This window comes from Bactrocera tryoni, chromosome 3 (assembly GCF_016617805.1).
Source record: "Bactrocera tryoni isolate S06 chromosome 3, CSIRO_BtryS06_freeze2, whole genome shotgun sequence".
Lineage (NCBI taxonomy): Eukaryota > Metazoa > Arthropoda > Insecta > Diptera > Tephritidae > Bactrocera > Bactrocera tryoni.
This window is the reverse complement of record NC_052501.1, coordinates 72,616,318-72,760,496: the sequence shown is the minus strand read 5'-3', so window position 1 is coordinate 72,760,496 and position 144,179 is coordinate 72,616,318. Positions and strand designations below refer to the sequence as shown.

General features: G+C 35.8%; 2 protein-coding genes across 7 annotated transcripts in view; one reads left to right on the top strand and one right to left on the bottom strand.

Annotated features, from left to right (window-relative positions):
• LOC120771957 overlaps positions 1-53,144 on the top strand; it is a 232,475-nt gene extending 179,331 nt beyond the window's left edge. The window contains exons 5-8 of one of the 2 annotated variants that reach the window (XM_040100270.1): positions 20,008-20,110; positions 21,875-22,888; positions 33,060-33,483; positions 51,330-53,144. In XM_040100270.1, the coding sequence (XP_039956204.1) occupies positions 20,008-20,110; positions 21,875-22,888; positions 33,060-33,483; positions 51,330-52,149 (2,361 nt within the window). In that variant the 3' untranslated portion in view covers positions 52,150-53,144. The remainder of the gene's footprint in view (positions 1-20,007; positions 20,111-21,874; positions 22,889-33,059; positions 33,484-51,329) is intronic. The other variant, XM_040100269.1, reaches the window with a different exon arrangement.
• Positions 53,145-69,967: 16,823 nt separating this feature from the next.
• LOC120770591 (transient-receptor-potential-like protein) lies at positions 69,968-122,680 on the bottom strand. Of its 5 annotated transcripts, none has more exons than XM_040098186.1 (15): positions 122,201-122,680; positions 111,344-111,511; positions 108,717-108,847; positions 96,324-96,561; positions 84,467-84,609; positions 84,166-84,346; positions 83,743-83,934; positions 81,515-81,749; positions 75,871-76,144; positions 74,032-74,424; positions 73,499-73,694; positions 72,679-72,843; positions 72,381-72,600; positions 71,322-71,664; positions 70,280-71,261 (listed from the first exon to the last, which is right to left on the bottom strand). In XM_040098186.1, exons 2-15 carry the CDS (start codon positions 111,389-111,391, stop codon positions 70,280-70,282), a joined length of 3,741 nt encoding a protein of 1,246 aa, XP_039954120.1. In that variant the 5' UTR covers positions 111,392-111,511; positions 122,201-122,680. The 5 variants fall into 5 exon arrangements, with proteins under 5 accessions (XP_039954116.1, XP_039954120.1, XP_039954118.1 ...); XM_040098184.1 differs by having other exon boundaries at positions 111,344-111,500; XM_040098187.1 differs by having other exon boundaries at positions 111,344-111,496.
• Positions 122,681-144,179: the final 21,499 nt, after the last annotated feature.

The window sequence follows — 144,179 nt, the reverse complement described above, 5'->3', positions numbered from 1 at the left end:
ATTATATACCTGTATAATTGCAACTGTTTACAGTCAATTGTTGAAAGCTTAATGGCAGGTAATTGTTGCTTCACGTCCAGCAATTAAAGTTTTGTGGACAGCCCCTGCTAACTCGCTTAGGGCCGCTAAACACGTAATTTGCGACCAAAACGGCAGCTGCAATGATTATATAGTAAAGTTAATCCAAATATTGTAAGCAGAAGAAGTCTTAACTTCTGTTGTAGTGAAGCTACAATGTCCTTCCCAAATAAAAAAAAAAAAAAAAATGTATACAAATATTGATGGGTCAGTCTTTAGGGCAGCTATATGCTATAGTGATCTCATGTAAACAAATTTTTTCCGAGAAAACGCCGCTGTTTGGACTTACAATCACTAATGCCAAATTCCATCGTTATTAGTAGGCAGTAATACGCCATACCATGCGGAGTAAGCAGAGTTTCAATGAAAACTCGAATGATGATAAACCACAAGCTATTGTTTATATGACTAATATGGTCAAATACCTTGGTCCCACGTTGGATTGCGCTCTGCGGTGGAAGCAGCACCGGTGCTACTGAAGCACTTATGGTATGAAATCGGCTAGCTGGTATATACTGAGGCCGCAAGCCACGGATTGTCAAGTGGTTGTACTAGATACCATGACCGTACGACTAATAATCACATACGGGCGGCAGCTAGGGCCTCAAAAGCATCGCAGACTTCGATAGGACTTCAACTATCGAAGTTGCAACGACTCGCCTGAATCTGTGTGTTGGGTGCCATATCCACATGTCCGAAGGCGGCACTTTAAGTCATGCTGGATCTCACACCCCTTCACCTAGAAATCGGTCAGGTTGCCAAACACACACCGTACAAATGACAACAGAAGGGTTTGGCATCTCTTCCCGGCGTAAAAAGGAATTAAATGGCGAAATACCACTGGCTCTTCTCACAAGGGACAACATTACCAAAAGTGTAAACTTCACTAAGAAGTTCGAGCTTACCCTCAGCAGTAAGGCTGAATGGAAAGATGCCGCTCACGAGCTACTGCTTTGGGATAGTGTAATCAAGCCATAAACTGACGGCTCGAAAATAGCCGAGGAAATTCGCGCAGGAGGCGCAAGACCACACACCAAACTCCCCATACCTATGTGTAGTTTTCGGAGCATATTCTAAGTAGAGATCTTTGTTATAAGTCGGTGTGTAGAGATAAACCTCCAACGCAACTATCGTAATAAACGTATAGTTATACTCAGCGACAGTCAAGCGGCACTAAAAGCGATATCTACATACATACGAGAGCAAACCGATATTGGTGCAGGAGTGTGTAAAACGGCTGAACAGTCTATCGGATCGCACGCAAGTGGACCTTATCTGTGTGTCAGGTCACAAAAGTGTAGCCGGGAAGGAACTGCCTGATGAGTTCGCCCGATCCATAGCAACCACTAACATAGTAGGACCTGAACCCTTCATTGTGGTGGACCCTCATACCATAAAAGCGTTGCTCCGCAGGGATAAAGGAGTGGGTAGCTAGGAGTATTGGCAACAATTTCATGGCATGCGCCGCGCCAAGTTTCGATTGGGTGGTTACAACCATAAAAGTTTTAAATGAAATCAACCACATAAGGGACAAACTCGGGCTACTTGTCGCCTTCTAAACTGGCCATTGTTAGCTAAAGAAGCACTTAAATAACATGGGCCTAGCTTCTTGTGCGAATTGTCAGTTCTTGCGACATGGAGCCTCAAAGTCCAGAGCACCTGCTAATTGGCTGCACAGCTGTGTGTAGGCGCAGGTTAAAGGCTTCAAGGACCTTAGGCCACTATGAAATCCTCATTTATTTAACTAATTTCATCTGATCTAATGGGCTTAGGGAATCATTGGTCCATATTTTGATCATAATGGTGCAGTAATGCAGAATGGTATATGATACGCATTCACGACTTTTTCGTGTCTGAATTGGGGGATGTTGATCTTCCAATTGGTTCCAAGAAGATTTTTTGTGTTATTTTAGCTACTGGCTAACCGAAATAGTGCTTACATGACGAATGAATTCGACGATTTCCATTCCGAAGTTTTCGACAATTGATCTTTCAGAACTTGGCACATTTTAGACATCAAAATTATCGGAGCTTAGACTCATATTTAGCCCACGCAGTCGTAGGGCTATAATTTATGTTTCTATTCATATTTTCAGCCAATGGAAGACAGGCTTCCCAAACTATCAAAAAAAAAAAAAAAACAACGAAGAATCCAACACATTTATTTCAATTAAACTTCCAAACTAAAAGCTAAACGCATTGAAATACGAAAAAGCCAAGCAAAACATTCCTTTAGAGCGAAAACAATTGTAGAAATATATCAAGGAGTTGTGACCAAAAACCCCCAGCTAGTTTTTTTCCTAGCCAACACCTACCCAACACCAACAAACGCCCGAATAAATGTTTGTTAAGAAACTGTTGAAAGTAAGACGAAAAGCTCTATGTATCTGCACAAAAACAAGCAAGGCTATAACAGCAACAACAAAAAACTACAAAAACAAAGTTCGCAACAAACAACAACAATCAGTCGGCAGCACAACCCAACAAGTTCTTGCCTGACTTGGCTGCTTTTGGCAGCTGCCGTAGGAATTTCGCAACGTTCTTCGCCCTGCCTCTCCCTCTCACTCTCTCTCCTTCTCATTTATGCCTTTCTACGGGCAACAGTTTTCTGCTATTAGTTTTCCGTTAATTTTCTTGTTGATGTCATCCTATGCCATTCTATGTTGTACTATGTTTTTTGCGCATTTGCTCCAGAAAACTTCTTCATAACACATTTTCTTGTCAGCAAGGACACGTTACACTTGCTCTCATATATGTTGACCTGCTTCTGGAAATTTACACCACAAAAGTTAGCAGAAATTCTATTCGATTATTTCTACAGTTAAATGTTGTTTCCGGCTTTTATGGCAAATTCGATTCACTGCCGGCTGCTGCCCTTTAGTTTTCAATTTATAGTCGATACAAAGGAGTGCTATTTTCACTTTAAATTATATTGTGAGCGTATATATTTAAGTGAGCGTGTTGGGAAGTTGCAATATTGAGCAAGAAATTCTACTCAGCCAACTTTTAAGTAATCGAATAATGAAGAAAAATGTGTAGTGGTCAAAAGTTGGAAAATTACTTTGGTGCGAAAATACTTCGAAGGCAAGGAGAGTTTTGAGAGTGTGGAAGCAAGTGTTTGGCGAGAGAGTGAATATAAAGTTAGGAGCTGAAAAATTAAAAGAAAATTGCTGCAATTCTGAACTATTCTAAAATTTCACAACGACCGGTTTCTTGCTGCCGCGATAATAGTATCTGTAGTTAAGAATCCAGACCAATTTTTAAGGCAGCCGGTTCGGCGCTACTGGAATTGAGCCGGATTTCATACGGCCAAGGCCAATTGTTGTAAACTCGGCTATAACCACGTAGGCGTTGTCTCCGCCAATGAAGAAAAAGAAGAAGGCCTGTTATTCCGGGGACTTAATCATTTTTTGAGTATTAAATTTTAGGTTATAAAAATCCAGATCCATTCCGGTTATGTGGAATCGACTAATGTGCGAACGAAACATTTGTACATTTTTATTTATCGATCGGCTTATTTGAGTGTTAATGACAACTCTAATTCAAAGTCTTAAAAAGCAAAAGCATACTTGATAACTGGTCTATAAATGGTCCAAAGAGTTTCACATATCAGTTGAAAAGATTTCAAGTACTTTTAAAGATTTCAATGCGACTATCTTTAATCAATGTGTAGTCAGACTTGAACCACAGCTAATTTCAAACTATCCGAAGTTCAAAATTAAGTTATTGCTCAATAATTTTTCCAGGTAATACGAATTATAACTTTACTGGATCGCTGAAAAACTTCCAGCATTCCATGCAGCAATAGTACCAACCAAATAATAAGGTTTCTTTCGAATGTTGGTTCTAAAAAACCGATAAGTCCCGGACTATTCATGTTTGCTTCGAAATTCGGGTCTTAAAAATCGATAAGTCCCGGACTAACTATGTTTGCTTCGAAAGTCGGGTCTTAAAAACCGATAAGTAACGGACTAACTATGTTTGCTTCGAAATTCGGGCCTTAAAAACCGATAAGTCCCGAGCTAACTATGTTTGCTTCAAAAGTCGGGTCCTAAAAACCGATTCGTCCCGGACTAACTATGTTTCCTCCGAAAGTCGGGTCTAAAATACCTATAAGTCTCGGACTAACTATTTATCCTTCAAAAGTCGGGTCTAAAAACCGCTAAGTTGCAGAAAAACTAGAGACTATCATCCTAATAGCACTTCAAGGAAGATTCCTGAAAGTGTTTTAAACCAAAATTTTTCCAAACTATGTATTAGGTAATTCAAATCTAGAACAATACATGGTATGGTAAGGGTTCGGAGGAACCGAAATGTTGAGAGGTCGATGCTAGAGATGGATTTTACTTGAACAGCGTAAGAGCACCTGCCAGAAGTAGTCCCTCAAAACCTAGATCGTAAGTCCCTTACAACTCTACAAAGCGCTTTGAGCCCGTCACAAATTCGTTGCCATGGCTAATGCCAAGGTTTACAATCTTAAAACTTCATTAATGATAGTTTTGTCTTTGCGTGATTAAGGAGTACACACCGCAGAGATCACATTTTCAGACATCTCGATGAGCTAGTGAGAATATAAGTAAAAAGTTTAAGATGTAGTGGCAGTATTTCTTTTTCTGGCTTCACAAATGCCTAAACAAATCAGTCCAAGTGCGATTTCTATCATACAAATCAGCCATAAAACCTAATCTAACCTAATTATATCGTCACAGAAGTCAAATTGAGCTACTACATAGAAATAGGAACCAATATATTTCATGGCTGCAGTTTGTGTAATGCATCAAGTTCCACTAAGAGCAATTTGGCTTGGTTTGAAATATTGAACAATATTAAGAGGACTTCATGACATAAGGGAGTTTGGAGTTTTTACGGGTTGGTTGATTTAGATACGTTGAAATTGGACCATTTAGTGGCACAGCTGAGTCATGAGTCATATATGTATAAGCAGGATTCCTATAGACTCATTGTTGGAAACAGTCGATACTGTGATTAAATTACTTTGTATTATCTCGAATCAATGAGACCTATACATGCTATTGAACTTATAGTAGCAAAATGAAAAGCGTCTCTAATAAAAAAAAGTAAGGAATGGGTATATTTGAGTAGAGCTTTCTTCTCCTGTCTATCTTTTTGTAATTTTCAACTTAGGGAAATATATTTTTTGACCTATTTTGGTTACTAAAAGCCATCTTTAGTAATTATACGCTGAACGGGGTACATTAAGTTGTCTACTAAGTTTGTAAAACCCAACAGAAAACGTTGGAGACCCTATCAAGTGCTTATATACCTGTAAAAGAGCTGCCAGGTCCGTTCGTCCGTCAGATTGTTAGATTGTCCGACGGTCCGCCTGTATATACGCAAACTAGTCCCTCAGTTTTTCAGATATCGAAATGAAATTTTGCAAATGTCATTTTTTCATAAAGAATCAGCTCATTTGTAGAAACCGCTGATATCGGACTACTTTAGCGTATAGCTGTCATACGAACTGAACGATCGAAATCAAGTGCTGGTATGCAAAATTTTTTTTGTTTTTTTGACGAGGTATCTTCACGAAATTTGACACAGCTTATTACCCAAAGCAATTATTCAGATCGGACCGCTATAGCATATAGCTGTCATACAAACTGGCCGATCAAACTTGAGTTCTTGTATGAAAAACTTTTTAATTCGACAAGGTATTTTCACAATATTTGACACACAGTATTATCCAAAGCATCACTATAATTTCCAAAGAAATTGTTTAGATCGGTCCACTATAACATATAGCTGCCCTCCAAACTGACCAACCAAGAATAAGTCTTTGTAAAGAAAACTTTTCTATTTGCCAAGGTATCGTACCCAAATTTGACACAGACTATTGTTCAGAGCATTACTATATTCTTCGAAGAAATTTTTCAAATCGGACTACTATAACATATAGCTGCCCTACAAACTGAGGGTTAAATATGAAGTTATTGTTTGGAAAACGTTTTTATTCCAAGATATCTTTACAAAATTTTAAACACATTACTCTCCGAGGCAGTGCCACTATATCTGAAGAAATTGTTCAGATCATACTAATATAGCATATATCTCTCATACAAGCTGACTGATCCAACTAAAGATAAATTCCTTTTTACACTCAGTTATGCCATAAGAAAAGCAACTGTAAAAGGTATGAAGCTTCAGTGCAGACAAAGTTACCGTTTTTGTTATTTTTTAATAAAAAATCCGCCTGAAACAACTAAAAGTATGCAACAGAATTTACTCATTTACTGCATAAAAGGCTTATACTGACTACACTCGCGCTCTCCATTAAGCGCAAAAGCGAAATTTCGCAATTTTAAACACCCAAATTAACTTAAGCTTTAGAGCGGCGTTTAAAAAATTTAACTAAGGGCTTTTGTCGGAGAGAATAGTCGCACAAAAATTTGCCACCTCACTCACTTAAGCACTTAAGTCGAGCCCACACGCAGCCAGCCACACACACACACGCACTTGGAGTGTATTAGTAGGAGCAGCAGCACACCGTTGTTGGCATATAAATTATACAGTAGCAGCAGCTACGCGTCGCACACTTCACTGCAGTGGCCTACCACTATTAGCACTCGAGCGCCTGGCTGCCTGGATGCATGTGCTGCGCCCTACGTTCGGTTCGCCACTTGGAGATGTAGTGCGATGCGAGCAACATATGCTAACACGCCCACTTAGAAGCTCGTTAAAAGCGCCACTTGAACTCATTTTCAATTTTTAAACAATTTTAGTGCAATTTCGAAAGTTTTCCGGCTTTTTTCAATTCACCAGCAGCAGTCTTTTATTGCTTTCAGGTTTATTTCGTGTTTTTTTGCGATTTTGCTCGTGAAAAACTTTCCAACGCCAGCGGGCAATGGCAAATATTGCACTTGTAGCCATGTAATGGAGATATGTGTGCGCCAGCGTTTAAAGTAGTCAGGCCTTGTGGGATATTGAGCGCTTCAGGCTATAAAAGTGGTGGCGCAAGCGAGCAGCCAGAAAATGAAATATGTTGAGGGAGTGGGGAATATGCAAAAAATTTTGAAAAATTCCAGCAACAAACTACTGTAAAAAAGTGGTATATTGCAGAGCAAATAATAAAAAAAAACAATTTAGCGCATGTTTACTTGACTTTTTCAAGCACTCAAGTTGTCTGCGAAGCACACTTTCGGGCGCGAGACTACACAAGTGCATGCTGGAAAAAATTTAAATTACAAAATAATCATAAAATTCTATAAGCAGCAAGGTGAGTTGAAATTTTGTCAGAATTTGCGCAAACTATTTGTTGAATTTGTTGTAAAAATTCTGTTCATTAAAGTTGTTTGGACAGCATTTCGCAATGGAAAAGAAATTATTTTGCACAGCTATGTAAATTTTTTTCTAATTTAGTTTTTTTGAAGTAACCGGAAACTCATTTTCGCATTTAAATTTGAATATCAGGCAACAGTGATATTGTTCGAAACTGTAGAACTATTAGCTTGGACCTATTAGCTTGTCCAAGATCAGAATGCGAAGGTACACGAGCTCCCCGGCACATTTCCCAGCATATAGAAGTAGTCGCAGTGACTTCTCACTACTCACAGTTTCCAGCATCACCTCTCAGAGACCGCAACGGGGAGGATTCTTTGAGAAAATAAACCTATACCTGAAGAAGTCATGACAGTCCCAACAATTCTCTACATTTTCCCAAAAGAAGATCCAAGAATATCTTTTGGACTTCCAAATTTCAATTTTGTACGTATCAAGTCCCGCTTTATGCAATACCCAATCTACACACGGGGCGCTTTTACATAGTATTCGGACATTGCGCCGAAGATCCTGATTGAGCTCTGAAGGTATTTAAACAAAACTATGTGCCCTATTAATTTCGAGCTTTCCGAGGACAAGAGCTTTCAAGGGCGAACCTACTTGCGGAATTGAAGATCTCGACGTACTCATCGATCGCGCTGGCAGATCACATTGAGCTTCTATCTGGCACTACCAGAAGAAGATAATTTTCCCATAAAGATTCCAATCCCCGTTCCTTAGGCTTCTAAAGGTTTCTCTGACTGGACTTGCTTTGTCTATATTCAAACTAATATACAAGTCACTATGAACAGAGAAAGAGTATTTTTAAGAACCCGCCCTTCATAGATTGAGTGAGATTTCCCTTGATACCAAAGTGAGGTCAAGGACTTCTTCCCTGCTTGCAGTTACAAAAGCGGCGGAGCTTCGCTTATTCTTAATACCGGGATCGTCACTACAAATTAGCTTACCTCTAGCGTTTATATCCGCGCTTCCCTAGACAGGGCACTTAGGGTTAGTGCCCGGACCAATGATGGCGTGATAATGACTTTATTTTATCGAGCCTACGCCGGAATATTCTTCAACATCACTGAATATGACTCCATGTCATCATCATGCAGCATACAGACTGAGCCGTGCCAGAGTTCTGCGGCATCGCCGTCGAGCCATAGGTAAAAAAAAAAATTATTCAGTTCGTTTTGGACCGGTGTATAAGCTCTGATCCTACCAGTGCTGTTGAACGCCGGCAGCTTATGGCTACTCGTCCTTAGTCCAGAGATACCGCTAATATTGAGCCGCAGCTCTAGGATTAGGATGACATCGGCTCCTTCCCTTTGGAGACGAGCAAAAGATGCTACTTTCGCTTTCTGGAGATGCATGTTCCATCTTAGCAATATTCGCGACAGAAGGACTAAATAACACTTCAGTCGAAAATCTGAACCATACTCGAACTGTCCGAAAGTCACGGTTCGACCAACAAGTCGTTCTTGGCGGCTATGGAACATCCTCGCTGGCATTGGTCGGGAGAGTCCTAAAAACCACTTTCAAGCCTGATGTCATCTTTTTCGTTGGCGAAAGGACCGACCGGTAGTGGAAGTGTGGAGTGATTGAAGCCTTTACTGGTATTTCTGCACCAGGCCTCGCCAGCTCGAAGGCTGCACCGCTGCAAAGTGGAAGATACAGTATTCATCGGAACACCTGACCATCTTGTGAATATTGTAGTGTTAATCCGTACTTTCGCACCTTCGAGGTGCACGGGGTTTCCATTGTCCACCTCCACAAATGCCATGCGGCGTCTGGCATCAATTTTCTAGCTGCCGCACTGTGTTGCGGCTAGTGGAAAAGTAACTTTTCTCCGATTATTTTTTTCAGTGTTTTTAATGATGCAATTTTTTCACAGACGTTCCAAGTAAATAAAAAACTTTGTAAAGCTTATTTTTATGTTGGCCCGTTGATTTTTAATTGATTTTTAGAAGTCATATATACAAAATTTTCATGAAAGAGGATTTCAGAGCTGTATTCAAAATGATCTCATTTGATTTTGGTGACAGATATTTTATTCGGAAATAAAATCTGCCTTTGGACAAGTATCTTCTGTAAAACAAAGGAATGTTGTTTTGAGACATTTTCATATGCACCTTTTTATAGCGAAACCCGACTAAAGGTACATTTTTTCCTTTAAATTTGGGTTAGGTAGCAATATCTAAAAAGTCCTGAGAGTCCCAGTTCCACACCACTATAGAAATGTTACATAATTTGTTTTCAACGAACTGTGAAAAAATCAGCTGCTCATACCACCCCTCCTGGGAGTTATAGCGTTTTGGTATATCACTCTCGATATTTATTCCATAGAAATAGAACGGAAATTCTCGAAATCACTTATTGAATAATTTAATCATATTGGTTTCAGAAAGTAATTCGTTTCATTTTGGTCCCCATTGGGCAACTATCAGAAGAAGCATTGGAAAACCCAAGAAACAAGGACTTCAAATTTACAAAGGCTTACCATGCGAGGGAAAACATCAAGAAAGACAATTGTGAAGACATATTACGTTATCTGCCTCATAATTCTGATCCCACAATCTGCAAGTAGGAGAATACTGAAGGAGAAAAGAAACACCTGAAATTATCAGAGGGAAGCAATGAACTTATTGTTAGATGACTGATAATTTGTAATTTTTCTATAGAAATGCAATAAAATATGCCTGTGTTATAAAAAAATATCTTCAAATTTTTTTTTTTTTATTCTACATCTATTCTAGCACTCCACAAAAATGAGGCATAACTCTCTTAAAACTGAGAGCTATTGACTTCAAACCGGTATCAAATTAAAGGCCTTTATTGCCACCTTTTAAAATAAGAAATGAAAAAAGATTTTACGTTTTTTATGGAATTTCAGAGTTTTTTTCAATAAATATCCGAAAAATCATAAAATTTGACATTAATAATTCTTGTTAGGACCACCTATGCTTTATTTAAAAACTAATCATAGAATTATTTATCAGAAATAAAGAGAAGAATTAAAATAATTTTTTTTGTTTGTAAATTTTTCGAACAACTTTTTTACTTGACTTTTTGTTGAAAATTTGACCCAACAATTTTTTTTCGGTGTAAATTTTTTTTTCCTCCCATTCTGTTTGAGATTTCATTCTGACCAATCTGTAGAAGTTTCTCATCGATACAATTAAAATTACAGTTTAGGCAATATGATTTCCAAAAATTTTCGGTTTCCGCAACACTGTGTGCCGTTGCCTGTGGTTCCCAAACCCTCCATGAATCTAGCGGACGTTCAACCCGCACGTCAGCCTGCCCTAGCTTGGCTCACCATCCGCAGCCGCTTTTTAAAAGGGGTTTCTTTTCGGATTATTCGCGCAGTGATCGGGACACTGTTCGAGTTCAACGTCGGTTTAGACATTCTTCCACCATATTCGTTTCAGTTTTTTTGTTTTCGAATTTCATGTACATATATTGGGTACCTAGTCCGAGAAGCTATTCAACTACCTTCACGAGTCCTAAGGTTATCTTTGTTAAGAGTTCAAGGCGGGAATTGACGCAGTGGACGCTAATCTGACAATGCGAAACACATTGTCCTGATTCAGATTGGAATTCAGATATAATGGGAAGTGCTTATTATCAATCGAAAGAACAATCTTTTACATTTATTTTTAAGATTATCTCTTTCAAAAGTTGGATGCGGCTACGTCTCAGATGACTTATTCGTTTAGTCCAATTTTCTACTACTCATACGAGCACTTCGATTGGTATGTAACTGGCCTGAATCGAAGCGGGATTGTCCGCATAGACTTTAGATTTGACATAACCCCGCAGGAAAAAATCTAACGGTGTAATATCATACGATCGTGTTGGTCAATACACCGGCCTAAAATCTGAAATTATCTGCTTAGCGAAATGTTCTCACAATAAATTCATTTACTGATGTGATGTTGGGAAGTGGCGAAGTATTGTTGAAACCAAATGTTGTCGAGATCATGAGCTTCCATTTCAGGCATCAAAGGGTCTGATGCTGCTGATCCGATGATTCCACCGACCCACAAGCCACAGCAAACCTTTGTTTTATGGTTTGCTTTTCGTCCCAAATGCGGCAATTTGGCTTGTTTACATACCGTGGACGACATCATCGCTGAACAAAATTCGGCTCGAAAACGTCGGATCTTCTTGAAACTTTCGTAAGTCGGAAAGTCGGAAACCACTATTCAGAGTATATTGGAGTATATTAGGGCTGGGGAAGGTCTGAACTGTTTGCATTAACTTTTTGGATTACTCAGCTAGCTCCAAACTGAAAGTCATATTCGGTATAAAGAATTTGAATTCTTTTCGCTTTGGAAGCGTGTTACAGATAAACGTTAGGTGCTAAGAATGTAGCATAAAAATATTCATTCAATATGTTCAGAAAGTATAAAAATGTGAACTGAACTCAATTACTATTATCTTTGTACTCACACACTGCTTTGCGACGCCATCGAAAAAGTTAGTTTAACTAACCGCAGCCACAATATGAACAAATCCAAATAAATAACAGTAACAAAATTTGCTTAACCACATGACAAACACTTTACAGCAACGCAACTATTTCTCAACAATATAACCACCTTACAACAACTTAACCACACTTGCAACCCTAACTAACTCACACCTACACAAACAAAGGTATTTGAAGATATTTGTCACACTAATTAACACCTTCAATCTGTAGTAAAATGTGTGAAAACTTTTAATGCGTGCAAATATTCAACGCTTAAAATTGACACGGACTTTAGTAAAGACAAGCAATTGACAAGAACTTAAAGCGGCGATTAGGTGGCTTGTGGGGCAGAAGTGTAATGAAATGACTATGACAGCAGGCGTTGCAATAACCGGAAGTAAGCAGCTTAAGCAAGCAAGGTAAACTGTATACAACCTACTAGTACAACAACAAAATGCTTTCAGACAACAACGGAGTAGTGTAGTGAGGTTGCGTATACGCCGTGGCAAACGCACCTGTGCAGCGTGTGGAACTTGTGTGCGTTTTGTTGGTTAACAAAGTGTCACACTGCGGTTTGTGACGCTGCGAAGCGGCAAATTATGCACGCAAATGAATTTGTTAAACAAACTGAGGCGATAATTTTGAAAAAGCGTTTGGATTACAAGAGAATTTGGTGGTTTTACACCAGGCTGCTGGAAGGAGGAACTAAAAAGAAGGAAGTAAGGTGGTAGCGCAGGAAGGCAGTAAAGCTAAGCAAATACATAACAAACAATTCTTCTAATTTATCGAAATAAGAGTACCGAAATATAGTTGCGTAACATATTTATTTGGCTTAAGTAATGTCTGCGCTTGTGCTAACCACATTACTAACAAGCTTTTGCGGTTACCTACGCACACACATGTCGAGCATAGCTCGTTTGCTTTAATTTAACTTACTTGATTTGTGCAGTAAGCTTACTTGCGGTTACATAAGCAGGTTTACTTGCTGTGAGAATAATAGAGTTTAATTAACATTTAGTGCTAACTGTATGTCCTTGCTGCGTGGGGTATTAATGGGAATAGCTTTTTAGGTTAGATAAGGTTAGTCTGTTAGGCTAAAGAGCCACGGTTAAACTTGTTGTGGTGCTTTGTAATACCATATGTAGACCCGTTACGAAGTTCCTGAGATTAACGAAAATTTCAACCGACTCTATGGCCTCACTAATGAAACCTCTTCCAATGTCTCGTACCGTGGAATCCCTAAATGCTTAAGGCATAGTCTTGCCAATGTGAAATAAGTGCTCAAAAAGTTATCTAATATTTCCCTAGTGCCTTGCTTCGACATTTTCGGTAGTTTTCTCTATCCGTCAGTGCCACGCTACAAGGGTATGCTGCCAATAGACTAGTATATATTCCAGTCATGTTCTTACAGTCCAGTTTATAGAGTGCCAGTAAAAGGTTTATATAATGCCGATCTACCATTTTAAACATGACTTGTGCAGTTTAACACCCAAGTACATCCTTTATCCCGTTTTGATTATTCTTGGCATGCTCCAGTCGCGATCTTTACATATACAATACATGAATTTTCCATGGTTTTCTGGTGACAGCCGAACTCTACTCTTAGCAATCCGTCCACTATCGCATTGTCTTCCATGTCTTTGTGACCTGGCACCCAGTAGCAGTGACGACACTACCCCAGTGGCTTTGAAGACTCTCTCTACTGCGACCTAAGTTTCCAAGACACTTTTAGGCGATATGCGTCACATGGTTAAAGCCTTGATGTTCGCTTAGCTCTACATGTACATTTTGCTTCTGGGGTTCTCTGCTGATGCACTAGAGAGAACCATTAGCAAAGGCATTTGCTTGGAATATACTGCAGTGGTTCGCCAGTTTCTTAGAGCTCCTGATATGCGCAGTGAGTCTTAGTGCTCCTGTTATGCCCAGTGTAGAGGGTCCCTGAACCCTTTCTGTTGGAATCCGGTAGTTATATTTTTGTAAGCACTTACATCACACTGCTGCAGCATATTGTTCTTACAATTGCTGTTTAGCACTAGTACATGAGAAGGAAAGAAGGCGCCAGATTGTGTCGAGCATCTGCCCACAAGGATTTAAGGCAATGGATAACCTTTTTTTTGTGCTTCCACAAAAGGCTTCTATAAAAGACCCCTAGGTGATTGGTGCGGTTCTTGTTTGAGAATTATGTACCAAGTATTGAAGGCAGCTTCCATGACCAGATTTTGTACTTCCTGGGGAAAACAGGCAGATCCGTTTTTTTTTTGTGGATTCCATCCCAGACCTGCTTGCGATGCTTAATTCTGCACTGTATTGAGAGTGTCGGTCATAATACTGTTACTGGTATCTAAGCATATTACCGTTATTAACATATTAATATGGCAATGTCATCTGTCGGGCTTGTCACTTCAGTTCCTTAACATTTTATGCACCACTAATGTCCATAGGAACGGAGATAGCACCCCAAACTTTGGTGTGTCTCTACAGACTTCCTTTGTCATTTTATCGTCGTTCCATTCTGCTCTGATCCTTCTAGAGATCAAGAGGTTTTTCAACTGACGATGTATGGCAGGATCAACACCCATTGACTGGACAATATTCAGAATGATTTCTTTTTATAGTAGGAGGAAGCATCGAAAGCCAGAGTGCGGGACATTAATTAAACCTAACCTACTCCCATCTCATGACTCTTCCACGGGACCACTGGACAAAGTTTTACTTCATGAGAGAGAAGAGGATATTTAGGTCTCCTCTATTATAATTTGATTTGACGCTTTGCTGACAGCTTTCCATTTTACAGAGGACTCGCACATAAGTGCAGTCAAATTTTCCACCGTGGTACTACCTCCAAGGGTGGTTTTCCGCTTTTTCCTTATATAATACTTGAAGACCGTGGGCAATAAAAGAATACGTGTTCAGAGTCTTCTATTCACTCTGTACACGGCGGATGGTATGGCCTAAAGTCATGACGGTATTTGAATTAGTAGCTTCCGAGGCAACCATACCCACTGAGTATTTAGGTTAGGTGAAAATCCCGGTCTCCATATTGTTTACCTATCCACAAATGTATGTCCGGAATCAGTCTATCGGTCCACCGTTCTTTGTATGAAGTTTGCCACCGTTGTTGCCACATTGTGATGCCTCCGATTCTCTCCACTGTTTTTGCTGCGGTAGACGTCTCTAATAAGTTATATATTCGCGCGAATTCGTCTCACTGGATGCCAATCACCACCATACTGGCGAATAGCAGCCTCATTTGAAATGGTTCGGAAAGCACTTTTCACCAGTATTGCTGAAAGTCTATGCACTGCTTTAATTGGTCTAGCATATGATTTTATGTCTAGCGCCTGTATCCATAATGTAGCCGCATACAGAATAACTGAACTCATTACCTTAGTTATTAAACGTCGTCGGCTGGACCGCACACTGCCTTTATTTGCCAACATTCTAGATTTTAATATACTTGCTTTATGTGTGTAGCATTTTCCAAGTGTCCCTTGACTTTGAGTCTTGAGTCCACTATTACACCAAGATAATTCAACTGCGGCTGTGAAGTAATCTCACATTCTCCTATGGTCAGCGATATTTTTTCTTCAATTTCCCTGGAGCTTATGAGCAAGACTTTTGTTTTCTCCTCGGCCAGCTCTAGACTCATGATATGGGAGCAAACCATCGGCGCAAACCATTTATGCAGTCATTGCATTTGATCCGGAAGTCATCCAGATGTTAAACTACTGCTATCTCTAAGAGGTCATCCGCATATACAATTGTTTTCACATTTTTTTTGGTTGTTATAGAACCTTGCGGTACTCCACTGGAAATAGTGTAGCTCTGAGCTTTATACTGAAACATTTATTTGAAATTCTGCACTGTAATATAGTTGCTATATAAATAGACCGATCAAAATCACGCTAACGATCTCTTTATATCCTTTAATGCTATAATAATGCATCTCTGAAAGGTATCGCTTGCGCCGCAGTTTATGCTTTTACTTGATTCTTGCTTTCTTTGTGTTTTCTTTTAATCTTTTGGTTAATTAGTTTCATACATGTTTACCAAATCCCGTTTGCTATCCATTACGGAATCCAATTTTAAACTTTTCATACCACACACATATGGTGCACAGTTCAATTCTCGTGGCAAGACCAATTTCACTGACGCCCCGCTTTGCGCTCCACAGTGTAATTTTAAGCTCAAATGTCAGCCAATCGAATTTCAACACGCTACATAGACACTGCAGCAAGGGTGTTGTGCCACAAAAAGCTGCAAGTGAACTAATTGACTGTTAAAATAAAGTCGCAAATCGTTGAAAATAAAGAAGAGCAATTCTCAGTGTGGCAATGCGGATGAAAAAATACGAAAAAGGATATGCATAGAAATAGTTGTTTGCGGTGTGTATGTGTAAGGGAGGACTAAGCATTCAGCAGATGTGGGTGTATGTACATATAAAGGCAGCACTATATATGTATGTGTGATATATATTGCATGTGTAGTCGATTGTGTGAAAGGATTCCAGCCACCACACTCAGAAATTGAAGATATAAATAGCCCGATATTTATTCCGAATATATACAAATGCTTGGATTTGCCAACACCAACACACCTTGTAGCACACAACAGCTGAACCAAGTCATTTAGATAGCGATTTCCAAGCATACACACAAACACACACTTACAAGCTCGACGTAGCAAATGCCAGCAATAAAATCCCCAGCGTCCTTTCAATGCAGAAGCAAACTGATTGGTTAACTGACAACTGTAAAAGTCCATTTGTATATAAATTTGTTGCCGTCGAGTTGTCAGCTTGTGCTGCATGTGTGCATGTATGTGTGTGTGAGGTGTTGCATGTGGCCACTGAGGTTTTGTTCGAAGGATTAGTGCGACTTTATCACGCGCTGCTCTTCCGCTCGTTTAATATGCTTTGATAGTAAATTTAGTGTAGGATTTGGTGAATGAGATTAGTTGGCGGAGCACAAACGCGCAGCACAGCATGGAGCAGCGCAGAAAATGTGAGATAGCTAAATGAAAGAGCATATATACTATATATAGCCATTTAGTAAGAGTACGCAAGTATGCAAGGAAATTTTCGGGAAACAGCAAGGATGCAATGCTATTGGTTTTAATTAAATGAAATATTGAATTCATTTCAACTCCGGAAAATGCTTTGAAGTTAAGGCATAATATAATTTAAAATTTAGATATTTGAATATATGAAATGGAGCGAATGGAGGGGTATAATAGCGTTTTTAATGCGAGAGTTGTTAACTATTACTGAAATGTTGGAATTTGTCAAATAAAAACAATTTTCCATACAAGAACTCAAGTTTGACCAGTTAATTTGTATGACAGCTATATGTTATAGTTGTCCGATCTGTGAGATTTCTTCGTGAATTGTAGCAATGCCTAAGTTAGTGATCTGTGCCGAATTTTATGAAGATGGCTACACAAATACAAACGTTTTCCATATAAAGACTTCAGTTTGATCAATCAGTTTGTATGGCAGCTATATGTTATAGTAGTCCGATCTGCGCGATTTCTTCGCACAATATAGTGCTGCTTTGGATATTATTTTGTGTTGAATTTTGTGAAATTATCTTGTCGAACAAAAAAGTTTTCCATAAAAAGACTTGAGTTTGATCAATCAGTTTGTATGGCAGCTATATGTTACAATGCTCCGATCTGAAAAATTTCTGCTGAGATTATAGTCATGCTCTTCTTAACAACCTTGTGAAATTTGGTGAAGATACAATGTCAACTTGAAAAATTTTTCATACAGAGGCTTGAGTTGGATCGATCAGTTTATATGGGAGCTATATGCTATAGTGGTCCAACCGGCACAATTTCTTTGAGGGTTACGTTATTGTCTGAAATAATAAATTACGCCAAATTTCATGAAGATATCTTAACAAATAAAAAAGTTTTCCATACAAAGACTTGAGTTTAATTGATCAGTTTGTATGACAGCTATATGCTATAGTGGTCCGATACCGGCGTTGCGAAGTAAATAGCAGTTTTTTAGGAAGATATGGATAAGAACAAAATTTCAGATCGTTATCTCGAAAACAGACTAGTAGTGACTTGTTCAAGATGTTACAATTTCCGTGGCAAAATTGGTAAATCCCATTCAAGGCATAAAAATAGGTATTTCTTTTCCAACTAAGCAAGAAAGAAGTGAAAAATAAAAAACAAAAGTATTTCAAGTAGTCAGTTTTTATACATTAATTAATCTCCGGGTATAAAAAAAAACACTAAGAAGTCTTTCAAAACATCTGAAAACATTTTACAGTCATGTCCAAATTCTGTCATTATTGCGGTTAACTTTGACATAATTTTAAAATCGGCGTTATTTGCTTATCGATACCCTTAGTGGCAGTACGACCTAACGTCGTTTTTGAACTGAAAAAAGAAACACCGAACATAAAGTTTCCGGCATTGCTGCAGCTTTTTTATAATGTGGTTTTTACGTCGTCAAGATTAATGACAGTTGCTGTCAAACTAGACTGTCCCGGCTATAACCGCGTAAGCAGTGTCTACGCTAATAAAGAAGAAGTCAAACTAGAGAAAAAGCTGGCCATTTATTTTTCATGACAACATACAGCCACATATATTTCGAACGCTATTTCTAATCTGGTAAAAAAAATTTAAAATTTGTGAGCTGCTGTGGGAAATGTCTTACTGTTACAACTGACAACACTTTTTGAGACAAATTACTGTCAAGTTAAATTTAGGATTGTACGTCAAATTAGTACAAAATATCGGAAATATGGAAATTAGCAATTTGTTGCCATTCCAAGATTTTTTTTTTTGTTTTTTTTTTTGTTCAAATCTATGGAATAATAGTCACTGATATTTTTTTGCTATTGCCAAGTTAGTGTCATTAAATTTGACATAAACCAGTAAACCAGTTTAAAACTATATCAACTCATATAATAATTTTGTACTAAATATTCCTCAGACATAAATAATTTTTCAGAGATATGTCTTCTATATGTACATATGTCTGAGTTATTTGCAAAAATATTTTTTTCCTTGGTTGAAAAATTTATCAAAATATGTACTTAATGAGATGATGTATACATTTTTTAGAATTAAAATTATATTTCGCCTAGTGTTGGGGACCGAATAGTTTATTTTACGTAACAAAATATGGATGGGAATGTGAATTGAGATAAATCATGCTATGAACAGCTTCGCAAAAAAAATATAGGTGTTTGTTTTTTATGGTTGGAAAATATATTGGGTAATCGAAAAATATAGCGAATTTCTTCTTTGTTTTAACTCATTTTTGAACAGTGCTGTTTTTTATTCAACATACCCGAAGTTATTTTTTTTTTTTGGTTAGATGAAGCTTGAAATTTCGCCTTTCTAACACTATATGGTGTGATACAATGTGATTGGTAGCACTGAAGATATACGACTGTGGCGACATCTATACGAAATACAATACGAAAAGACTTTTTCGACTACACAATATATATCATAATTGTAGATTTATGTAGATCAGTCTTAAGTATCCATCGAAATATCTCCATAATTCTAAGTTTTTGCTACATATATTGAGCTTATATCGTCACCTAAAATGCAAAATAACGTATCATCAAAAAATTCGAAATTGAGTATCTTATTGCTTACGATTCGCTACTTCAAATGACATACATAATATTACATATGTCCAAAATTTTCAGGTTTTGCGCTCATATATGAACCAGTTTTAACCAATATTAAAATTTTTTTTCACTCTTGTTCCATTTTATTTCGTGTTTCATTCACGCCACTGTAAATTTTCGAAAATGTTGGTACGTTATTTTGCATTTTAGGTGACGATACGTTTATTAACCTTGTGTTCTATATAGTTTCTGCTATATTTAGTTGAATAACTTTCTGTGAAATAAGTTTAGTTTTCTAAGATATTCCTCTTCTATTTCACAATAAACTGGCTATTATGAGCTTCTTTTCATAAAAATATGCGTCTCCATAGCACCGCCTTGAATGAAACAAGATATTTATGCGTATTGGGATCTTAAGAAGCGCTGCGAGTATGAAGTAGTAATGTGGCCTATTAGACAGGAGCTCGGAAAAATATATGACTGGCTTATCTTTAATACAATCAATATGTGAATTCTGAATAGATTTTTAATTCCACTAAATAATATTTTCATAAATTTACTATTTCATTTTAGTTGGACTGCAAAAACTGTAAATATGACGCTTTAATTTCGGAAACAAATCTGAGCGGTGGTTATGACTACAGCAATAGCGGTAATATGGGCGATTCGGCAGATGGTGAGTATATGACTAAGTCATATTTTTTTAACAATTTCTTACACCTCACGCTCCTTACTATCTCATAAACTGCAGAAATTATATTAGATATTTAAAAAATAATAAAAAAATATTAATTAAAATAATAAATAAAAATAAATACACAAGCTGCACTGAATTGAATTGAGAATAGCTGTCGTGGTTTTTTCACATTTTTTCATAAATTAACTGAACAAATTTTTGTTTTTTTAATTTACCTCGACAATTATTCTTACCTGGCTATAATTGTAATGTCCAATTGTGTCCACGTCAATAAAGAAAATTATTCTTTAATATTTTATAAAGGGAAAATAAGTGAATAAAAGAAAGCTTGATGGGTCGGTAGAAGAGAAAACTTTGTTCCAAAGTTTGCTTTAAACAAATTTTCATCAATTTTGCGCCATCTATGGCGTCAACCATTAAGCTGGCACTCAAATGTTTAAAACTTCAGCTCTTCTTGAGTTAATTCTCAATATATGGAATTAAATAAGGAGCATGAAAGCAAGTTTGATTGGTCGGTATTAAAAAGCAGTTTATTTTCAGCAAATTAGAGTCAATATTGCGCCATCTATCGGGTCAATAATGCGCTTTAGATAAAGTTTTTCAATCCTAGTTAAACTCTCAATACATAAAAGATGATGATTTGAAATTCAAGCGACAAATGTCACCAGTCATTGAGTGTGATATGTGCTCAACTGGTAATTGCAAAAGTTACAAGGTCTGACTGGAGACTTAGATCTGGTACCATAGGCTGGGGTTAATTCTTAGAATTCGCTCGAATCTGCTCATTGGGTTTGGCCTTTGCCAGAGATTCGTGGTGGCTGCGGTTTAAACATAAAGACAGGTAGGATTGATAATTCAGTTCAGTGTGGAGTCGAACTGCGGCCGGGTGCCGCACCCACAGCATGGCAGAGATTTCAGGTTAGCTTCGAATGCGACTAAAGTGGGAAAGGTGTCCCTTCCACCTGACCAATTGGTATCAAATATTGATGCATAGATCAGCCCCCGAAGTAATGCATACTTTTTAGAAGTATTAAGTATTTTGTTATAGGGACTTATGAAGATAATTGTAATCTAGCGCTATCTATCGAGTAGTATAATATTAGGAAAAGTTTGTCTGTCACGCAATGTATAGACCTACTGGCCCTTAATAATGACAAATGGACGTTCCGTTTGACTTAAGATAAAGTATTCGTCATACAGTATGTCAACGTTCTTTGCGAACTTTAAAAGCCACTTGATATCTAAACTTGATGATCTAGTCCTTTGAACAGTGAAGATAATAGATATCTGAGGTTAGATAATGCTGGACAGGTATTCCAGGGCCTATCTCATGTCTACTTTTCTGCATTTTCTGCTTGTGCTGTTGTTACTTATATACTGCATGCGAGCCGCAATGACAGTCGGTTGTGACCTGTCAAAAAGCCAACAAACGCACGGAAGTCCTTTTGAGATAGTGTGAGTAAAAAGTATGGCGCTTTCCTGACTGCAAAGACTTCCGTTTGGTAGATAAGGCAGTATTCCGGAGGCTTTAAGGGGCGTTTGGGGTTCAAATCCGAGTAATAGATTCCGGCTCCCACTCCATTAGTTTTTTTTTTTTGATGCGTCTGTAAGTATGTTGCAAGAACTCCACTCTGCGAACTCTAGTACGCCTTTAAACTGCTGGTAAAATAATTTTCTCTGCCCTTTCAATTTTAAACGACTTCATTAGTGACTTGCATTTGCTTCTTCACATTATCCTTTCAGACTCCTGTCGCCTGCTGCACAATTCACCGGCGAAATTGAATCAAAATCAAATGTTGACGGGAGCGAAAATCAATGCGCACTACTATCAACAACAGCATCAGCAGCAACCGCAGCTACAACAACAACAGCAACAACGTCCCGATGTGATGCTTATGGCAACAACAGCAGCGGCAGCACCGAAATCAATGCAACAACAATATCAGCAACTTTATAGCCGCTCGGCCACACCATCACCGCAACATTTGCAACAGCAGCCGCAACAACAACAACATGCCATGCAAACATTCCACATCGTATCGGCCGGTTCGTCGCCCACACAACAAGGTCAACAACAACAACAACAGCTACAAGCACTGCCAACACTGCGCCAGTACGCGACGCTGCAAACGCACCAGCATAAACCACAACACCAACAACAACCACAACAGTATGTTGCTGTGCCCAGCGGTGCGCTGGTGCGTTTTCAAACAACAACAACAACGCCGGCCGCAACAGGCATCGCCTCGGCGCTGAGCGGCAGTGGCAATAATTGCACAACCGACGGCAATGGCAACGTCGGCATCGGTGTGGGCGCCACACTCATCGCCACCGGCATGTCGGGCAATTGTTATCAATCGGCGAATGTGTCAGTGCCCGGCGGGGGCACAGCGACGGCCACAATTTACTTTCCAATTGCCACAGCAGCGCATCCACAGCAACACCAACAACAACACCAGCAAACATCGAGCTTTACGTCCGTTGACTCTGCGGCAGCAACTGCAGCAAACAATGACGCTACAATAGCAACAACAATAAGTGGCACCAGCTTGGGTTCGGGCAGCAGCACCGCAGCCGCAACGCAATTGCTTTGCAATCAGCCGATTGTGAAATATCACACCATACAGCTAACGCATGCAACGCGGAAACCACAACAACAACAACAACAAACGCAACAGCAACCGGCTTTGATGGGTAGCGCGGCTGATGTGTTGCCACTGCCGCCACCGCCGGCCTACCAAACGGCAACGGTGCACGGTGAGTAAGCGCATGCAAAGCATTAACAGTGATTTGCTTAAAACTTTAACTGAAACTTTTCACGTCTCTTTGATGAATTTAAAAAAGGCTTTAAGTTTATATGAAAATCTAGCCCACCTAATATTAAAGTTAATAATAATTAATTAATTTAATTATCATTGTTAAGTAAAACAGAAATGAATAGGTGGCAACGCTTTTCAAAAAAAATTTTAAAATTAAGCCTTTACGCCTTTAATTCGGTAATCAGTTTTAATAAAAATTTCATCAAAACTTTTTTATTTATGTATGAAAATTATTGAATATATGGCAACCCCTTCCAATAACCTTGAAATAAAATGCTGACTTCATTTTGCTTAATTTGATGCCCATATCGTATACTCCATTTATATTAACATTTCAGTTCGTTAAAATTTTCATAAATGTGGCAACACTTTAAATTTTTGTTTTTCAATCACGCCATTGTAAATGAAAATAATTTGCAATCAGTTTTTATTTTTAAGTTTATTTTTTAAAATTAAATTTGTAAACATATGGCAACCTCCTACAATAATATTTGCAATAAAATGCTGCGTAACCTGTTTTAATTTGTCGCCTATATCAATACTAAACTTATATTATCATTTCAGTTCGTTGAAATTTTTACAAATGTGGCAACATCTTTAAAAATATATATATTTTTTAATTACGTTATTTTAAACGTATGTATGTGCATAATTTTGCAATCAGTTTTTATTTAAGAGTTTATTTTTTAAATAATTTTTAAATTAAACTTTGTGAACATATGGCAACCTCTTATAATAAAATTTGCATTGAAATGCTTTCTTAATCCAGCTTAAATTGATGCCTTTTGATTTAAAAAATGTGGCAACACCTCTAAAAATATTTTTTTTATATTAAGTTAAATGTTGGAAATATTAAAATTTAATTTTGAAATAAATTTTTATAAACAAAGTTATCTTTTAAATATTTTTAATGGCTGTTTGTGTTACCTAAAACGAATCCATTGAGATATAGGGTTATAAAGAGTGATCCATTTCGAGTTTATCTACTTTTCTGAAAAAAAAACATAGATACTTAAAATTTAATGGAGAATGTTTATTATCATTGGAACCAACATTCTTTGGTATTTACTTTTTGAATATTATCTCTTTCAAATGTTGGTCGAGGGTTTGTCTCAGATAGTCCATCCGTTGAGTTCAATTTTCAATCACTTGTTCGAACATTTTTACTACTAATTGGCGAATGACATGCGTGATGTTGTGCTCCAAGGCCTAAACCGAAGCAGGATTCTCCGCACAGACTTTAGACGTTACTTATCTCCACAAGAAAAAGTCTTACGGTGTGACTTCCCACGACCTTGGTGACCAATCGACTACCCCAAAACGTGAAATTATCTGCTCACTGAAGTGTTCTTTCAATAAATCCATTGATGGGTGGGTAGTGGTGTCATCTTGTTGAAACCATGGCGTGATAATTGTCGCCATTGGAGGTTACGTTCTCACCTTATTTTTGAAGAAATATGAATCGCAGACTCCACCGGTCCACAAATCATACTAAATCATGGTTTTTCTACATGAAATGGCAGCTCTTAAACATCTTTAGGTTGTTCTTCGTTCCAAATGCGGAAATTTTGTTTGTTTACATATCAATTGAGCCATAAATGGGTCTCATCGCTGAACAAAACTTGACTCGAAAGCGTTGTATCTTCTTCGAACTTTTCAAGAGTCCATAGAGCGAAGCAATGTCGCTTAGGAATGTTGAACGGCCTTAGTCCTGGCTCAAGCTGTATTTTGTACGCTTTCAATTTAAGATCTCGACATAAAATGCACTCAGTCGTTCCATACGTCAGTTCGAGTTGCTGCGAACGGTGATCGACTCTGTAATGTCTGTTCGATCTCAGCTATGGCTGTTATATTTCCTTCACTACATGCTGGACGTAGTCTATTCAGTCGAATGCTATCCAATAATCAATGCTGGATTTCAAGATGGATGATAGTGTTGCTAATAGTACGCTCAGTTGGCCGATTATGTTGACCATAAGTTGAACGAAGCGCCCGAAAAACATTCTTTATGGAACGTGATTTTTTGCAATAAAGTTGAGCGATTTGTAAACGTTGCTCAGGCGTAAGTTTTTGCATGATGGAATGCCAAACAATACTGAACAAAAATGACATTACAACTTGGCATGACTCACGCGTGATCTGTCATAGAAGTATCACTATATTCGATCATTTCTATGATGTCGAAAGTTCTGCTTTAAATTCGCGATTCCAAGAATAGAAAAACTTGCTAATTTTATGCACTGAAAACGAATATACTATAGAGCAGATTTCCCGACCAGAGAGTTTGTTGAAATGTTAGGAGATACTACGACCGTTCTGTGAAAAATATCCGTAAATCGTTATGAAGAAGAGACTGTTAAAGTAGTTCCCTTTGTAGTTGTGAGAAAATAAAAAATTAGTTTAAAGAACTCCGGGTAGATTTTAATATTTTTACAAAAATGTTACCAAAAAAATCTGACAAAAAGTCTGACTTTGAAGCTGTCATAATATTTTTCAAGAATACTTTTACTTTAATAAAAGAGAACCATTGAAAAATAGTAGGGTCTACTAAGTCTTACTCAGTAATATTGGAATGAAACCTTGTCCTCCAATATTATTGTTTGATGTGCTCGAGAATTATCTACCACCTCCGTTAGAACACTATGTACACCAAAACGCTTTCACTCTCACTCAAACAAATACTTTGAAAATTATTTCCTTATTGATTTTACTCTCTACTCACAGTCTCTGTGCTCTCGAACTCTTTACTATTCTACTCAGTTTTCGACAAGTTCGTAGCATCTTTGATAAACTTTCTTAAATTTCCCAACAAATGCGAAGCAGCCACTATCTTCACCACTTGACGCAACCATTAAATCTGGAAATCCACTTTCGTTGCTGGCGGAAACTTTCACTCATTTTAAATCAACTACAAACTTTGACGTGCCAAACGCAGCCAACCACGACCACCTAACTAACGGAACAAGCAAATAAAACAACAATACACGAGAGAGCAACAACAGCATAAAAAAGCTGTGCTAAGATATTTCGTATGCTAACGGTAACTATGCAAGAGCAACAAGCAAATGAGGCAATTAGTTTGCTCCCGAACAGCAAAGGCTCGCTCGGCCTTATAAAGTTAAATCTTTCACTTGAATAACTCATTTACTTTCACATTTACTTATGTTTAAGTATATGTGTGTGTACTCGTATGGTTGTGTGTGCGTTAGTTGCACTGGCGCTTGGCTACCACATTGCTGCACTTTAATTGCATTTTGCTTTCAACTTAAAGTTGCACTACCTAAAACCGTAGATACAGCAATGGCAAAAACAACAACCACAAAAACAAAGCAAAGTTTATGCATTGCTGCAGCATCATCTAACCATTGGCTGGTGGTATTGGCGGTGTGGCGAGCAGCAAAACTTTTCCAAGTTGACTTTCATTAGTGGTTTGTGGCAGTGAGTGCAAATGCGGGCCATTGGCAAGCGGCCAGACTGCCAGGCGTCTCAAACACACACACACACACACACAACACCTCAACTGTATGTGTGAGCGTGTGTCACTGCAGCGTCAATGCAACACTGCATTTTGACACTGCTCTCTCCTGTATGGCGAGAAAAACTTTGCATGCCACACTTGTGTGGCAATTGAAATTTAAGCTCAGCCTTCCTTTGGTGACAGCTATGCAAACTGCAGAAAAAACACATTGTTGTTGTTGTTGCTGTTATGTGTTTGTTTGAAATCTGTCGGCCAATGTGCTTGTGTGAAAGTTAGACCACAACACTGATGCAGCTATTTACCGAGTTGTCAACGAGCAACCAAATATTCACACTTGCCGGTTGCGGTGGCAGCAACCGGTGAAGGCGTGTGTGAATCTAAAATAAGAACAAAAAAAGCGTTAACTTCGTGGCAGCGCTGCTGTAATACCCTTCAGAAATACAGAAGACTCCACACAATAACATGATTTGATCGGTCAGTTTGTATGGCAGCTAAATGCTATAGTGTTCCGATATAAACAGTTCCAACAAATGATCATATCTTTGGGGAGATAAAAATGTATGCAAAATTTCATATCAATATCTCAAAAACTGAATGACTTCTTCTTCAGTACTGGCGTAGACACCCCTTACGCGGTTATAGCCGAGTTGACAAAAAGGCGCCAGACGTTTCTTCTTCTTGTAATGTGTCGCCAAGCAAAGCCAAGTCCTACTCCACTTGGTCTTTCCAACGGAGTCATCAAAAGGGGGGTTTCTATTCTGAGGCTGTTGTCCTATTTTCTTTGGGAGCGTCTTTTACGTAGCGGGTCCAAAATCCAACGCATAACCCTGGAGAGGGATGGTTCGCTTTCTCGCTTTTGCTCGCCTACAAACGTATGTTCTGTGGTTACCAAGAGGATACTTGTTTTACGACCGGAAGTCGTGAACTGCTTCTGCCATATGTAAAAGAATCATTTCTGGCCAATACCAAGTGAATGTCAATCAGAGAACTTTACTCACTTGCGTGAACTTCTACATATAACTCCATCCTTCTAATGAATAGTTTGCGTGCATATAGACAGATCAATGGATAGCCGGGAAGACGGGCGGACATGGCCTGTATATGTAAAAAATAAAAATAATAAGCTTATCTGTGAGCTTCAAAGTATTGTAGCCAGTGGCTTGGAGGACCAGCAGTCAACATTTAGCTCTCAAACAAGTATAGTTTCACACTTTCAGACTACTGCATCTTCCAGTAGAAGATCTCCCCTTTCAGTGTGGATCTTCACTCCGAGAGGTGCGAAACTCACGCCAATAGCAGAGTATTCCAAGCCCACTTGGGTTTGCTGACTGTGCTAAAGAATAAACAAGTGTTCGGGTGTAAAAAATAAAAATAATAAGCTCATCTGTGAGCTGCAAAACTACTTTATACAGTAACTTAAGATATTTCAAATTCCTTTCAAAGCAAAATGTCGAATTAGCTTAGAGGAAAAGTACTTAATACAGAAAAGTACGATCCCCTCATCTTCGTCCTGGAAATCACTTTCGGCTTTCGTTTCGCTTTATTGATTGATAGACGGGAAATGCCTCTCCTCAATCATAATGACTCACCTAGACCTTGCATATTGATAAATCCAATACACTGCTGGGTGCTAGCGAAGCGATGGGATCCTTATTTGGAGACTGGATCCATGTCTTTAACCTACCCTATGCAGTGAATTAGCAAGTGTTCTGGTGTTTCAGGTTTCCTGTCACAGAACCGGCAGTTTACGCAAGAAGCTTGCAGTGGCCAGTGTAGAATTTGACCAGTAGTCTGAATTTGTTCCTAAAGAGGTTGATGTCATATTTAAACCTGCTGAGGTTGTAACCCCGCCTTAGCAACTTGGCATGACGCATGCCCCGTGTTGTTGTAGTTCTTCTTCCTTCGAAGCAGCTCTTTTATGGTATGTGGACCCGCCGCAGTGAAGAGTTCAGGTCCTACCATGTTAATGGATGCTGCGGAGCGGGCGAGATCATCAGCCAGTTCATTCCCAGCTATACCTTTGTGACTTGACACCCAGATGAGGTGCACTTGGTTACGTTCCGATATTCAGTAAATTGATCTCATAAGATGAAATTGCTTTAAGTGCCGCTTGACTATCGCTAAGTACACGATAGTTTCGATGGGCGTTAAGCTTTAGGCACTGACTTATGGCAAAGACTTCTGCCTGAAAAATGCGAAATTCGAAAATCATAGATATGGAGATTGTGCTATCCCTAAGCAGTAGCTAGAGTGTGGAATCAACCTTGAACTTCTTGGTGAAGTTTACGCTTTTGGTAATGCTGTTCCTTGGAAGAAGGACCAATGGTATTACACCACTTAACTCTTTCACCCACTGGGACTGGGGATATAATTCCTCAAAAAGTTGTCCTTGAGTGATGGGAAAACATTTGAAATGAGGTAGATCGCGAAGTAAAATAAAATATTTTGCCATCTGAAGACCAGTATTCTATCTTGAGAATTCTGAATAATTTTGAGCAAGAACCAAACTTTTGAGATCCGGAGTTGATTTACTTTTCTGCGGGTATATCTACAGTAAACTCAAAGAAAGTTCAGAATACTTGTTAACCAATTTAAGTAAGGACATATGTAACTACTTTAGTTGTTCTGGAACACGCTTACCAACCGATATTCAGCTTGTCAGCCGTTATTCAGCTCTTCAAGTGAATAACCGTCTTTACTTATGTACGCATATTACCATCAATTCAGCTATTAGTGTCCGCCCCACTTACGTACTGGGCAACGTTTTAATTGCATTTAACTTACACCGTTATCGTTAGCTTGCAACTGCTGTTTGCGGTGCATTGCTAGGCCGTTAGTTGTCTGTCGCAGACGTTTGCGAGGCGTTGACAGCATAGCAAATGTTGTGCTATAGGCTCAGCCAAGCGACATAATTCACAGCATTATTTCCAGCTGTTGCTGACTTGGCTGCCTTGAGCTTGCACTCCTTGCTGCCTCCTTTTGATTGTGCGCTTCGGCAGTCATTCGTTTGTCACGCTGTCAGCTGGTTTTACGGCACTTGCTTTGTTTAAAATGTTAAGCGATTGATTTGTGGAGGATTTTTCTATTCTAACTAGGCTGAAATATTACTCCGATTATATACAATTTAAATTAAAAATGCTGTTAACTCATTAAGCTGAGCTTATTGAAGACTGAACGGCCTTTATGAAAATCATGACTAAAGCGCTGAATGTGCTGAATAGTATGCAAATAATATGTCTAATTTTGGGCTTCATTATTATGTAATACTATTAAAATATATTTAGCGCAGTTTTTTTATTAAGATAAGGTTACCTAAATATAAGTATCAGTGTGGTTTACAATCCAATTATGTTAGCTGAATTGTGCTGAATTTGGCGCAATAAACCCAAATTGCAAAATACTGATTTAAGTTTGCTTATATTCATTTCTTACGCAATATTTTTTGAAACTAAATGTGCTGAATGAAACAACAAACGCTGAATAGCGCTAGTTTTAACAGCAACTTACTCAAAATCAAGCATATTTCAATTTGATAAATTTCAAATTTGCGCTGAATACGTTTTGACAACTGAAAAGAAATAGTATTTAAAATATAACGTATAGATGAGTGTTTTTGTCTAGCAGGCATGTTCTGAAGTGAGCTGAATACATTTATTTACTGCTAAGGAATAAAATATTAGACAATTTATGGAAAATAAGATTCAGCTGAATAGCGCTCATGTAATATACATATGTAAGTCTAAAAATAAATTAATGATTAAGACAATATTTTCGTAAGTGTTTGGTAAATATGAAAGGCTTATCTTTCATGTGGCAAACACTAATAAAAGCTCCTTTTCTTCAGCATACTTTTCAAAGCTGTAAAAAAAATTTTGTAAACGTTGGGAGTTCTTTATTGTTATTCAGCTCTATTCAGCGCACTTAAGCAATACGTTATTACGTTATTGCCTACTGAAAAGCGACTATCATATCAATATTTGTATGTAATCATGATTCAGCGCCTTTTATAATAAGTTGTTAAGTTAACGTTTACTCAAAAGCTATAATAATAATAGTACTCGTGTTTTATGATGATTCAGCTCATTTATGAGTAATTCAGCGCCACTTTAGTGCTTGATATAATCTTGTATTTCATCATAAATGAAATATAATGGAAGGCTCATTTCATACGCAGCTGAATTTATTTAAAGCGCGATGAATTAACCTATAATTGACAACTTTGGCTTTTTTGTATCAGAAAGTAGTTCTTCAGGCTCTTTCAGCACATTGAACATATAACTTTAACATTTTAAGAAATTAAATATAACGAACTGCTTCTTTTATAAGCAGCTGAATATATTTTAAGCGCGCTGAATTAAGCTGAAATTGAAATTCAGGTACTTTCAACCAAATTCAGCATGTTGAACATTTAAAATTGACATTTAGAGAAATTTACAGCGTACCATCAACTCAAATGTACTCTATCGATTTAATTAACAATCTACGTCATTGTGACAGCGTAAATTGGTGCCCTTTAACACGCAACTTGAGTAAATTGATAAACTCAAACACAGCTCAACAGAGGCAGGCAAAGACCAACAACCAACACAGCCAGGTGTAATGCGACACTGTAAGGAACAAGCTGTAAACAAACACACATAAGTGTACAAAACCTTTAGCCTCATGAAAAGCGCTTTACAACAAGAATTACCGTTAAAATACGGTAATCAATCACTTCATTTAATTTTGGGCTTAAATTGTGACAGCTGAGCCCAGAGAGTGGAAGGAGAGTAGCTGATTGACTAAAATAAGTGCGCAGTCTTGTGTCAGCGCCTATATTTTCGGGTATAAATGTATGTAGGCCTATTGGCGTTGAGTTAAGGATTTGCAGCGCTTCCTCAGCACTTAGTAACAGAGCAGAGCTGCAAAGTTGCAAGAGTGAGATAGATAGAGTGATAAACACTTTGACTTTGGCTGACAAAAAAAAAAACAGCTAAAGCAATAATACACAATGTTGACATTCAATAAAAGTTAAGCACACTCACACCTCTGTCTCTTCTAGGATATCATATGTGTCTCGGATATTATGGGCCCATCAGACGTGTGCCACATTTTGTTTATTGATGATGACAATGACGCGTTGTGGCACGTACGTGTAGGAGACGAATGAGCCGCGTGGCGCTATGCTTTACTGTTTTGCTCCTTAACTTGCCTTGCGGATGGAGCAACGACACAGTGTCAACGCGATTGAATTTCAAGGGCGTATAGACTGCGTAGAGAGCGTTTAGGCTTATGTTAGTACTTTAGAATTGTATTTATTTCAATTAAAGTCGTGTTTTGAATAAAGTATTGAATAAATAACCACACAAGTCAGAAAGCGAAAAGTATTGCTGAATAAAGCTGAATAGCAACGAATACGCTCAAATTTTTAAAATAGAACAGCTGACAATAATTTTATTGTGCTGAATCACTGTGCATCTTTGTCGTTTTAATTTTGTATTTATTTTCCAAACTTTCAAGTAAATGTAATATAATCTTTTTAAACATATCCAAAGTCAGTATTACTTAAACTTAGGACATCCAGAAATTTATATCAAGCATAAAAATAGTGCTGAATTGCTCAAAAATGCGCTGAATGACCATAAAATAAAAGTATTATCATTATCGACACCTTTGAGTAACCAAAAGCTTTAAAATGTAGTGCAGAATCGCGCTGAATATAGCTGAATGAGGCTGAAGAGCAATGAATAATTCTCAAAATGTTTAAATTAGAATAGTAAACAGTAACGACTGAAGTTCCAAAGGTTTAATTGATTTATATTGAACATTACGGAAAAATTAAAAACTATTACTTTTTCTCAATCAACCTGAACTAACAAGTAGCCAAAAGTACTTCTCAAATAGACTATTTAGCAGAGATATTTCTACAAACAAGCTTTTCTGCAATAAGAATCAAACCTTATTTATTGATGTAAAATTGGAACCTTTTATGTAAAACAGTTTAGATATAATTGGAAATGCATTCACCTTCCATCTGGTAAATAATATTTTTTGTGCTAAGTAGCACTCGAAAAAATGTCTACTTTCCGTTTGACTTCCTTTTAAGAGCTTAATAGTGCTGAATTTTGCATAATAGCGCTGAATAACATTTAAATTTTATGGAAACGCTGAATATGGCGTAACTGAATCGTGCTGAATTGTGCTGAATAACGTTTTGTTCAACTAAGAATAAAATAGTAGCGCTGAATAACAGTTAAAATCTAAGGAAACACTAAATATTGCAAAACTGAACAGTGCTGAATAGTGCTGTAGAGTGGTGAATAACATTTGCTCGATTAAAAGTAAATGGTAGCGCTGAATAACGTTTAAAATCTATGGAAACACTAAATATGGTATAACTGAATAGTGCTCAATTCTTCTAAATAAAGCTGAATAACCTTTTATTCGACTGAGAGCACTGAATATGAGAAAACCACTGTTTTAAAATTTATTTCGTTGAATATTTAGAGTAAAAAAATGCTTTATACCAAAAACTGCTTTCAGATTTAATTTTTTTCTAAAATTCATATCTATTTATTTCCTTGAAATTAATTTAAACAACAGCCTTTTCACTAAACCTTTCAATTTCCCATTTTGATGCGCTTCATTCCAGGTATACGTCGAGCGAAATTCCTGACTAAACCGCTGCCACCGGAGATCAGCACATTAGTAGCCGGCGAGCGCGATTTAACCTGCCGACATGATTTATTATTACAACAAAACGTTGGCAGTAGTGCTAGCAGCAATGTAAACAGTGCAACTACAACACCAACACAATCGACAGTATATGCCGGCGCAGCAACAACAGCAACATCGAATGCATCAAACGCAACAACGATTGCAATGTTGACAGCCGGATTGACAGCAACAGCGGCGGCATGTAGCGGTAATGCACCAACAACAACAACAGCTGCTGCAGCAACAGCCAACAACACACAAATGGGCACATTAATGTCCGGCACATCGTCCATGGTTGGTTCGAATGCCACAGTCGACATAATGGAGGATGAAGAAGAGCACGAACAGCAACGATTGGGGTAAGCTGTAAATCTGATTGCGTTGTTATTCTTGTTGTTATTTCTTTGTTTTCTGTGGGATTTTATGTATTTTTAAATGCGTGTGTCCTTTTAGATTGGGCATTTTGCGATATATTCTTTGTATTTGGAAAAATACAATTCGCTGAATTGAGCTGAATGACATTGAAATGCGTTGAATTGCGCAGAAATACAGGAAAAGCAGATAGAATATAGTTTTAAAGAGAGCTGAATGACATTGAAAACGCTGAGTTGCTCTGAAAAGCGCTGATTTAAAAATAATTTGGACATACTGAGGTTTTTAAGTCATGAGAAAATAACTTCGTTTATTCCAGGTTTAATTTTATATTGAAATTATTATTTTTTTGTATCTTTAAAAATACAATTCGCTGAATTAAGCCGAATGACAATGAAAACCGCTGAATTTGGCTGAAATGCAAATAAAACATTCTGTTTTCAAGTTTTAAAGTGAGCTGAGTGTCATTGAAAGCGCTGAATTGCATTTAAACGCGCTGAAATAAAAGGAAGGTCGACAAAGTAAGGTTTTAAAGTCGTGAAAAAATTCGTTTATTTCCGATTAAGTTTTTTATAGAAATGATAAGTTTTGAATTTTTATGTTGAAAAATACCGTTCGCTGAATTAAACAGAATAACATGGAAAGGCGCTGAATAGCACTGAAAAGCAAATGAAATATTTTCAAAGTTTTGAAGTGAGCTGAATGTCATAGAAAATCGCCGAATTGAACCGAAACGCGCTGAAATAAAAGGAATGTAGACAAAATATTATTTTAGTTTCGTGAAAAAACTTCGTTTACATCAGGTTTTATTTTTTTATTGAATTTATTTGTTTTTGATTTGTATTTTGAAAAATATGATTCGTTGAATTAAGTCGAATGACTTTGAGGAGCGCTGAATTGCGTCGAAATGTAAATAAAATATTTTTTAAGGCTTTAAGGTGAGTTGAATGACATTGAAATAATAAGAATGGAGAGAAAATATTGTTTCGACGTCGTGAAAAAACGTCGGTAATATTTTTTACTGAAATTATTATTTTTGGACATGTATTTGAAAAAAAAAAAAATCTCTCAGCTAAGCTAAATTACATTGAGTAACCCTTAAATGTGTATGAAATTTTTTTTAAAGTTTTTAAGGGTACTGAATGACGTTAAAAAGCGCTGAATTGCAAGGAAATTAGAGAAAGTATTGTTCTAAAGTCACAAGGTCATAAATTAATAAATTTTGTTATATTTTTTATCGATTAAATGCGCTGAATTAAGCTGAATGAAGTTGCAAAGCGCTGAATTGCAAAAAAAGTAGAAAACACGTTGTTTTAGTATTGAACTACTGCTTTTATTTATTTTATGGCATCTTTTAATAATGGAAGCATTTTTTTTAGATTTGTTCTCTGGTCTTATACTTTCTTTCGCTGGTTATCGACTCATTCTTTTTATTTTCCTTTACATTTATTTAATTGAACCCTTCGCAAAGCCAATAACTCTTAATGGAGCCACTAACGCGGCGTAACGCCTACAAATAGCTGGGAATATAAAACATACACAGCACCAAAATATGCCGCCAGAGCGAAAGGAACCTTGAAAGCGTAAAAAGGGTTTACGAAACTATAAAATAAGCGGACAAATTGTTTTGGCAAATTTTCCTGCCCTTTAAACACCAAAAAGGGAGAGTAAAGCCTCCAGAACAATACAGCACAACAGCCCTCAGGGTAAATCACCACACATCAATAATCAAACACAAATACAACGTATACATATTTACAAATGAATATACTCACACCCAGATATTTATACATGCAGTACAACACCCATGCAAATTGGACGGCTTGTCCTTTTTCCAGCTGGTGTGTCAACGAAAGCGTTGGAAGTGGAAACAAAGTAAAGTTCAATCCCACGTAATATATCCATGCAAATGTACTATATACTTATACATTGTATGGATAGTATACATCATATAGATATATACACAAGTGTGAATGTAAGCAAATATTTCTTCGATATGCCGTTTGGTAAGCTCTGCGCTCTTCCTACTTGTTTTAATGACAGTGGCGGCATGTTTACCCGGCCGAGTAGTGTTTGTCAACGGCGTTCCTTTTTCCGGCAGTTTTTGCACTTTTCGCTGCCGTTACGACATCTCACTGTTTGTTTTTTTCTGCTCGCTGTTATTCAGCGTTTTTTGCTTGGTATTTTCGGCATTTTCCTTTGCTTTTACAATCTCTTCCGGTTTCCACGACACGAACTCTTCCTTGTTCAGCAGACAACTTGATTTATAAAGTGGCATACCAACTGTGGGTTGCTTAATGCTTCCTACCGCCGCTTAGGCAAAAAATTATACTGCTTACTAAAGTCTATCCTTCAGCAGCTAAATGAATGAAATTTGCGCTGAGCAGAAGAGCTTTATGTGAGCAACAATACCACTGCTATTTCCATATATGAATTTTATAAGGGAAAGCTTTAAAAATATAAGAAAAACACTATACATAAAGAAATTATTAAAAAATTATGCATATGAAAAAGTGCTGAATAGCTGAATAATGACCAAATAACTTCAAATGAGATTATTCGTCTCCAAAACTAAATTACTGATGTTAGTTCTATAAATTTAAGAGTGCTGAATAAGACAAATATGCGCTGAATTCAACATCCTACACTTAGTAAACAGCTATCGGGTCATAGTAATATTTGCAATGTAAGCTTACTATGTTTGCATATACAAGTAAAATTTTCAAACACTAACAATTGAAATTCAGCTAAATTTGCTGAACTAAAGACAAATATTTGTTAACAAACATAACAAATTCAAGTTCAAATTGTTAAAAAGCTTACAACACTCAAAAAAAAGCTTTGCTGATTAAAAATTTATTTCGAATATGAGCTGCATTAAGTATATTATTGGTGCTGAATATAGTCCTACTTATTCAGCAATAGGTTTTTGTTTTATTTTGCAAAACATTTAAAGCCTGCTTAAACATTTTTGTAGCAAACAAGATATATTTGAAATGATTTTGGGTTCTCAAGAACCGTGGATAAATGGAGATTATTAATTATAAGGGATGAAGAGCATGGATATTATTTGTTCTTCGTGTTCTTCTTTATATAAGTAATTTGTTTAAATTCTTGCAAATGATGTAAATTTAAAGCTCAAATATTGCTTTGTTGAAGGCGCTGAACTACGCTAAATTGCGCTGAATGGCGCGCTTACTAACAATTCAACTAATTTAGACATAACTATTAAGGAGATTTATGGCTTAACAATATCGAGAATATATGTTTATTGTAAAATCGTAGTAATCAAAACTTCGGGGTTTCATTGAAAATCAAAATTAAAATAACGTTTTCTTAATTAACAGTAGTATATATACAAATAATTCTTAAGTATATATGTATAAGAGGTATAAACGATGCGCTGAATTGATTCATATGTAGCGGAATTGGAGCTGAATAATACCGAGCACGTTAAGATTCTAATAATCTGAAGTATATTTGCATAAGAAGTAGAAATTATGCGCCAAATATGCGCTGAATTAATTCACATGTGCTGAATTGTAGCTAAAGAAAGCTAAAAGAGTTACGATTCTAACAACCATAAGTGTATGTACATGAGAAGTATAAATAATGCAGCAAATATGCGCTGAATTAACTCGCATGTAACTGAATTGTAGCTGAATATTAGTTAAGTTTCTGTAACGTATCATTATATTGCAATACGTTCAAGTAAATTTTAAATAAATGCATATGGAAGTATTAATGATGAGAAAAAATTGCGCTGAATATATTCACCTGCAGCTTAATAATGCTGCATACGTTAAAGATATAACCAATTTCGGTAATATGTCATCATATTACAATATTTGCACATAAATTTTGATTATATTCAAATGAGTAGTATAAATGATGTGCTAAAATTGCGCTGAATTCATTCATATGTAGCTGAATTAAACTGAGTACGTTAAAGTTCTAACATGATACGGTAAGATATCATTATATTACAATATTTGAACATAAGTCTGGATTATAACCACATGAGAAGCATAAATGTTACGATAAATTTGCGCTGAAGTAATTCATATGTAGCTGAATTGCGCTAAATGCGTTAAAATTTCAATAAATTTGGGTAATAGGGGTTTGTATATCAATATTCGAAAGTAAATTTAGCGCTGAATTGATGCATATGTTGCTGAATTGCGCTGAATGCGTTAAAATGTCACCAATTTTCGGCAGTATGTCATTAGAAGTAACTTTTCATTAAGCACCAATTACTTAAGTATTATTCTTCTTTCTCAAATTAGGTTAACCAATAACGAAAAACCAAAAGCAATGCAAAGACTAATTTATGTTAATATCTTGTAACTGATATGTGTGTGCTGGTACTCAGGCGTATTCAATAACAAAAACTGACTATATAAATCTTTTCACTCAGACTCGTACTCACTTACTCACTGCCACGCAATCCTTGCCAGCAATTTGTCAATGTACAACGGCACTCTCACGAAGTAAAGTAATTCAATACAACGAATTTAATGTAAGACACACAAAAAAATCGTAGAAATATCTAAACGTCTAGTCGATTAATGTTCGACATGACTGGTACAAATTGCTGATTGCTGGCAGACGCGACATTTGGAAATGGATTTGGCATTGGAAATGAAAACGAAATAAGAAACGAAACAGGTGCACGATAAGCAACCCTACGTCTTTGGGTGGGGTACAACACATGTATTTTGCGCTAAAGGAGTAGAAATGTAGTAAACGACTGTTTTCGTAGACTTCATGCTAGAAACTCTTAACATGAAATAAGCACGAACTCTATTAAAGAACGATGGCAGGTGTGCAGAGAAGCGCGCAGACAATGTAGAATTAAGTGATTAACCGTTAGACACCACTGTGCACTCGCGTTTAATGGCGTTGACCTAAATTACGGTGCATTGGCATGTAAAGGAAAGTTAACTCACGACAATATTTATTAACAAATACATCAAATGGGCTTCATTGTTTTTGTTTAACAGGTGTCAACTGACGAAGCGTTGAAGTTAATTGAAAGGCAATAAAATTAAAAGTATTGTTGGTTGTGTGGCGTGAGATAAGGTGGATGAAATGTAAGGCCATGGAGTAATTAGTGTGAATGGAATTAATGGGAATTTGGTTTTTAGGAAAAAGGATAAAAAGAAAGTTAAATAAAGAGGGTAATGAAGTTGAAAGAAAGGTTAATAAGAGCAATAATTGTAAATTTATTTTTATGTAGCTAGAAGCCGTAGTTCATGTTGAGGATTTATGTGTTATTATATATAAAACTTTTAGTCAAACGATGGGAAATAAACGAAGACTAAGCACTCTACTCTCCGTCTATATTTGTAATGTATTAGTCCTTAATTTTTCAGATATTGCTTTAAGATTTTGCATACGTCGTTTTCTCCTCAAGAACCTGTTCATTTATTACAAAGGTCATTATCGCATTGCTATATCATAAAGCTGCCATACAAACTGAGCGATCGGTATGAGGTTGTTGTAAGGAAAACTTTTTGATTTAGAGAGATATCATCACAAAATTTGGTATGGTTTATTGCAAAGCATAATGCTACAAATATTTTAAAAAATTTTTGAGATCGGATCACTAGATCATATAGGTGCCATACAAACTGCACGATAAAAATCATATACTTGTAGGGAGAACTTCTTTATTTGAAGAGATGTCTGCACCAAACCTTAAGCGGATTATCACACAAAGTAATGCTACAATCTCCAAAGAAATTGCTCAGATTGGACTACTATAGCATATATCTCCCATACAAACCAAAAGATAAAAATAAAACTGTTGTATGGAAAAATCATTTATTTGAAGAGATATCTTCACCAAATTTCAGGTCGATTGTTGCAGAAGTTAACGCTATTATATACTGAGAAGTTTTCGAGATCGGATCACTATATCATATAGCTGCCATACAAACTGAAGGCTCGCAATCCAGTGCTTGTGTGGAAAACTTTTGTATTTGAAGAGCTGTCTTCACGAAATTTCGCATGAGTTATTACCTCAATAAATGTTGGAATATCTAGAGAAATCTCTCAGACCGGATCACTATATCATATAGCTGCCATATAAACTGAATGATCAAAATCAAAATTTTCTGCTGAAACATTCTTTTAATTGTAAAGGATGTTATCAGTACAATATATATATTCAGTACAACCGAAGTTAATGTTTTCTTTCTAGTTTTTATATAATCTCTACCATCTCTTTTTCTATTAAATAATTGCTCCAACTTTAATCTCAACCGCTCTACCAAATTTTCATATGTATTAATACCCACCATTACATAGTTACACCGCCACTGCCTACGCGCATCAACAATTCCAACCAAATAGTCACGAAAAAATTACAATCACAAAATAAGCTACAATTAATAGACCTGCTTTCAAGTTAAGCTACAATTAATTACTTACATTGCCCAACGAAGCAAGACTAAGTGAATGAAACGTACGCTTACGAATGGCAAAAGCAATCTATAAATAACTGAAAAAGCAACAGCCCAAAAACGAAAGACAGCATGAATCAATAAAGGCAATTTGACGTACATATGTATAATTGCCATTATATCATGCCAAATACAACAAAAATACAATATAATAGATGACGGCGCGCTGGTGGCTGAATTGTTGCTGCTACTCGAGCTGCTACACGTCGTGGGTAGCAAAATTGCAGACTACACTACTGAAACGTGCAATATTTCGTTGCTAACGTGTATAGCATATGTGTAGTGACAAATTAAGTGGTGCTGTTTACGAAAACGAAGGCGAACAACAATCATTCACTCGTGCTCGAATAACAACTTCATATGTTAGCTACTTTTATACTTATATATGTATGTATATATGTATTAATTATACATATATAGTTACTGTTTTGTATGTATTTATTATGAAATTTTGCTTTAACTAGCTCAAACTGCCAGCATTTCTCAATTAATGCCACTTAAATCAGCTCCTCGCTGTTCAATTCGCTTTGGCCACCATGGCGTATGCGTAACTTTTAGTTTCTCTAATTAAAGTAGTTTGCGTTGGAATAAATATCGTAGCATATTATAAATAAATCAAAATATGTAATATTAAGTAAATATAAATTCTTATAACATATACTTATAAATATGTATATCAAACAACTATATATCATATACAGTTAATGCATAAGTCATGACGAAAATCATGACGAAAATCAGCGAGGCGTTTGTGAGAAGTTGCTATTAAGCATATATTTAATGCCTTTGTTAGTGATAGATGTGTCCATAAATAGAAAATTACACTGCGTTTGACTATAGACTCCATCCATTAAAGTATTACTTGTGCCAAAATATATTTCAAATAATATTACGGCTTTCCTTCGCTTGATATTCATAAGAAATTTTTAGGCTGTAGAATAAATATCAGTATATTCGGCGACAGTTATTAAAATTTGTGGCTAAATGAAGGAATTTTATAATTTTTACCAGCAGAATAACCAAAGATTGTTTTTCACAATAATTTTCTGTTGCGTTTGTTGGGTGGGAGAGAGGTCATCGTTGAGTTTATTATTTCTAAAAATAATATAGCATTATATTGGAATTGAACAGGCTTGAAAATAGTTTCCTAAATAGTTTTCGCGATGATTAAGTGTAATTAAAGAACTTAATACAGTAACGAACCTGTCACTGACTAACAAATATATCGAAACCGCATATGTGACCTGGTCTACGGAAAGGGGGCTTAGGTGTCAAAAACTCAATTTTCACTTTTTAGTTGATTCGGATGGAAGATGAGATTTTTAACAGCTGTTTGACAGAAAACTAGTTTTCGCACGTTAGCTCCCTTTTCCCTTTTCGTAGACCAGGTCACATATGTATATAAATCTTGCCAGAGCAGTTCTGTTCAGTTGTGCTTTTGAAGTATTATTATATGATATATCAATCTGCAATTTCGCACACAATATTTTTTCCTTAAGTAGCTCCGTATTTGTCAGAACCGTCGATTTGGAACCATTATTGGATATAGCTGTCATACAAACTGTTCGATCAAAATTGAGTTCTTGTATGGAAAACTTTTTGTTTGGCAAGCTGTCTTCAAGAAATGGTGCACATATTAGTCTCTTAGGTAGAACTAAAATCCGCAAGCAAATTGTTCAGTTCGGGCTACTTTAACATATAGCTGTCATATAAACTAACAGCAGCAAACTCAAATCCTTATATGAAAACCTCTTTTATTTGAGTATGCATATTCATGAAATTTCGTAGAGAGTAGTCTCCAAGGCAAACCTTAAATCTCCGAAGGAATTATTCAGATTGGTGCACTATAACATATAGCTGCATACGAACTGATCGATCAAACTGAAGTTCTTTTATGAAAACCACCTTTATATAACAAGATATCTTCATGTTAATCGGTATAAATTATTATAACAGGCATCACCATATTATGCGAGAAAATTGTTGAGATCGGCCCAATATAACTTATAGCTGCCATACAAACTGATTCTCCAAATTAAGTTGTTGTATAGAAAACTTTTTTAGCTGAAAAGCAATCTTCAAGAAATTTCGTACAGATTAGTCTCGAAGATATACCTAAAATCTCCGACAATTTTTTTGAGATCGGTGGACTATAACATATTGCCGCCATACGAATTGATCAATCAAACTCAAGTCCTTATGTGAAAACCTTTTTTATTTGTCAGCATATCTTCATTAAAATTGCCATAAATTACAATCGTAGGTAACGCCATAAAATCCGCATAAATTGTTTAAATTGGTCCACCATAACTTATAGCTGCCATACCAACGTTTCAATCAACCTCAAGTTTCATACTTTTTTCTTTGCGACGGGTTCACTTTTTGCTTGTTTTCTCTTTAAGCTATTGTTGTCACGTAAATATTTCATTTGCTCAACTGCTGTCATGTTTTTGAGATTTTTATTTTCCTGTATTGATGCCGCTCACAGTAACTGACATCTTAGATATGCAATTCGTGACTTAAAACAACACGTCTGCGGTTTTCTTGGCACATTTCTGGTGAATAGTAGCTTGAAAGATGCATATGCCACATGGTGGAATACTCATACATACGTGTAACCATATTACTGTTGTGTGTTTTGTCAGCTTTGAGTTACTTCCTAGATACTATTGTGTCAATTGGAGAGCAGCTGTGGCTCTTTACTACATTAAAGTGATATCCAAGTTTAAATATGGAAAAAATTTTATTTTGCTCAAATATTTCATATACTTTAAGAACGTAAAGTGCTGAGAAAAGCTTGTATTGGGTAGTCGAAAAAGTCTTTTCGTATTTTTTAACAAATTTTAACTTATTTTTTTTAGATTCTCGCCCTTCCATCACTATATGGTATGACACCATGTAATTGGTAACACTGGAGTTATACGACTGCAACTACATATATTGACAAAATACGAAAATACTTTTTCGACTAACTTTATTTATTAATTTTAAAGAGACTCTGAGCCACAAATATCTTCTTTCCGACATATTAACGGTGGAATGGCAGTTCTTTTGTTTAAAAATCATACTTATATACAAACATTTGTGGTTAATAATATACATTATAAATGCTATAAGTACACCTTCCTCACAAAACATCGTACAGCACTTTATACAACTACTTTCTACACCCCTTCTCAGTTACGATTTGCTCCAACCTCTTAGATATTTATGCTTCAAGCGCGCCTGGCTAGCCATTCCATGCCATATCCACGTCAGCGTTCAGCTGCTGTAAGGTCAAGCAGTGTTTATGCGCCTGTTTTATATAAGCGCTTGCATCATATCAGACAGCACTACTCTGTGAGTAGTACATGGCGTATACGTAACATGCCTGCTGCGCATTAAAGCCGAAACTACACATACAAATAAATATGAAACGAAAAGTTTTTCGCTCTGTCTGCTGGCGTATAAATGAAATTTAATAAATATAAGAATGCACAAGATTTATTTATCGATGTTCTTTTCCCTTTCATGTTCTTGCTTTATTTGCTCGTCAGACACCGCACTCATAAATATATATATACAAGCACTGGTATGTCTGGTTGCGCGTGGTTTGTCTGCAGACTGAGTGTTATGTGTGTGTGTGTTCTGTTTGTTTTATGCAGCTCTTATATGAAACATATTTCCTTGGCAGCTGTTTGCATCAACGCTTGCCCTTTGGAAAGTGATTTTATTCATGGAATTAGTTTGCAATGCAATTCGAGTACAAAATTGCTTTGCTCTTTCATTTATTTCGTAAACAACTTGCAGCTGCCAGTTCAAATCAAATCGTGGTTATATATATTAATGTTATTTTTACAGCGCATTTCATTAAATAATTAGGTTGGAATTGAGTATTGATGAGTGCAAGCTTCATGACTGCTGTTTGTATTAATTTGTTATCGACTTGAGGTTTTTTGGCATAAAAAGTCTTAGATAAAAGACTAAAGGAATTGCTTTGATAAATGTTGCTTTGCATTAACTATTGGCGCTTTTGTAGTTTATCATTGTTTTTCTGACTATATAGATCATCTGCTTCTGGAGGTTCTTTCTCTGCTTACACAACAGCGAGAGATACGTGGGCAAGACAAAGTCGTTGAAAATGGATTGCAGTAGGATTTTTCAGGAATGGATCGAGTTTAAGGAAGAGGGTAAGAGGTATTGTCTTCTGTAAGGTGCTTTCATTAACTCTAAGTTCTGGCTATCAGATCACTGTATCGTATTTGTTCTGCCAATGGCTGACACCTTGCTACGACTTGGCGGTGTACTATATATAGTATAAACCAGTTGGAACCACTTACTAAAGATGTTTCATTGCAAGCAATTTTCAATAATTGCCTCGTTTTGCGCTGACTCATGGCCACACAGAAAAGTGTTAGGCAATAAATAACTTGGTTATGTTAGATTGGGTTAAGAATAAGTTCCTGTGACAAAAGCCAATGAGGATCTCACTAGGAAAGCTATGAACTTTGGTCTTTTGTGATACCGAAAACTTCCAAGTACTGTTCAAAATCACATTGATAAATCGAAAAAGACTTTTAAGCGTTTCATAAATAATGTCTATCAATTCGTCTATTTTATCTGGTTCGCCAAACATATGACTGCGAAATTGTTTCAATCTCAGTTTAGCAGATCAAGGATCAACTCACCTTCCTTAACATAATATTAATAAACTTCCGACAAGATTTATAGCTTTACCACATGACTATTGGACAATATCCAGTAAGAACTCATACGCATGCGGCAATATAACCCTTCATAAGCGCAAATAGTGTAATGAATCCCTTCCGTTCTATGTTAATTCAGAAGGTTATGGCAGTGGCCCAGGCGCTTTTTGTTGACCGATTCCTGTTAAGCTCTTGCGAGATTCACAGGTCCAGCACTGGAACGCGAAACGATAGCTGAGCTCCAGCTTAATGTTGACCGATGCCTGTTGAGTTCACGGTCATTTTTAACCCAATATAATTGGGACAAGGCTGCCATCTCATATGAACTCATCGGCCTCGAAGTTTCCAGAGACCAGACCAGGCATTCAAATGAGTCTGATAATGACTGCGATGACTTAACTCTACTTATAGTGCGGAAAGATCCTACTTGACTACTTTTGAAGGCACAGGAAATGAGCTCAGGGGCAGTATTGCCACCCTGCTGCTGAAGTGACTGTTCACCTTCCTGGTACAGGCAGGACTTTGGTGTCATAATCGCAGCTACTTCTTCTTACAAAACTCTACAGTGATCCGGTGGAATGAAACTATGCTTTACGGGAATATCCTTTGAGAAAAATCACCCTCCAACTTTCCTCCTTCAGTTTTGGAAATATTACAAAAAAAATTTCGCACACATCATTTTCTCCTTAAGTAGCTGCACATTGATCGGAATCGCCGTTATTGGACCACTAAAGCATATAGCTGTCATACAAACTGAACGATGCGAATTAAATGCTTGTATGAAAAACTTTTTAATTTGACGAGATAGCTTCACAAAATTCGGCAAAAATTATTACTTACGCTAGTTGTATAATTAGCGAAAAAATGGTTCAGAACGGTTCACTATAACACATAGCTGTCATACAAACCGAACGATGAAAATTAAATGCTTGTATGAAAAACTTTTTCATTTGGCGAGATATCTTCACAAAATTTTACACAGATTATTATCCAAAGCAATGCTATAATCCCTGAAGATATTGATTAGGTCGGACTACTATAACATATAGCTGCCATACAAGTCGAACAATGAAAAATGAGTTTTTGTATAGAAAACTTTTTTATGTGACAAGATATATTAACGAAATTTGGTACAGATTAATATATAGATCAACGCACTAATCTCCAGAGATATTATTGCAATCGGTTGACTGTAACATATAGCTGCCATACAAACTGACCGAGCAAAATCAAGCTCTAGTAAGGAAAACTTTTTTATTTGACAAGATATATTCACGAAATTTGGCACGGATTATTACCCTAAACAATGCGCTTAAATACTCGAACATTTTTTTCAGATTGGTCCACTATAACATATAGCTGCCATACAAGCTAACCGATTAAAATCTCAAAAAATCTGAAAAAGTTAGTATTTTTCCTAGGTTAGAGCAGTCTTGGATTTGCTCATCAAACTCTGTAAATACTTTTATCTTAATATAAAAAAATACAAATGTATTTCCTTATAACTAAGCATATAAATAGAGACCTTATTATTAAATAAATCCTTAATACCCGGCCAAACTCCACCAAGCTGTATTGTAGTTATAATTTATTTGAAAATAAAGCTATCAACCGCAAATGCCAGTCACAACAAGCATAATAACATTTTGATTTTCAACATCATAAATCATGCCGAAAATAAGCGAGAACTGCGACGATGACAAGCAGCAATTTCAAAAGTCAATACAGCGCACAACACACCGACAAACACACACAGCACTACAATTGTGTGTGCGAGCGCATGCCAAGCTCTAAAGCCGAAAACTATGCAAATTGCTGTGCTAAGCAAAAGCTGAGACCAAACAAAAGTAGTAAAGGCAAAGGCATATGTTTTCATATATGTATGTGAGGGAGTGTAAGCAAGCATATGTGTGGTTTAGCAAAATGTCACGTATACGCCATGTGCGGTCGGTAGCCATGGTGGAATTGCGACCGCCGCAAGGGTTAGGGACAGACTGTAAATGACTATTTCGTTTTGTGATTGTTTAGATATTAAATTGAGCACAACGATGCGATCATAGTGCTTGGCAGGCGAATGAAAAACAAGATAAATTGAATGCTCAATAAAACAAATGAAAAAGCAATTGGGTGTGCATATGTAAAAACGGATGAAGTGATTAGTGTAGGCGGCTTACAGAAAAAGGGGTTCACAAGGCATGCAAATATAGCAAATGGTTAAGGGTTTCTTATGCAATGGATAGTAGAGACAGTAATATTAAAAAAAGTGCTAAGGAAGGGATGATTACGAGCTGAAATGGTTTAGTTTTCGGTGGGTAAAAGTGGTGTGGAAATGTTAGTTAGAGAGATAACGAAAATAAATCGTTGCAACTGTGGAGCAATTCAAAGAGGAAATGATGCGATGAAGATTGCGCACAAATTAAAATTTCAGTTAGGTTTTTAATCGGTTAAAATCAGCATTAGGGAGGTTTAAATTTTCTTAAAATTCTAATTTGTCGAAATTCTCAAGACAAAAAAAATGAGTATCAGATAAGTACGTTTATAAAAGTAAAGCAAGTCTTCAGTCCGAGTATGGTGTTGACATATACTATACTACAGGTGACGAATTCACTATGGTTTCATATGCAACCAAATAACTCATCCCCACATCCCATATACTTCAAAAGTCAGATGACTAAAAATTGTCTCCCCAAAAATTCCAATTTGCTATAACACATATTTTAAAATTTTATAATTTTGAAATAATGTTTTTTTGGCAGGTGGCAACCCTTAAAAAATATGACTACTGTATTCTTGTTAAAATTGTTAATTTCGTTTTGTAATTTTTCATTTGCTTCAAAAATTTAACTAATTTTTTTTAAATATGTGGCAACACCCTTCTCAAATTACAATTTTTTTGCGAAATTTAATTGAATTAATACGTTCTTGTTTAAATGATTAATCTAGATTTTAAATATTCCATTTTCATTGAAAATTTAATTTATTATTTTATTATGTGGCAACACATTCCTCAAATAATCGTTGCAATGAAATTTGAAAAAAAAAATTTATGCTTCATCCGATATTTCTCAAACACATTTATTTCAGTTTATTTTATAAATTTTTAAACATTTATTTTTAACAGATGGCAACCCTAAATAACATACCCACCGTGTTCCTGCTTGATTTTTTTTATTTTTAGTTCTGACTCGCAGTAGTCAATTTTCTTTGTAAATTGAATCAAATATTCTTTAAATATGTACATATGTACATACATATGTGGCAACACTTTTTTCAAAAAATTTGCTAACAAAAAACTTTTCTTCAACTTCTGCGTTATTAATATTATACTACATCCAATATTTCTCAAACACATTTAATTGAATGTATTCTATAATTTTTTAAACATTTATTTTTAACAGCTGGCAACCCTTAAATAGTATATCTACTGTTTTTTTGCTTAAATTTCTTAATTTCTAAATCTGGCTTCCAGTATTAAATTTTCCTCCTAAATTTAAACAAATATTTTTAAAATATGTGGCAACACTTTGTTCAAAAATTTTATAAACAGAACCATCTCAACATCTTCGACTTCTGTAGTTTCAATATTCATTTGTAATATTTGATATCTTTTTCCAAATTCTTTCGTGACTAAATATGTAAAAACGTGGCAGCACTTCAAAAAATAATTTATCGTTTTTTTTTAACTAGTTCTAATTTCTACCCGTTTTATTCAATTTACTTTGTAAAATTAATTGAAATTTTTTTTCTAAAACATATGAATGTGGCAACACTCAAAAACTGAACCAGCAAATATATTTCTTCATCTTCTAAAGGTTCAATGTTCATTTTGTAATATTTGACTATTCAACCAAATTCATTTGAGTCCAAAAATTTAAAGAGGTGGCAGCTCTTCAAAAATAGTATGCCAGCGTTTTTTCTTAAAACTAGTGATTTTTAGTTTTCGATCCGATTCTCAAAAATTTAAACTAAAAATATATTTCTTCAACCTCTATAGTTTGAATGTTCATTTTATAATATTTTATTTTTCCCACAAATTCATTTGAGTCAAAAAATTTAAAGAGGTGGCAGCTCTTCAAACATAGTATGTCCATGTTTTTATTAAAGGTATTGAGTTTATATTTCCGGTCCTATTCAATTTATTTATTTCAATGTAATATTTTGCATACATGTGGCAACACCTCTTTCATAAAATGAATAAATAAAACAATACAAATATTTTTTCAGCCTCCATAAATTTTTATATTCATTTCGTAATATTTAATTTTTTCCAAAGAATTCATTGGAGTCAAAAGCTTTAAACAGATGGCAGCTCTTTAATAACAGTATGCCGGTGTGTTTTCTTTAAACCATTGAATTTTAATTTCCAATATTATTCAATTAACTTAAACATTTTAATCTAATATTTTTCAAACATGTGGCAACACTTTTCTCAAAAATTGAACCTCAAAATATATTTCTTTAACCTCTATAGTTTCAATCTTCATTTTGTAGTATTTGACATCTTTCCCCAAATTCATTTCAGTAAAAAAATTTAAAGAGGTGGCAGCTATCTAAATATAATACACCGTAGTTTTCTCTAAAAGCTTTTGATTTTCAATTTCCGATTCGATTCAATTTATGTAATGGTTTTAATCTAATATTTTTAAAACATGTGGCAACACCTCACTGATAAGTGAACATAAATATTTCGTCAACTTTTTGTTTGCTTTATTCATTTTGTAAGGTGTTGTCTCTTTATCCAAATTTAATTGAAATAGGTGGCAACACTTCAAATGTATTATATCGGTCACATTTCTTAAACTTATAGTTTTAATTTTAAATTTTTAAAAATTTGTTTACTCGTCAAATTTAATGTGATATTTGTTTTTCTCGTCAAAATACTTATACCCAATAAAAATATTGATCCAAATTAATTTAAAACAAGTGGCATCTCTCGTAACATTATATTTCTGAAAAACTTTTTGGGAACAACTCTTCCACGCGACTTATTACATAGTCATTAACTGATCTTAAAGTGCATAAATTAATTTAAGACAAGTGGCAACTCTCCGTAAATATACATTTAAGTGTAATTTTCTTGAATTTCATTTTGTTGGCGCTTATTTGGCGTTATTGCATAGAAGATCGTTATGTATTAAATACATTTTTATAACAAGTGGCAACACTCTCCCGTAATATTTTAAAGCTTTTAAAAGTGCTGGTGAGTTTTTTCAATTCGAGCATGTTTTCAAGTGTAGTTTTGCTAAAAATTGGTATTTTCAAATTAACAATTTCATCTTCTTATAGTTGCCTATATAATTAGTAACAAAGGTAGCCACCTTTCGAAAATTTTTTTTAAGTATGACTTCCTTCAGCGTATTTATGTTGGAGGTTGCTTAGTAGTAGTTACATAGTAAATCGTTTTATATTTATTACATTTCTTCATATATGTAAGTAAGTGGCAACCTTACACAACAATTTCTTTCACTTTTAATAATACTGTTTAATTTTACAAACAGAAAATAGTATCCAGTTTGATTTGCTTAAAAGTTTTTACTTACAAAGTTGTTATAAAACAAATAATTTTAAAACAGGTGGCAACCATAGTTCATTTTTAATTACAATTTTCTTGAGCTGCCAGTTTTGTGTTCTCAAACGTCTTGACTTACAAAGTTGTTACAAAACAAATATTATTTAAACAGGTGGCAACCCCAGTTTAGTTTTAAGTGCAATTTGCTTGAACTACTTGCGATTGCGGCTAATTTAGTAGTAATAATTTATTCTATTGTATTAAATAGCTCGTAATAGTATTAATACAATATTTACAACAAGTGGCAACCCTCCACAATAACTTCTGTATGAGTTAAAAATCCCTTATGTTTTTAAAACCCCTAAAATTTTCAAGTATATTCTCCATAAAACTCTTTACTTGCAAAGTAGTTATAATAAAAATTATTTTAAAGCAGGTGGCAACCCTAGTTTAGTTTGAAGTGAAATTTTCTTGAACTGTCTGAGGTTGTGGCTTATTTAGTGTTAAAAAGTTTATTTTATAGTCATAATAAAATTGATTTTATAACAGGTGGCAACCCTACTTCACTTTTAAGTGCATTTTTCTTGAACTACTTGTGGTTTCGACTTTTTTAATATTAATAAGTTTATTTTATATTGCATAAAAATTTTTAAAACTGGTGGCAACCCTCCTTAAATTTTATTTTACCTTTCCGTAGCCTTTATAAAAGCTATTTAACTTATTAATTCTCATACACAAATCATTTGTAATAAAATTACTCAAATATTCCAACCGCTATGAGAAAGTAAAGGAATATATTGGCCGTAACGAGATGTACACTGAGGAAATTTTGTGTAAATCTTTACTGGATAACGAAAATTTCTTGTTTGCAACAGTAGAAGGTTGGCATAAGAGGCTTACAACTTTGTCTTATACTCAACAAAATTATGCCAAGCTGAGTCTAATGCAATTAGTTCATCAAAAGCTTTCGCAAATGAATGTAGTAACAGTTATGTAATGAATAGAGAGAATCAAGAGAGAGATAGCGAATATGTGCAGATTGAAAGCTACGGCAAACTGTTGTGAGCTTAAGGATACTTTTAAAAGCAAACATTAACTCAAAAATTATTTCAAACAAGTTTAACTGTAAAAACTAAAAACTAAATATTTTTCCCACTCTTACTCTCTTCCAGCAACTGCCCACACGGCACACCATCACGCGTACCACTCATCTCTGGCAGTAGCGGCGCCATCAACGCACACAGCAACGCCGGCAACACAGACGAAGAGCAAAGGGGCGCACGCAGTCTCTTCAATGCCACCGCAGCCTCCTTCCATCGGCACACACTAAACACCTTCCAACGCAATGTGGCGGCACGTAAATCAACCACATATGCCGCAACACGACGCGCCGGCTGCAACATGCACGTAACAAGCCACCGAAGTGGGAAATCGAGCAGCTGTTATGGCGACACAGCCACCGAGACCTCCGACGACGAGGAGATGGAAGCGGAGGCGGCGTACATGCAACGTGACGCCAAAACTGGCGAACAGTTCCGCTTAACAAAACTCAACAAAGGCAACAAGCAAACAAAGCCAGATGAACAGACTGCCTACTGTGATACCGATGCGACTGCCGACGAGGCTGAGGACGACGAGACCGCCTCGAATGCCGAGGCCGAGACGGAGGAGACCGGCGCACAGGTGCCCATCAGCATAGTGCTGCTCATACTCATCTGCTATATATGCTTGGGCACGGTGATTTTCGCCTTCTGGGAGAATTGGTCCATTGTGGATGGCGCCTACTTTTGTTTTGTCACCTTGACCACCATCGGCTATGGCGACTTCATGCCCGAACGCACCTTCCACGGACCGCATGTGCAGCTCTTCGCTTGCTGTGCCTATCTCTTGCTGGGCCTAGTCTTGGTCGCGATGTCTTTCAGCATACTAGAGACGCAGCTAATGTGGAAGTGCAAACGGATTGCGGTGCGACTGAAGTTGGCCAATGATTGATAGTGGCGGCGCTTGTTGGCGCGTCGCAGCAGTGCCGGTGCGGTGGCGCAGTTTTTGTAGTATGTAAACGGCAGAAGAGGCAGCGGAAGTAGCAGAAAAGTTAGTTAGTAAGTTGCAGTGTTAGCAGTAGCAAGTAAATGAGCAGGGAAAGCGTTAAGTAATAATCTAGACGTACATACAAAGATCTAAGCTAAGTAGCGGTTAATTAGTGGTTAGTTGAGCGCTGTAAATATTTTTGCTGTAAAAGTGCGTACGACCATTTGAAGTTTTAGTTAAGCGTTTTATTTACCTTTGTTGGTTTAGCGTTAGCTAGCGCGTAAGTTAGAGACGACATAAGGCGCTTAGTGCTTAGTGCTTGTAGTTAATGCTCAATGAAAGCTCACTGCATGCCATGGATGGAAACAGAATAATGCCTCTCTTAAAGTGGGCTAAGGCTGTGATAGCCTAGTGAGCCCATTTAGTAATTGAATGCCTGGAAGTAGTTTTGTTCAAACTGATTTTCATCTTCAAAGTACTTTCATAAGTCCAAGCTCATCGAAACAGCTAGCTTCCTGGAACATCGATTTGATCACGAAACGATTAAGTGGTTCATCACTAACCTTGGTCAGACGAAAACTTATAGTTCAAGAACATACATATATAACGTTCTTAGATGAATATCATATCTAATATTGAAAACTATTTTTTAAGGAACTCTTCGAAACCAGTGTGCATTACCAAGCTTGTTTCCAGCTTCACTTTGAGTTGCCTTGACATGACTTTGACCGCAACATGAAAAGTTTGAGATTATAAAGCAGGTCCTTCTTCTTATTTATTGGCGTAGACACCGATTGCGCGGTTATAGCCGAGTATACAACAGTGCGCCAGTCATTATTTCTTTTCGCTGTTTAGCGCTAATTGGAGATTCCAAGTGTAGCCAGGACCTTCTCCACCTTGGCTTGCCAATAAATAAAGTATCACAAATTTTCCGGAGAAGCTTTCGCTCGAAAACTCGTAACGTCCATGCCTCTGCACCAAATAACAAGGATTATGAGTGGCTTACCGAATTCTGTCTTTTTTCGTCGAGAGGTAATTTTACTTCTCAATTGCCTACTCATTCCGAAGTAGCACCTGTCGGTAAAAGTTAATCTGCGTTGAATTTCGAGGCTGACATTGTGGTTTCTGTTATTACTGATTCCAAGATAGACGAAATTATCTACGACTTCGAAGTGCCCGTCAACAGTGTCGTGGGAACTTAGCCGCGAGTGCGAAGACTGTTTGTTTGATAACAGGAGGTATTTCGTCTGGCACTCATTCACTACCAGACCACCAGACCCATTTTCATCGCTTCTTTACCCAACCTGGAGAAAGCAGAAATAAAGGCGCTGTTGTTGAGGTCCATGATAACAATATCACCGGCGTAAGCCAGCGGTTCTACACTTTTCTAGAACATTGCACCTTTTCTCTTCAGATATGCACCTCGAGTTATTTTCTCAAGCAGCAGATTGAAGAAGTCGCACAATAGCGAGTCTCTATGTCTGAAACCTAGTTCAGTATGGAACGACTCGGAGAAGTCCTTCCGGATCCTGACGAAGCGTTTGATACTGCTGAACGTCAGTTTACACAGCTATGTTAGTTTTCCAGGATACCAAATTCTGACTGCATGCTGTCCAAAACACATTTGAAATCGACGAAGATTTGTGTCGAGTTCGTGTATATACAGACAGACAGATAGACAGACGGACGGACATGGCTAAATCGTCTGAGCTCAACATACTGCTCATATACTTTATAGGGTCTCCGACGCTTCCTTTTGGGTGTTACAAGCATCGTGACAAACTTAATATACCCTGTTCAGGGTATAATAAGCTCAAATATGAAATGTATATAGAGTAGTAAATAAATACCTATATGTATGTAGATATATAGATTTAAAGTTATGTAAATTAAAGTATTCTTAACGAATATAAATATAAGAAATAAATAAATTGTAGAAAAAACACGAAGCAATTGTCTATTAGTAAGCTGCCGAACAAAGCAGTTAAGCTGTAATACAATAACGGTAAAAAACGCTGAAAATGAGAGAGCATATAAAGAGTTAAAACAAAAACGTATAACAATATTCATAATAAACACAAAAACAATTTCGATGTAAAGCAAAACCAACCAAAAAATACGAAGAGTAAAAGATAATAGAATAAAATTATTAATTTTTAAAAGACAAAATTTGCTTTTACTTTATTAATTTCTATGATATTTCCACAACGACTACCGCTTCTTTTAATTCTGGTCCCTTAATGACTACTGATCATGTGGCTTCAGAAGAATGTTCGCACGAAGTGATGCATTATATCATTCAATGAGATTAATGAGCAGTGGGCAACAATGGCTAAGTTAAGTTAAGTTAGATTTCGATTACAACTACATTTTCAACTACAGTACCGCAGTGAACTCAAGACCAATACATAGTGTCGAAATGGATAGTCTCCACGCTAAAAGAAGCTCCGCTCCTAAGCAATAGATCTGCTGCAATATTTGTAAGAGCCACCTCCGCTCGGAAGCCGCTGTCGTCGACCAGTAAACATGAAATTGAAGTTGGGGAAAGGGCCTGCAGGATATTCCTTTCTATAAAGTGACTATCCTATATATATCCGAGAGGGAGACTACACCGTCCCTTTAAACTTGGTCTTTGCGGATGACGCTTCCATCGCTCTGGGTTCTGCGCTCCTGGCGACAGATCAGGGTGTCGATTCCGACCTCCCTTCACCTTCTGAATTCATCTTCTATTTACTATATTTGTGCGAAAGATTCATAGTTAAATAGGTTTCCACTCAATGCCGCTATCCGTACCCGAAAAGTAGCCGCCTTTAATGGTTGTGTGGTATGCGGTAAAGGCGAAGGTTGACCAGCATAAAGAAAAGGATGACGTAAAGTTGAGAAATGTGAAAAGCTGATCTGCTTGCGTAAATCTATACCGCGTATCGTCTTCTAAGCTAGAGAAATTTACGCACTCTAAGGAACATAACTGTGAAATGCGTTAGAATGACTATCCATTAAATTTACTTCTTTAGAAGAGCACCTTTTAGTAGTAAGTCAACACCTGGGAAATTCCAAATTCAGCGGCTCATGGTGCTGCGTTACTTATATAGAGCCAGCTGTCAGCCAGTCTCCTTGTGACTTCCAAATCACATCACATCAGCTTCCCCTCAAGTTACTTGTGACTTCCAAATTACATCACATCGCGACGCTTGGATAACTAAGCACTGGTCAGACATAGTGCCTGCGTTACTTATATAGAGCCAGCTGGCAGTCAGCTTCTTCTAAAATCACCGCATGACTCTTAAATCACATCACATCGCGGACGAACACGGTCCCTGTCTTGCTTCTATGCAGACTTCTATAGATTTGGCATCTGTGCCTGAAAAAAAGAATAAATATTTTAGCTAATATATTGGTAGAAAATTCGTCTCACATCTGATCTCCATATCTCGCCAAGGCACTTTGGTAAACTTGACTGAGGTGCTGCCAAGCAATTATTGATAGATACTATAGCTCATAATCTTGTAGGAAATAAAAATATTCCTTGAAACCTTATCTAACTGACAGAACCGCGAGCTGTTGGAGAAGAAGCGCAGTGAGCACGGATGAATCGAGTTTAAGAGAAAAAGTGGTGGTGAAGTATTGCTGACTGCCTGTCAAAGAGTTCTTGACCTCATTAGCTATAGCTTCAAGCTTTTTCTATAACAGACTTGTAGTGGTGCCCATTCACAGCGGAATCGCCAGAAACAGCAAAGCCGATGAGGTTGATAGCACTGCACTCTTGCTCCAGTTTCATACTATTAGAAGCGAGTCGGTTTTTTTATGTATACTTGTTCTGTTGTTGAGTCTTTACACCTCCAATGAGCTCGGCCTTCTAGTCCAAAATGAAAACTAAGAGGTCTTCTGAACCACTTGCACTTAGTAAAGTTAATCTCGCCGCAATTGTGGGTGTTCTGACTTGATATTGTAGAATAGATATACACGCGATGCGAGTAAATATGTTGACGGACGCTACTACCAAAGCTGAATGGAGTGTGGCGTCTCTTCCTCTCCTCAAGCTTATCACATTTTCTTGAAATCTTTGGAGAATCTATCGAAGTACTTGGGATTGAGATAATGCATTTTAATAAGGAATATCTGAGGTCTATAGCTACAAATACAGCAATCAGAAGCAACTCGTACATAAAAATTTAAAGGCAATAGGAGGAGGAGAGGCTACTTCTTCTTCTAACGTTCTAAAAATCTCCTACTTCTTCTTCTTCTTAATTGGCGTAGACACCGCTTACGCGATTATAGCCGAGTTAACAACAGCGCGCCAGTCGTTTCTTCTTTTCGCTACGTGTCGCCAATTGGATATTCCAAGCGAAGCCAGGTCCTTCTCCACTTGGTCCTTCCAACGGAGTGGAGGTCTTCCTCTTCTTCTGCTTCCCCCGGCGGGTATTGCGTCGAATACTTTCAGAGCTGGAGTGTTTTCATCCATCCGGACAACGTGACCTAGGCCAGCGTAGCCGCTGTCTTTTAATTCGCTGAACTATGTCAATGGCATCGTATATCTCGTACAGCTCATCGTTCCATCGAATGCGAAATTCGCCGTGGCCAATGCGCAAAGGACCACAAATCTTTCGCAGACTCATCGGTTGCTGTCATCGCCCAAGCCTCTGCACCAAATAGCAGGACGAGATTTATGAGCGACTTATAGAGTTTAGCTTTTGTTCGTCGAGAGAGGACTTTACTTTTCAATTGCCTACTCAGTCCGAAGTAGCATCTGTTGGCAAGAGCAATCCTGCGTTGGATTTCCAGGCTGACATTGTTGGTGGTGTTTACACTGGTTCCAAGATAGACGAAATTATCTACGGCTTCAAAGTTATGACTGTCAACAGTGACGTGAGAGCCAAGTCGCGAGTGCGACGACTGTTTGTTTTGTGAGAGGAGATATTCCGTTTTGCCCTCGTTCACTGCCAGACCCATTTTCTGTGCTTCCTATTTACCTATCCTACTTAGCAACCAAAATTGAAGCTGACAACTACCAGTTTCTACCAAAAGTTCTCTAAAGTTTAGTAATAATTCAATATAAAAATAATATTAAACAGTTTCATGCGTATCTATGGTATATCGTTCTCACAAAATAAACCAGCAATTAAATATGTAAATTATACATATCTCCTATCTCAAAATTAGACGTTTAACTCACAGTGACAGCCACCTAATTGGTCTTGCTGAATATAAAAACCTCACTTTGAAAATTAACATCCGCTCCTGAGAGCGTAAAAAACACAACAAAGAGTAGGTATGTGGACCTCATTACTGTCTGTGCGTGCATATATACTTAACCATCCCCAACGACCGAACTTTTTATGCGAGTATGTCTGTAAGCAAATGAAAAGTGAAAGCAGGCAATCAGCAATAGAAATAACAGTACTCGCCCTCCAAACTCGGAGTGGAGTGAGTAAACAAACGGTAATGGACGCGCATAAATAAATATTTGAATTTTTTAATAGATTTGCCGACGTGCCGACCAGCGTAATGTTATTTTATTTTGACGACGTAGCAGGAATTTACGAGCGACATAAACAAAAAACCGAGCCTTAACAATGCTACGAACAAGCACATATGGCAACGAGACTGAAAGTCACAGCGGAAAAGAGAGGCAAGCGGCTGGTCAAAAATAAATATCAATTTAAATATGCCGTACACGGAAAAACAAAAAATTCAGCCGGAAGCAATGAAAGCTAAACAACAAATATTTACTCTGCCGCTTTACATATACAAAATAAATATATTATTGAGGAATGTGAGCATATAAATTTATATGCATAACGAGGAATTAGTAAAAAATACAGCAACAGAACACACTAAATGAGCTAATAGGCTCCCGAGAGAGAGGAGAGATATTTTGTTTTGCTTTGAAAATGACAAGGGAACTACATGGCTCAGCGCCAATCAAGTAACCCAAAAGAAAAACTTGAACATAATACAAATAAAGGGTATTTTTAGACATGTGATTTTTCGGAAGAAATATATTTCTTAGAGAGAACTTACGTCTACTTATTATAAAGACAACGATTTATCATGTTTTAAAATCGATTTTGAGCATGTGACAGCCGCTACGGCACAAATAAATTCCAGCCGAAAGGCTTTTCAAACTCTTTTTGCAGCAATGGAAGTCATACGCCAGCAACAATGCGCTGAGTATTCTCTTTCAAGTCGTTAAACGGCTCGACTTATCTGAGTAATTAAGCGATTCACATAATCGTAATCCAGTGGTGTTAACTCGGATGTTCTTGGAGGCCATGTGTTAAGATCATGACCCAAAGTTAAGCGCTCACCAAAAGTTTCCTTGAATAAGTTGCTGGTTATGTAAGTTACCTGGCATATAGCGCCATCTTGTTGGAACCAAAACAATATCCTCCAATTCAGCCATAAAAGACTTATTAGTAATGATCCCATAGCATACCACTTTGACTATAACATTACTGCCGACCTTATTTGAAGAAAAATAAAACAATGAGTCCCTCTGCTCATAGAGCCACCGCACAGAGAATCGTTGAGAATGGAATGGCATCTCAGCAATCGCCTGTGGATTAACGTAACCGTTCAACCAAAAGCTGAGCAAAATCGATCAACAAAATTTTCCGCTGAAAATCGGTTTTGGACCGATTTACCCAACGTACGACGCGCTTGATGCTCGTTGGGCTTCGATTTTTAACGAGTTGGGTTTTATGAGCCCACAAGCCAAGATCCTTCTGCAAAATCTTCCATTTAGTGGATGTGCATAGTTCGAATTGTTGAGTATGGATTCATTCGGTCTTCTCTATACCCTACTCTACAACAGAGATAGTGTCTCCGGAACATATCCTCGTCTTCTTCTTTATTGGCGTAGACACCGCTTTCGTGGTTATAGCCGAATTTTCAAGGGCGCCAGTCGTTCTTTTTCTTCGCTGTTTGGCGCCATTTAGAGATTCCAAGTGTAGCCAAATTCTTCTCCTCCTGGTCTTTCCAATAGAGCGAAGGTCTTCCTCTTTCTCTATTTCCATGGAGGTTACTGCGTCGTATACGCTCTGAGAGGGAGTGTTTTCATCCACCCCGACGACATTACCTAGCCAATGCAGCCGCTGTCTCTTAATTCGCTGAGCTTTGTGAATATCGTTGTATATCTCGAACAGCTAATAATGTCATCGACTGCGGACCACAAATCTTCCGTAGAAACTTTCCCTCGAAAGCTCATCAGATGTTGTTATCGTTCATGCCTCTGAATCATATAGCAGGACCGGGATGATGACTGAATTGTTGAATTTGGTCTTTGTTCGTCGAGGGAGGACTTTACTTCTCAATTCGTTATCAAAAGAGAGGTCTTCCTTCCAAGACTGTTGCGTCCTTTTCGTTGGGGTGTTTTTTTACGGGTCCCAAACTCAGTGCACAACCCTGGGGAGGGATAATTAGCCTTCCCACTTTAACTCGCCTTAAAACAATTATTTTTTGGCTACGCAGAGGATACTTGGTCTAAAACCGAAAGTCGTGAGCTGCTTGAGCCATATGTAAAAGAATCGTTTCTGGCCACTTCCAAATGAATGGCTCTCAGCGAACTTTCCTCACTTGCGTGAACTTTCCACATGGCTCCATCATTCACTCCCATTATCCATGGGAGTAAAAGTCGTGCGAAACCGACCCTTGGCTGCCGGAATTATCGATTCTGCTGGGTGATAATGTCGACCGAATATTAGACGCAAGTGCGCAATGTGCCTCCCGAAACGAACCCTAGTCTCATCTACGGCGTAATGGCTTCCCGTCTTATTATAAAAATTGGCTAGACAAGACACACTTGGCTCTAAGGCGGCAGGCTCAAACTTATAGCAACAATTCCCTTAGCTCTAATTATTATTTTTAAAAAGAAGTTAAGAGGGGAAAATTATAATCAAAGTTGGTCAAATCTCCGAACAGAAGTCGAAAATGGCTAAACTGACTTTGTTGAATAAGCGCTTTTTCGTAGCACCTTCTATCTGAGAGCAGTAAGTATCTTTATAAAGTAAATTTTAGTAATTAAATCCCCTATCTATTCAAAAAGGATTCAACTTTAAAATACTTCAAAAACACACATTCTTAAAGTTATCCGCTGACTAGATGTAATAGGTTCCACCGTTCTATGAATCATATTAGAAGCTTTCAAACTTTCCTGCTGGGTAAGTTGGTCAGTTTTTTTTTGTCAAAACTGTTTTATTTTCATTTGATTACAGTAACCGTTGGCAATGAATTATATTAACATATAAACATTCGCCACTCAGAAAACATTTCATTGACTGTAAATGCTTTAATGCCGAGCATATTGCTATAAAGCTTTCGGGCATGAGCTTCCAACGAAGTTCACCCTCGGAGGTTCGCTTGCTGATTTGCAGTGCGACGGATTACGTGAGCATATTTGGAGCATATTTATATATTTATTATTTGTTGGTTTCATTTACTAAGCGATTTGGTGATAGCCGTAATTTCAACGAATAATTAAAGCAGAGTTTTTGTAGAAATTTTTTTCTTTTGCAGAAATGTTGGCGAAAGCACAATAAAGTGAAACTTTAATAATTAAGTGTTATTTCATGTAAACTAAAGTTGAGATGGAAATACTTGGTGTATTATTTTTTGATATTTTATAAGAGTTAGAGAGGATTTAGGACTTTAGAGATGAGGCCAAAGGCTAATAGATTATATGACTTATAGTGACATCGAGACATTTTTTGATAAAACTAGTTTGGTTATCACCCCACAGCGGATCGCAGGTAGCTCTGAAACTGATGAGTTGGAAAGGAAAAGTAATCTAGCCTTGATATTAGTAAAATGAGAACGGATCGGTGTTTTCCAATCCTCGCGTATTCTACCACTGGATAGCTGAACTCTTCGGGAGATAGCTCTGGGCTACCAACGGTTCATACAACCGCACAAGATCCTTTTAGTCCAAGATTGATCTTAAGAAGCCAAGTGAGCTCTTTGCTCTCAGGAAGTCTAGCCTCTACCTGTTGTTGTTGTAGCGGTAAATGATATTCATGAAGTAATTTGGAAGAATGCTGCTGGCTTAACAATCCTTAGCCGGATAAAAATGTTTTCAGGTTACGCAGACCCGACAGAAATTAAGAGTCCCATGAGGGACCCAGTGAGCTCTTTTCCTACAGGAAGGCTAGCTTGCTTATTGTGAGGGTTCCTGGTCATTGCCTATCGGCGTTAATACCATAATGTTGGGAATCTTACCAGACGCCAGCTCCAGAAGCTGTATGGAAGAAGACATCCCACGTTTGCAAGACCAAGAAAGGTCATACCTTCAGATATCTTACCGAACTGGCAACTGGCGGGAATAGAAACTAAACGCCTGAGCGAAATTGTATTGACCACAACGCGCTTTGGTGATTTAAGCGATCGGACACAAGAGTTTTTTTTTATGGCTTCACGAAGGCCTGCATATAGTTGTACAAGTGCGATCTTTCGATCAGCCATCAAACCTGACCTAACCTAACCTAATAAGGTTTTAGTGAGCACAAGTTGTATACTCCCTTTAAGCTTACACTAACCTCACAATGAAAACAGAGTAAATTTCTTGTAAGTGCAATGGAAAAGATAGAAATATTTTTTGGTTAAAAAAGAAGACCATTGATGTCGTGGCGAAATACCATTATCATAGACATTCTTTCCCTGAGGTTTGAATACAGCGTGTCGATGTTATTATATTTAGCTGGAAGATTTGTGGAGAAATTTAAGGCACATGAGCTCTTAACCTTCAACCGAAAGTAACGAATTTTGGTCTATCTGTAACCATCTCTTCTTGAAGGTTCTCACAAAATTCCGACTTTCGTTCTGTACTTCGTCTGTAAATACGCCCTCAGTTCTTGGGATAACGGTCTAAATTACTACAAATGTCCTGTTTTCATTAAGAAACTGCTCATTTGTCGAGACCGCTGATATTAGACGACTATAACATATAGCTGCCATACAAACTGATCTATCAAAGTTATGCCTTTATATGGAAATTGGTTTTATTTGACAAGATATCTTCAAGAATATGGTAAATTTATATTACTATTCTCCAACACGACGGTGCATTCTCCGAAAAAACAATTTACATTACAACATTGCTATAAGCTGCAAATTGTTCTGATCGGACTAATACAGCGCATAGCTGTCATACAAACTGAACAATCATGCTCAAGTCCTTCTGAAGAACTCTTTTTTTTTTTGTTAAAATCACGCCATCCGAGGCATTGCCACAATATCCGAAGTTACCACCACCACAGCTTATAGCTGCCAAAAAACTGACCGATTGAAATAAATATAAAGACCTTTTTATACCCTTCTCTGCTGTAAAAAATTAACCGAAGCTATAATACATTTCATAAGTACTGAAAAGCATGCTTGACTAATACAGTTTTTCCTTCCTTATTATATATTAAAAATGGAAGAATGTCTTTCACAAATACACCTGCTATATCCATAGACCACTATTTCAAGTTCAAGTAATATATAAAGTAGATTACTGCAAAAATACTGTCAAATCCTATAAGGAATTGTGAAAATCGGTTAGTATGTTTTACTGCCGGCTCTGTGCCGAATATGAGGATCTCAGTCTTGACTGTTAGCTATGCAGCAAATATTAGTAGACTATATTTGCAAAATGTAAAATATCTCAATAAGTTTATCTCGCTTGGCGTGACGTGAGAAGAAACCAAAACTAATGCTTATTCAAGAGAGCATATTTACACTCGTGGCCACGCAAGCCTTACCACTCAAAATTTGTAAGTATTGTACATATTTAACCACATTTTATAGCGGTACATTTTGCGGTATAGAAATTTTTTGTTTAGAAATTAGAGGATCCGTCCACGCTTCACTGTGGCTGATACATAGATAATACTACTACCATCTATATGATTTCTATTAGTTGGATTATAACTTTTTAGCCTCTATTTCTAGCTCTCATAAGTGTGTCGGGCTTCAGCGTTTACATGATGTTGCAACCTTGTGGTATGTTTTATACCTATTTTATGTGAAGAAATGATCTGATATGTAAGCATTTTCCGCAGGACTTTATTTTGGAATCATTTGGCTTATTTCGATGTATGACGGTGCAAAACAAATTTAATGTCCAAATGGGCTTTGATAGGGGTAACTCTTTTATTTGAGAAGACGATTTGTCAATTTAGCATTTTAGTTTTGAATAGTGTATGGCTTCCACTTTTAACTTTGCATTCGTCAAACCAAGATATTTCGCCGAGGTGGAGTACGGGAATACTTCATTCCCAACATATAAGGGGATATACGCTATCACTTCTTTGTTAGGGAAGATATGGATTGACTTCAAACTGCTGAAAGTATGTAATACCTGATTCTGGATTCTGCGCAGCAGGTTGAAAAAGCGGGCATTCAAGGCCCTAGGTTGATTAGAAGACTGCATTCTGTTCCAGGGATCATGTACTTCAATCTTACCAGCATGATGCAGGTATCATCTGCAAATGATGAACCTTGTGTGGCGGCATATGTGAATCACTGCAAATGGTGAGGGAATAAACCCCAGGACGCGCATTGGTAAACCTCTTATTGGCTGTAGCATATATGATTATAATTGATTCTGATAAAGCGGTTGCCAGGTAAGAGGAAACATAGTTACAATAAACAGACTAAATTTAAAATTTGCTTTTTTTCACAGTTATACATCAATTGATACAGCTGGCTATTTGGTTTTCACCATTTCTACCTCAATCTATATCTGTTAAGCTTTATGCCTATTTGTCACATTTTATTAGCAATACAAAGATGGTAAAGGCATTTTTTTATTGAATAATACTTGTTATTATTAAAAAATAATTCCTACAAAATAAAATACATGCATATAGAAACAATATATCTAGAGCTTATATGGGAAATGGAATTTAGCCGAAAAATAAGACTCTATCTTATGAAATTTTGATATATATTATTCAGTGTAGACACTATATCTGAAACTAATTATATTAAACATTTTAAAACCAAAATCACCTCAATCAGCCCAACCGTTCTCGAGTTTTAATCAGACTAACGTACAACGATTCATTGGTATTTATATAGATAAGTTAATGACATGTTATTAATCAAAAATATTAAAACTTAAAAACAAAACACATTCAGCTATGGATAAATCAAAATATATAGAAATATTGAAGAAAATCCCGAACGAACAAAAAAATCCAAAAAAAAAGTTTAAGAAAGTATAGTGGTAACCTTTGCGTGGCCACGAGTGGAGGAATAGTGTATTGGCGCTTCACTTTGGATTCAAAATAATACAAATAACTTCTTCTTTACCAATTCTGCCGGTTCTGCGACATGGAACAGGAAACTGCTGGACACATGATTCTGGATTGCGCAGCAATTTGGAGAAGCGGGCTAAAGGTCCTAGGTTCCATTTACGTGAACAGGGATCATATCACTTCAGTCGCGCCCAGCATGCTACTGGAATTGTTCAAGTTGCTGAACCTTTGTGGACATATGTGAAACTGCGGTGGGCACAATAAACCATAGGTCGCATTGAAAAACCTCAATTTTACTATCTATCTATCTATCTATCTATAATTGAGCTATAATTGCCAGAGAAACATACACAATAAACAGATTAAATATAAAATTTCCTTTTTTCTTCAGCTATTTATTGATAATTGGCGAAATGTATCCACTCATTTCTACCCGATCTCACAACTGTAAGCTTTTATGCCTAGCTGTCAAAATCATTACAAAAATTTTCTGAAATAGGCAGCTCTGAACAATATATTATAAGTAAATAACTACACATATGTATTATAAGTAAATAACTACACATATGTATAGACATAAACACTTATATCTATTATATAGTTATAAATTTATAAAATAAGCTTTATATATACATTCATATATATTAGGGTGAGCCTAATCTAACTGCTTTTATTTTTTCCTAAAAATTAAAATATTTAATCAAAAAACTCTAAAAAAATTTTGTGAATTTTTAAAATTTTCAAAACTTCTAAATATTTTATACAAATTTTTAAGTAGAAAAAATTACACTGCTATCGAAATTTTATGATTTTTTTTTTAATTTTTTTAAAAAATCCGACCTGAGATGTGAGAGCATTTTTCTTAAAAGCTCCAAAAGTTGCATTACTTTGAATGAAAAAAATGTTACATATTATTTATATGAGAAAACCGACCGACACCGTTTAAAATTAAACTAAAAATATGGTCCTCTGGTCTTTTCTGGGTTCATTTTTAGCCATATATATGATAGCTATATTTTTGGTCTACCCTAGTATAGCTATATCGCATGTCAAAAATTTATCACTATTACCTAAATGTTTGTAAAAACCCATCAATTTAATCTATACAACCATAAGCATACATAGCCAAAGCAAAGCGCCTGAAAATATGCTTCACCTAAATGTCATAAACTATTAAGACGTGTTTGTATAAGTAAATATCACTTGGAACGTGTCGGCTGTCGAGAGCATAAATATAACATACTTATATGCTAGCAGTTAAAGCTTTTATTACGGCGTTTTCGGAACAATAATTTACATACGCACACACACACACAGCAATAAAATCAACACATACAAGCATATTTCAAGGGGAGAAAAAGCAGATGAGTGAAATATCTTCTTGTGACAACGTCTACGCTCATATTCACACATACACATACATATATACAATGTATGTATATTATACATACACACATGAAAATATATACACATATATATACGTTCACACACACGCATACATCTTTATCTTGCCTTATCTCTCAGTTCGCTCCTTCGCTTACGTGTGCTTGGTGTCGCATTTCTTGCCGTTCCACCGCCTTTCCTCGATTCGCTTTCATTTTATATGCAAGGCATGAGCTGAGAATTCATCATGAGAATTATTGAAATTGAAAATGATGAATGTAAAATCTTGAAAAGAAAATAATAATAAAAAGAAATTTCAACGTTGACAAGCACTCAGCAAACAAAGTGGAGACTGTGATAGCCCAAAATATTATATATGCATGTATATGCTTGACTGTGTCTGAGTGTGTGTGTGTAGCAACAATATTTTGGCTGCTAAATCAACTGAGTGACTTCTGATCAGCAAAAAGAAAATAAATTTTCTCAATTGCTTTGTCCTTTGGCTTAGAAAACCAACCATTTCACTGGCATAACGGACAAATCAATTTTATAGGCGCTTTGTATGTATGTGTATTTGTGCATTCAACTATTCATCTACATAAATAATTCACCATTTTTCCTTTATACGTGAAATGCTAAGAGAATATTGCGCTAGTGCAGATAAAATTTCAAAGGTCATTCACATTGAAGCTGTGGCTCTAGAAGATGATGACTTCATATTTGAGTGCTTTGATCCTGCTTTTAGCACTGTTTATGTGCTTTTAAAGTTTGACAAAAAAAAATCGGAAGAAATATATCGATATATTCTTTCAACTATGAGGATCGACATTCTAAGCGATTCATGTACGCACTAAGGCTGCCAAGATGCACCCATTGCCAGACGCATAGATTTCGCCTTCAAAGAAGCGTCCACAACACCAAACGGGGTTGCACCCAGAGATAACCTACTTATGGGAGGAAGGCAACAAACGTTGGATCACACAGCGACCAGCACAGCGTCGAGGCCAGAAAGATCCGTTTTGAGTCAGCTAAGAATGACATCTCACCGAAATGGCTGGCAAGCTAATATTGTTCTCACCTTCATCTCGTTAAAACCGTGGCAAGTCTTCGAGTAAGTTAAGACACGTCGCTATATTTTTGGCCATACAGGTTCAGTTGAGACGAACTCCCGAACATAAGCTCTCATAAGGACTTATAGCCTTTTCGCTCTGTGTATACACCTAGGTTAATTTTTAGCCATAAACTCTCGTGTGGCCTCATATGGGATTCAAATGGCGCATCTGTTACAATGCGCGGAGATAGTGGCATGACCGTTAGAATAAAATGAACACATCACAACAACACAAAACGACAAAACCACGATGGTCAAGATAAGGAATAACAATATAACAGAAAACACAACAAAACAATAATGGTGAAGATAAGGAATAAGGAACCGTCTTTCGTAGACGTAGTAGGATATTTAGATCACCTCTATTAACCACTACTCTCAAACAGTACCAAATTAGATAAAAGACAGCCTTAAGGGAAACTACAGCTCTGAGACTAGTTCGCGTACATATCGACAGACGGAAAGACAGACAGAGAACTGTAGCTATGTAGAAAAATTAAAGATTAAGCAGATTAAAATACGAACAAATTATGTTTCGAGAACGAGAAAAACGGGTGTAAAGTTAAACTGATAAAGCTGCTTGAGCCGATTAGATACATTTTAGAATACCATAACCGAAAACAGTTGTAAAATATTTATTTAAAATTTTAGTATGGGATTTTTTGGGAGATAGACTATACAAATATGCGAAAAATAGAAAAAAATATTGTATCCATTTAAATTCTCCTATCCCTTACTAGCTAACTTATTTTGTAGCAAACAAATCTTCGAGTTTTATTAAATAAACACCATAACTTTGGCTTCTAATTTAAATCCATTTGCAATTTCACTAACAAATCTCAATTCTTTTGCAACTAAAATCTCTTTTTAACGCTATTAAAACTGTGAATTACTCAATTTAAGGGATTTTATTTCGACGCCCGAATTTTGGCAGCAAGAAACGCCAACAAGTTTAGCCTTTTAAAAGTATGTGTGCCTACACGCATACATATTTACATATATAAACTAGATATATGTATATATGAAACTCATATGCCAACTCCCGCGGCGTTTGATTCGTTGCAGTCGCAGTTTTAACCAGGATTAGAGTTAAACCTTACAAATTTGCAATTTGGCTAATATAGAGCATTTTCTCCGGAAATAAAATTCATTATATATTCAGATCGGCTTTCGCTTTTGTTATAAAATACGTTTTAGTCGATAGATGTAAATATAAATATATATTTCTTGAATACGCAAATATATTTTTATAAGTAAGTCTACTTAATTCTTAGGAATAAGTATGCACCGCTGTGCAATGTAAAGAAAAATTTTGGAAATACATTGTTGGGCAGGCAATTTTTTCTGCAAACCAGTGGCAATTACAATTGAACGCCATACAGCAAAAGCATAAGCCTATGAATGGTACAAAACCTCAAAAACGGTTGAGAGATCTGCCTTCGACTTCTTCAACTGCAGAAAATCTTAAAAAAGTGAAGAATATGGCGCTTGAAAACACTCAGATAAGTGTTAGAGAGATGGCAAGAGAGTTTGAAATCTCTCGTGAGTTCGTTCGCATAATTTCTGTGAATATTTTGGGTATAAAATATTTTTTTGCTCTACGCGTCCCGATAAAGCTGATTTTTTTCAAAAAGAGTACCAGAAACAGTTCTCTTTGGACATGCTTGATCGAGCGAATTCCGATTCCACATTCATGAAGACCATTACAACTGCAGATGGGATATGCGTTTATGAGTTTTACATTCAAGCAAGTCAACAATTACCGGAGAGTAAAAACGAGCCGAACCAAAAAAATCACGGCAAAGCCGCTCAAAAATCAAGGTTATACTCATTATTTTTTTCAAAACTCAAGGTTTGGTGCACCATGAAATTATTCCGGAGGGACATACAGTCAATAAGGAGTTCTATTTGGCCGTATCGAAGCGTTTGTGTGGGGATATCCGTCGAAATGCACGGAATTGTGGAACAACAATACAAAAATCATAAATGCATTGCAGACAATAATTAATGCTCGCTCATTTTGAAAACTGGTATACTACAAATATGAATTTAATGTTTTTAGTAACTCCGAAAAAATCCGAATACTCCGAATCTCTCACAAAACTCACAGTTCGAAAACTGATGTACTGCGAAGGTAAATTTAATATTTTTTGTAACTCCGAAAAAGTTCGAAGACTCCGAATCCCCCACAAATCTCACGAATGCATCACAGACAATAATTAATTCGCTCATTTTGCAAACTGGTATATTAAAAACTTAAACTGCATGTTTTTAGCTACTCCGAAAAAGTCCGAAAACTTCGAATCGCTTAAAAACTAAATTTCTTTACGTTAACTTCAGAACTAGCATAATGTGTGCATAAATTTTGATATTTTTGCTATGTCGAAAAAGTCCGAAAGACTTTGTATAACGTATTTATCACACTTGTTATGTTTGCATATTCAAATTGGTGTCATGTAAGCATATATTTTGATATTTCTACTACTCCGAAACTCTACGAACGACTCCGAATAATTTAGTTATCAAATTTATTATGTTTATACATTTAAATTGAGTTGAATTTGCTTTCAGTGTGGCTGCTCAAATGATTATATATTTGAGCAATTCACAACCTGTCGTAAAGCATCGTAAAATCGTAAAATTATAAATTTTTACACTTGTTTTATTATAATTTTACGATTTTACGATGCTTTACGACAGGTTGTGAATTGCTCAAATATGTAATTTAGTTTCAATGTTATTTATATCAAGTCTTCTTACTGAAATTTATATGTATGCAAAACTATTTATGTTTAGATATGTATATAGCAATTGCCTCAGCTAGCTAATAATCTCACTAGTGTTATTTCTAAATATTTGCTCTAAATAATTACCTCAAATATTTGCTGTATAAAAGTAGCTTCTATTTATTTAGCATAGGTGACAATAAGAAATTAAATTAATTCTCGCTATATTTTGGTTTGAGCTGCAATCAGCAGGCAGCAGTGCGTATACGCAACTTTGTTATGTAAATAATATTAATTGGAAATCTATGTTGAAATAAAAGGCGATATTTATTGTTTTGTTGATATTTAAATAACAATTTATTATTGCATTTTGTTAACAAACATTTGCTTTTAATTGCAACAGCAAGTTTCAATTCATAAAATTCAACTGCACGGCTGAGAGTATCATCGTTCTCAGCTATCTAATGCGGAAGAAGGCACACAATGTTCAGTGTTGACAACGACACAGCGGTGGTGTTGTATTTGAAGTGTTGAATTGAGTTGTTTTCGGTTATTTATTTCCTTTATATATTTATTTAAAGATTTCTCACAAATTTCAGCCAAATATCATAGCAATTTGAAGCGAAATACGCTAACGCTTACATCCACTGCTTGCCATTACGATCCACTGGCGGTGGTGGCGCACGTTGACCGCTACCACTATTATTATTACCACCCGCCGACTGCTGTCTTGTGGTCTTCGGCTGCTTCTCATTTTCGATGCTAAAACCGCGCGTTAGCTCGGCACGCTGTTCCTTTGGCCTTGCGCCACCGGCCAGCTGCATAGGACTAACGTTGACCACCGAACTGACGTCGGAGACATTGTCAGCATTGGTGTGGAAGTACTGTTCGCTATCCGTATCCATATCATCCAAATCGACCACATCGATGTCGAAGGAGTTGGTATTACCGGTAGGTCCAGTGTAGCCCGGTCGACGTCCATTGTAACCGAACTCTACAGAAAATGGCGTGTGACGACTGCCGGTTCTTTCAATTGCGCCGCTGCTTTTGCTCACATTGCTGTGTACATAGCTAGGTGGCGCTTGTGGTGCAGTTGATTTCTTCACCGAGCCGCTTGGTCCACTAGTAGTCGCGCTAATTGCTTTGCCAGGTGCTTGCGCTTTTGGTGCAGGCGCTTTCGTGGACTGTTGTTGCTTGGCTAAAGATGAGGCGGAGAGTGACAATTCGTTGGTGGGCTTGTTAGGTTGCTTGCCGCTATTGCTGTTCACCTTGTTATTGCTATAAGCCGGTGGCTTGCCGCCCTTATTGAGCTCTATTTCCGGCGCGGTCTTGGCACGTGTCAGCGGTGGTTGCTCCGCTGGTTGCAATTTCGACGGCTTGTTTTTCTTCAAAAATGTTTGCTCTTTATAGCTGGGTGCTTGTTGTTGGTGGAAGGCACGTAGTAATTCGCGCTTTTTCATCTCAGCCGTTCGGCCGTGTGGTGTATCATAGTGATCATCGATCTCTTCACTTATCTTATTGAGCAAATCTAGTAGTGTTGAGGTCTTTTCATCCTCGAACTCGATCGGTATTGGCGACTCAATGCCTGTACGTGAAAAGGTGGGACTGAGCATGATGAGGCTGTGCAGCAAGTGTAAATAATTTTAGTTTCAATTCGTACGTGATAATTTACTAACTTACCGCTTCGCCTCTTCAATCGCCTTGCCAAGATGTTGCAAATTGTCCGCATCGTGATAGTTGCTGCAGCGTCCAATCTGTGAATTCTTGGTCACACCACGCAGCACCACGGTCCATTTGTGTGTTGCCGATTGCGCGGCCACAGTGCGTGCCACACGACGGAAACGTTCGAGCGGTGTTTCATTGGGATCGCGCGAGGGCTCTTTCTCGATTTTGATTTCGTTGATTTCGCCTTCGCCATTCACATTGAAGTTGGCATCTTCGGCGTAGACGACTTGCACTGGCGCAACCTGGAAGCCCTTCATGAGACGACGCTCCCACACTTTGTTGCGCTTGGCACGTGACGCTGCAAGTAGTATATGTACATATATATGTATGTTGAAAATAGTTATACAAAATTGTATGCTTTAAAAAATATATTTGTTTTTTGATTTATAAAGGTAGTTTTTACAATATTTCGCAACTCCGAAAATTTCGGAATAACTCCGAAACACTCCGAATCTTTTGTTACCTTATTTATTATATTTTAACCCTTCAAAGTCTTTCCAAATTATTAAATTTAATTTTTCAGCGATTTTGAAGAGAGCAAAACATTCCGAATGGTAGATACAGAATGGTTTACGTCAATTAAAAATTATTTGTTTTGATTTATAAAGATATTTTACAAAATATTTCGGTACTTCTAAGGATTCTAAAAACTCCGCATCATTCCGAATTTTCTGTTTCCTTATTTTTTATATTCTCACTCTCCAAAATCTTTCCAAGTTATAAAAATTTCACTTTTCCTTTTTGAAAAGAGCAAACCAATGCTAGAAACAAAATGGTTCATGTTAATTAAAAGTTATTTGTTTTGATTTATTAAGATATTTTACACAAAATTTCGCTATTCCGAAAATTTCGGAGTAACTCCGAAACACTCCGATTTTTCTTTAACCTTATTTATTAAATATCAACTCCTCAAAGGCTTTCCAAGTTACATAAATTTCAGATTTCATCGAGTTCGAAGAGAGCAAAACACTCTGATTGCTAGACGGACAACTTACAACTCTCAGTTACACTTACGTTTCTCACGCTTGCTCGCGCTCGAGCAATCCAAACCGCTATTCTCAAACACATCCAATATCTCATAGCGCATTGTCGATATCTCGCATTTCAGCTCATTAATGTCATCCTCGGTGACGGGATTCTCTTCGAATTTGCGATGCTCCGCCGAAATGAAACGCCAAACCAACGAGCGCATTATATTGTCATAGGCATTATCCTGATCCTTAAGTTGACGTTTCTGCGAAATAGCGATTAACAATTACCCATAAGTATCAAATATTACAAATCCGGCCATTTAATGCCTAATTAGCTGTACCTTTGAACGCTTCTTATCGATCTCCTTGCTCGATTTGCGAAACACTCTGATTAGCCACTTAGCCGAAGGCATTATATTGAAGGGTGGCGGCAAAGTGGCGCTGTCCTCAAAGTAACTCATCCACAATTTGGTGCGTGCGAACTTCCACTCAGTGTCCGAGTGTTCCTGTAAGAAGACAAAGCTTGAGCCTTGGTAGAGCACGTAAGTAGGTGATAAAAAATCTTAAACTACAGCTTTTGTGCCTACAAACAGTGCACGCATAAATCAAGCATTGAATGGTAAGAGTGGCGTTGTGACGCCAACAAATAAATCTATTTTCTGGTCACAGGCAGACGCATCCTTCCGTTGGCGTTTTCATTGCGCGTACGTGATCGGCCGACCAGACGGTTTGTGACAATTGTTTGGTCTCTGCCTGCGTGAGAAGCGCATACTTTTTGCCACACAATCACGTCTTCGCTTTTGAGAGATTGTAAGGGAGTTTGGCGCGGTAATCAGTTCAACCTTTACGTGCATCTTCACCGACACTACGACGCCTTTATCAGTCGTCCTTTGTTCGTCGTCCGTTCAGCGCAGACAAAACGGTGACTTACCAGCTTGCTGACATATCAATTCAACAACTTGGTCATTCAACAAACGGCCGTCATTCCCACCCACTTCCTGGTAGTCGCTTCCAACTACAAATTATTCATTTGCACATATTTTTCTCTGTGAAAAGTCTGTTGTCGCTTGTCGCTCTGTCTTGTTGTTTGTCAGCGGTCCCTCCGGTCTGCTACAATCGGCGAGTTCATTTCATTCATTCGCTTAAGCAATTTCAACTTACATCAATCATGGCATATGAATTGGACATCATCGCGATGAGTAGATTCAACAATACAATCACATTGATGACGCTGTACGAGCCGAACATCAGCAAACCCCAGAAGCGTGTATATGATTTAATGCCGGTCAGCTCGAAATCGGACAGGCCAACCATGCCGAAACTGGCCCAGAAGAGTGATTGCGATGACTCGAAGAGGCTGCAAGATGGAGTTCAAATGTGAGATATATTGAAAGAAACTGTGTGTGAGTGATGACTAAGTAATGAATAATTGGAAATAATCTATGGCGGCTGGAATGATGAGGAAATGAAGGATTACACAGAACTGAAGAGCCCAAAATGAGTGAAGTCTTTGGATTGAAATATTATGCTACAACAAACTTAACGCAGACGATGGAAGATGGATAAGGAAGGAGCAAAGCAAATAATATTGTGTGGCAACCGTATTCGAACAACTCAATGTTGTTGAACAAATGAAGCATAGAGCGCTAAATAGTTATACTAAGTAATCACTCAACATTCGCTGTCTCACTTACTTTCCGAAGCGTCGCCACTTCATGCACGAATCGCCATTACCACCCCAATCGGCTGAACCATCTGGCATGCTATAACATTTACTCTTCTCTAAATCGGCGAAATACCACAGCAATTGATTGAGGCCACAAGCGAAGGCGAACAACACCAAAGAGTAGATGAAGAAGAATTTCACAATATCAATAACCATGCGTCCGAGTGAGATCTGTAGCGGACCCAAGTGCGGATTGATCGAGAACAGATGTACCAGTTTGAGTGCTGAGAACACATTAGCGGCGGCTAGTAGACCCTCAGCGATCAACTGTGGATCGTAGTCGTCCCATTTTTCGCGTGGCACGTAGGCCATTTTCGGATCGTGGCGGATTTCGCTAGTTTGCTGTATGTAGGCGAGAATTCTGAAAGCAGGAAATGGTTAATAAATACTTTATTTGACTTGAAACGAAGCGGAAATATGTTTTAGGAAGAAAAGGAAAATATTTGAAGCTGACTCCAATAGACTGTTGGATCTTTTAAGAAGTCTTTTAATGGCAGAAACACTGGAAATTTTTCTATGTTATCAAAGGTCGTTTGGAGCTTCTTCTTTTTGGAGTTGTTCGAGGATGTAATTTAGGAAGGAAAACAAATTCGAAGTCGACGCTAGAAAGCTGTTGGATCATATAAAAGTTCTTCTAATGGCTAAAACAGATCTGGAGCTTTTTCAATGTAACGCAAGTTCGATTGGACCTTCTTTTCTGTGGAATTTCTGGAAGAAGAGATAGAAATGAGGCCTTCACCAATCAAATCCAGCAAGTATCATTCGGTGATCTTAAAATGTCAAGATTGATTCCTTTTGTTGCACTTACTATCCGAGTCTTCAATGCAACAGTTGTCCGAATGAATAGAAGTCGGCATATTCGCCATTCCGACCGGTTACCTGAGATAATAGACGGACTTCTTCATTTATGGCTGGGAAAATCTATAAATTTAGTTAAATATATTGGTTTTTTTTTATCTAAGATATTCCATCCTTTAGAAAGTGAACCAGTTGAAATATTTTTACTCTAGTCTATAAATTTAGATTTCCTAAAATGTTCTTTTTATTGCGTTGGACTGAACCAAGCACTGCTTATGTTTCATTGAACATGAAAAGCACTGTAATCACTTAGAAAGAACTCCAGACTTCCAGGAATATTACTGGAATCACTCGGATGGAACTCCGGATTTGCATGGATGCTTTTAAAATCACTCAGATGGAACTCCGGACTTCTAGGGCTATTTTTGGAATCACTCGGATGGAACTCCGGAATTGCGGAAATATTTTTGGAATTCCGCAGATGGAACTCCAAGACTTCTAGGAATATTTTTGGAATCACTCGAATGGAATGGATGTTTTTGGAATCACTCGGATGGAGCTCCGGACTTCCGGACTTTAAATAATATTATTGGAATCGGTAGAATGGAACTCCGGAATTGTGGGAAAGTTTCGAATTCCTCAGATGGAACTCCAAGATTTCCAGGAATATTTCTGGAATCGCTCGGATGGAAATCCGGATTTGCACGGATGTTTTTGGAATAACTCGGATGGAACTCCAGACTTCCACGAATATTATTGGAATCAGTCGATGGAACTCCGGAATTGAGGGAAAGTTGCGAATTTCTCAGATTGAACTCTATACTACCAGGAATATTTTTGGAATCACTCGTATGGATCATGAAATATGAAATATTTTTTTGTTAGTATCAAATTTATATTATCTACGCTTTGGTCTTTATTTTATATTCACTATGCTATTCATTGGGTAATTTTTTTATTTAAACTATTTTCAGTTTCAATCATTTTTATATCCGCCGCTTATGCTTACCTCAAACACATGACGCTCACGTACAAACTGTTGCGCAGAAAATCAATGAAGTTCCACATATTCCGCAAGTAGCTCTTCATGCCCACCGTAAATATCTCCTGCACCTCCTCCCACATGAAGCCGAACACATAGAAGACGACCAACAGCTCCAGCTTAGTCGGTGCTTTGCCACGCTGACGCAGCTGTTCTTCGGCCAACGTTTGCCGCATGCGTTCGGTGCCGAAAAGACGGATGACATCGTCGTCGGCACGTTGCGACACCAGGATTAGTATGACTGTTTGCCAAAGGAGGTGTTTGTGTGTATCAAAGTGTATGTGTGGTTGACAAGCGCAACGAGGCAATGGCGCGCCGGCACAGCGTTGCATTCAAGGACAGTGGACAGTGTTGGACGTGCGAACCAAGTGCAGTAGTCAGCAGAATGTTGAAAGCAGAAAATTATAGCAAAAAGTAGAATGAAAAAAAATCATTTGTTTGAAAAAGTGCAACCGAAATGGCTGAAAGGCAGAGAGAAGATAAATTGAGAAATTGAAAAATATTGCCGGGAATCTTTTCATGCTGCCAACATGTCTGCGCATTGTATGGCTTTGATAACTGCTTATTTGTTACGGCTGTCAAGCGCTTGTAGTCGTCACACTAAAAGCACTCCGTAACAATCTCATACACGCACACACACACTACCACAGACACGTTGTATTACGCACGAGTAACGGCACATAAGTCTATAAATATAATTCGATTTTGTTCTACTCCTGCCACAGTGACCACTGGCTTCCGCTTCCTGGCACTTTTATCTACAATAAGCTCATTGTTGTTGGTTGCCTTCTTTCATTTCTTATTTTGCAGCTACTTCATTGTTGGTGTTGTAGCTCGCAGCCACAATCCCGTGGGTATTTACTTCAGCCACTGAAGTATTTATTATTGCCGCTTTCTGTTTGACTCGATGAGATAATGTTCATAAATGGGTTTCTAAATGTTTGACAAATACTATTTGACTCAGTTGTCATTACTGGGGATGGTGTGTGCCACGCAGTGGCATATTTTGCTCGAAATGTGAAAAGTTAAGTTGAATTAAACAATCAGTAATAAGTGTTCATGCCTTCAAACGAGTCTCGGGTTTAAAATAGTAAAATAGCCTGGAACTCCTCCAATCTGCTTTTTCTGTAATTCACTTTCAACTTGGAAAAAGTGGCAACTATACTGAGTAAAATATAAGTTCAAAACCAAATTTGTTTCGAAGATCCACAGAGAACTGCTTTGGGTTCATTAGATTATTTTCACTTAAATATTAAATTAAAATAGTTGGCAACTCCGTTCAAACATACTTCTTCATTATGCTTAAGTACTACGTTATTCTATATATTTTTTATGTTTTAGCTCTAAATAGAAACCCAAGTGGAAACCCTTTTTTCAAGTATTTTGATATTTTATATATGGCAACTCTACTCATGCACATTGGTGTATTTTTTTTATTTTCTCCTACCTTATATCTGTAACTTATATGACAAACCCTTTTTAATTTCATGTATTTTATTTTTTTCATATGGCAACTCTATCCAAATACACATTTTTAAAATTTTGCTTGTTGTATAATTTTGTCTACCTTTATAACTATAACTTGCATGGCACTCCTATTTTTTCATATTTTTTTTTAATTTCTACATATGGCAACTCCGTTAATTAAATTTTGAAACGCTTATGCGTTCATTTCTAATTAACTTAATTTCTAATAAACTTTCTCTCTATAGCATGTTTGGCGACCTTTAGTCTATTTCAAGTATTTTAATTATATACATACATATGGCAACTCTGTCCAAATGCAAATGTTTGCATCCTTTGTTTTCTAATTTTATCATTCATTATCATTACTTCTATGAATTTTTTATTTCATGTACTTTAATATTTTACATGTGGCAACCCTATAAATAAATATTTTGTAACGCTTGAGCACTATTTTATAACTTCCTCAAACATTACAACCATTACTTATAAAGCAACCGTTTTTTAATTTCATTTTCTTTAATCTTTTACATCTGGCAACTCTGTCCATGTATAAATTTTCGAAGCGTTTGTGCATTATTATGTAATTTAGTGAGACTTTATGTCTTTATTATACTTTTTAATTTCAACTATTTTAATTTCTTACATATGGCAACTCTGCGCATGTACAATTTTGTTTTTAAATCTATGAACATTATTTTTTAACCTAGTCAAACTCGATATCTATAGCTCGTACCACAATCTACTATGGGTAATAAACTAAATAAAATAATTCAACAAGTATGTGAGTCTTCTATCAAAAAGTGCTCAGCCCTTGAGGGTTACCTCGAATTGGTTTTCCGAAATGTTCTTGGGTCCATCATCCTAGAGAAAGGAGCCTCTGTAGATTTTCGTATTTTTGTTATCGTAGGCTCTGACTTACTTCTCTTAAACACTAATACCACATTCAAAACCGTGCCAATTTGCAAGGTTGCCACCTATTAGAAAACTACAGTAGAAGACAAAAAAGTGTGTGAGACAAGAGCACCATAATTTGGGTATCAAACCAAGAAGTTTCTGAAATATTGCAGTTAAAAATTTTATCCTCTAGGGTTGCCACGTTAAGCATATTGGTAAATAAATAAAGAAATAAATAAACGAATTATTAAATTATAGGTTTCACAACAAAGAGGTTGCGGCTTGTATTGTACATATGTATATATTTGCTATAAATGTTGCCATCTGTTTAAAATTTGGTTTCATTCAATAAATAAAATAAACGAATTAATACAAAATGGCTTTAAAGCCACAAAGCTTTAAAAATGCTAAAAATTCTTAATAATTTTCTGACGAGTTGCCACATGTTTGCATTTTTTTAGGTTTTTAATTTTTTTAAAAAAAGTCTATTATTTCAAAGTATTGTATTTGTCATTGATGATATTTTGTACATATGTTTTATGAAAGTTTACAATTGAAAATATATTTTTAAGGGTTGCCACCTAGTTAAATATTCGACTCTTTTATGCAATTAATAAAAGAAAAGGATTATAAATGAGTATAAGGCTACAAGTATTTCAAAATGCTCAAAATTTAAAATAATTTATGGAAGGGTTGCCAAATGTTTGAAGTTTTCTATGCTTTTATATTAAAAATATAAAGCTATTATTTCAATAGATTTTACTTATTATTTATGATATGTATATTACGTTTATGATATTTAATATTTATGATTTTCGAAAGTTTACAGTGGAGCATATATTTTACAAGGGTTGCCACCTGCTTAAAATTTGTATACATTCAAAAAAAATATATCTTAAGAGTTGGCATATTATATTTACGATATATATTATTTATGATTTTCGAAAGTTTACAGTGGAGCATATATTTTACAAGGGTTGCTATCTGTTTTAATTTTTTTTTTCATTAATTTAATAAGATAAATTAATTTTAACAAAGACATTATCGGGCTATGAAGATTTAGAAATGCCTAAAATTCAAAAAAATATTCTAAAGGGTTGCCAAATGTTCGTAATTTTGTATGCTTTTAAGTTCGTAATAAAAAGCTATTATTTCAATATAATGCACTTATTATTTATGACAAATTATATTTATGATTTCTTAAAGTTTACAGTGGAATATATACTTTACAAGGGTTGCCACCTGCATAAAATTTGTATACTTTAAATAAATATATTCATGAATTATTGTAAAACAATTTTCAGCGAAACAGCTTTAAAACGGCTCAAAATTCAAAATTATTTTTAAAAGGGTTGCCAAATATTTGAAATTTTGTATGCTTTTAAATTCATTATAAAAAGCTTTTATTTCAACAATCTGTACTTATGATTTATGATAAAATATAATTATGATTTCCTAAAATTTACAGTGGGGGATATATATTACAAGGGTTGCCACCTGCTTAAATTTTTGATCCAATAAATTAATAAAATAAATTACTTTTTCCGATTATCAGGCTATACAGCTTCAAAAAAGCTCAAAATTCAAAATAATTCTTTTCAGGGTTGCCAATAATTTAAAATTTTGTTTAAACAAATATATATTAAAATCAGTTCATTAAATTTACAATCTAAAATAATTATTTTAATGTTCTTATCATCCCAAACAAGCTTTTGTAAGATTTTGTGTTGAAAAAATTATCGTAGGGTTGCCAGCACAAATAAATAAAATAAATATGGTATTGCTATATGGATATCAAATGAAAGGTATTTAAGGGATCTACTTTAAACGCGATTCGCTCCACGAGCGTAGTTTTAATTTTTTTTTTTTTAAGTATTTCGAAGAAATGAACTTTGAATCACTCTTTACCGTTAGTATTAACTTTTTCAAGAGATTAGCAAATGGAATACTTGAAATGTACCATAAACACTAAGCGTATTAAAGCTTACAGTCTGTTTTACAAATTTCTGCATTAATGCTTTCTAAAATCTTTTCTTTGCCATAAAGCTTCCGAAAATATTTTTCCTTAGAACTCTTAATACCCAAAAGCATATTTGCACTTAGAATAATATTATACAACCATAAAAAATCTTCTCTCAATCTTTAAGAGAAAAGCATGCTGAGAAATCACGATAGCGATTTGACGTGACAACAGCAAATTACTTTTGACCAGACAAGTGCTAATAACCGTTAGGTGAAATGTCCATTTCACCCACTCATAAGCGGCTCAAACTATTAACAAAAATGACAAGCAGCAAATATGCCATCAACAGCAAGCTTAATGGACTGGAAAGATTAGTGATTTGCACGCATTGCGCTTGAGGCGCACGAAAAGCGTTGACAGCTGTCAGAAAAAGAGAGAGAGAGAGAGAAGAAAAGTGATGAAAGATGAGTGAGGAAGAGAGTGAGAAAGGAACTGTGTAGAAAAGAGCGTGAGCGTTTCAGATTTGGGTGTAAATGAAGAGAAGGAGATAGAAGTGACGAAGGAAATGAGGAAGGTAGTGTGAAAAAGAGAGAGTGAGCGTTTAAGATTTGGCTATAAATGTCTTGCTAATGCACGAAATAAAATGACAGCAGATGAAAGCGCTTAGTGTGTTGGTATTTTTGACTGACATTCTAGAGGTGTGTTTCAGGCACACATGCCGACGTAGAGACACATATGTACGGAAGGCGAAAGATGCTAGTTTCTTCTTATTTACTCACTCTAACATAAGCTTCAAACTCTAACCCGATTTCAAATCTTATTCCTGACATTAAAAGCCACTGACTGCAATGATTTTCTGCAACTCTTAAGTACTACGTCTTCATGCTACATAGACAAGCCGCTTAGATCAGCAAGATTACGCCATGTTGCCGCTTATTTAACAAAAATAAAAAAAAAATTGAAGTTTCTTCAGTATCAATTTAGCTCAAAGAGTAGCAACAGCCTACTGCGCTTAGAACTCACAAAGGTCTTACTTAGAGGTATGCCTGCCTCGCTACAAATTAACAGCTACTCCTTTGCCTGGGCAGAGACTCTAATAACAGCATGTGCATAACGGCACATGAGAGTCAGTAGTTATTTGTGTGTGCATACAGTAGCATTCTAGAGCTTTCGAGTAGTTTCACACACACACTTAAGCAATCTACACTTTCTCCCAAACATACTTATCTTCACACCCACACAATTATGAATTTCTTGCTCAGCAAGTCTTGAACTCCGCATACTTACACAGGAAGAACAGATAGGACGAGGCGTGTATGAGAAACTTCATGAACGGTTTACGCATCAAAATACCGGTACGACAGTTAGGCGCAAACATGTAGACCATACAATAGACGGGAAAGAGCACAGCCACTTGTACGATGCACCAGAACTTTTCGAGCACCGTTTTACGCCTAAAACCGGGCAAGCCATCGTACCAAATGGCGGAGAGCAATTGCTGGATATTCGAGTGGGCAACAAACTGAAAGGAGAGTAGAAGAAAGTTGATTAAATTTAAATTTTTTTTTTTAAGTAAGAATTTATTAAAAAAAATATATAAAAAGGGATTAAACTCAGAGCGCTGGAAATACATATGTACATACTCGTATCGCCACCTAAAATGCAAAATAACGTAACATCACTTTTCATAAGTTGACAGGCGAAGAAAAAATTATGTACAAACAATTAAAAAAATCATAATAAAAAATTATTATAAACAAAATTTGAGTTTTGGTTATAAAGTGGTTATATATTGGATGTATATTGGTTATATGTTGGTTATGTATCGGTTATGTATTGGTTATATCTGACAGCGGATGCTGAAAATTTAATGCTACATACATATATGTGTGTGGTATGATGTAATGAGGCACAGGAATAGAAAACACTTATGTATATTCAAACAAAATTAGAGTTTTGGGTAAAAAATTGTTATATATTGGTTATATATTGGTTATGTATTGGTTATATCTGACAGTGGAAGCTGAAAACTTAATGATACTCGTACATATGTATATGTTATATGATTTAATGAGGAAAAACGACGATTAAAAAATGGTTTTATATATTGGTTATATGCTGGTTGATTATATATGACAGTGGAAGCTGAAAATTTAATGCTACATATTTGTAATATGATGTAGTGAATCAAAAGCAATGAAAAACTCAATTTCGATTTTTTTGATGAAACGTTGTTTTGCATTTTAAGTGATGATATGTGACTTGGTAGAACCTACAATGATTTCAGAGCAAAATTTTCCGAAAATCAGAGTTTCAGTTGTAAAAAGAGTACACAGGCAACCCACGACCATCATGCCAAGCAATGACTTTACATTTCATTTCGCAACTATGAATAATTTTCTATAAAAAATTTGGCGTCTGAAGCCTTAGTAGATTACATAAACGGAGTTTTCCGTATATAAAGGCAAAAATATAAGAGATATGCTGAATGAGCTAATGGCCTTTCACTTATTGGTTAACCATATGAAGCTCCATTGAGCAGCAGAAGTGAATTAGAGGACTCTATCCTTGAAGAGCGTAGGAGCACAATGCAAGGGTATACAAATGGAATTGAGATTAGTATAGCGGTACCACGTGCGAAGCTATCAGTGCTCAAGAGGAGGCTTCCAATATTTATTCAAGCTGAGGTCTATACCAAATCTCCAAGCTTTTTTCAAGCTGAGCTCTATATCATTAGCAGATTTGCAGAGCTTATTCTAGAGAAAAACAGGGGAACGAATTGTACTGATCACTGATAGGCAGGCGGCTCTTCAAGCAATTCCATCTTTCGAAGTGAAATCAACAATGTTACTGGAGTGCATAAAAATGTTTAACGGAGTTGCCACTGAAAACTATATGCTACTAGCATGGTCCTCGGGGCACAGAGACATCAATGGAAATAAGCTAGCCGATCTTCAGACGAAGGTAGCTGCGGCAATCAAACAGATAGGATTGAAATCAGTAGAACGCCACTGGCAACAAGTGCTTTGGCTTTAACAGTTTTGAAGTTGTTTCTGAGAGAGTTCGATACTATATGGTTCAAGAAACTAGTCGCTCTACCAAAAAACTAATAAAGGCAACTTGTAGGATATTTACACGCCACTGCAGGTTGCGTTGCCATCTACATAGTTAAGGGTACTAATTAACGGATGCGTGTCTCTTCTGTTACTAAAAGCAGAGACACCAACGCACATACTGCTGGATTTGCGAAGAAGAAGGAGTCAGGCTATCGGGTAATTAATTATATGACCACTACCTGCAAGACTTAATATGGGTTAGGAAACTTAAGTTGCCAAACGGAGGCAAGCGTTTCGGAAAAGTAGTTAGAATGGATATTTTATTGCCCATCGGAAGGTAAAGCAGTAGCACTGACCAAGAATAAAACTATAAAACTGCTTATCGCCTAAGCTTTAACTCATTTAAAAATATTAGAGAAGTAACAGTATTTCAATCACATTTTCTTCTCTCCCACTCACCTTCTTTTGCTTATACATAATGGCTTGTTCTAAACGATTCAAGCTCATGCGATCACCAGGCTCATATGTAGATATCTGGGGATCATAGTTGAGTATAATGGCCAGCTCATTCGAGGTACGTGTTTGATCCAGCAGATCAACAGCGAATTTTTGGCACTGACGACGCAATTCCATATACTCGGCTTTGCATTCCTAAAACCACAAGAATATAAGAAGTTTCGAATATTTGGTAACTGAATAACAAACTTTAATATACATAAATATAAAAACAAAGCAATTTGCAAAAAGTATCAAAAAACAATTAACATTAATAATAACAAATTTTAAATAATAATATATTTCTAATACTTTTTTCCTTTAAGTTTCAATTTATCTCCTACTGTTTACCGCATAAAGATCTTGGCCTCGTTATTATTAACTAACCTGTTCCGTAAAAGCTAAATTTCGCAATTCCCATGAAAGTTGGAATGCCGTGAGTAATGGATCACTGGAGGTGAGGCAAATGAGCGAGGGACTCGCCAAAGCCTTATAAATATTGACACGTGACAAAGAATGACGCAGCGAATCTTCGTTGGACAAACGTACGCACTCATCACAGCCGCAGCTGAAATGAAATTAGAATAAAGAAGAAAAATGTTAATTTATACGAACAACAGATATTTTTTAAATTTATTTTTATAAATTGCGGCATTGTGTCTTTTACCACAAGGTTACTCATACACACCGTATATCATGTGGCACCGGCACGGCAGCGCCACGATCCAACAAAATTTTTAAAATCTCAAAATTGTTCTTATGAGCAGCCAGTATCAGCGGTGTGATGTCGGGCGGAAACACAGCTGTATTTAAATCGACTTTTTGCCAACTCTGAAGAAAGAAGAATCAAAACAAAATAGAGGTAATTAAATATAAAAATGTATATAATTATGTAATATATAATATTTGTAATTAATAAGTTAATAATTTATAATAATATTTAATAATAACGTACAGTTATTGAAGCTTAGTTTAATGTATTATACATATGTATACGACTTTGTTTCTTAAAAAGGGTATATATATAAACTCTCATTTATCACATCTTAAACCAGCATTAACAATAAGAATTAGATATTTATACTATGAAAGAAAGATACAAGTTAGTTCAATGGGATCGAAAACGAAAACTCGGGAACCTCAGATACCGAAAAGGTCAGTCAGCTATTAGAAACTTTTTTCAAACAGGTCCGAAATTGGGCTCGGAGGAACTATTTCGTACAGTCTTAGAGATTTTTTCATTAAACGAAATTATCTCCAACTTATAACAACACAGTTGATTTCGGTAAGTAAGTAATCTTGTCTTAGTCTAGACATCATTAGTTTAAGTATATGATTAAATGATCAATAACTCATACGACAATACATAATCGAGTTATCAACAATTCAAATACTAAAATCTTTCAATGAAATTGAAAAATTATATCAATAACTTTAGTAACATCGATAAATCATATACCGATAATTTTGTCGAAATATGATATCGATAAATCATATACCATTAAATATAACAAATTAAAGTATCGATAACTCAATACGAACAAAGATTCGAAGATATCGAAAAAAATATAGATAACTACGTACCAAAAAATAATGTATACCGAATCGAATTATTAAACCTTATTAACATTAACATCGATAACTCATATACCAATAACTTTGTCGAAATATGATATCGATAAATTATATACCAAGCAACTTAACAAATTACAATATCGATAGCTTAATATCAATAAAGTTTCGAAGGCATCGGAAAAGAATATCGATAACTATATACCAAAAAATATATCGATCTGTGAAAAAAATCAAGATATCGAAAACTAAACAAGTAACAGCAATATCGATTTCAAATGCAATTGCGATTACTCTCGTGCTAATAACGATACCATAATATAATATCTCATATGTCAATAAAGAAAATGAAATACTTATGTTACCGTTAGATTATGTGTCAAAACGAATGTCGACAACTCCAATGCCACCAAAATTATCGATTCATGAGTCAATGACATAAATATGAAAAAATATATCGCCACATGATATCGGAAAATTTTATACAAAAATATGCATATATCGAAATATAATATCGATTACCATAACATACCGATAAACATAATTTATAACTCAAACATCAATATAGATATATGTATATATAACCAGCTATATTGCATAATGTAACATATGTTGAAACGTTATATCGATAATTAAAATGCCAAGAAGGATATTGAAACATAATATCGATGACTCAAATATCAACAAATGCATCCGAATAAAATATCCATAGCTCAAATATGAACAAAAATAATGAACTTAAATATCGAGAACCCATATTTCATAAAAATATTTTGAATGCAACGCAATAATGATAAATCAAATATCGAAAAATGAAATCTATAAAATATTTACAGAAAATTTTTTGGAAATGCAATATCGATAATTCAAATATCGAAAAGTTAAATCGATAAAATTTTTACCGTTCGATTTTTTGAAATGCATTATCCAATTCCAGCAAGGATATCGAATCCTAATATCGACAATTCACATAGCAGTAAAGAAATTGAATTATAACAACGATAAAGCAAATATCAAAAAATATATCGAATTATATATCGATAACCCAATGTCAGTTGTAGGAAAAAATTTGACAATAGGGCTCTCTAAGCCCGTAAAATTTAAAAACTCTTATTATTTTCTGATAATAGTCATATAATGCTAATTTTAATTCAAAATTTTCGGATTGGTATCTGTTCAGCGAAAAAAACTATTTTGTGCCTCTGTTTGGTTTTCTTCTACTTCAAATAGACAACGAAATAACATAAAGTGCAAAAATGTTGCTTGACTGTTTTAAGGTTTCTTATCAAAAATGGATGTAATCGGTACTTCCCCTTTCGCTCATATATCGGTTTCCAATTATTGTAATAATTATTATGCGGTACTAGAAATGACTTTAAAACAAACAAAAACAAGTAAGGAAGGGCTAAGTTCGGGTGTCACCGAACATTTTATACTCTCGCATGATAAAGTGATAATCGAGATTTCATTATACGTCATTTATATATTTTTCAAATACCGTATTTTTTTTAAGTTTTATTCCGCTATCATCATTTGTTCCTAATGTTTATACTCGTATTATACAGAGAAGGCATCAGATGGAATTCAAAATAGCGTTATATTGGAAGAAGGCGTGGTTATGAACCGATTTCACCCATATTTCGTACATGTCATAAGGGTGTTAAGAATATATTATACACCGAATTTCATTGAAATCGGTCTAGTAGTTCCTGAGATATGGTTTTGGTCCATAAGTGGGCGAGGCCACGCCCATTTTCAATTTTTAAAAAAATCCTGGATGCAGCTTCCTTCTGCCATTTCTTCCGTAAAATTTAGTGTTTCTGACGTTTTTTGTTAGTCGGTTAACGCACTTTTAGTGATTTTCAACATAACCTTTGTATGGGAGGTGGGCGTGGTTATTATCCGATTTCTTCCATTTTTGAACTGTATATGGAAATGCCTGAAAAAAACGACTATATAGAGTTTGGGCTGACATAGCTATAGTAGTTTCCGAGATATGTACAAAAACTTAGTAGGGGGCGGGGCCACGCCCACTTTTCCAAAACAATTGTGTCCAAATATGCCCCTCCCTAATGCGATCCTCCGTGCCAAATTTCACTTTAATATCTTTATTTATGGCTTAGTTATGACACTTTATAGGTTTTCGGTTTCCGGTTTCGGCCCATCTTCGAACTTAACCTTCTTATGGAACCAAGGAAACGTGTAAATTTCATCATGATAAAACAAGTTACGCTCACAAACGGCAGCGACATCCCGATTTCGACTCTATAAAATAAATTTATTAATGAAAAATCGACTCATATTCTGCGAATAATAAATTATAAAATTGAATAAACCTTTTATAACCTACATATGTAAGGTTTAACAGCCAGAAATAAATTTAAATAAATATCAAAAAGGTAAAATTAAATTAAGAAAATAATAATTAATTTTTAGATTAACTACAAAGAAATTTCCAAAAACCGCTCACAAAGCAGCGATTTTCTCATAAAATAAATTTTTAAAAAAATTTTTCTCAAAATGAATACACGCAAACCAAACAAAAACAACAGAGTGATGCATGCCTACTATTATATCCGTGATTGAATGTTAAATGGCTGCCTATTAGCCACACCTGAATGCCTCACTCAGTCAACGGCTTGTGTATAAAGGTCGAAGCGAAGACAAAGAACGGCAGTGCGAGCGCGCATTGAACCGAATTGTGGCAGCAGGCAAGCAAAAACACACATACAGTCACATATCCCTGCATATATGTATATGTGCAACAAAGTCAAGGACACGACGCGTTGACACTTCCAGCAGCTCACCGGCTCAGCTGCTTTCACGCATCACTCCACACTTTCTACCACACACACCGGCGTGTGTTGATTTCCGCCCTTCCCCTTTGGCACATTAAGTGCCTAATCAAGCGTGGCATAACATTTGCGACAAAAAACTGTAAAGGTGAAAGGCAACGGCAACATTTTTGCATATGAATGCGCGTATAAACACACACACACACGCCCTCCTTTGGCGTTATTTTTTGTGTAAACAAATATGTGTGTATGTGCGTGCGCACGCCTAAGTAAGCATAACAGCATCATGTGACTATGGCAAAAACGCTTATGAATATATTCAAAAGCATAAAAATAGCGCGATGAATAGCTGTTTGCGTGAATGAATGCATAAATGATTGCTTGATGAGGCAGTCAAGTGCGCAATGGCTGTTACAAACACACATTTTCCATAAACACATCTACACATGTGCATACACATACATACACGCAGCTAATTTTGAAACTTTTTCCGCCCATTTTATTATCATACATTCATTCATATGTTTGCCTACACCATTGATTGGGCCCCAACGCCTTTGCTAAGCAGCGACACCTAGGCGTATACGCAACTTTTATGTGTATGAATAAATTATTGCATACCATACTATATATGTACGTAAGCGTGTGGCTACTCACATGTAACTCGCATGTAAATTTATTTGAAAATGAAAGTAATTTTCCATTTTCAATGTTTTTATTCAAATTTTATCAGAAGGTTGCCAGTTTGGGCCAAATGGCTACAGAAGACAAGGCAGTATATAATAATGTAGCTGAAAATGTTGTTCCGCATACATTTTTTCTATTAACAGTTATTTTCTTGTTTGTAATTAAAATTTTAAAAAACATTGTTGAGCGACTTCTTAAGGATAAAAGGATATTAAGAGCTCTTTATTGTGATTTTGATCGTTCGGTATATATGACAGCTATATGCTATAGTAGTCCGATCTAAATAATATTATTGGAGATAGTGGCGATGCCTTGCATAATATTATACGCCAGATTTCGTGAAGATATTCTGTCAAATAAAAGAGTTTTTCATACAAAAACAAGATTTCCATAGTTCACTTTGCAAGGCAGCAAACGGACATAGCTAAATTTTTACAGTTCTTTACGCTAACGATTTTTTCATATGGATCCAGTGAAGGTTTAGGAGTATATATTTATGAATTTTAAGACTCGCATGAATTTTTTCTAAAATCCTCCTTGGAATTTTTGACAATATCCTGCATAGAATATCTGCTTAAAGCCTCAAAATAATTAAATCTGTTGCACAATTTATCTCACGGCTCGTCCTTTCAGTGTTCGCCTCAGAGATCTGTTGGTTATTGAGAAACACTTTATCCATAACTCTTATACCAAGCTAACTTTCGATACCCAAAAATCGAAAAAGTTGACGAAATATGAAATCCATAGGTTATGCTAACAAAATTATCAATAATTATGCTATCCAGAAACATATCAAAATATTATATCGATAAATATGTTGGCAAAAAGATATATCGATAACTCAAACTCCAACCTAAATATCAAAATATGATGTCTAAAACAAAGAAAATTATGGAAAACAAATGTACCAACAAATATCGATAACTCGCGTATTTGGAAGATATTCAAATATGTTATCGATAGTTCATATATACAAATTTAGTTAAACATATTTAAATCGATGAATTTACTCATATACAAATATAAATCGAAAACGCAAATACCAATTGAAAAATCGAAACATTTTATCGATAACTCTTTTACCAAGCTAACTATCGAAACCCAAATTTAAAAATAGGTGGCGATATATGGCATGCATAACTTATACTAACGAAAATATTGCTAATTATTATATCCAGAAACCTATCGAAACTTTATATCGATGAATACGATGGCAAAAATATATATCGCTAACTCAAACTCTAACCTTAATATCGATATATGATGTCTATAACCAAAAAATATATCGAAAACCAATACTGAGAACTCAAATACCAATAAATATATCGAATTAAAATATCGATAACTCGCGCATTGATGAAGATATCCAAATACGTTTTCGATAATTCAAATATACAAAATTATTCAAACATTTTCAAATTGAAAAATCGAAACACTATATCGATAAATCTTATCCGAAACTAACTATCGATAACCAAATTTCAAAAAAGTTAACCAAGAATCCTAGAAAGATATCGAAAACAAATATTGAGAAATCAAATACATACCAATAAATAAATCGAAATAAAATATCGATAACTAATGGAACAACAAATATGATATTGATAATTTAAATAGACAAAATTATTTCGACGTTTTCAAATTGAAAAATCGAATACTATATCGATAAATCTTAATGAAACTAGCTATCGATAACCAAATTTCAAAAAAGTTAACCAAGAATCCAAGAAAGATATCGAAAACAAATGTTTAGAAAACAAATACCAATAAATAAATCGAAACAAAATATCGATAACTGATATAACAACAACTATGATATCGATAATTTCAATATAGGAAATTTATACAATTTTCTCTCCACCAAAAACTGAATACAACAGATTTTGTGTTTTACATTTTCTCGTGTCCATATAACGAAATAAAGCTAGTTCCGTCCTCTCGTAAATTTTTTACTATATTCATACATTCATACTATGTCAAACTAACTACTGATATAGTGAATCAACTTTCCTATATTATTGTGTTTTGAAAATATTTTCAAAGATTGAAGATAGTTATCCGCCTTCATGAAGAACAATATTTAGTTTCACGTTAGTTAATTGGTAGAAATGAGCGGTTCAATAACGAAGAGTATAGTACATGAGTTGGTACAATTTAGATACGGTCTAAAGTGTTCCATCAGAACCCACATATCGTATACTTGAAAACAAGTCAATTGCCAATAGTAATATTAAAGTATATACCTCAGCTCTCTGGTAATCGCTAACCAGAACAGAGCCGAACTTTTATCCAGCCAAGAACTATCAACTCGGTACCATGCCTCAAAATTACTTAAGGAATGTTTTCTACCGCTAAACAACAACAACAACTATCGTTTTCTAAGCAATCTGTATAAATATCTGCTGGATTAACTCTACTCTTTTTGGTTAATGTTTTGGTTAAGAACTCAACTCATTTTGGTTAATGTTTTGGGTATGAAGCGTATCAATGTTACTCTCGTCCCAAAAAGCATGAATATTTCCCAAAAAGGAGTAGAAATGGCAAACTTGCTTAATAGCGTAGATGAGAACTATCCAACAATCTGGCCAAAGGCACTCCAAAAATTAGCCGAAGCTGAAAGATGATCTTCAGAGCAAATGCGCTGAGTGCATAAACGGACTGCGCCAATGGTTCTCCTCAATGAGTTTAGAACTGGCTGATCAAAAGACAGAAGCCCAGCCCATTAGCACTAGAAAGAAGTATATCACAGACAACAAAAGCAACTGGGAGTAATAGACTCAAGGCTCAAATTTAAGTATCCCCTGGAATACACCATCGGTAAAGGGAATAAAATCCTTAACGCGTTATCAAGAATATTTAAGGCTGCTTGCATTCCAGCCAGCGATTTTTACTAGCAAATGTAATGAGATCAGTTGTATTATATGTGGCTCCAATATGGAACCAAGCGCTAGGCGATAAAGCGTATGCCAGACAAGTAAGCACAGTGCATAGTCGACACTAAGAGTTATCAGTGCTTTCCGAATATATTTAATCACAAAAATAATCAATGAATTTAATTTTCAAGAATTTCAATTCATCAATATATCTTTACTTAAAAAATTGTATAAATTTAAATTCTGCTGCCAGCAGCAATAGCAAATTATAAACTGTGCCTTGCCTGCTTGAGAGAGAAAGAATGTTGCTGGCAAACACTTGTCGTCTGTTTGAAAATCTGTGATAAGTACGTGACTAACAAGGCAACAATCTTAACGAGCCCTGGGCGGGGTGTTAAGGTAATGCTTCCTGGCACCAAAATACAAAACTACACATACAAACAAATATATTTATGCACACACAAGCGCATATCGATGAAGATTATGTATATGCGCCTTCAATTGATGAGCATAGTTTGTATGAAAAGTGTTAAAGGAAGGCTGATACTTTTAAGTTTTTCATATACACATGTGTATGTATGTATATTTGTGTTTGTATTGGTATTGGCTTGCGTACAAGCTTCCGTTTAATCGCCTTCAATTATGCCTGTGTCAGCACAAGTGTCAAGTGTTGTATTAATAAAGTTTATTGACAGACAGCTTATTGAAATACACATACAGACACACACGTTAGCAACTATTGATGAGTACATATGAAGGCAAATATATATATATATATACGAAGTGTGTTCGAAAAGTATTGCGAATTTTGTGTTTTTTCAAAAATTATTTATTTATTCATGAAAATCTATTTTGTCCCCTTCAAAGAAATTCCCATGAGATATTATACACTTGTGCCAACGGTTTTTCCAATCTTCGAAGCACTTCAAAAAATCATTATTTTTATCTTCTTCAGCACCTCCTTCGATGCCGTCTTTATCTCGTCAAGAGAAGAGTAACGTCGTCCTTTCATGGGCCTCTTCAGTTTAGGGAACAAGAAAAAGTCACAGGGGGCCAGATCTGGGAATCGATTTCGGAATCGATCTTCAGTAGTCGAAGTCGATAAAGAATCGATTCTTGACATTCGAAAAATCGATTATTTTACGAAAAAACTCGATTTTCGCGTAGAATTGGAATCGAGTTTACCATCCCTACTGGCAGCCATCGGGGGCACATATAGTAACCTCCGCACAATAACCACCACAAAAAAAATGATTTTTTTTCCATGTAATTTATATGGAAAACAGAAAATTTGAAAAAGGCACCTCTTAATATTAATATTAAGAGCTCATCTTTTGAGTGACTTTCTTTTTCACATTTTCGAAAGTTTTTAGCCTGTTTTTCAGTTGAAAAAAGGTTGACTCAGAATGACGCACCCTAATATACATATGTAGCTTGCGTGCAGCTATATGTGCCTCATATATGGCAAACTGGAGTGCCGAAACCTCACGCACACATATCTTTGTTGTAGTTGTATATACATATGTGTGTAAGTATGACACATAAGATCCATCAATTTCAGCAGCTCACTAGAAATGCCTTTAAAGTATCGTCGCCTCTACCGCTGGCAGCAGCAGACACCAACCGACAGCGCCCGCATGGCAGTTGTCAACTCATTAGGCGCTGACATTTTTGTCGACGTTGCGAAAACGCTCGCAAGAATTGACGCCCGCTAGTGTCCACACATATTCGTACATACAAGCATGTAGCTTGGGTTGTTGCAGGCTTTAAGCGAGTCCTACACTAATACTGCGTGTATGTGTTAGTGTTGTGGCCATTGAATAACGATGCGTCAATATTATTAATCGATTTTTGAATACAGTTTTGTATTTCAAGCTTAAATACTTCTGAATTATTTGAAAAGAATTCGGGAAGTGAACTTTATATGTTCCTCTCCATGTATAAAGGATTTTATATGCTTTCTCTCAACTTTCAGAGCGCTACGTCCAATTTATGGTTGTCATAATCGTCCTGTTGGATCAACAATTGAGCGTCCAATAGAAAAATTTGAATCCACAGGCACAGTACAAAATATTCCCGTGCCTGCGAGGCAAAGAAGTGTCTGTAGTGTGACCCAAATCTGTCTCTAAAACGTCGTTCTCAAGCGTTGGGCATCTGTGCGAAAAGATCTTGGCCTACATCCTTATAAGATCAAATTTACCAGAACTGAAAATACCTGAAACCTCTTGCCCACCAGAATCGTCGTATATTCGTGAATTGGGCTGAGCAGCAACTTGAAAATGATGCGGATTTTCATCGCAAAATCATGTTCAGGGATGAAGCTCATTTTTGTCTGAAAGCAATCTACACGTACTTCATGAATAATTTTTTTCATGCCGAAAAAATTACGGTTTGGTGCAGTTTATGGGCCGGCGGCGTCATTGTACGGCTCAATTCCTCTTCTTCGTGATGATCTAGACCTGACGTCACTGTGAATGGGTATCGCTACCGTTCAATATATCAATATCAACCGAATATATTCGGCCAGAATTGAATGATATGGACTTGGACAATATGTGATTACAACAGCAGGGAGCCACAAGCCACACAGCGAATGCCACAAGCAATTCATTCAAAACCGTTTGGTGAACTGTTATCTCACGAAATGACCCCGTCAATTGGCCGCTTCGGTCGTGCGATTTGACGCCCTTAGACTACTTCAAGTCTATGGCCATGCAACAGAAATCGTATTCCATACATAATGGCGTTGAATTTAGTTTTACGGGAATAAAAAATTGTTTTGTTTAAAAAAACTTTTGTGGCGCTCTCATTGAAAACCCTGTTATTATATACATAATTTATAGGGTCTCCGACGTTTCTTTCTCGGTGTTACAGACTTCATAGCAAACTAATAAGCTCTGTTCATGGTGTAAAAATGAGCTCTGATTTCATTATTTTCTGATCGTTTCGCCAAAATCTCGACAATAGATTCAAAACTTCTCGTATCAATGAGCTTTAAAATGTATAGTCTGCTGACGACCTTAAATGAGAACTGTCACATCAGCACTGATTTTTCGATATATTCGTTGTTGTTTGCATCATCTATTGTTCAGTTATAAAAGCTGATGTACATAAAAAGGGACTTCTACGAAAAGTTGGAGTGGTTAAAAATTTTCTTCGTTGGAAGGCTAGAGCTGGATGCGAATGCCTCGTTCAAAGATGTGGTTTAGTAGGGTATTCCGGTATACGTCTGGATATCAAAGCCACAGTCGAGGCGAGGAATTAAGCGAATGGTAGTCTACGCGTGAGTTAACTTTGAAGAGGTGTGCTGTCAAGCGGTTGATGCGAAAGTTTCAACGCGCTCGACGGACCAATTCTGACAAACTGTCCCAGTTGAGGTATGAATTTGGTTGTGTGATGAGGGAATATTAAAAATTAAAGAAGAGGATAGAAATAATCGTTCTCCAATTGCAACTTTTCGTGCACTTTTGCCATCGTTCACATTCGCTCGCTGTTCGTCGGTTTGGGGAAAATTTCGAACGCAAATTTTCTGTACATAATGTTCATGTGCCAATAAGACAAAGAATCGCTCGAAGTAATAAAAATATTACAGCCGTTCAGGCAAGTGGTGGTTTTTGTGAAAGGATTTCGGCTTGCATCCGTATAAAATTGTTCTCACTCAAGAACAGAAGTCATTGGTCAATTTGCTGATTTTGTCTTAGAGCAACTTGAAAATGGTAACTATTTTTTTTTAATAAAATCATCTTCTCCGATGAGGATCATCAGATTGGTGCGGTAAATAAACAAAACTGTGGCAAACATTATGTTCACCTAAATTGACAGTTTGGTGTGTGGTGGAATCAGCGGTCCGTACTTCTTTGGAAATTAAACTTAAATCGCCGTTACTGTCAATTGAGTGTGGTATAGATCAATGATAACCTCCTTTATATGGTCGCAATTGAAAGAAGTTGATGGAGACAACATCTGGTTCCACCAAGATGGTGCTACGTGGCACACAGCACATGCAACAACCGAATTATTTCGAGAAAGGTTTGGAGATTCGATTATTACAAGAAATTGTGACAAAGAATAGTCTCCAAAAAATTGTGATTAGACTACTTCTTGTAGGGTTATTTGAAATTATTGGTCTAAGCAATAAACCAGACACCCTTCAAGCGTTAGAAGTCAATATTAACAATTGGTATTTTTTTATTTTAAAGAAATCATCTCACTCTTGTTGGAAAACCCTATATTACAAACATTTTGATGTCAAATTTAGTCTTTATCAGTCGTAACTTTCAGCGCAACTGAATACTTTGTGTACCATATAATCTTTTTCTCGAACTTCGACCAATTTTTCTTATCTTCCTTAAAGTAATATACTTTTTGAGATTAATACATAAAAATATACAGTTGAGCTTCTATAAATCGAACTTCTATATCACGAAGTTCTCCATAACTCGAACTCTGGAATTAACAATAGAAGGCAAATTTCATACAAATTTTCTTCCATAACTCGAAGTCCCTCCAGGTTTAAGTTTTTTTTTTTGTGATTATTATGTTTCGAGTTCGATTATAATGAGTTCGAAGTTTAACTGTATACCCATACATAAAAATATATGTTTTGATCGTTACTCACATATGGTTCACCCTCCTTGTAGATGAGTTCCTCATGCTCGAGCAACAGCTCAACAGCCTCAACGAATTCCGCATTAATGGCATGCAGCAAGGCATCCTTCGTCTCCACGCCCATAATCACTAACAATTCAACCATTTCGAGGTTCTCATTGTCAATCGCCAGTGTGAGCGCGCGCCGGCCCAACGGATCCATACAATTGATATTGATGTGGCGCTTGCGATGAGCCTTCTGCAGAATTCTGAAAGGGTATAAATAAAGCGATTATTAGCAGTAAGAAGCAACAAGAATAAGCTAATTATGAAAATAAGCAATGAGAAAAGCACAAAGCAATGCTTTAAAAACTGCAACCGAAGAATATATAAGAATAATTGAAAATCAGTGAATAAGTTAGGGTGAAGTTTTCGTAAGGCCAACGGTGATTGATAATGAAAGAAATATCGAAAAATGTTCATTAAAAAAAATACTAAAAGCTGCGCTAAAGGTAAGTGTAAACCACGAAAGGGAAAATGAATGTAAAGCCAGCATAACCCCAAACGGCTATAACAGCATCACACACTCATCGCAGAAAAATTTAGAGCCTTGGCCGCATTCTAATAATTCCAACAATGAGCGACTGCAAAATATTTCTCAATACCACATTATTTTTTGGGTTTTCAACTCTTTTATGCTGTACCTTTCCTCACTTGCTGCTTGCCGTTCCTTCTTTCTTTCCCTGCTTTTTCTACATTTTTTTCTTTGCTTCTATTTTCTTGTTCTCTCTGCAATCAATGCCAATATTGGAAAATTGTAAATCATTGCAGTGTGGAAAAAAGTGCTTTAAGAAACTTTTAATTACTAGTCTGAGGCTGAGTGCTAAATTTAAACAAACAAGCTAATCTATGGCGACGTCAAAGCCATTACCAAATGAGCATGGCCAATGGAGGTTGACAGGCCATTATGAGCACTTTAGAATTGGCATGACTTTTTCCTGCAGCGGTGAATAGAGTAGGCAAACTTTGCGGTCAACTTGCAGCGGACGTGGTGCCCAAAATTGCTGCTCTTATTACCAATATACATATATGAGTCTCAAGCAGCCTTCGTTTGCTAGCTACATGGCACACTTTCAAAATGGCCTTTTTGTTTCGACATAAAATGTGATCACAATAAGATATATATTTATATATACTGACTGTCTTTGCAATCAATAAAGTATTTAAGGGTTTGATCATAGATAATGAAATAATACCTTGATTTCTTAGTGAGTCTAAGTCCCGCCTCACAATAAATCTGCAATGGATTCCAGTGCGTAGTGATATTCCTGGTAAATGTGAAACAGATGAGCTAGCCAGTGCGGGCGCCAGAGGAAAAGACGGAATATATATGCTTCTGCCTACTTGTAGATACTTAATTCGGCACGGGTGTTTTCACTCTAAGATATAACCAATATATAACCATTTTATAACCAAAACTCAATTATTTCAGTATGAGAGTGGTTTCTGTTATATCGTTTTTCCTGCACCTCACCACATCAGATTACATATGTATATGTAGCCTAAAATTTTTAGTTAAATGTCAGTGATAACCAATATATAGCCAGAATATAACTAATATATAACCGTCCAATATAACCATGTCATAGAAAATCAATACATAACCACAATATAACCAGAATATAACCAATATATAACCGTTTTATAACCGAAACTAATTTTTTTTTGAAAGTGAGTGGTTTCTACTATATGTCAAGTTAAGAGTTATTTTTATCTCAACTTATGAAGTTAAGCTAGCAATATTTATACTGGGGCTACTAAAAGTCCGGTCACAATGAAATAACAGTGGAAAGGAAACTTTCGCTCCACATTTCTGGAATTTCAAATTTTTCAAAGTTCAAATTTCCGTCGGATGGAGTAAAAGTTTTCAACCTCTAAGAAATGAAGCAATATTTTATCTGTCCGATCTTTCGTGAGAACTTTGCTAAAGGAATATGACTGTCTCCAGATCTACAGTTTCAGAACCAAGTCGAGCATTAATTATCGGATAAAGCCATTAGCAGTAATACTAAAAATTCCTTTGCATGCTTTTATAAATTAATAAATGGAATGCGATTAAAGCATGGCTGCCGGTTGGCTTCAACTTCAACGTAAGTCCAATCCGCGCAAAGATATGTGTTCCCACAATTCACGCAAACTATGGCGAAATCAGTCTTCGAACTGATTGAACCTCAACAGGGTGGCTATACTTTTAGATCTGAGAGCTAAATACTGATCTGAAGTTCGTTCAGTACTGAATTTTGAAGGAGAAAGAATCAATTTACGGACTTAAACGCGCTTTTACATGAAGAACGACCTTCAGAAGCCATGACTGAATTTCATACCTCCGCCATATGGACGAAACAGATGTGATAGTTCAAATACTTTGAAGTCATTCTATTAGATGAAGACCAATAATGAATAACCAAGAAGAGGACTTGGCTTCACTTGGGAACGTGAGATGGCACCTATGTCTTTTTTTTACTGGCGCAAAAGCCGTTTACGGAGTGGAAATCTTTCTTTTTCTCTATTTCCACCGGCGGGTACTGCGTCGAATATTAAGTGCTGGAGTCTTTTTATTCAATTGGACGACATGGCAGTCTCTTAAGTCGGTGAACTATGTCAATGGGGTCATATATCTGGTACAGCTCACCATTCACAGTGAGCAAAGGTCCATAAATATTCCACAGAACCTTTCTCCCGAAAACTCATAACGTCGACTCATCAGATGTTGTCATCGTCCATGTGTCTGCATCATATATCAGGATGGGGATGATGAGTGACTTGTAGAATTAGGTCTTTATTCGCCGAAAGAGGACTTTTTCACCTACTAACGAAACGGAGAAATACTATTGGAGCACTAATATATGAAGTATGGATGTGGACTTATAGACTCATGAGGGCGTTCAGCACGTAAAAAACCTCTGACATTTTTAAGACAAAATCAGCACTCATAACTAATCTATTAGGCGAACTCGAACACAAACAACTGTGAAAATATATAAAGCGACCAAACTACTCAATTTCATCTCATTTATTATAACTGTAATGCGATGCCACTCACCCACACTCCCATTAATTAAGCAGTGCTCAAAGCAAGTGCAATCAAATCAAATGAAAACAAAAAACACCAATATCAAATTGGAACATTGTAATTTTGAAATTTCTCTAGTGGAAAACCCGGAAGGAAAAGCAATTCAATGCGGCAAATAGTCAAACTTCGGCAATCAATGAGCGCATAAAAATATCAATTAACTCGCCGAACTTTGCATTAGCACATTGTTTGCTGCGGACCGCACGCTTCCGCAGCATTCACATTTTATTGAAATTACAATTTCACCATTAGACGCTATAGGGAGCGAGCGCCAGACGAGTAGACCGTGAAAGTGCCAAGTCAATAACAATTATGAAAGTTAAATGGCAGAAAAAATAAAAAATCACAATTTCAAATTGAAGCTTTAAGCAAATGGCGAGTGCTGGAATGCGATTGAAAGGGAATGGAAAAGTGAGTGGAACAAAGTGTGGTCGTTAAGGAGGAGGAGGAATGGAGTTGGGATTGGGATGGAGGAAAACTAAAAAATTGTAAGGGATGGCTAAGAACAAAAGTAGCGAGAAAAATAGACACGGAGAGAAAGAAAGTTAACTAAAAAGGCAACAGACCCTTGGAAATGTCTAGAAAAAATATGTAGTTTAATAACAAACCCTTTAACAGGAGTGAGAAAAGCAGCTCCGGGCTCTTTTATTCCAAGAAAAATATCACGTTATATAATTTCGAACAAAACCCGATTTTTTATCAACGGAGGAAGAACGGACGGAGAAGACCTTTAAAATCATGTTATTCGATGATTTTATGCCTTCTTTTGGAGAGTAGCACCTGTTATTGGTCTATGGTGATGAGCAATCCACGATTTCGGTTATTTATAACTGGAATTATTGATTCATTTCCGCGATAGGACCAGGGAGCTTCAAAAAATTAAAAAAATTTAGTAACCGATCTTCACTCTAGACATTATATTTGAAATATATATGAAGTTGATCGCTAAAAAACACGCGAAATCATTGGGAAATCCATCCAAATTCCTTCATCCATTAAATGCTCGCAAAAAAACTCGCTGTAGCACCAATATTAAATCGAACAAAGAAAATTCTTTCAACAAAATAATTAAGTTCATAAGCGCAGTGATGCATTCAAAGCCATCACAAACAAACGGTACAATAATAATTACAACAAATTGCTGCGGCGAACTGACCAACCGCCATATGTGTGAGCGACAACTTCTGACACGTGAACGACAAAAGTTCAAGCTGTCAAAACCAACGCTTTGCTGACCGGCAAGCAATTAACAATGGCACTGAAACCCGCCTTTATACAATCATACATATATGTATATATACATACATAAATACATATATTGTATACCTATATCATACATGTGTCTGCTTGTAAACATAGCAAAATATCTGGTGAGTGCAGAATTGAATAACGGAAAATTCTTGTCAAAACATTTAACAATGAGTGAACACAAAGTTCATTTAAAGCAGCCCAGCAGGAAATCGATGTGGAGCTTCTGGGTTGTTATTGGAACTCCAGCTAAGACCTAGAGGTCTACTTGCTTTTACATGAGGAAATTTCATTCCTAGTGTTTTTTGTAAGTTGTAATTAGTAAAACCGAGAACGTGATCAGCAAAATTAAATAGGAAACTGCATAAATAGTAATATGAGTACTAAATGTGCTATGGAGAGGAAACTACAGAGCTATGGATTAATTTTAAGAATTCAAAATCGGTAAGTCGTCGGTTAGGCGGCTAAAAATATATATCCCTCCTCAAACCGATTTTTTTATATACCTTATGCAACTTAGAACGTAGAAATACTGTACTCTACCTTAAAAATAACCTTTGATGACTACCAAAATCGAGACACTAATATCCTTTTACCTAACGGTCTTCATCAAATGATTTTCCAACCTTCCTGGTGTAACTTTGGTTCCGAAAGTGTCTTCAGAATCTCTAAAACAATTGACGATCCAGTAATATCAGAAGACAGTAGCATCATAAACCTTGAACATGCGAATACCGCTTTCCGTGACAGTCGAAGCTGAGACATCGGACTCGACTTGGTTTTATATTTTCTAACCGTCATGGTGTAGCTTTGGATATGGAAATGACTTGAAAACTATAAAAAATTGAGTAGAAAGTATTTCAAAGGCTGACCACAAAATGAGATTTTACGACAATGGATGTCGAGTGAGCTCCAACCTAATAAAAAAAATCAGGATTTATTCCTGTCTCAACAGTATTTGGAGCTATCCGATCGAGTACCGAATTTGCATATGCCGTAGTAACGATGACGTATGTGACGATGGATGAAGCAAGTCATTCATACGGATTGCATGCGTTGAGTTGTCTGTTGCGTGTACAGAGACACTACATTCATGTGGCAAGGTTTTGAAGTCTATATTCTAGGGAGTGCATCTAACAAGTCTGATCAAATATCTTCCAAAGAGAAAATTGATTAACACCGAACATTATATAGTGTTATTGGAACGTGTAAAGAAACCAATCGTCTAAAACACCGAATATTATATTGGGTTATTGGAAATCGTCTAAAACATTCATGTAGGGAGTTTTTCTGAAATAGTTTACCGCATTGTCCGGATCTGTTCCCAGAGGCTAATTTCTGTGCACAAACCCTAAGAGCCAGTTCGCTGGACTCGACTAAAGTTTGACGATGATGAAGAGCTAATCGCCGAGGCAGTTGCCTATTTTACAGCAAAAAACACATATTGTTACAAAAGAGGCATCGAAAAAAGGGTGATATCTTAATGAATAATAAAATCGAATTGTAGAGATATATGTATTTTGTATTTGGCTTATCATTTCATATAGCAGCGGAAGATATAGTGGCAAGATATGTGACCAGGAAGGCTGCCATCAGACTCAGTTAATATCGATATTAAGATGACTGCGCGCCTGAGCACTCTGGAATCCTAGTAGGCCTCGATTTCATTCCAAAATACTTAGACTACCAGGTAGCTTAGCCTAGCCATGGCAATCACTTTCAGTTCCCATGCCTTCGAGTGAGGCACAGAAGGAAGTAACTCGTTGGAGAAGAGAGACGGTTATATCAAAGCTTCCGGGGAGGGTTGGTGGAGGAGTATATTGACGATAACTTTCGAACAGCTCCAGTTTAAGATTTAAAAAATAGTTAGTCGATTAAAGTCTCAGTAGATCTACTGCTCCAGCAGCATCCTTCAAAGTGCTTAGCCAATCCGTTAGTAACGCAAAGATATTAACTTTTGATTTTTTGCTCGAGACTAGTAAGAGGATGTTTAGACTCCTTAACTCTAACATCGAGTTATTTTGTGGTTGACTGGTTTGGGTATTGGGTGTTACAGCGGTATAGCATTAAATTACATGTGAAGCTTCTGAACTTGTTCTCGTACTAATTTTTCAATCTCAATAACTGCGGAAAGGAAACGGTTAGGAGCTCCATTGGCTTTTAGTTGTTCATACCTAGACTGTGGGGCCTGCAACCAAATGAACAAACGTTGGTCAATTACCAGCAGTACAGTCGGAAGGTCCCTCTGGCTCAAGGTAAATCGTAAGAGGTTTAACTAACGCTTCACTCTCAGTAAGGGCCACCTTTCAATCCACACTTCCTCTTCAAATGACACGGTTTTGGCAGTTAAAGGTAAAAACACCTCAAATCTCATACTTTTAAAAATCGAGATGAAAGTTAAGAATTGGAAATAAGACACCTAGCAGATTTGTGATAGGTTAAGGTGTTTTTCATATTAGCTAAGATCCAACTACGGAAGTTGTTTTCGTCTGGCTTCACAAAGGACTACACATAAAAGTCTAAGTATAATCTCCGGTCATCCTGAGAGGTCAGGTATCTTACCTAACCTAACATACGTCGCTGGGTCGAAATTTTTTGTTATCTGATTAAATTCGACAACACCTCTAGAATAGTGCGCTACGTTTTCAATTTGATCCGAGTGATAGTTTCGCAGATACAGTCTTGGGAACTTGTGCGCTCGAGGTTTCAGGGTTTCTACCTCCTCCTACTGGACCCTAGATTATTGCAAAGGAAGCTACTTGAAAAGAAAGAGGAGACAATAAAACTCCTTAATAAGTTCACTACGCTCTACTTTACTCTCTCTCCAAGTATCAAATACAGCAAGTTGACTCCAGCGAGTATTAAAGAAGGTTAAATTGAACCGAGGATTCGTAAACCATGTTCCACAAACTCTCTACTATCAAAAGAATTTCCTAGAAGCATTTCTATAGAGAGCTCCTCACATGTCAGCTTTCAAAATACCAGTTAGTTGTTACCACATTGCACACTTAACTTTTGTTAGCCAACTGACCTTCGACCCAAATATTGTCACAAGCTATTTGCACTCACTTCCAGTTTGATGGAGCCGACGGCGCTTTTGAGTTGACCACAGCCTGGAGTCAAACAATTACATATAAGATGACAAGCATTTGTAAGCAGAGTTCGCATAGAGTCGCCGGAGCACACAGCTGGAGTTAGTAATTTAACACGCAAATGAATATGTCGGAACAGGGAAGGCAGTGCCGACACCTTAGGGAAGTACCGCATAATAATAAACAAGCACCGGTACAATGGTCACACATGTGATGAAAGAGGAGTGCAAGGCAAGCGGCAAGCAGGAAGATGACTTAGGAAGGAAAAGCAGCACAACAAAGCTTTAGAAAAAGAAAAAAACTACAAAGCAAAAAGAGAAGAGAGTGCAGGAATAACAGGAAGTTGAGTAAGTTTCGTGGCGGGAGCTACCAAACAATGTGTGGCTCGAAAGAGTAAGAGCAGACAATAAAAATGTCTCGAGCACACGCACACGCAAGCCTGCTGAGTTTGTTGGCCATACAAGCCCATACAAGCCAGGAAGTAAGCAGCCAGCAAACTGCGGAGCGATGTGATAACAGGAAGTGTGTGCGGAAGCCGGCATATCAGCTTCATTTGGCATGCAACACACACACACAACGGCAAAGAACATTTTTGCGCAACAACAAACAACACACGTAAGCAAATGAAACGCTCAAAATTCTAAGGCATACTTTCGGGCGCTCATTTGTTGCGCACAGTGAATGCCCGCTGTGTTTGTGTGTTGCGAAAAGAAATATTTTCCGTTTTGCTTGCAGCTTCAGCAGCACCTAACCGAGCGTTTTGTTTTGTCACACACAGCAGTTGGCACTAGCTCTTATGCTCAATACACACACACACACGTGCGTTTTATTGTTTTCGCATTCACGTGGGTGCATTTGTCAATGAGCGCCTTCCGGCATGCTTTCCGGCCAGTCACCGCTCGGCAGTGCTATCACACTCATTTCTACTCATTTTTGTGTGTGATACGAGTATTATGAGCAGCATTTGCGGTACGACCGCTTCATTAAGTCTGTCATGAAAGTAGTTATTCATGAATACCTAATGATATCCTTTTTCTTTTTTTGATAGTAGGGAAAAGCATCGAGAGCTGGAGTGCGGAACTTTAATCCTCTAAGCCTAATCTACTCCCAAATCAAGACACTCCCATGAAACCACTGCTTAAGTATTACTTCGTGGTAGGGACAGGAAAGTTAAGTATTCTCTATTGTGGGGACTGACGGACGCCTAATCTGCTGAAAAAGTCTCAGTTTTATCATTATGAATGCTGACGCTTCGCTAACAGCTTTCCATTTCTAAATCTACTAACACATGAGTTTCGTTAAAACTACCGTCGAGTGTGGTTTTTAGTTTTTCCCTTGTTTTTGTTCAGAGTCTTCTATATACTCTGTACATGTCGGACAGTTTGGATTATGTCATTGTGGAATCTGTAAAGGTCGCTGCTAAAGCAACCATTTCCACTAAGTATTTGGGTAGGTGGAAATCCAGGTCCCCATGTCGTTTGCCTATCCACGACTGGATGATCGGTACAAGTCTGTGGGTCCAGCGCCCTTTGGATGAAGGTTGCCACCGCTGCTGCCACATTTTGGTGCTCTTGTTCCTCTGCTCTGTCTTTACCGTTACTTTTTTAGGCGCTGATAGCTGATATAATCACTCTAGTGCAGCTGGATGTCAATTGGCGGGATACTGGCTAATACTTCAGTAGCGTCGGTTGATATAGTCCGGAAAGCACTTATGACTCGAATTGCAGAAAGCAAATGCACTGCAATTAGCGCCTTAACCATATTGGTGCTTCATACAACATTACGGAACTCATTACTTTTGCTATTAAAAATCAACAGCTGGAAAGCACGCAGCCTCTATTCGCCATCACTATTGATAGAATCCAATATTTCATTTCAACTGCGGCTGTGGAGAGCTCTATTCGGGTTTCCACCTTCCTTATGTTTATGAATAAAACTTTAATTTTGTGCTCAGCCAGTTCGAGTCTCACAGAAGAGATCTATTGGGATAGGGTATTTAAGCACTCGTTGTATTTATATCTTAGTTGATTGCTGTCTTCTTAGCACGTCGTTTTATACAAATATTTGGTTCCATAATAGTGGCCCTAATAGTAAGATACTTCGGTGTACTCCACTCGAGATGGTGTCTAAGTTCGTATCAAAAATCAGACTTCTGTTTTTAAAATAACTCGTAATAATATTTATGCGGTATACCCAGACTCGTATTTCATGCATTATGTTTTTGTCACTTACTGCACATTGCGCAGTATCGATGACTTCTCGTAGTGTGTGAATATTGGATATTTTTTTTATAAAGCCGTACTGTCTCGCTGATAATCCGACGACTTCCTAGTCTGCTAACTCCAAGTGGTTTTGTATTATATTCTCGTACACTTTACCTATTGTGTCGAGCAAACACAGAGGACGGTACGATGAAGGATTCTCAAGTGGTTTCATTGATTTTGGGAGGAGAACCCAACGCTGTTGTCTCCATGAGTCGGGAAACACCTATCTTTTTATACAAGCGTTGTACATTTTAGCGAATAGTTAAGGTTTTCAGTTCATAGCTTCCTTCAGCGCTCTGTTGAATATGCTATTGGTATTTCTTCACAAACAGAATTGAGGCAGCACGCGTGCATTACGAAAATTCAAGAGAAGCGTCCCGCAATTTGGGGTTCCGTCTCCTTTAGTCTGTATCTTAGTAGAAAATAACATATTAAACGAACTCGAGGAAAAAATCGGTCGGGATACCTTTGCAAATGATGTAGCTCCCATGTTTAAAGTAAAATTCTGCGTTATTATTTGCGAATTAACACAAGGGTACTTCGATATGATAGCTGACAGGGAGGAAAGAAGCGGCTTAGGTGTCAACCCAAATAATTGAACTGATTTTATTTACCAGAAGGTACAAAATCTCGGATGTACCCTCTTCCATTGCGGAGCTTTCGACTTCACCCTATCGAAAAAGTGAAGCATTTGAGTCTAATCTTTGATAGAAGCATGTCGTTGAATCCTAATGTTGGATAGATAGTGAGGAAAGCATTGGTTGCCATGCAACGTTGTAAAGGAGCCGCGGATATAACCAGAGCAATATTTAAATATGGTAGATGCATTACTGCCAAAAACTCCAGGAAACTGGAGACATTAGGAGTCTCAGAGTGAAACATTTCGTTGATATCTCTTTTATTTCGGTTGCCTGCCTGATAACTTGGACTACTGCAACGCGGAACCTACTCCTGACGGCATCCACTCCTCACACATGCTTCCGAGTAACATGTGGGTGGGGCGAATTCACGGGGGAAAAAGTGTAGTTAGGTTTTTCAAGGATGTATGGAAGCTCAAGACGAAGGTTAAAAGTTGTGTTTTCTTTCGGGAGCTCTCAATCAAGTCTTGTTTCAGGCTGTCTACCACTGCAGTGTTCTGCCCACAAGGTAGCTGAAGATGCACTTCTCCGAAGTTAAGCACTTTACATTGCATTATATGCATGAGAAACTGATTTTCATTCAATGGCTGATTTATTTTCGAAAATTTGTGTTCTTGCTATAATTCTTGTTCTTCTACAGAGAAACACAAAAAACACCTGACTTATGCGAAATAAAAAGGCAAATCAATGAAAAAAACACGCTTTAATCAAGAAACAACAACAACTTATTTCTTATAAAGGTCAAATTTATATTTTGGAAAAGAAATAAAATTGAAAGACAATTACGGATATAAGGGTTACCCACTCGAAGTGTTACCTATTCAAACGACTATAATTTTTTAGTTTGATAATATTTTTATTGATTTCAATGACAAAAATGTATGAAAATAATCAAAAATTTAGAATCCATTCACTTTAGCTCGATATGGCCACCTTTTGCCTTGACTATGGCCCTCAAACGGTCAAAAAACGAGTTGCATGCTGCACGAATGTGAGCTTGTGGTGTCATCAGCGGTCACGGCAGCCCATACCATCACTTGCGATGGGAAATTACTTCGGGTGGCCATTCGTAGGCTTAAATTCTCGTACGTGCGTTCGGTCAAGTAAACACGGTCATTTTGAGAGTTTATGATTTGCTCAATAGGGAAATTCTTCTCATCAGAAAACACAATGTTCGGAAATTCGCCACGTTCGTGCAAGTGTAACAACTCCTTCGCTCTTTCGAGTCTAATTTTTTTTTGCTGCGGTGTAAGATTGTGTCCTTCTTGGAACTTGTAAGGCTTGACCTTTAGCTCATTTTTCAACAGTCGTTGCATTGAACTTTGCGAAATTTTCAGCTCTTTAGCCATTTGATTGCCACTTCGACGTGGATTTCGTTCAAGTCGAGCCTTCACTTTTCGAATCATCTCAGGTGATGTTGCTGTTTTCTTATGACCACCTCCATGGCGTCTTTGCGATGCTGCCGGTATCATTGTAACGATTTATAAGATGCGATACACAAACATTTTGTTCACTTCGAGATGTTTTAGCTGACGAACAATTGCTGCTTGTGATTTTCCAGCCAAATATAAAGCAATCACACTATTACGTTTAAATTCCATCACGTATAACTTTTTTTTCACACGACACAGACTAAAATGTTTTTGTACGCTTGTAAACAATGGAATGATTTGTTATTGGTGTAAATTTAAGCGCGCTGTCATTAATAGTGTGGTAGTTATAGCAGTTTGAATTTGGTAACACTTCGAAAAAAAAATGTTTAGAAATAAAAGTAAGTCAAAAGTTGCTCATACGCCATGTCGTCTTTAATAAGGTTTTAAGTTCGTTTGCCATAAATGCGAAATAAACAACTGCAGAGCTGTAAATGTCTTTTCGATCTGTTAAAATTTGCAACAACCAAAACAACAAATTTCTTCATATGAGTTTTATATAAGCTGTATATATGTGTATCATTTAATATACAAATGCATTTATTTATAGCACCGCTTTAATTTTCTACAAATATGATTGAAAATATACATATTACATGTACTCATTTCATTCACTCACCTGCGTACATTGCCGATATCACCGCGCTCCACCGCCAACAGGAATTTCTTCTCCTCCAACAATAACGGCTGCGGTAATCCCAAAGGTAAGCAGCCCTTACGCACGCCAGTCGGCAAGGCATGTGCCGGCACCTGCGCCCACAATATCCACCAGTAAGCACACAAACAAACCCACGCAAGCAAGCGGATTTCATGTGTGTAAGTGGTGTTTTCATAATTCCAGTTCAAGTTGAAGTGTGTGAGTGTCGATTTTCCGTGGCGGCAAATATGCGTAGAAAGGTGAGAAGAGAGTAAGTCAAGTGTCGAAGTGGTTGTGTAATAAGTTTAAAGCTTATTTAAATATATTATTAATGTACACAGGCTTACAATACAATAAAAGCACATGTGTGTGTGTGTGCGTGTATGAACGTGACTATAATATTTGGTAGAAAGCGAATTGCAGGCTGCTAACCGAAAAAGCTGCCGATGAAGTTGGCGTATTTTGTATGAGTTTGTGATTTTTAAGAGCGGATTCTGTTATGCTAAGCGTTTCCGACAGCGTTCATATTTCATGACAGCAAGCCAACAAGCGAAATAAATGATTTGAAGATGCGTGTTTTGTGTTAGGAGGGAATTTTTTCAACTCAGTTTAAGGGAAATGTTTGCAGTTGTGCTTTAATCAGATGTGTTAATCATACGTATTTGGAGGTTTAGGTGCAAAACAAATGAAAATGTAGAATTTGAAACAAAAATGTTTATTTATTCCCACGAAATTATATACATTTTCTTGCAGATATTAATATATTTTACTTAAAAATAATTATAGCGGTTGTAAATACAAGGAAGTAAGACATTTTGTCGTTAGTGGCCAAAACATATATAAAAAATTACGAATAATAAAAACTATTATATTTACAAATTACAATGTAAATAGCAATTGTGCAAAAAAAAAATTGTAATATTTAACCGAAACATTATGACACACGTATAAATATATAATCTAACTTAGATTTATACATACTCTAACTTTAAAACAAGTATGAAATTTTTGAAAAAGTTAGGTCAGGTTAAACTGGTAGGCCAATGGATCACGCATAGACCAATTTTGGTTTTTTCCGATACCAGAGGGAGTTCAGTCTCTAGGTCCAAGAGTAGTAGTCATATTTTAGGATGCCGACGTTTGAGTTGAATTTTATGGAAATTTGGAAAAAGTCGATTTACTTAGTTTTTCATATTTGGATAGCTTATACGGGGAATACCTTCGAGTTTAACAAGCGTTTTTTGTTTTCTTTAAGTTTTTATCTACAGAGAAGGCCAAAATCATTAAAGCAGTGGAGGACCTTTTTTAGCGCAGTCGGAGACCTCGTTTAACTAAAAAAAATTTTTTAGTTTTTGTTGTTTTTTATTTTACTGTTTATTCTTGGGCATGTATAAATATACCTTGAAAATTTAAAACACGGTTTTGGTTTTAATTCGCAAAAATCGATGTTTTTAAGCTCCCCCATAAATATTATTATATTACCAATTTGAGTTAGAAGAATTGCTGTTCTGAATCCTGCCATAATTTATGTCATTAAAATGTTTCAACCTTAAGAATATTCAACTATAATAGTATATTATAGTTATACTTTTTTAACTACACCAAAAATGGGTAAATGACTTTTCAAATACAGTCCAAAAATAGCCTAAAGGTAGGCAACAATTTTTTTTTTTTTTTTTTAATACTGAAACTATTAAATCGAATAGCATTTTGGGGTGATTTAAAGTATGTAGTTTCAGAAACACACTACAAAAACTGTCGAAACGTAAACAACATTTTTTTGTCAACACAGAAGTTACTAAATCGAAGACGATTTTTGTGTGGCTAAGGGTGTATGTCTTTGGAAAACCACTACAGAATGTAGGCAATATTTTTCTGAACCACTAAATAGAAGGTTATTTACCCTTCAAAGCCTTAGTATATATCTTATATGGAGCAAATATAGCAGAGCAGATAAAAATCTTCAGTATTTTATTTGTAAATGGTAATCTCTCACTACCAGGCTTGCAAAAATAACTACAAAATTGTTATAAGAAAATTGTAGTAGTGTTTCAGATAGTCCATGTCTTTCATTAAAATATACTCTAAAATCCACAACATTTTAATTATTACTCTTATGTAAATGAAACTTAAATTTTAACAAAAACTTCGAAATTCACTTGGCAATATATTTTATTTATTTTGTTATGATTACTTAATTATGGGAAATGATGTTGAAAAATTAAAAAACTATAAACCAAACTGTCAAAGCTTATCAACTTTCAGCAGTTATTCACTGTGAAAAAATGATTAGTAAAGCGCTGAATGCTAAAGCATGTTAAGAATTGCTAATTGAGAAAACTTTTCGTTAATAAATGATAAAAAATTACTGGCTCTAAGCATACACATTTTGAATTAATAAATTAAACAAAAAATAAATAAATAATTAGAAAGTCATTGTCAGTGTTTCTACAAATAACAGTATGTAGTTAGAATTTCTAACCAACATTAGCAAAAAATTTCACCTAACATAACTACACTGGTTGCTAAAGGGATTCTATAAATATCTGAAAACATTATGGATTTCATAAGATCTGGCCTATTATACTACTCTTAATTATAACACTTACACCCACAGGCAGCTGCTTCTGTATACCCATACTTGTATTTTGGCTCATTTTTATACACAATTTTATTAATTTTGTAGTTGAACAGTTCTTTAGAATTGTAGTCTACACATGCAGGTATAAAACACTAGTGTTGTTTTCAGTTGTTGTTAATTGCTTGCTAAGAAAATGCTTCAATTTAATTGTAATTTTTTTATATTTAAATTTGTTTTATTTTTCATCCAAACTTTTTTCAATAAAAACTTTTTATCATTTTTGTTCTAACTTAAAATAATTTTAATTTCATAATATTAAAAGAACTTCCCCGAAGTAAATTTTTTAAGGAAATTCTCATTTACTGAACAGAGTAGTCATATTTCAAGGCAAATGTTTTTTATTTTAAATTATCTGGTATATTATCTAGTATAGTATATAATCTGATTTCTAAATTTTTTAAAATTTTTCCGCTTTCAAATCATTTCTCACAGTTTTCAACTTATGCAGTTCCTGGTACGAGTGTTTGAGCTTTGTACTAATTATCTTTTTACTTTTTTAAGATGAAAATTTTATATAGTATAGACTTCTGCTAAGTATCCTTCATTATTTACCTACTAAAAATTTCAGTTATGATGTGACGCAATCTACGCAATCTCAATTCATTTTTTTTTTTAATTTCAAAAGAGTTGTCGAGAGTTAATAACTTAACGGTGGCGAGAAGCCGACGGTAACAATCTAGTATAGTTAACTTCTGAAATCTCAAGCGCATTCAAGGAAAAATATGTATATCCGTTCTATCTAAAGTTTTTGCTGTATTTTCAAGCTTACCAGCTTACTCAACTGTTTTTTTATTGAAGTGAAATCCTAAAGAATAATGCTTAACATTATTTTATCAGATATTATTGCTCTCACCTCAGAAGCCTCAAACTAAACATTAACGCCAGTTGTATCCGCTCAATAATATTAAAACATATTAAAACATCCCAACTCATATTCATATAAGCATGGTCTCTGAATACATGCAATAAAAAATTAATATAATCTGTCTTGACTTCTTTCATAACAGAATAGAGAACATGACAATTAAGTCTTAAGTACTCCGACTTCCGTCAGAATTCTTTTGTCTTATAAGCAGTTGAGAGTTGAAGATAAATTCAGTTTAGCTATCCTCAATTATAATCAATCAATTTATAAGTAGTGTGATTCAAAAAAAAAGTATACTTTTCTGTTTGCAAATAGTTTAGCTGAGGGTTTGAGACATAAAAATATTCGCTTTAACAATATTTGTATTTAGTTATTGCAAATATTTAAAATGATAAGTAGCTAAACTCTTTTAATAACTCAAATCGACAAAAAAAAGTTTAAAAGCATCGAAGTAATAAAATTTTTTAACAAAGCTTATAAATTTAAACTCAAATTTATATAAAAAAATTATTTTCCTAACAAACAAATCAAATTTTTCACTATTTATTTGAATTTCATTAATAAAGAATTAAATGTTTTTAGCTCAACTTTTACTAGTACTGGCAATAAAAATTTTGCTAGAAATTTGTGTACTTAGTTAGCAAATGAGTCAATAACTTTCAGCAGACCAAAAAGAGCAATAAGGACACACAGAAGCTTCAGTTGGAAGGCATGTGGAAATTTCATAGTTAGTATACAAGTATATCCCCGTCTACGTTTTATTTCTTTTATTTATTTTAGTTATATTTGCTAACATTTGGCAAAGTTTGCGCAGGCAACTGAGAACTCAAGGACACTTAAAGCAAACAATGTTATAAATTTACCCAAAAAGCTATTCATTGCATGCTAGTAGAATAAAAGTTAAAGCAATATTAAAGCCTTTGGTATGCATATACATGTAAAATTAGGGTGTCCCTTATTTATATGGTATATTTTTTGCCAATTTAGTTTTAGTTTATGCGTTGATAGAATAGTGTCAATGCACAAAAGTAATTTTTTTCCATTTCAACCGAGCCTAACTAGCATTCTTTCTTTTATTTTTTTTTTTATATGGAATCTTTTGATGTTTTGCAATCAATTTTTTATCTTTAACGCAAATAAATCTCAAATTAAAAAAAAAAAAAAATAAATCTAACTTCAAAAAAGCTACAAAAAAGGTCTGAAGAATTATTTTCTGAAAAATCTTCCTTTAAAAATTAAACGGAGTTAAAATTATGCATCAACTCTAGTGAATTCATATGGTACACCATGTCGTATGAGTAACACATAATGTATAACGTCACCTGAAATGCAACTATCGTGCTTTAATAACAACATAATCGTGAAGAAGGTCTCTCCAAAGGAGAATTTCTTTCTAATAGAAGGAGACTTACTTGTACGCATATTTTAAACAGAATAGTATTAATGTCAAGGAAAAGAGATTGTATATGACACAAGACGTTGTTGATAATCGATAAAAATTAATCTATAAATAATCTTTTCCAACTTATGCAGAGATACCAAACCAAAACTTATTTCGGGACATTATGTGATTCTGAGCCCTAAGTGAAGCCGAAGTGACTTCATTTTCAAGTAAGCAGATTTTTATTTAAAAGGGGATATCAGATGCAACTACCTAGAAAGATTAGACAGAATTCCTTTACAAGTGGCGAATAATGGGTGTAACCTGTGGAAGAAGCTATAGTGGATATCTATATATCTTCTATCATAGAAGAACATGAAAAAACAGCGGCATTTCAAGCAGGAAATACCAGCTGATAACTGAAAGATCTCATCAACAAAAATAGCGGCCTCAAACCTAAGCAGAAAACACGGATATAAACAACCATTAACCGACAATACTTTATCCTTCGCGACACATGGTTCAAAACATTTCACCAAAAGTTTTAAATTGTTAATATTCCCCAAAAAATTATGCCGCGCAACTTTATGCACTCACGGTATATAATAAAATGGCAAAATAACTGTAAATCTCATGCTTTGTTCACATGCAAAACTATTTTCACTTAATCAAATCCGACAAAACGCGCTTAACCGTTGGCAGCTGTTAAACCATTTCTGGCGCATTCAACATGTTTATGCTGCTCGCATAACGGTACAGCAGCTCGAATATGACTACAGCTCATACACCGCCATGTTCAACGCAGTATTTATAGGTAGATATGTTTGTGTTTCGCAAAACACAAGCAAAGTTGTCGCACCTTAAATACCACACGGAGCATAAATAAAATATATCAGCGCGAAGGCAAAAAAGTATTTCACGCGCTCAAAGCTGGTAAACACCAGTTTGTACATGAAAGCTACCACACCAAGCCACTACACAGCCGAAACTGAGTGCGGCGTGTCGTTTTGTGTCTCATCCTCATCCTCATTGTGTTGGCTCACCCCACTTCTAGTGCGCCGAATTTTCGGCTAACTGAGCGAAATTGCACCGGCGGGAATTCGGAAAACAAAAGTTGAGCGCATAAAAAATGAATGTCCTCCACAAAGCCGACGATGATAGCGCGCTGATATGCGTTGTTATGAACAAACTACAAACACATAAATATTGCCAGAGTAGGGTGCGCTGTGCTGGAGTTTCAAGTTGTAATTATGTGGTATATCGAAGAGAGTGGCAACATTTAAGTGTAGAGTAATTACAAAAAAATATTTTACTTTTGAAGTAAGCCAAAAATTTTACCTTTTTGAGATAATTTAGTTTATAACTCTGCAGAAAATTAATATAAATTATTTTTAGTATGCAATTTTTGGAAAGGTTACAAATTTTTTTAAAATAAAATAAAGTAGTGATGACGAAGCCATTGATTCTAAATATGTGAGGATCACAATACAGCTCTGCAGAACGGTCTTTTTAAGAGGAGAAAATCATCACCGAATCATTCGAAACAAACAATTTACTTAAGTCCCAGAAATACATAGATATATGGTAGTCGAAAAAGTCTTTTCGTTTTTTGTCAATAGCTGTCGTTTTAGTCGTATATTTCCAGTACTACCAATCACATTGTATCATATCGTATAGTGTTGGAAAGGTGAGATCTTAAGCTTTATTTAAAAAAATTTAATTCGGGGAAGTTGAAAAAAAGTTACAGCTGTTCAAAAATGAGTGAAAATAATGAATAAATTCGCTATATTTTGAAAACTTTGTTTAAAAAAGGGAAGAATGCCACGCAGGCCACAAATAAAATTTGTGAAGTTTACGGAGACGACGCCGTATTAGTTCGTGTAGCACAAGAATGGTCGGCTTGCTTCCATGCCGGAAATTTTGATGTGAAAGATGCATCTCGCTCTGGTCGACCTATCATTGAAAAAGTTAATGAAATTATGAAAAATATTGACCAGGACCATCATATAAGCACCCACAACATCGCTAAGGAACTTAACATTCACCATCAAACGGTTTTGAAACATTTAAAAAAGGTTGGCTACCAAAAGAAGCTCGAAATTTGGGTACCACATGAATTGCCTGGAAAAAATTTAATGGACCGAATTAACATCTGCGATTCTCTGCTGAAACGAAATGCGATCGAACCATTTCTGAAACGAGTGTTAACAGGAGACTAAAGAGAGAGACTACTAACGCAAAGCTAGGATTGACGCTTCCAAAGCTTATGCTGAGTGTTTGGTGGGATTAGAGAGGAATCATCCACTATGAGCTGCTCCAGCCTGGTCAAACGATTTATTCTACTTTTAACAGTCAACGACTGATTAGATTGAAGCAAGCAATAGAAAAAAATGGACAGAACTGATCAACAGAAATGGCTTCGTTTTCTATCAGAACAACAGAGATGTACGTGGTATCTTTGTCGATTCGGCAAAAACTGGGAGCGATTTGCTGGGATGCTTTGATACATCCACCATATAGACCTGACCTTGCACCATCGGACTACCATTTGTTTAGGTCAATGCAGAACTCCCTTAATAGAGTAAAGTTGGCTTTAAGAGAAGCTTGTGGAAATTACTTGTGGCAGCTTTTCGCAGGGAAACCAGAAGAATTCAACACTGTTGGAATAATATCTCTAGCGGAAATATGGCAAAAAGTGGTTGAACAAAATGGTACATATTTCGTAGATTAAATATCATTACAAATGTAAAAAAATTAGTTGTAGTTGGATTAAAAATACGAAAAGACTTCTTCGACCACCAAATATATGTATCTGTGATATGAAACATGGAATATAAAAAAGTAAAGCTTAAATATTTAATAAAAGTGGGCACATACAATCTTGTCTATACATTAAACTTTTTTAACACTGTATACCTCAAATTATTCTATTCTAATCAGACCTAAGTTTCTGCTTTAAAAATAGGTCTCTCCGCCACAGCTACAAATTATACAAAAAAAATTTGTTGATATCTTTATATAAATGTTTATACTTATGTTCTTTTATGAAAATCATACGATTATAATATATTTATTAGCAAAAAGCGATATCTATTAGTAGACATTATTAGTGTGTTCTGCGTTCTAAATTTTCCATCTCTATTTAGAGGTTGTCAAAAAACTCTTGCGGTATTTTCGCTAGTTGGCGCTGAAAGCGCGTAGTTCTAGTTTTATTCGTCGCATCGGGTCATGCTATACCTTTTTGGAAAGCACATTTCACGCGCTAACACGTATTTGATTAATTGCCGTTTCTTTTAAGTCGTTCGTGAGTTATAGCGTCGCAAACATGGAGCAAAATAAAGAGAAAATACGGCATATTTTACAGCACTACTACGATAAAGGCAAAAATGCATCTCAAGTCGCCAATAAAATTTGTGCAGTTTATGGACCCGATACAGTTTCCATTTCCACCGCACAACGATGGTTTCAACGTTTTCGTTCTGGTGTAGAGGTGGTCGAAGATGCGCCACGCTCCGGAAGGCCTGTCGTCGAAAATTGCGATAAAATCGCTGAATTGTTCGAAACAGACCGGCATAGTAGCAGCCGTAGCATCGGTCAAGAGCTGGGCATGAGTCATCAAAAATTCATTTCGATTTCAATAAAAAAAAAAAATTCAATAAAAATACCGCAAGACTTTTTTGACAACCTATTATATTAGCAAAAAGCGATATATTAGTAAATAGTATTTGTGTGTTCTCCGTTCTAAATTTTCCCCCTCTATTTATATTCATGGTTTTTATATTCTATATTATAAAAATTCACATTTAAATAAATAAATTCACGAAAAATCACACTGTCAACTGCGAACCCAAAACTCCGTTTATTTCACATTTTTTACAGTAATGCAATAATTTCATTTGGTAGCAGCGAAAAAGTTAAGCCACTTTATGAACCACCAAAAAAGTGTCGTAATGTGTTACAGTGAAGTTATGCAGGGCTTAAGCGCAACTTTAGTTAACTGCTTAATTTTTACACACTGCCAAAATTATGTTTTGTTTTCCCCTCGCATTTATGCTACTATTTCAACACTTTATATCTCATTTAACAGCTTAAGCGCCTAGTAGTATGCAATGTGCTACATTTTCTTTATTTTTTAATACACAGCTTTGTAAAAAATAATAATTTCCATGCAAATTCTGTTTACAAACTGAAAAATCAGAAAGTTGAAATGTTATGAGCAAAAAATTGGTTTGGTTTCGTTTCATAAAAAGCTCTGTGATACCTTACATTTGCAGGGTGCATCGTATATATATTATATACATTTAAATATATTTATATGTTGCGGTTTTTGTGACCCGTTAGCCACATTTTTTGCGCTTCTTTTAAACTTTAAGCCAGCGCAATTTTTATATTATATATACATACATATGCATATGTATGGACACAGTGGAAATATTTGTATATTAAGTCTGTTTAACCAAATATTTTTCAACGAGCTTTAATTTTGGACACTTTTAATGGCTTGAAATATTTTGAAACAGATTTTTAATGGTGCTATGTAGTTAAATAGCAAATTGCGAAAATTTCGCAATTAAAATCTAAAAAGATTTCTTCCTAGGACTTGATTTCGAGCGGTCAGTTTGTATGGCAACTACACGTTATAGTAGTCCGATCTGAACAATTTCTTCGAAGATTGTAGCGATGGCTTGGAATTAAAACTTTTTCAAAATTTCTTGAAGATCTCTCGTCAAATAAAAGTGGTTTTCATACAAGTGCTTGATGCCGATGATTCAGTGTGTATGGTAGCTATACGATACAGTGATTCGATATCAGTGATTCCGACAAACTAGCAGCTTCTTTGCGTGAAAAATTCGTGTGCAAAATTTCAGATTGATATCTCCAAAACTGAGGGACTAGCTTGCATATATACAAACAGAGGCATGGCTTAATTGACAGTCTTACTGATAATTTATATACATATTTTTAGGTATTCCTTGTATTGAAAATTTGAATATTTTTTATTTCAAAACACAAAATTAATAAAATTAAAGAAAGAATATTTTGGTTGAAAAATTTGTAAATTCAACACATATTTTCGCATATAACTTTTGTGTGTATATTTACAGGTGTAACCACCTACTAAGGTAACAAATGAGACACATTGAACAACAACTGTGCACATCGAATTGCATCCATTAAAAGCTTTTTACATGCCCGAGGCGTTACGCTTGAACAGCTCACCTGCTGCATTCTGGAGCAAACAAAAGCTTGCAGTTTCTCTAAACGCTCCGGCACGATCTTCATTTTTAATTTTCTTATGCATGCGTTGCTTTTATTAAAACAAAAATTACGTGAAAACTACAAATCAAATCAAAGAGCTGGAAATATTTGTGAAGAAAATTAAAGAAGCAAGAAATTAAAATTTTTGCAGGAAAAATAAATTTTTTTCTAAATTGTTGTTATATTTAGGAGATAGATTTTTTATATATTTTTCTTTTTTTTTTTGGATATTTTATTCATTATTTTTCCTGACGTTTAATTTTCGAAAAATTTTATTTTGTTTAAGAACTTAGTTTTTGTATATTACTTCCGGACGTATATTTTATATAATAGATGCCTTAATATTTGTTGTTTTTCCGTAACCTCAAAAGTATATTAAATCTGAAATATTTTCGAAACAGGCAAGAAGTAAGCTATGCTGTTGCAGAAATCTATCTATATTTTTTTTTCTAAATTTTTAAACTATATAATACTAACAAAATATATTATACTAGATATACAGATATATACATATGTAGGACTGTCATACAAAACATGAAACAGAGTATGCTATCAATGGTTAAACTTTCTTTAACATATTGTGTTCTGCAAAAATAGTTTCTGTATTATAGAATACTCTATAAAAAATACTAGAAATATATCTTTCAAAATAATTGTAAAAATTTTAAAACTTTACATTTTAAATTTCAATTCACAATTTGTTTTTTACATTTTTTTTTAAATATGAGAATTCAAAAAAGAAATTTAAAAAAGTGGTACTGTCGTTAGTAAAAACCAATTTTAGGTAGTAATAACAATTTTTTCTAAAACAAATTATTCTTTTAATATTTCCGTTTGATAAAACTTTTCTTCTGGATTTATTTCAGTAGTATAAATATTACGAAATACAATATAATTCCATTACTTTTTTTACACAATTTAATTTAATTTTTTCTTCTTCTTCTTAATTGGCGTAGACACCGCTTACGCTTTAATTTTTTATTAGCGTATTTTATTTAATTTACTTTTGACTTTTATTTGTTTATTTTGTGTCATTATTATTATAATCTAATATTTTGTTATTATATTAAGGGGTCAGTAGGGTAATCTTTTTTCAACATTTTTTTTTTGTTTTTTGCATTTTCTGTTCCCTTATACCCTTAGAATTAATGTAGAAACCCACTTTACCATTGGAAGGTTTCGAAAAAGGCCCAAACATAATAATACTGCTCGACGTTCACAGCGCTCGGAGAGCGCACCTCAAGCAATACTCAACCGATTTGCTTAATTTTTTTAATATTTACAAAACGCCTGGCTATCGTCCCTATATTTTTTCTAATTTATTGATAATGTTATGATAAAATTTATGTAAGAAAATATGGGGAAAATAGAAAAAAAACATTAATTATTTTTTATTTATCAACACTTTTTCATGATTATAGTAGGGACGATAACCATTCACGTACTTTTTTAGAATAAATTGGGTTTTCGTGTTTCAGATAACCCAAACATGAGAAATCGTGTGCGCCATCTCATTCACCCAGTCATTTCTCCAACAGATGTCATCAAAAAATTCCGAAAAAATTGTTTATGCACTCCACGATATATCTGATATGTGAAAAAAGTTCTATTGCAGAATAAAAATTTCTATGAAAAAAAAAAATTTCAAAAAAACGGGCCAGTTTTCCCCACTAACCCTTTAAATCTTAAGATTTTATTTTTTATAATTTTCTTTTATTTATTTCCTTTAATTTAATTTATTTCATTTTATTATAATTTAAAGCTATTTTAATTTATTAATTTCAATTTCAAATTAATTTATTTTATTTTATAAATATTCTATATTGCTTTCTTCACATAGTTTCAATCTACTTATATAATTTTAATTTTTTTTTAATTTATTGCATTAAACTTTTTTTCAATTTTCATCTTGATTTAATATCAATTCTATCATATATAATTTTTTGTTATTTTATTTTATTTTTTATTTATTATTAATTTTATCTTATTCAATTTTAATATTTTATTTTACATGATTCATTTTATTACTATTTTTCTTCTTTTACTTTTTCAAAATATTTTATTTAATTTTATTATTTTTTTTATTTTTATGAATTAAATTTATTATTATTTTTTTTTTGCTTTTGAACTGAATTTTTACTTTTTTATTTAATTTTATTTAACATAAATATATATATATTTTTTTTATTTATTTTATTTTTTTAATATTTTGTAATATATTTTTATGATAATTAATTTTTATTCCCTTAATTTCATTTTAACGAAATAAATTTTATTTTATTTATATTTTTTTTATTTTATTTTAGTCTATTTAATATATATGACTTTACTTTCATTGTGTTTTATTTTATTTTATTGTTTTTTTTTGTATTGTGTTATATTTTTATCATATTTTCTGCTTGATTTAATATCAATTTGACTTTTCCAATTTAAATTTTTTATTTCACTTTATTTTTTTATTATTTTATTTATATTATTTTTATTTTACTTAATATAATTTATTCTTGTTCTATATATTTTTCACTTTTATTTTATTTCGTTTTACATTATTTTTTCACTTTATTTTATTTATTGAATTTTTTTTTTATTTATTTTTTTAGTTCTTTGATTTTATTTTAAAAAATTTTTCACTTGTTTGATTAATTTTATTTTATATTAATTTAATATAATTATATTTTATTACGTGATTTTTTTTTTTATTTTATATTATTTAAATTTTATTTTATTACGTGTTTTTTATTTTATCCAATTTAAAAGTATTAAACATTTTAACTGAAGACTTTTTTAAATAAATTTTATTTTACATTAATATATTTTATTTCAGTTTTTTTTATTCTTATGTATTTTTTTCATTTTTCTATTTAAAGTTTTTTATATATATTTTTTATAATTTGTTTTTAATTTTTTAATATTGTTTTTATTTTATTATATTTTAGCATTTTTCCATTTTAATTAATATAATTTTATTTGAATTCCTTTTTTTATTTTGTAATGTTATTTTTGCTAATTAATTTTATATACATATTTTTATTTTTATTTTTTTTGTTAAATGCACTTATTTTGAACTGTTTTAATCACATTAAATATTTTTGTTTAAATTTTTTAATATATTATTTAAAGTTAGCAAGCACTTATCTATTTTTTTCTATTTCCATTCGATTTAATGTAACATTTTGAAATACACTTCAAGATAATTTTCAGTAACTTATCATCACTTAGTTAGAATACTAATTAATTTGTAGTTAATAACTAATTTTTTTTTAATTTTTTTAATTTTTTTATACATTTTATTATTATTTTAATTTTTTTTGACTCATTACCTGCTCAAGTTTTTCTTTCGAACTTAAAGCACTATTTACAATCAATTATAGTCTTAAACACTTTTATATTTTTTAATTTATTTTTTATTTAATTTTTAACTTCTGATTTTTTTTTTTGAATCTCTTTTTTTATTATTTCTAATTTTCAAAATATCCTCCAAGACAAACACTTTCAACACAAAACTTTCCGCAACACTTCGGCGAGCGCTTAACAGCTACAACAACACCGCAAAACTACCAACAACAGCGTGACACTTCCGCGTGAAGAGCTGCGGCCGTTTTGCCAGCGTTTTACAGTTATCCGGTTTTCGCGTACACGGCTGAAGTGTTGCGCGACTCGCGCCCACTACTTTAATATTCACAAATTCGTTCGCGCAATTTTATTCGCTCGACAAAAAGAATGAAATTCCTTGTTTGGTGTGTTTTGTTTGTATTCCCAGCACTTGACGGGCGCCCGTTGCCACTTGCGCGAAAATACCGTTGCGTTTTGAGTGCGCTCGCCATGGGGCGCTGAAATTTATATAGCACCAACATCGTAGCAATAACAATAGCAATATGATGACAGACAAATGAGCCTAATTTAATTAGACTAAAACGTTAAATATTTGTTGTAAAGCCTGTTGGTTATGTGGTGTGTGGCCAGAACGAGAAATACTTACTGTATGCAGACTTATGTATTTCCTATGAAATAACAGTTTTGATGGATATCGATGGCGCAGCGTTCAAATGTCAACAACTAGTAGTGAGTTTAGTGCGTGTGTTTGTGTGTATATGTGTGTAGAATTGCACAACAAATGTACTTGTGATGGCACAAACACACACTTATATACGTATGTGTGTTTCCTTGTCGGGCGCTTGGCATTACCTAGACCTCGACAGTGAATTTGTCTGCCATTGGAACACTGCACGTAGCGTCCGCTCGCGCCACACCACGCCACGCTGCGTTATGCCATATTTCATGTAGTCGCGTTTTAGGCGCCGAGCGCTTTATGGGTACTTAAGTGTCTCATGCTATCAACAAGTGTTTCTCCTATACCTTTCATGAGGCACACGCATGCAGATATTTTTGAAATGTAGGCAATTCAGTATTTTTCGGCTTCCAAGACTCAGTTGTAGGGTGCGTTATAAGAATTGAGGAAGAAAATTTAATGGTTTGAGTGACTTTAAATAATTAAAAATAGAGTCTATAAAACCTCGCCCTTACTGAAAGAGCTTTGTGATTGCTTGAATCAGAATGGCTTTAGCTTGAGAACTTGAGTCAAAGAAGGACACTAGCAAAGATAATAATTAGCTTATTAAATAGTTTTTCCTCTGCAAAGGAGAAAACGCGAGACAGTAGCAGTTTGGTTTCTTAGATTGCGTTCCGAAAATTTGGACGTCAAAAATGCACCACGCTCTGCAAGCCAAACTGTTAAAAATATCGTTATAATATTGGAAATCATCAATTAAGTAAACACTGTTTCGATTGTTCAGGCGCTAAACATTGTACAAAAAACCATTTGGAATCATTCATATGAAGCCTTATACAAACAGAAGACTCATAGACTGAATTACCATCAACGAATCGCTGCTATATTGCAACAGAACGAACCGAATCTGAAGTGGATGGTTTCCTACGTCTAGGTTTTGAGATTAGAAGGGAAATATTCACTTTAAACAGCTCATCTTTGGTCACACTCTCAATTCGAATGTGTAAGGCAAACAATTGGACCATCTTAAAGAAGAAACGCCAGTTTTGGCCAATAGAAGAAGAATTGTGTAATTGTAATAAATCAACTTCCACTTCTAATCAAGTCATACATAGCGATATTCACTTCCCAAAGGCTCCGACAGCTTGGTTGGAGATCCTTATATAAGGTAGATAGTCCAAATGATGGGCAGGAAATCATCTACCATGAACTGCCCACGTTCAGCTGAACTCCTAATGCGAATCTTTAATATGAACTCTTTGAAAGAAGTAATCACTCAGAAACGGTCAGCTTTGTATAATAGGTGATTAATTGTGTTCCAGTAGGTTAATGCCATACACATCGATAATGACACGCCAGAAGCTGCGGGAGCTTGGTTAGGAAGTTCTTATGCATCCAACTTATATGTAGTTTGTACTTGGGATAAGTGATTACTACGTTCCTATCTATGGTGAAAGAGAAATCAGTAATCATCGGCTGTACCAGATTTTTGCCAGTAAGGACGATGGTCACTATGAAAGTGGTATTTTGAAATTACCTTTAAAATAGCAAAGAGTTATCGAACAGAGCGGTGCATACTCGGTATTTTCTAGCAATGTTAACTAAAACCACTTTAATGTAAAAATAATGGACTTCTTTTTACAAGATATCATGAAAGGATGGTGATTAATGCTAATAAGACATCTCAAATATTAACGGATTTAACCAGAGACAAAAAATATAAAAACAGGTTGAAGGGAGAAGTACTGAACGGAGTTGACGCATTTAAAGAATCAAACTCGTCAGCTATAGGCCCAGAGGTGCTTATATTGGCTAACAAGGTGCTATAAATCGTCTAGTCCGAATTCGATCATTTTTAGATGGTATTCAACATTAGAGGCAAGACGATATTTTCATTGATGCTTATATTATTTAATTTAAAGTAAAATAATCTGATGAGACTCAAAATGGAAAGTCGAGCTGGTAGCAGGACAGTGGATGCCTGCCGCCGCACCTAAGCCTTTAGGAGGCCGTTTGTGAAATCACATGGACTGAAATACCCTCACTTCAATATGTCCTCACTGAACCAGCCTGTGCTCCTGAGGAAATTCATCAGTACAAAAGGTTTTATTTATGAAATTTCCGAGACATCGCCAAGAAACCTTCAGGCACTAGTTGTGAATCGTTTCCTATGCAAAGCTTTGCATTCGCATGGAAAATGTTGTATAGTCTCTTTTTCGTTTTCCACCTCCTGACAGCTTCTACAAAAGTTTTTCTATGGTGTTCCGAGTTTAATGAAGTGTCTAACAATTAGACAGTGACCAGTTAGCATTCCCGCTAAAGTTCTTAGACCACGTTTGCCTGCTTGTGAAATATGTTAGGGATTAACTTCAATGAAACTCAGCTAAATCTATAAACTATTTATCGAATAAATTTCTACAATTAGCCAGAGGCATATTAATTCCTTTTTTCTTTGAAATCTAGTTGTAGCGCAGTCTTTGTTCTGGCTAGTTCATCCGATTCCCAGTTACCAGGGATATCATTATGTTATCTGCACATGTGGTTTAGACGGCTCCTGTTTGTTTACGGATTTGTGTCAAGCTGTGTCAATGTATTCAATAAGGTTTGCCATTTCATTATGTTACATTTCAGAGCGACACTAAACGTTGTTCGCGCTTCTTGTGTGTCTCGTGCTGTGATTACTGCTGCAATGTCGTCCACGTAGCCATTTAAATGCAATTCGTCCGGAATCGGGAGTTTTAGTTTAACGTCGTAGCTGATGTTCCACAAGTCTGGGCCTAGAATGGATCCTTTTGCTGTTCTTAACGTGACTGCTATCTGTCGTGATCCCTCTCTAGCTTGTTACTAAGGTAGCTCCATACCACCGTTCTGAAGTAGTCGGTGATTTTAAAGCTTTTTTCGAGAGCGTCGATCATATCCGCCCGTCTAGCTCTGTTGAAGGCGATTCGGAAATCTAAAGGCGCTAGCCACACTATTCTTTTATATCTATTCCATCTAAGCTTGATTGTTAGCTGCTTCGAGCCAGTGCTTATGTAACCATTCATAGAGCTTTGCTGTTGTGTCAAACATGCATAGTGAACTTTATGTTGATGGCGAATTGGGATCTCCTTTTCTCTTACTGATTAGCGCCAGCCGTTGCTTTTTCCAGGATTCAGGGAATATTCCGATTTCGAGACAGGCGTTGTATATATTCAATAGTACTGCCGGTTGATTATTTTCATAATTTCTGTTGGGAACCCGTCCGAGCAAGATGACTTGCTGGCCTTGAGCTTACCAGTGGCTAGTTGCAGCTCTTCTAGGGTGAACTGAGACCTTATATTACACGTCTAAATAAGGGCATATTGAGAGAAAATTTTGGCGACTCGTTCACAGTGCTGCCTGATCAAGTTCTGGCAATGTTATTTGCATGCAAATTTCAACTTCTACTGCAGCAATTTGTTATTTTATTAAATTTTCAATTGCGGTCCTATTTATATAGGATTTGATCATAACTTAAACATCAAAGCTATTCTGAGTGGCGCGCATATTCTTTACTTTATAGCAAAAAAGGAATCAATCAATACAAAAGTTACTTATCTAATGCAGCATAGTGAATATAATGCTGCGTTTACACTTTCCGCAAGAGAAAAATACTATGTTGATATCAAACAGACACTTACCCTCTTTAAATATAAGCTCATTAATTTCTTTCCATAAGTCACGCAGGAAACCTGACTCTTAAGGTTGAGACAAATGCTTCCAGAAAGCACAAATTCTCACAAAAAAGCTACTAAACTTCAAAATATAAGGATAATACTTCGAACTATTATTTTAACTGTTTGACGGCCGTGAGTATTCTGGCCGAAGGAATAAACTGCCACACAAGTACTACCCTCTGCCAAAAAAAATGTTGACCCAAGAACTCTTAAGCTTGACAATCAGTTTTGATACGTTAAAAGTTGCATTCGAACCTTCAAACACTTTTATCCAAAACTCGCCTACAGTCTAAACACACCATAATGCTTACACAGGCAGATCCATTACATTTCATCAAGCAGCTCTATCGATTGTATCCAAAGTGCTCTGCAGTCATAAATAAATTTATTTACTTTTCTATTGAAGCTTTTTAAGATATTTTCATATATATTCTTTTATCCCGCTAATAAATCTACAATATTTTTCTTATGGCTGAGTAAAATGTTGCACGCACAAGTTATGCTTCTACGTACATAGAATAGTGAATTTTGTGGATGACAGTATGCGCGTGCAACATGCAGCACCATAACGCGGCAGCCAGAAAGCAGCAACCATGAAAAATCACTGTGTGCAGCTGTGATGAAATAAAGTGCATTAAATTACTGTGGAACCGTAAAGACGCTCTCCGAGTTATGAGAAGCAGCGCTGCAGCCACATAAAGAACTCATAACTTACATATGTGTGCTTCAAGGGTGCTGCGTTTAGACGTTTCCTAAAGCAGCTCGGAATACACGAGTCAGCCGGATTTTGAGCGAATTAAATGTCGCATAAGGTCTCCAGAGGTTGTATTGTACATAAGTTCTTTTGCTTCAGAAGTCAAAGTCTCCGTCGATGTCACTTGCGTTTCGATGGTAACCCGGCTCTTGTTCTAGCGTATAGATCAATTTTCAAGCTCAGTAACCCAAGACTTCAAGTTTTAGCCGAAACGGACGAGTTCCTTCACTGAAGAGTGATGAAAAAGCCGAATTTATTCGCCATAACGCACTTGTAAGATGTCAATAGATTACCTTTTCGAGCTCTGCAGAAGTTTACAGAAAAATGTTGGAGATCTTCAAGTAGCCAAAATTGTAGAACCTGTATTTTGCCGATCTTTGTTACTTTGTTAAAAATGTTGGGAGAGCAAAGTGTGAAAAAAGTTGGGAACTCAATACAAGATCTTCAAAGCATGTGAATAAAGTTCCCAAGCCAACTAACGACTGCATGATACTTTGGATATGCATGAGATTATCTAATGAAAATCCATTATTTTCCCCCGCGAATTTCCAACGCGAAAAAGGTCGTGGTCCTATTTCGGTGAGCCAACAGAAATGGCGGGCAAGCCAGGAGTGGCGGTCAGGAAGGTTTTGCTATATTCTATTTGGTGAGCTACTTCCCTTGGACCGAACTCTCAATTTGTACATGAACAGTCGACAATTGGACCATTTGAAAACAGCAATCACCCAAAAGTGGCCAGCTCAAGCCAACCGAAGAGGAGTTCTGTTCCAACGACAGGCCTCACACAACTAAAGTGACTGGCAAAGAGCTCTGGGAACTGGGTTGAAAGGTCCTTATATATCCAACTTAAAGTTCGGATCTGCCACCAAGCGATTTCAACTGGTTTCTGTCTATAGGGAATGATTTTCCTGATTAAAAATTTGATTCAACAGAAGCTTGTGGAAATTGACTGTCCGAGTTTTTGCCGTAAAAGAAGCGGGTTCTTCAGTTCGATATAAAAATAAACAATTGGACCGTCTGAAAACAGTAATCACCCAAAAGCAGCCAGCTCTGGCCAATTGGAGCGGAGTTTTGATCCAACGACAGGCCTCACACAACTATAGTGACTCGCCAGAAGCTCCGGAAGCTGGGTTGGAAGGTGCTTATGTATCCAACCTAAAGTCCGGACCTGGTACCAAGTGATCACAACTGGATCCTGTCCATATGGAATGATTTTCCTGATTAAAAATTTTACTGAACAGAAGCGTGTGAAAACCGACTGTTTCAATTTTTGCCAAAAAGGAAGAATCTTGAGTTTGATTCAAAAATGATGAGTGTTCTTCAGTTTGAACCAAAAATAGTGGATTTATTTTCAATAAACATTATATTTGTGTCACCCTGTATTTAATAATTTCATATTTGCTGCCAGCACAGTTTACTCTTCCCCTAAAACTTGCCACAAGCTTAAGCTATTTTAAAATATCCACACAATATGTAAGCTACAACAAATGCAACAACAAAAGCTAAGTTTAACGGCACAAAATAGTTGGAGGCAGAGCGGATGGAGGGGGGGCATCTTAAGTAAAGAGCTGCCAAAGAATGTACGCTAAGAAAGTACGTATTAGAACAGTAGTTGACTGTTGGCTGTCAGCTTTTCAGCTTATAAACATAACAATAAAGAAGAGCAATAACAATAAAGCAGAATGAACCACTGCAACAACAACCAAGTAAACCATTATGCTGCAACCATAGCGACAGTAGCCAAAGCGGCGAAGAAGCATATGCACACAAGCAACCGAGGCACAGCACAGTTTGGAGTTATTTTTTAGCAACCCACGGCAGCTCAGCAGCCCAGCAGCCCAGCAGCTCACCAGCTCACGAGCTCAGTGGCTCAGCGGTGAAGTGAAGTCAAAGTCGTAGAAACCATAACAAAGTAATCCAATGCTAATACGAGGTTAAGAGGCAAGTTTAATATTACCACACACACACGTGCACACACTTTGCGTGTATGTGTTGTTTGGTTGTTGCAACACTGAGCGCTCCGACGTGCACTTGTGGCTCACATGAAGCATGCACATCTGCGGTAGTTGACTGATTTATTGCTACTATTACTAACGGAGTCAATGAGCGGCGGCTTACTCAGGAACTCAGGGGAGTGCTGCGTTCAAAGTATGCGGTAAATGATGCCATAACGGAAATATTTAGAAAATCTAGCACTTAATATACAGGTACTTAAAAGAATTTAGAGCGCGAGTTACTTGAGCTTAAGGCTTTATTGGGGTCCTCATTTTGCTTTATGCTAGGCATAGGTTGGGTTAAAAGATCGATCCTGTTACAGCGCTAACAGAAATCTCAGTCGACCACCTTAGACAGTCTAGAACTGCTATAAGTGGCTCATAAAGGCCCTCACAATTTGAAAGAGCGACTTAAGTCAATGACAACTTTGTTAAAGCGATTACTATTAGTTTCTGCTATCTTTCCTTGCTAGCCGAAAGGATGACAACCGAGATCTTTCAACCTCAGTCATGAAAAAGCTGGACAAAGGTTCTTGCTTCTTACAACTTTGACGTATTTCGTTCGACAAGATTCACCACATGAATGAATGAATTCCTATTGCAATCTTCAGTAAAAATTCGACTATTGCGTCAAGATAACCCTTGCTAAAAACAAGTAGTTCGGCAGATCGTTTTAGTTCATCGATTAACCCTGTTAAGCACACGCGAGGTCCATAGGTCCAATGTTAGCAAGAGGATAACGGATATCTAACTCGTTCCCACTTCGATGTAAGTTAAACAAAAGTCCCCCTTCTTGCTAGCTCATCGACTTTGCAGTTTCCATCGTTTCCATTATGATCAGTCTGATGATGACGACTTTTGAACGCGCAGTGAACAAGCTCAACACCTTCTCACTCTTCTCTTTTCTTTCACAGTAAACGTTCAATGCAAGATGCTGAACTTCAAAACTTTATTGGCAATCAAACTGCAAAGCTTTAATGTCCCAACTACGTACTCTTGACTCCACAAAATACTGCTAACTGAGGTTAGAAAGGCTTAGATTTTGTGGCCAGGACGGAAATCACGGTCAAGGAAATCTCAATTAAACTTAGCAAGCGCGGCACCGATCGTTTGGGATAAAGTAAGTCCTAGGAAGCGATAAGTCCACTAATCATGTAATTCATGTATTGCCGAAGCGCATATCACAAATTTCCTATAGTGGCTTTTATCGATTCCAGTTGTTGTTTTTGTTGTTGTAGCTATTATTTAATCCCCGCTTAGGTACTAAGGCTTAAGTTGGTTATCATCAAAATGGTCTAATGAAATAAGCCATTTCGAGGAGGAGATGAGTACTCGGAGTACATGTTGAGCATGCAAAGAGGTGGTTAGTGGCAAACTCACAATATAATTGGTACATCGAGATCATTCTAAATAAGTAGGACTTTAACCTGCTACAGTGTCCAGAACAAATCTGCGCAAGAGTCTCCCTAGATTTTGAGGACTAATTGATCTCGTCGTTTCCGTTTCTGTGAAAACCGGAGAAACTGTTTGGAGAGAAGTTCGTTATCGCTGTATTCGACCAGAGACATCAACAGGCTTCTTGTTTTAGTCCAGAATGCAGTGTTCTGATCTCTCTGAAGTTCATCCGTCTGCATTTTTCTACAACAAGGCGTCCATATCGGTGCAGTGTAGTTCAAGACCGGCCGGCCGATTTCTTTGTATGTTGCCAACACCGTTTCTTTGGCTTTTCTTTATGAGCTGACCGCTAGTGACTTAAGGGTTTTGTACTTTGGCAGTTTTCGCGGTCGTATGAGGAGTGAAGGAGCACAAGCTGCCGAGTGTTACACCTTAAATCTTAGTATTACTAACAAACTTTAACTTCATCAACTTTAAAGTTAAGATCCAGTGTGCACTGCTTCGCCAACTTCGTGAATACTATGAAGCACCTGCCAACGATTCCATTGCCCGTCGTCAACATCGTTCAATCATCAGCGTACGTGGAGCTGAAAATTCTCTCTGGAGTTTAAGGGTGTTTCGAAATGTAGAAATTAAATAGTAACGGAGAGCGGTTACTATACTGCGGGAGCCTCTATTTAGTTCTTTTCAATTTGGAGTTTTTACCTTGAAGCAGTCTAGATCATTGCTACAATCGTGGAGTGAGCATGTATTATTCAATGTTCTCAAGTAGTTTTGTGTGGCTGACTGTGTTGAATGCTTTTGACAAGTCCGCTGCTATGAGTATCGTCCTCTCATAGGGAGTATTTGGGTTTAGGCCCTGAACTATCTGTGCGTTTATGATTATACTTGTAGTAAAATCAACCGGCTCGGCGGAAGTATGATATCCAACATGTTTCAACCACAGTCTATCAAAGGCGGATCAGCAGAAACTCTCAATTTTGAGTATTGGTGTTATTGGACCTCACCACATGTATTTCTATTGGACAGTTGCTATTGCGGCAAGGTGAATCTTGCTAAGCGGAAGTTAATCAAGAAACCATTACAGATCTAAACTAAACGTTATACCTGTAAGTATAATTGTAGGTATTAAGGCTATTATATTCGGTATATTGAGGCTAATGAAGGTCCAGAACTATATCTACCGCTAATTAACCCCCAAGATAGTATGCTAGATATAAGACACTGAGGTATCTAACATTTCCACGACATGACCTAGCCTGCGTAGCCGTCTCTTAATTTGTTGAACTATGTCAATGTCGTCGTATATCTCATACAGTTCATCGTTCCATCGACTGCGATATTCACGATTGCGAATGCAGAAAAGAACATAAATCTTCCGCAGAACTTTTCTCTTGAAAACTCGTACGTTGTCATCGTACATGCCTCTGCAGGATATAGCAGAACGGGAATAATGAGTCACTTATAGAGTTTGATTTTTGTTCGTCGAGAGTGGACTTTACTTCTCAATTATCTACTCAGTCCGGTACCACACCTATTGGCAAGAGTTGTGTAGAGTGGACTATATAAACGGCATATATGTATATTCGATATATAGATGCTCGCATGCTCATTACATATAAAGTCAACTTAAAAGATGACTCATATTCAATATATGGATTTTAGGATGAGGATATACAAGTATATTCAGTAGCTTAGAAAATGAAGACAAATTACAGTACACCGTATTGATCGCGGAAATATCAAATTCCTCATATGTATTTATGTAGCAGATGGTCAGCCTATTAATAATGTATATTTTGAGTGAGAAAGACTTTAAGAAATTTGTATGAGGACTCATCATCTTTGCTCCTTTAACTATTGCACGCAGTATCAAAGGTAATACCGTTATATTCACAAACCAGCCGTACCGAGTATTTCATCATATAAATATAAATGTTTACTATACAACTTCAGACTTACATATATACATTTATTATAAACTTAATGCACAGCATCAACCAATTATTGACCAGAGTCAAAAGCAAACCAAACTTGTGGTCGAGTGCAAATTTAATCTCGATAATCCAATAATATGCACAGAGTTGCTCAGGCATTCGGTTTGTTTGTTCGCTTCTTGTTTGCATTAATTTCGAATTTAATTTGTTTATGACTCGGAAGCATTAACATATTTGCATTTGTATTCGTAGCAGCTTGCATACGTAACTTTATCGGCATAAATAAATAAGACGAACGGAAATTAAGTTTGGCAAAACAAAAGCTTTCGTCTAAGAAAACGTGAGTTAAGATTTAAATTAAGACAGGTGTGTGTAATTAAACAAGCATTGCGGGTTTACTTAAGTAAACTCGGATTTTGTTGGTTTTGCATTGCATTGTGATTTGTTTTCTTAAGCTACAAGCTACAAGAGAAAGCTTTCGCAGAGCCTAATGCAAATTTAAAATTTTGTTACTTAAAATTTTTGGTTTTTAAGCAAATAAAAATTAATAAAAAAAATTCTTAGGAGCTTAAAGCTTTCATTAGTTGAACATTTTGTTTCGCAACTCTTTCAGTGTAAAAGCTTTGAGCTTTGCTTTTTTAAAGCTGGTAAATTTTTAACTTTAGATGATGCCGATAGCGCCTCACTAAGGTTAATTATAATTAATTAAACAATTCAAGTTAATTATAGACTCAAATTTGAGTTTAGCTTTTCTGCTCATTAATATATTTTTGCAATCGAAAGAGAATTTTTGATCAAATTATATCTTACTCCACAAACAGGGATTTACCCAAAGAGGTATTTCAAAAGCTTTTGACTAAAGCTTTCACTTTAAATTTTTTAGGAGGTCAAAATTTGCAAAAATTACCAAATATTTTATTGAAGTCATAATTTGCTCCACAAATCAAGATTTCTCCAAAAAAGTATTTCAAAAGCTTTTGACTATAGCTTTTACTTTTTCTTTTCTATTTGGGGTAGATACCTACTCAATAGATGAAAAATCAAAATGAATTATAAAGTTCTAGTTGAAATGATAAAATCCTGCAAGAACCATAATTTCTTCCATACGTGCTTCAAAAGCTTTTGTCAAAAGTTTTGAAATTCACTTTTTTCAATAAGGGAAGGTACCGAATAGTTACAAAGTACAGATGTTAAAATCATTTTTCTCTCTGAAAGCCAATAAATGTCCCAAAACTCTGTTTCAAAAACTCTTTTTTATATCTTTTGCATTCACTTTTATGATTTAGTGTGGGCACCCAATAGTTACTAAGTTAAAATAAATCATATTTTCAGCCATCAGTCATAGTTTCTCCCATAGGTATTTCAAAAGCTTTTGGCGAAAGCTTTCAAATTCCATTTTTTTTCATATTGAAAGTATTTAATAGTTAAAAAGTACACATTTCATGTTGAAATCAATATTTTCATGAAGAACCAATATTTGTCCCAAAACTCTATTTCGAAAACTTTTACCTATATATTCCACTTTCACTATTTTTAAGTAGGATTGTTAGCCAATAATTAAAAAGCCAAAAAAAAAAATAAATTACAGATTTCTAGTTAGACCATATTTTCGTTTAAGAACCAAGATTTCTTCCAAAAAAGTATTCCAAAAGCTTTTAGCGTAAGCTTTTACTTTGACTTTTTGACTTAGGATTGATAAAAAATCAAAATAAATTAGATTTCTTGTTAAACTCATATTTTCGTTTAAGAACCAAGATTTCTCCCAAAAAGCTATTCCAAAAGCTTTTAGCGAAAGCTTTCACTTTTTGACTTTTTGACCTAGGATTGATAAAAAATCAAAATAAACTAGATTTCTTGTTAAACTCATATTTTCGTTCAAGAACCAAAATTTCTCCCAAAAAGGTATTCCAAAAGCTTTTAGCGAAAGCTTTCACTTTTTGACTTAGGATTAATACAAAGTCAAAATAAATTGTTGACTCCTCTTAAAATTCACTTTTTTTTCCAAGAACCAGGGATTCTGCTAAATAGATTTTTCAAAAGCTTTTGGGAATAGCCTTCACCTTAAATTTATTCGACTTAGGACAAGTAATAGTTATGGAGTCAAAATAAATTACAGAATCCTTGTAAAAATCACATTTTACTTCAAGTAACAAAAATTCTACTAAAGAAGTATTTCAAAAGCTTTGACGATAGCTTTCACTTCTTCTTTATTTTTACAATAGAGTAATTTAAATAGTATAAGAGTCAAAATTAATAATATTATTATTATTAAACTCATATTTTCCTTTAATGTGTACTTTCTCCAAAGCTTTAAGAGAAAAGCTTTTGACAACAGCTTTCGCTTTCACATGATTTCTTCTCGTTTAAATATAAAGCTTAGCTACGACTACATTAAAGTTAAATTATTATTGAATTCATGCTGATTTAGGAAAAGCTGACATAAACACCCGATAAGGTATATAGAAATCAAACATTCCCTGAAATAAAAATATGCGTATTTTGAGATAGATATTCTGTTTAATGACTAGACTCATAGAAACGATATTGGCAAACATAACCAACGACTACCCAGTTATTTTATTATATTTTTTGAGTACCTAGATATTTATGATAACTCGGAAATGTGAAGATTAAATTTCGAATTGATATCGTATAAACTTACACTTGTTAACAGAGGTGACACGGTTGTGTTTATGGTCCAATGTCCACTTTGACAGCACTCCTCGAGCGTAGAGTGTGGCATGTGAGCGAAATTGAGAGAGATCTGTTCCTTCTTTTGACATTAATCAGAACTTATTCCCCTTTGCTTTGAGGTGATCAACAAATTAGTACTATTCCTTGACAGGAAGAACTTCAGAGTTGTCTGCTACGTGAATGATTTCGCTGTCTTATGTGCAGCGTTGGATCTTAAGCGAATATAATGTAGTAATTTCCTCAATATCCTACAGGCATCTGCCCATAAGTTTCCAACTTCAAAAAAATTGTAAAAGTGGATTCAGCAGAATGCAAGGCATGTACAGAGGATTATGAGACGCTGGAACATTATATATGCGAATGTCGAGCCTTAAATCGGATGAGAAGAGATATATTCTAATTCAAGGGATATTGGGCAGCTGTGGTGGAAAAAGTCAGATCTTTTACCAAATCTTTCTGGTAAATGATTAAATTGATTATATCTCGGGGGCATAAAGGACGACCGCTGGCCTAAGTGCGGCCACATGCGGTCCGATGCCTATGCGTCTCCCTTTTCAACCAAGCAACCACCAACCAAAGTATTCTGTTAACTTTTGTCTTGACGGGTCCGCGTAGTCACTAAAAACTTTTCCTTGTTTTTCACTTGCAATTAGTTAGCTAAGAATTAAATAAAGTTAACTAGAAGAACAAATTTGTAGCACTCTTACCCCTCATCTACACCAATTATGGCCTCTCAGGTCGACTGTCTGCCACACTTAATGCAAATTGAATAATTACCTTGAACTGTCGTAGGCCAGAGAAAGAAATAGAGAAACAAATACGAAATGCAAGACTTGTCTAAGTAATTCTAGTTGCTGCTTAACAGACAAAATGCAACGACAATTTAATGCCATTACCATTGACAGTGGAAAAGACCAGCGAACAGCAGACTAAACTAAATCGCAGCGAAAAGGAAAACACGAAAAGACAACGCAAAGCAGCGCACTTCCACGAAGCGTGATGGAAATGGAAAAACAAAATTGGAAAATGTTGTTGTTCGCTTGTAATTAAGGCAAGCGTAATGAATCCCCTAAGCTGTCACTGGGCAATGGCCGTGCACTTGAAAGGGCAGAAGACAGCAGCGCCTGGCTGGATTGTTGTTGCTAAGCGAGCAGCAATTAGAAGCGCGCCGACTGACAGTGATTTGGCGTGCATTTCAACTTGCTGTCATTTGTCCTTCACTAATTTCTTCAAGTGTCTATTTTTACTGTGTCTAACGGTTGTTGGCTGTCAACGTCTGCAGGTAGCGCACGCAAATTCACTTAGTTGAGGCCATTCGCCCGTGTGGCAAGTAAGGGTATTTGCCGTTATGTGGTTACGTGGTTACTATTGACAAACATAAGCCGCATGAAGACACATGAAAGCTATCATGTGGGCAAATCGTTTAAAGCTTGTGAAAGGAAAATTTATTTAAAAATCAAAGCGTTCATTAAGTGCAAACATGACAACCTAGTAACTGAATGCATCAATGCCTTAATGCCGAGGCTTTCGTTGATAATTTAAGCGCTGCAATTCGATTTAGTTCATGACAGCTGTGACAACTTGGTTGAACACATAATTAGCATACAGCTACCTCTGATTTGATATGTCTATGCAGAATGTATCTAATCGCGGTCTTAACGCCAATACTTTTACAATATTTTTTCTCGATGAAAAAGTCTAACCACCAATAACATGAAAGATCCCTTCATACAAATCAATCAGTCATTTTAAGATACATAGTTTTTGTGTTTACGAGACTAATATAGGATTCGACTACTTATATACCATTCAAGTACGATCACTTTCAAGACGGCCTCTAGACCATGACCACCCCAGAAAAATATTCGATTGATAAAAACCAAAAGTCAAATAAAAATAAAGCTAATTCGTTCTCGATTTAGCTTTCTAATTCTAGGGATGCTTCTCCCTTTCTATCCTCTATTGATACTCCAATGAACACTTTCATAATTAGAAAATCTCTTCGTTCGATGAAATATCGCCGTATATTGATCCATTGAACTAAGTCCTAGTCGATCTTGTGCAATTTTGGAACCAACTGTTGTGCTCACGAACAACCTAAGAACCATCCCTTCGTCTATTGTAACGAGTATCTCAACCTTAATTATATGTAGATAAGAGAGATAGTAAGTATTATCTTAGACAACATCTAACTTGCATAGAAGAACTTATGCCAAATACCGGTACTCAGACAGCAGTTGGAACCTTTCGATCTGTTGAGCTACGATTGCTGGTGCTTTGAGTCTCAAAACGACATTCACGTAAAGACAATTTCATCCCCCACTTACCCTTTATTGAGGTCAACGACTTTGGTGTTAAGGTATCGTCTGTACTCTTTCATCCAATTAGAAGGAAGGAACAGTAACATATCAGGTCGTGGAACTCAGGGAATACCACAAAGTAACTTTGGAATAGTGTTGATTGTGAATAGACAAAAGAACTTCCACTTCTAGGCAAAAGGAAACTTAGTGATATTGTTATGGTAGAGCTCAAAAATTTTTAAGAGTGGTTTCGATGGAATGCAGCTGTGAGTGTTGAGACGCTGGAACAATAGCGAATGCTCAGCCTTCAACTGGATGAGACGCCTCTCAATGTTTCAACTTAAGAGACGTTGGGCAACTGGGGTGAACAATTTTAATATCTTATCAAATCTACTGAACTTCTGGATAAAACTTAATTTGGTTACCACACAGGACCACAATAGGCCTAATGATGTTCTAAGTGTCTGTGATCTAGCGCTCACGTGTCTCTTTTTGAGTTAAGTTGAGTTGAGTTGAGTTGAGTTCAATTGATTTGAGTTGAGTTGAGTTAGTTGAGTTAGTTGAGTTAGTTGAGTTGGGTTGAGTTGAGTTGAGTTGAGTGGAGTTGAGTTGAGTTGAGTTGAGTTGAGTTGAGTTGAGTTGAGTTGAGTTGAGTTGAGTTGAGTTGAGTTGAGTTGAGTTAAACTGAGTTGAGTTAAGTTGAGTTGTGATGAGATGAGATCTAAATTCGACGGCTAAATGTCGGCTGTTGTAATTCACTTTTGATTCTCTTTAACACAAGTCGACAGCTACTTGACTCAACCGTTCACAGCTTAAGCATGGCGAAGTCTACACCATTGGAACGCGATTCAATTCAGTTAAAGACAATCAGCTCAGCGGAGTATTCCATAACTGTTTGGAGACTATTTTGAACAACAACAGCGTTATCTGCTGATGGAAGACCGATAAAGTTTTCACTTAGCTCATCAGAGAACTGTTTTAAAATACAAATCTTGAAGATAGTCGCTTTTTTTACCACAACAGACGGACTGCTTCCCTTCTTCATTCCAACTAGAGAAGCAGAGTTATTGATGGTAATCAGTTCTGTTGCCACCATTTTCTCAACATTTTATTCATTCATTTTTCTAGAAAATAAAACATTACAGCTTAAAGTAAAGTAAATGTGATTTCGACATCTATATGAAAAAATTAAAAAAAAATTTTATTCCTTAAGGAATTATTTCCACTTGCGAGACTGAAAAACGAGAACCATATGGAAAATTCTTACACATTTCATATGCTTTTCATTTGTCTTACGTAGCATCAAGATAGGCATATAAATACAAGTGTATTAAATCCGCCTCAGCAAAAAATGCTCACTGTCAATTCACTTTCGCAGCCTCTCTGCGTTATGCGAATAATTTTTACACTGACTTAATTGCTGTCAAAATGCTTTGAATGCCAGAAAATCCTTTGCTTCGGCTGAAGAAAATGTCATCAAATGTATGCCTATATGTATTTATGCAAGCATGAAATTACTTATGCCAAGGCAAGTACTTTCTTCACACTTACACACATGCAACGCACACAGGTGTCGATTATTCGCGTCTGATTTTATATCCTCAGCCTTGTCCTTGGCCTCGGCAAGCTCATTGAACGAACGAAAAATGTCATCAGTATTTTTTTGCTTTTAATTACACGCGGCATATCTTTAAAATACGCACACATAAGCAATTTTGACACTTTATGAGGCTGTGGATACAGAGAAACGAAGAGCACAGGGTGTGAAGGGAAGAATAGAAGAATATTAAAGAGCTGAGAGAGGAAAAAAAGATTAAAAATCAAAATATGGTAAGTAGAGTTGAGATGAGATGCGATAAGGTGAGAAGAGATGAGATGAAATGAGATGAGATGAGAACAGAAGAGATGGGATAGATAAGATGAGATGAGAACAGATGAGATGAGATTAGATGAGATGAGATGTGATGAGATGTGATGAGATGAGATAAGATGAGATTGGATGAGATGAGAACAGATGAGATGAGATTAAATGAGAACAGATGAGACGCGATGAGATAAGACGAAATGAGAACAGATGAGATGAGATGAGATGAGATGAGATGAGATGAGATGAGATGAGATGAGATGTGATGAGATGTGATGTGATGAGATGAGATGAGATGAGATGAGATGAGATGAGATGAGATGAGATGAGATGAGATGAGATGAGATGAGATGAGATGAGATGAGATGAGATGAGATGAGATGAGATGAAATGAGATGAAATGAGATGAGTTGAGATGAGATTAGATGAAATGAGAGGAAATGAGATGAGATGAGATGAGATGAGATGAAATGAGTTGAAAAACGTTTCCCTTGTTATGCGTTGAGTTGATAATAAAATAATACGAGACGATTACAACAAATATGAATATATCATAGCAAAAAAGCGCCACGAGCTGGCTGTGCTGTATGTTTGGTTACTTATACACATACTATATATAAGCCTTACGTACTGTATACAAAATAAACACTTTCCCACTTTCGCTCTCAAATCCAATCAATGATTTCCCAGTGTGTTTAAAACGCCGCCGGAAGCACTTTAATTGCTGCTTTATTATTTAAACACACTGTTATTGTTGTAGATACGCAAATAACACAGCTGGACTAATATCCTGTTTTATGCCGCATATCCGGCATAAAGCTCAGCGAAAATCAAAGGCAGGGAAGTAGATATAACTGATTGAAGGGTTGAACGCTTGAGTAGTTCGCAAGTGCAAAGGAAGCCATTACATGTGCCAAATGGCAGCCGAAAAGGTGAGAAAATTACATAACAAAAATATTTGTTTACGCAGAAGTGATTCTCATATATTTTTAAGCAAAAGTAAACACTGAGCAGACAGAAAACATACATCGCAATATCTATATTTAACCATAAGTTGTAAGACAGCTGCGTGTTAAGGCATCCAAAATCAAGCATCACCAACACAAACTCTGCACAATAAAACTTGTCACTCACATCTATAGTATATGGCTTGTTTGGTTATTGACTATTTTTAGTGCTCTGGAAACCGCAAAAGTAAATTCCAAACAACCGTTAACAGTAAATTGGAAAACTCACTTGGGTTTTAAGTTATTTATTTACAAAGCAACTAATTTTAAATCTCTAAAGCTTTTTGTATACGCACATAACCTATGTGTGGGCGCAAGTTAGAGGGAGAGATGTTATTATTAATATAATTTTTTTGAATTTCTTCACTGTAATTGCTTATGATTTGCTTTAGCAAACAATTTTTATCTTTTTTCTTGTATGAATTCACTATAAAACCTAATAAGTACATGTTTATATACAACAAAAACCCTTTCATTTCAAACTTATATTTTAATACAGACTTATACGCGTGTTGTCATGCCATTTTAATCTAAAATCTCTCACATAACAGCAGGTGTATGATATCAAAAGCATACCTTAAGGCGCTGAAGCCATAGCAGCGTTATTGCGAGACATTTAGTTCCGCCATGGCAGTTTGCAAGCTGTGCAGCGAAGTATGTGCATCAAATTTATAAATGTTCAGATTTGCCAGACTGTCAAGAACGGCCGCGTTGTTTAAGGATTATGTACATATGACTGTGTGCGCTTCTGAGCGTCTTGGCAAGTATGCCGCCGTCTTAGCATTCACTCAAAACCTTCAATGTCACACAAATAGGCAGTCATGTGTTGTAATCTCATCGGCTGTTGTTGCTATGTTCTATACTTTAACATATGAATTTATGGTACATAGTATATGTGCTTCTTGCTGTTAATATAAGCATTTTCCCATGACAAATTAATATATTAAGAACTCAGTGCGCAGCCATTTATTTAAATTATATGCTGATATAAGTATGTTTTGTATTGAATGTACTATGTTGGGTCGAAAAAATCGTGCTGCCTTTAGTTTATTTTACCACTCATCATGGTAATAATGGTAGGATCATATGATTGTTGAATATAATTAATTTTAGTTGTAATGTTGTATTATAAATAAGGAATTAATATGATTTGAAGTCATAACATCACATTTCAATGTTATGTGATATGTCTTATAATGGTGTGGTTCATGGCGATGCGATTGCTGTGAAGTTACCAAATTTTTGAAGTGTTATGATAAGACACTATGTGAGTAGTTGTGATGTGATATGTTGTGATCTGAGATGAAACCATATGCTGTAGTTTAATGTCTTCTGATGTGATATGAAATAATGATGTGATTAGATGCCTTATGATGTGATGTGATTAGATGTCTTATAATGTGATGTGATAAAATGATGTGATTAGATGTCTTATGATGTGATGTGATAAAATGATGTGATTAGATGTCTATTGATGTGATGTCATATAATGATGTGATTAGATGTCTATTGATGTGATGTCATATAATGATGTGATTAGATGTCTAATGATGTGATGTGATATAATGATGTGATTAGATGTCTAATGATGTGATGTGATATAATGATGTGATTAGATGTCTAATGATGTGATATAATGATGTGATTTGATGTCTTCTGATGTGATTTGATGTGATACAAAGTAATGAATTTTATATGATAAGGCACTATGTGATATAATAATACGTTGTGAATTGATATGAAATGAATAAATGAAAATGATAGGTTGTGATGTGATATAAGATGAAATGTTATGTTATGTTACGAATTGATGTGATATGTTGTAATATGATGATATTTGATATTGTGTTGATATAACGTAATCATAGTGATTCGTTGTGGTATATTGTGATGTGATGATATTTCATTTTTATTATAATGATCTGATATGATTGTAATGATATTGTGTGATAATATGATTTTATTTTAAATGATACGATATTCCATGACGTATTATGAATTGACGTGAAATAATGTGTCGTAGAGCAATGTGATATGATATAACAAGAAATGATGCTAGTATATGATACAATGTGATATGACACTCAAAAATTTGATACGGTATAATATGATATGTTCTTAATATGAGTTGATGTTATTATAATCAAGTATAATGCTGAACAAGATATCACAATGTCCTTTGTGAGGTTCCATTATATAAGTTAATGTACTATGACCTGATGTGTTGGTCATGTGATGTCGCCAAGTGCAATAAATTTAATAAAATTCATAATTTCCTGTCAAAAAATATCTATAATTTGTAACAAAAATCAAAATATCGTTGATATAAATTTATATGTATATTTCATATATATTTATATATATAAATAATGTTCGTTAGCGTTTGTAAAATTTTATTAGCCACACATCACACTCTCCAAAGCTCCTCTGAAACCCATTTTCTGCATTTCCAATTACTTAATTCATGTACACACATATATAAAAATAAAATTCCCAAATAGCTTCAGTGCTTGAAAATTATGTTTATAGCGCGCTAAAATCTATTTCCGTCTTGCCTCGCCTATTTTTAGACATACTCTAGCATTTAAATTAGGTCAAGCAGCATTGGTCTGTGCGCTGTCAATGATGCTGAGAGAATTTATGTTTATACAAGTATATTCAAATGATAGACGTCATCTGAGGCACAAATATACAAGTAAACATATGTATAATTCTTGAGTGAACATTTGTCCACACAAAAATGAACTAGTTATACAAACATATGTATGTTTTAGGATTTTGATTTTATATGCAAATGAAATTTAGATCGAATATTTTAGCAATTATTGATATATTTTCAATGATGAGAAGAAGTAAATAACATAGTCAACTAAGCAATTAATGCCACTTCGTGAGAAATTATAAATAAATAAAGATAACCTCGAGAGAATAACCTTTGACGAAAATTTTATGTGTGGTCAATCGAACAAGCAACTCGTATAAATTAAATAAAAAGCCAAATGAAGTGGAAATCGAACAGTGTTGTTGTTATTTTCAATTTCATGTGTAAATTTAAAGCTCTGTGGAGTTCTGATAACAGTTGGAAATTCATCAATTAAAGGTAGCTTTTTAGTAGCAAACCCGTAGAATATGGCAATACCTGCATGACAGTCAAATGATACTCAAATTGCGATTACCGTTACCTGTAAAATAACCGGAGCTTTTGAAAAAATATGCATATTGAAATACTCGTAGTTTAGTCAGTCAAATGCAAGTTCGGAATATTTAGGATATGCAAATTTATTCCCACTCACATTTGTTCAACCATAACCCCAGCAAGGCTGAACTCTAACAGCTTTCAACTCTTAAATTAATCATCGAATCTCTCTACTCTCTAAAATAAATGAATAATCCCGGCATACTATACGAACTCCCAAATTCTTGCGAAATTTTATTCCAAGCCCGAGATTTTAAAGGTATTATCAAAATAACAGCGATAAGGCTAGATAACATTTAGAACATCACAAACTTAAATTGGCTGAAATTCGATTCAATTGAAGTTGACCTAAAAGTTTTAACATTTGAGCACAGCCGCCTTTGTTTAGAAGTGATTACGTCCAGTTTCGTAGTTAGACCTCTGTAATGATGTAACAATACATAACTTGAAACAA

Excerpts from the sequence above, each read along its gene's own strand:
- LOC120770591 (XM_040098182.1), bottom strand. The coding sequence starts at position 118,904 with ATGAAGATCGTGCCGGAGCGTTTAGAGAAACTGCAAGCTTTTGTTTGC. Across the intron at positions 73,695-74,031 it reads AAGTGGCGACGCTTCGGAAA|CCTCTTCGAGTCATCGCAAT; the intron begins GTAAGTGAGACA and ends TCCATCTTGCAG. Across the intron at positions 71,262-71,321 it reads GCGATTGAAGAGGCGAAGCG|CCTCATCATGCTCAGTCCCA; the intron begins GTAAGTTAGTAA and ends CTTGCTGCACAG.